This window comes from Gossypium raimondii, chromosome 8 (assembly GCF_025698545.1).
Source record: "Gossypium raimondii isolate GPD5lz chromosome 8, ASM2569854v1, whole genome shotgun sequence".
Classification (NCBI taxonomy): Eukaryota; Viridiplantae; Streptophyta; class Magnoliopsida; order Malvales; family Malvaceae; genus Gossypium; species Gossypium raimondii.
This window is the reverse complement of record NC_068572.1, coordinates 55,527,913-55,672,091: the sequence shown is the minus strand read 5'-3', so window position 1 is coordinate 55,672,091 and position 144,179 is coordinate 55,527,913. Positions and strand designations below refer to the sequence as shown.

The 144,179-nt window shown below is 31.8% G+C and overlaps 11 protein-coding genes across 22 annotated transcripts; 4 read left to right on the top strand and 7 right to left on the bottom strand.

Annotated features, from left to right (window-relative positions):
- Nucleotides 1–16,024: 16,024 nt before the first annotated feature.
- Nucleotides 16,025–28,076, bottom strand: LOC105792293 (probable WRKY transcription factor 21). Of its 4 annotated transcripts, XM_052634541.1 has the most exons (4): nucleotides 18,378–18,630; nucleotides 17,375–18,289; nucleotides 17,168–17,293; nucleotides 16,025–16,450 (listed from the first exon to the last, which is right to left on the bottom strand). In XM_052634541.1, the coding sequence occupies exons 2-4, from the start codon at nucleotides 18,073–18,075 to the stop codon at nucleotides 16,306–16,308; spliced, it is 972 nt and encodes a 323-aa protein (XP_052490501.1). In that variant the 5' UTR covers nucleotides 18,076–18,289; nucleotides 18,378–18,630; the 3' UTR covers nucleotides 16,025–16,305. The 4 variants fall into 4 exon arrangements, with proteins under 4 accessions (XP_052490501.1, XP_052490502.1, XP_052490500.1 ...); XM_052634542.1 differs by lacking the exons at nucleotides 17,375–18,289; nucleotides 18,378–18,630 and adding an exon at nucleotides 26,883–28,076; XM_052634540.1 differs by having other exon boundaries at nucleotides 17,375–18,630.
- A 10,354-nt stretch (nucleotides 28,077–38,430) lies between these two features.
- LOC105792291 (signal recognition particle 9 kDa protein) lies at nucleotides 38,431–41,404 on the bottom strand. Its single transcript, XM_012620799.2, has 4 exons — nucleotides 41,214–41,404; nucleotides 41,018–41,086; nucleotides 38,932–39,025; nucleotides 38,431–38,680 (listed from the first exon to the last, which is right to left on the bottom strand). The coding sequence occupies exons 1-4, from the start codon at nucleotides 41,283–41,285 to the stop codon at nucleotides 38,604–38,606; spliced, it is 312 nt and encodes a 103-aa protein (XP_012476253.1). The 5' UTR covers nucleotides 41,286–41,404; the 3' UTR covers nucleotides 38,431–38,603.
- Nucleotides 41,405–70,580: 29,176 nt separating this feature from the next.
- On the top strand, nucleotides 70,581–74,909 carry LOC105792288 (probable galacturonosyltransferase 6). Its single transcript, XM_012620797.2, has 9 exons — nucleotides 70,581–71,260; nucleotides 71,567–71,601; nucleotides 71,685–71,726; nucleotides 71,834–71,945; nucleotides 72,044–72,099; nucleotides 72,581–72,810; nucleotides 72,959–73,316; nucleotides 73,604–74,125; nucleotides 74,290–74,909. Exons 1-9 carry the CDS (start codon nucleotides 71,149–71,151, stop codon nucleotides 74,563–74,565), a joined length of 1,743 nt encoding a protein of 580 aa, XP_012476251.1. The 5' UTR covers nucleotides 70,581–71,148; the 3' UTR covers nucleotides 74,566–74,909.
- Nucleotides 74,910–76,414: 1,505 nt separating this feature from the next.
- On the top strand, nucleotides 76,415–77,435 carry LOC105792286 (photosystem II reaction center W protein, chloroplastic). The gene is made up of 2 exons (XM_012620792.2): nucleotides 76,415–76,601; nucleotides 76,952–77,435. Exons 1-2 carry the CDS (start codon nucleotides 76,508–76,510, stop codon nucleotides 77,248–77,250), a joined length of 393 nt encoding a protein of 130 aa, XP_012476246.1. The 5' UTR covers nucleotides 76,415–76,507; the 3' UTR covers nucleotides 77,251–77,435.
- A 652-nt stretch (nucleotides 77,436–78,087) lies between these two features.
- Nucleotides 78,088–82,008, bottom strand: LOC105792284 (transcription factor UNE12). Of its 3 annotated transcripts, XM_012620788.2 has the most exons (7): nucleotides 81,344–82,005; nucleotides 80,467–80,586; nucleotides 80,008–80,073; nucleotides 79,598–79,663; nucleotides 79,393–79,470; nucleotides 78,989–79,296; nucleotides 78,088–78,528 (listed from the first exon to the last, which is right to left on the bottom strand). In XM_012620788.2, exons 1-6 carry the CDS (start codon nucleotides 81,698–81,700, stop codon nucleotides 79,066–79,068), a joined length of 918 nt encoding a protein of 305 aa, XP_012476242.1. In that variant the 5' UTR covers nucleotides 81,701–82,005; the 3' UTR covers nucleotides 78,088–78,528; nucleotides 78,989–79,065. The 3 variants fall into 3 exon arrangements, with proteins under 3 accessions (XP_012476242.1, XP_052490545.1, XP_052490546.1); XM_052634585.1 differs by having other exon boundaries at nucleotides 78,989–79,470; nucleotides 81,344–82,008; XM_052634586.1 differs by having other exon boundaries at nucleotides 78,088–79,470; nucleotides 81,344–82,008.
- An 8,227-nt stretch (nucleotides 82,009–90,235) lies between these two features.
- LOC105792283 (tryptophan synthase alpha chain) lies at nucleotides 90,236–94,652 on the top strand. The gene is made up of 9 exons (XM_012620787.2): nucleotides 90,236–90,533; nucleotides 91,760–91,906; nucleotides 91,985–92,050; nucleotides 92,183–92,291; nucleotides 93,463–93,539; nucleotides 93,731–93,808; nucleotides 93,887–93,964; nucleotides 94,229–94,288; nucleotides 94,378–94,652. The coding sequence occupies exons 1-9, from the start codon at nucleotides 90,342–90,344 to the stop codon at nucleotides 94,510–94,512; spliced, it is 942 nt and encodes a 313-aa protein (XP_012476241.1). The 5' UTR covers nucleotides 90,236–90,341; the 3' UTR covers nucleotides 94,513–94,652.
- On the bottom strand, nucleotides 94,037–96,897 carry LOC105792285 (splicing factor U2af small subunit B). Its single transcript, XM_012620791.2, has 3 exons — nucleotides 95,836–96,897; nucleotides 95,456–95,502; nucleotides 94,037–94,450 (listed from the first exon to the last, which is right to left on the bottom strand). Exon 1 carries the CDS (start codon nucleotides 96,694–96,696, stop codon nucleotides 95,857–95,859), a length of 840 nt encoding a protein of 279 aa, XP_012476245.1. The 5' UTR covers nucleotides 96,697–96,897; the 3' UTR covers nucleotides 94,037–94,450; nucleotides 95,456–95,502; nucleotides 95,836–95,856.
- Nucleotides 96,898–98,367: 1,470 nt separating this feature from the next.
- LOC105792287 (V-type proton ATPase subunit F) lies at nucleotides 98,368–101,968 on the bottom strand. Of its 2 annotated transcripts, none has more exons than XM_012620793.2 (5): nucleotides 101,803–101,968; nucleotides 101,641–101,720; nucleotides 100,510–100,591; nucleotides 99,560–99,642; nucleotides 98,368–98,834 (listed from the first exon to the last, which is right to left on the bottom strand). In XM_012620793.2, the coding sequence occupies exons 2-5, from the start codon at nucleotides 101,701–101,703 to the stop codon at nucleotides 98,670–98,672; spliced, it is 393 nt and encodes a 130-aa protein (XP_012476247.1). In that variant the 5' UTR covers nucleotides 101,704–101,720; nucleotides 101,803–101,968; the 3' UTR covers nucleotides 98,368–98,669. The 2 variants fall into 2 exon arrangements, with proteins under 2 accessions (XP_012476247.1, XP_052476301.1); XM_052620341.1 differs by lacking the exon at nucleotides 101,803–101,968 and adding an exon at nucleotides 101,059–101,191.
- An 8,177-nt stretch (nucleotides 101,969–110,145) lies between these two features.
- Nucleotides 110,146–113,060, bottom strand: LOC105792282 (hypothetical protein). Of its 5 annotated transcripts, XR_008198871.1 has the most exons (6): nucleotides 112,761–113,060; nucleotides 112,389–112,552; nucleotides 111,715–111,829; nucleotides 110,938–111,444; nucleotides 110,758–110,829; nucleotides 110,146–110,644 (listed from the first exon to the last, which is right to left on the bottom strand). XR_008198871.1 is itself a non-coding variant. In XM_012620786.2 (5 exons), the coding sequence occupies exons 2-5, from the start codon at nucleotides 112,494–112,496 to the stop codon at nucleotides 110,447–110,449; spliced, it is 513 nt and encodes a 170-aa protein (XP_012476240.1). In that variant the 5' UTR covers nucleotides 112,497–112,552; nucleotides 112,831–112,986; the 3' UTR covers nucleotides 110,146–110,446. The 5 variants fall into 5 exon arrangements, 2 of the variants coding, with proteins under 2 accessions (XP_012476240.1, XP_012476239.1); XR_008198869.1 differs by having other exon boundaries at nucleotides 110,758–111,444; nucleotides 112,761–113,056; XR_008198870.1 differs by having other exon boundaries at nucleotides 110,146–110,829; nucleotides 112,761–113,036.
- A 7,574-nt stretch (nucleotides 113,061–120,634) lies between these two features.
- LOC105792280 (basic leucine zipper 10) lies at nucleotides 120,635–124,507 on the top strand. Its single transcript, XM_012620782.2, has 6 exons — nucleotides 120,635–121,108; nucleotides 121,205–121,280; nucleotides 122,459–122,654; nucleotides 123,003–123,078; nucleotides 123,168–123,293; nucleotides 123,978–124,507. Exons 1-6 carry the CDS (start codon nucleotides 120,650–120,652, stop codon nucleotides 124,395–124,397), a joined length of 1,353 nt encoding a protein of 450 aa, XP_012476236.1. The 5' UTR covers nucleotides 120,635–120,649; the 3' UTR covers nucleotides 124,398–124,507.
- A 13,112-nt stretch (nucleotides 124,508–137,619) lies between these two features.
- Nucleotides 137,620–140,399, bottom strand: LOC105792281 (hypothetical protein). Of its 2 annotated transcripts, none has more exons than XM_012620783.2 (4): nucleotides 139,386–140,399; nucleotides 139,090–139,285; nucleotides 138,036–138,933; nucleotides 137,620–137,946 (listed from the first exon to the last, which is right to left on the bottom strand). In XM_012620783.2, exons 1-3 carry the CDS (start codon nucleotides 139,818–139,820, stop codon nucleotides 138,350–138,352), a joined length of 1,215 nt encoding a protein of 404 aa, XP_012476237.1. In that variant the 5' UTR covers nucleotides 139,821–140,399; the 3' UTR covers nucleotides 137,620–137,946; nucleotides 138,036–138,349. The 2 variants fall into 2 exon arrangements, with proteins under 2 accessions (XP_012476237.1, XP_012476238.1); XM_012620784.2 differs by having other exon boundaries at nucleotides 139,090–139,282; nucleotides 139,386–140,398.
- Nucleotides 140,400–144,179: the final 3,780 nt, after the last annotated feature.

Here is a 144,179-nt window from a genome sequence, read left to right as displayed (position 1 = left end):
AAGTACAATTTTACTTTTACTAATTTAAAATTTTAAAAATTTTAAAACTAGGGTGCCAACCAACCCTTAGATTCGCCCTGCTCAAAACATAAGCTCTAATTATCTCTAACTCACTTCAACTTTGGAAGAAACCTAATACCTCCATTCCAACTCATAGGCCCAAGGGTGTAGCCCAACTCATCACTAGAAAAGTACAAACAATATACACACTAATATTATTATGATTTAATATTCGAGTTTGATAATTTTTTATATAGTATTTATAATATTTTTTTGTTTAATTTGGCATCTATATTTAATAAAATTTATATATTTTGATATTTAAAAGTGACAATGTTAACATTTTAGTATTTAGTTTGAGTTTTAGGATTAATTTGATGAAAACTCATAATTACCCAGTAATATTAACAATTAACTTTAATTAAATCAACACTAAAACCTAAAAAAAAACAATCATTATGAAATACCAATTATTTGCCCGGCCCTACCAATAATAAAATACAATAGCAGGCCCAATAAAATTAAAACCCAATACCCAATTGACCCCAACCCAAGACCTAAACATTAACCCAAAACTCAGCCAAAAAAAAAAACATTAGCAGCAAGGAGCGCCGCAGCAAGCCACCAGCAACAGCCCCGACGCCTCCAGCAAGTCTCCGAGCGCCGCACGTCTCGGAGTTGACCCCTCTCCACGCGCGCCGTACACACCACGATACCTGCGAACATGGACTCAAAGAGTTCGAAAGAGAAAAACAAGCAGAAAAAAATTGATTTGATTTCTTTTTCTTTTCGGCCTATAAAAGGCCACTTTTAATATGTAAAAAAAAAAAAGAAGGGATACGAAAAAAGCACAGAGAAAATACAGATATAGAACTTGTTTTTTTCAAAGGTGATTTTTATTTATTTTGCAGTGTCCATTTTTATTTACAAACGTTTTTTTCTTTTTTTTTTCATTATTATTTCGCCAAATAACAAAGAAAAAGAAAGGGAACTTACTTGAGGTCGCCGCGCCACCGCCATCTCCGTCACGATCGGAGCTTTGGTGAGGAGGCCGACGAAAGGCGGCACGAGGACGCTAGGGACTAAACCCTAGCAGAGCAAAAGAGGGCATTTGTTTTTTTTTTCTTCCTTCTGTTGTAAATGATTTTGAAAGGAAAAATCTGTTTTAAATAACAGAGCAAAACGGCGTCGTTTTACCGAGGCTTGACCCGAGCGGTGACTCGACCCGGAGGGGAGGATCCGCGCGTTCTGGCCAAATGGTTAATTTGCACATTTAGTCCCTTTATTTTTAGGAGCATGTTTAAATCAACTTTTTATTTCTTTTAATTTTGGCCGCATTTTTTTATTTTTATTTCAAATAAGTCCCCATTGCTTCGCAGCGTTTTAGGGAGGCGGATTATTTCCATTTTGACCCCCCTCGTATAATGCACATCGCAATTTAGTCCTTCATTTCGTTTTAATCACATTTATTGTTTTTTTCTTTTTTTTTACAATTCGTTTTTTATTTTGTTTTTATTTATTATTTCCATTACTATTATTATTACATTATTTACTATCATTATTATTATCATATTTTCTATACATATACATTCGCATATTTTCTATATCATATCTATGCATATTTAATATATATATATATATATATATATATATATATATATATATATATATTTAGGCTCTTATATATGCGTGCTTCTGTTCTACTATATTTTATTTTATTTCCATACTTTTTACATTCATATATATATGCCTATGTACATACGTTTTTATATGTGTTCTCTTTTATTTTATTTTTTTCATTTTATATACTTTATATTATATATATATATATTTGTAAATACATATACACATGTAATTCATTATTAAAGTATCTGTTTTGATATTGTACATCCACTTTTAACATGCCCTTTAGAAAATATATTTTGGTTTTGACAATACATCAAAGTTATTTTCTTGATTCGAAGGTTTTTTTTTTTAAATAAAAAGTAATATTCAAAGTTTGGGATTTTCAAGGGAAATTGAGCCCTAACGTATTGGGTTCTGATTTTCTTTGATGATCTTAAATAACCGAGGATATTCCTTATTCAAAATGCATGAGTATAAAAATCATTTTTGGGAGCTTAACTTGTTGTGCCCTAACGTATTGGCTGTGGCATGTTATTCTCTCAAAATGAAGATTTTCACATAAAATAAAGTGATATTCAAAGTTCGGGGATTATGAAGAATTGTACCCTAACGTATTGGGACTCGATTTCTTTACATGACTTGAGCAATTGATTATCCTTTTTCAAATTCCGTCGTTTGAGTTGATTTAAATTTTTTTTTTAAAACCTTCGACATCAAAACATTAAATGATCAGTTTGGTACCGATTTTGGGCGTTACGAGGGTGCTAACCCTTCCTCGTGCGTAACTGACTCCCAGACTCTTTTCTCAAAATTCGTAGACCAAAATAATTTTTAAGGTGAGCCGATCACACCTTAATAAAGAATCGGTGGCGACTCCATTTTTTTTTAAGGTGAGCCGATCACACCTTAATAAAATACATATTATTTATGCTCACATTATCGTATCCATAGTTGTCATTTATCAATGCAACATTTATTCGTACATCAAATGTAACATTACATCAATTTTTACTCAAATTCGTAAAAAAGGAAATTTTAAAAAATAAAGGTACTACTCGGTATTTGGTATCTTCGAAAGGATTGAGCCCTAACGTATTGGGTTCCAATTTTCTTCGTTGAATCTAAATAATCGAGAATACTCTTTAACCAAAAAAACATAAATAAAAAGCTCATTATCGGGAATTCAATACGTTGTGTCCTAATGCATTGGATATGACACGTTGTTTTCTCGAGATGAGGCTTTTTCTAAAAAATAATAAAGGCAATATTTTACATTTGGAAATTCGAGAAAGCGTGCCCTAATGAGCTGGGTTTCGATTTCTTGTTTGGCCAAATAACCAAATACCCTCTTAAAGTTTCAAAGTATGGGTTTTGGAAACCATAAGGTGATCTTGGTTCCGAGAGTTTAAAATATCGTACCCTAATGTGTTGGATGTGATAGCCTTTCGGAACAAGAGAATCTTAAATTCCACTCATATTGTTCGAAAGTTTTTAGGATCGTATTTTTAAAATTCTTCAAAGTTTTTAATTTTCGACTTTAAGACATTAACTAATCAACTAGGTACCAATTTTTGGGCGTTACGAGGGTGCTAACCCTTCCTCGTACGTAACCGACTCCCGAACCCGTTTTTCTGAATTTCGTGGACCAAAACCGTTGTTTTAATAAAATCAAATCGTTCATTAAAAACAACCGCTTTTCAAGGTGATCCAATCACACCTTATTAAAAAGGATTGGTGGCGACTCCCATTTTTCGTTTTAATTTTTTTTAAAATCCAAGTCGACCCCGTTTCCACAAAAAAAATGGTGTCAACAATAGTGTATCATCTCTAATTTATTTATTTGTATATAAAATTCTGTATCAATTAAATTGGAAGTCAAATTAGATCCAGCTTTTAAAGAAAGATAAAATGTATTAAAACTATTTTTTTTCATTCACAAGATACATAATGGCACACATCCTTTCCACTTTACACACATTGTAACAAAAAAAGGGGTGCTGGTTTCGGAATTTGACAGGTACGGATGCTTTATAGAAATCACATATGCTATTCCAAAAGTTTAGTTTGACTTTTAAGGCTAATTTTCTATAGGATATGAATCCATTTCTATGTTTAGTATGCATGTATAAATGTCATCAATGATTGATTCCCTTAGCTTTTTTTTGAGTGTTTTTTTAACTGATTTTGCGATATGCATTAATGTATTGGGTTTTTTTGTAAGCTAACCACAAATTAAAGGGCCCCTAAAATTTAAAGGATTCCACTGGGAATCATCAAGTTTTTTTCCTCTTCAAAATATTGAGATTTCTGGGCCAAGCTTGTATTTGGCTGTATTATCAGCTTTTCTTCTCAACTTTTTCTTGATTTAATGTTGCATATCCACACACTGGTTTTCCCCTTAGCTGGATCTCATACTTGTTTTCTTGTCTCAAAAATCCCATCTTTAATGGTCGTTCATAGATCCTTTCCGCTGCAAATTTTTAATAGATTAAATCACTTTTTAAGGCTTGAATTCGGTCATTTTTTTGAGGTTTAAACTTTTTTGGTTCAAATTAAACTCTGAACTTAGTAATTGTTATCATATTGGGGTCCAAATTTTTTTTTCTTCAAGTTAACAATTGTTCCCATGTTGAGTTTTGGATTTCTTTTTGTCCAAGTTAATTACTGATATTTTCTTGAAAACCTTAAAGTTTAAGCCCTAATATGAGAACAATTACAAAGTTCAAGGGCTAACTCAGACAAAAAAATTCAATCCCCAATATGAGAATAGTTGCCTAGTTCAGGCCCTGATGTGAGAACAATTACCAAGTTTAGCCCTTAATATGAGCACAATTGTCAAGTTTAGGGACTAACTTGGACAAAAAACAGTTCAAGCCTCAATGTGAGAACAACTGTCTAGTTTAGGCCCCCAGTGTGGGAATAATATCAAGCTCAAGGACTAATTTGAACAAAAGAAAATTTAAGTCCCAGTGTCGAAACCTTTTTGGCGATTTGACTTTTTATTTTAAAAATGAAAATGGAGTCGCCACCAATCCTTTTTATTAGATGTGATCGGATCACCTCGTAATTTTATCATTTTAATAAAAGGTTAAATTTACTAAAACGATGATTTTCGGCCTACAAAATCCAGCAAATGAGTTTGGGAGTCGGTTACACATGAAGAAGGATTAGCGTCCTCATAACGCCCAAAATTGGTACCTATTTGATTACTTAATGCCTTAGTGTCGAGAATTGAGAATTCAAAGAAAGTTTAAAGTACGATCCCCTTTTTTGCATGATGTTATTTGATTACAATATCACTAACAAAATTAAATTTTATGAAAGGACCTTCTTTTTTCGAATTAATCGAGAAAAAAATCATGTCCCGTAAGTCAGGGTACGATATCTCGAATCCTCGAAAACAAGAACACTCGTCATTTGATTATTACCTAAATCCTACGTGTCTTGAATTTTAAATAGGATGTTTGGTTATTTCGGATCTAAGAAGAGGTCATACTCCGTCAGTTAGGAAAATGACTCCTCAAACCCCGAAAATAATGAATATTGCCTCGGTTTTAATTATTTTTCATGCGCTTGTGCCAAAAAACGGATGAGTGTATGTAGCAATATTTACAATGTACGGAGATGGCAAAATTATCTTATTAACAAAATAACAACATAAGCAATGAAATAAAATGACATTACTATAATGAATACAACAATAAGAAATAATAATAACAATAATGAAAATTATTCAATTAATAATACTATATGATAATAATGATAATAAAATGTATGATAATATAATTATATCCAAAATATAATATACAAATAGTATTAATAGTATTAATAGTATCAACATTTAAAGGTAAAGGACCAAAATAAAATAGAGAGGAAATTTCATGGAAAATAGTAAAGGACTATAGCATAATAATAATAATAATAATAATAATAATAATAATATCTAATGACAAAATAAAATAAAATAAAATAAATAACTACATGTAAATAAAATTGCATAATTTAGAAAAGAGGAAAATATAAATAATCATAAAATAAAAGTGCCAGAAATGATAAAATAAAATAATGAAATAACAAAAAAAAAAGTGAGCAAAGGACTAAATTGAAATCCAAAAGAAATTCTAAGTATAAATTAAAAAACAAAACAAAGCAAAACAAAGGATTAAATCAAAATAAAATAAACAGGGACCCAAAGGGTTATTTTCCCAAACCCATGTCATTTCCTCAAGTCGACAGTGGGTCAAAGGACCGAATCGCAAGGAAATCAAAATAATGGGGTAAAAATGAAATAAAATAAAAATATGCAAGACTAATTTAAAAACGGGCTAAAAAGCGGAATGACCAAAATAACAAATAGCCATTCCCTTAAAAAACACAGGGATCCTTAAAAGGGGTCGGATCGAGTCATCGGGTCAAGCATCAAAATGACGTTGTGTTGGGTGTATGAAGGTCAAGCCCAAAACAGCTCGTATAAGGCCTTATATAAATAAAAAAAAATCAAAACAAAAAAAATTCAGACTTTGTTTAAAAAAAATTCTTTTCTCTTGTTTTTTCTCTCAAAGCTACCCCTATGTCCAACCATGGGACAGTGGGTCTCCGTCGTGGCCACCGGTCATTGACGACAGAGACCGTCACCTTCGGTGGCCTGAGTTCCCCAAAATAGGCTCTTTTGATCCCCTTTTTGAGTAGATTGTGGATCTAGGGTTAGATCCTCTGAAGTCTAGTCGAAACTCGAATGGAAATCAAGAAACCTTTCGGCTCCTCTTCTCCGATGAAGCCGTCGACAGTGGTGGAAGATGAACAGGCAAAAAAATTAAACTTTTTGTTTTATTTTTCTTATATTTTTCGAAACAAGAAGAAAAAAAGAAAAAGAAAGGACTACCTTCGTATTTTCTTTTCAACTTAGTTGTTCTTTTTTTTTTCTTTTGTATTCGATTTCTTGTGATTTTTTATGTTACAAACTATTTTTTCGGCCTTTATAGCTGAAATATAATACATATATTTATTTGTTTTGTCTTTTTCTTTCTTCTGTTTCTGCTTCTGTCATTTGCTTTTGTTTTTCTGTTGTTTTGCAGGTGATAGTGGCAAAGAGTGAAGTCAACGGTGGTGGTGGCAGAAGGGATGTCAAATGACACGCCTACTGACGTGGAGAGGCTGCGGCGCGAGAGGGATTAGGGTTAGCTAGGGTTTCCAAAAAAGTTTAGATTTTGGGCTTTCGGGCTCTTTTTTTATTTGGGCCAATCTGTTTTTGTAATTTTATTTATTTTTTGTTTTATTTTGGGCCAGATGAATTTGAGCCACTACAGCTGCCCTTCTTTGCTCATTATCGTGTAACGGGAAGAGAGCAAAAACCTTGAAAGAGGACCAATTCTATCTGGTCCCACTGAATCTCAACTTCTATAGTGCTTCTCTTTTTCAAGTAACCCACTTTTTCAATTCCTTGGTTGCTCTACTCCACTATATCCTCTTCGCTACAACTTTAGGAGGGCAGGATTTAGTGTCACAGCTTGCTCTTGCTCCATTGGAACTTCAAGGATCTAAGATTTGCTGTTGTAGTTTCAATCTATTCCACTACAACTTTAGGGATATAGGATTTGTAGCTTCATCTTGCTCCATTGCAACTTTAGGGAGATAAAATTTGCAGCTTCATCTCGCTCCACTGCGACTTTATGGAGATAAGATTCGCTACTGTAGTTTTATTCCAACCCACTACAATTTTAGGAGTATAGAAATTGTAGTTTCAATCCGATCCACTGCAACTTCAGGAATATAAGATTTGTAGCTTCATCTTGCTCCACTGCAACTTCAGGGAGATAAGATTCGCTATGGCAGATTAAATCAGACCCAATGCAATTTCAGGGGTATAGAAATTATAACTTCAATCCGGTCCACTGCAACCTCAGGGATATAGGATTTGTAGCTTCATCTTGCTCCACTGCAACTCCAAGGAGATAAGATTTGTTATGGCAGATTCAATCCAACCCACTGCAACTTAAGGGATTAGGGATTAAGGTTAGTTAGGGTTTCCAAAAAAATTTAGGTTTTAGGCTTTCAAGCTCTTTTTTTTTATTTTGGCCTACACTGGGAATTTTTGTCAAATTTAAGCCCTAAATAATTATTTAACCCTTTTAAAGTCAAAGTGTGACTTATGATCATATAGGTTACCCACCAAATAAGAGTACTAGCAAGATTCGAACCGCATTGCTAGCAAAGGCGCTAATGAACACGAGCCAACTGAACCAACCCAAGTTGGTTTCACCAACATCAGTTCATATAGGCTACTGTCTTATTGGGATCATCAACTTTTTTATTGGGATTACAGAACATAAAAAGGAAGCTTTTGGTAAAAGAAAAAGTTTGCCTCATCATCAAACACTAACATTAATGGAAGTTACAGTATGATGACATCAAACAAAACTGTTCTTCTTCTTCTTCTTCTTCTTCTTCTTCTTCTTCTTCTTCTTCTTGTTTGTGCCCCTTTAATTTATCTCCCAACTTGAAGTGTTTAATGCAAACTTTTTTTGCCCTGCAAGATTCTATGTTGTCTAAAAGAAAACATCTGAGAATTTTGATATCAGCCAAAGCATGTTTTGTAATTTCCATGTAAGATTCACTGTGTCTTTAGATGTATCACCATGATTGCACTAGTTTTTGGAGCCATTTGACTTTGTAATTTTCTTTTTTTCTTTTTTAAAAAGAGTGAATGATATTTTTTTTTTTGCTTAGCTACATCAACTTCTTTCACCTTAGTCCATTCATGCAATCATAAGCTAAAGCAATACAAAAACAGTCACAGAAGTAGTATAGGCCTAACTAGTACAGGCTAAAAGTTGAAGATCATCATCATAGTATAGGCCATGTCTGCATAATTTTAGTCCTTTAACAGTTACAAGAGTATAGGGCATGTTTTCTTGTATAAGAAGTTATTGTTGTTCGTATATAGTATGTAACTGGACAATACCACGGATGATGAGACTTGAATATAGGTGTTTATATCAATTGGTTTTAGGGTGTTGGTTATATATTATTTTAAGAGTTAAAATGTAATTTAATCATTGTATTAACTTATATTTTTATGATTTTCAAAATAACTAAATCAAAATTCTAGTATTTTTTTAGAGGCTAAATTATAATTTTACCATTAACTTAAGATTTTATAAATTTTTGGGGATTTAAAGTTACAATTTTTTATTTTAGGAGCCTGCCCCCTCCCTTCACCCCTAATAGTATAGTTTTACCATTAACTTAAGATTTAACAAATTTTAGGGTCTAAAGTTACAATTTTTTATTTTAGGGGACCCTCCCTTCACCCCTCCTATTAGTGTTTTTGGAATTCAAATCCCAACATGTGCAACTCCTTCCCTTATTCCCATACTCCAACCCCTTTTGTACTAAAAAAAGAAAACAAATATCTTTGGAGTATGCAGATGTAATTGAAAGAAAAAATTACTAAAATCCCTCATTCTTTGAATCATTTAGGTAATAATAGGCATTTTTGTGGTATAAAATACTACGAAGGCTTTTGTACTAAGAGTCGGATTTTATTTTGTCTCTCTACTAAAAAAATGGGTAAATTAATCTCTATATTTTAGATCAAAGAGTAAATTGATCCTTTTGTTAAAAATTTCATCCATTACTATTGTAAAAAACTTGGCTCTTGTACGTCAGCATGAGAGGCACGTCACATGTCACAGTTTAATTATTTTGTCAGCTATGTCAATTTTTATTCATAAAAATAAATGAAATTTTTAACAAAAATGACTATCTTACTCTTTAATCTAATGTAGAGCGACTAATTTGTCTATTTTTTTAAATAAAGTGAGCAAAATGCAATATGACACCTAATACAGGGACCTCCATGATATTTTTACTGCATTTTGCTGATGCAAATCAACAGTTCTTCATATTTCCAATTTACTCCCTGTTTTTTCTTTCTTTATGAAAAGCACCTTTACTAGTTAATTCAGACACTATGCTCAAGATTTTATCAAACATACCAATTGGGGTTGATGAGAAAGACAAGGAAAATGGAAAAATATGTCATTAATTAAGCTTTGATAAACTTTGCAATTCCACTCTACTTTATTGTACAATATTTTCCCTTTTAATTTTGTTGGTCCCATTATTACTTTAATAACCAAACTGTTTTTAAGCCTGGGACTTAAGCTTGGCATCAAAAAACAAGTATATATATATACATAAATGCCATCAATCATTGCTTATGAAGGTTCGCTACCACCTACCTTTCTTTTTACCTTAGTGACAAGCAAATGACATATGATAAACTCAAAAGTTCAATGCCGATAATAAAATTTTAGAGACTAAAAGTGGTGGGTGTTTGAGTTGACCTCGAAATCATTAATGAAAATATTGTAATGTCGTAAGAATCAATTGATATAAGTCTTGAGTTTATAATTTTTAACTACCTCATCCCTATGTGTGAAGAAAAGAGAGGGAAAAGGGTGGTTTAGAAAGTGGACTCCATGTCATGTGACCCATCAAAGAATGCCTCTTTTTCACTACCTATATAAACACACCTATGCAAGATATATATATCTTCATATCTCTCAATCTTAGAAAAAAGTTTGCTCCTTTCTCCTTTGATTCTCAATCTCTTGTCATGACTGCTTCTTTTTTCTTACCATCGCGAATTCATTACACGAAATCGTTGCGGGGAATGTTGTCTGGTTCGATGTCATTCATGTGAATGTTTTAAACGACCTTTGTGAATGATTTCGGACCAGGCTTCATTCCCCCCAACTTTTGGTCTAATACCCTAAACATGTCCTTTCTAAGCTTCACTGTCCTAAGGACCATATATGCTTCACCATCTTTCATTTCATGCAAACACAAAGCAGATATGGAATCAAAGACAAACCAACAATTAAAGGTGACCTTCATGGTGTTTTTGGTTCTTTCTTTTAATATATATATTCTTTTGGGGAGGGTGGATTTGGAGGGTTGATTGTGGCATCAATATTAATTTTGTTTTTTACTTTTTATGTATCTGTTTTGATGAAGAAGGTGATTAAAAGTGAAACTTTTTAAATTTTACCTCATTTTTTACTCAAAGGGGTGTTCATCATCATGACTAGTTATTTATTCTATTGCATGAAGTTATATCTACCAAATGGGGCAGATATATTAACTCATGGTGGGTCAAATCCATAAACCATAAATTTTACATGTGAAGCTCATAATTCTAATGGTGGGTCATAATGTGTCACTTGTCAATGTGTTCAGCAAACTGTGGCTCCATCCATGGCTGCAATTGCTGGCTCATCTCCCTTTGAGCTTTGATTGAGAAGAACATGCAAAATGCAGTACCAGAAGTTTGTCTAAGAAATTATATGAAGGACAATATCAAATAGTTTTGTTAGTAATAGTACAATGTTTCATCAGTACTTCATTTTGTAGGGATACTATTGGACCTTGTCTGTTTATGTGTAATTCCCCATATAGAGATGACTTGTTTTTGCCAGCAACAATGGAAGGCTACTTCGCCTTAACATGTCTAAGGGATATAAACTCATGCAATAAACATTAACAGTGAAAATTTCTAGTAAAAATATTGTAGAGATACTTGTGTTAGGAGTTGGATTGTTTTTTTATCTCTTTTACTCAAAAAATGAGTAAATTAGTTCATGTATGTGAGATAAAAGAACAAACTGATCATTCTGTTAAAAATTAGTCTATGTACATCAGCATGAGGTACATGTAACACGCTGCATGTAATTGTCTGGCTATTTTGTCAATCACACAAGTTTTTAATAGTTGAAATGGATTAAACTTTTAACAGAAATGACCAGATTGTTCTTTAATCTAGCATACAAAATAAATTTACCCATTTTTTGACAATTTAACTCTTAATACAAGACTCCATAATACTTTTACCGAAATTCTCTCCTTTTTAAATAAATATCAATACATTTAGGAGAAAAACACTAATCTTCTCCTTTTGTTCTTATCACCCTAATAATCTTATGTGTGTCTATGTGTATAAATGTCTATATATATAGATTTAGGATCTCAAGTCAACATTATATTTTTAATTGATATTTTAAAAAATTATAAAATATAAGATGATATTTTAATTTCTGGTCTGTGGAAATTCTACAATTAATATATCAAATAATATTATTTACTTCTTTTATAATTAAGGTTTGGTTGTATATATAAATAATTGTTTGCTTTTTTTACAATTAAAATTTTGACCTATTAAAAATACCACAATTAAATATATAATCAATATAAATATATATTCATAAATCTATTTCACATACATAATATAAAAATATTTTTTATAAAAATGCAGTCTAAAATCTGAGAAAATTGTAAAAATGCTTTAAGTTGTACATTTGTAATTTAGTTTCTCTATTTTTGTCTCTAAGAATTTAGTCCCTATATTTTCAGATTACAAATTTCAAGTCTAATCGTTTACATCGATAGAATTCTTCATTAAATTCTCTAGTATGATATTTTGAAATAAGAAAAAAACAAACTCACTTAGTTGTCGTGTAAAGAAATTACCTAGGTTGTAATGAACCTTAATTTAATCAAAGAATTTTAACAATGTTAATAATTAGACTTACATTTTAATATTTGAAAAGTAGAGAAACTAAAATTTCAAATATACAAACATGTTTTTTTTAACCAAATATTTACTCAAATTACATCCTAAAGCAATAAAAAAAAGTTCTCATATGATTAATTCACTACTTTTTTACTTGCCCAACAGTGATATGACACAACATGGTCCTTCATGATTGATTTTTTTTTTCTGTGTATAATAATCTGATCATATGAAAACTGCAATGTGACCCTGGGACTAGTGATGAAGAAACAAAAAAAGATTAGAAAGGGAGAAAGAGAAGGGTTTATGATGAAATTAAGAATCTTCTCAATAAGTTGGTGGTGTGAAGATGGAGAGACATCATAATTCATATAGGTCCATCATGGTGGATCTCAAAAAAGGACAGTTTGTCATATTTGTTGGGTATTCAAGTTTGGTTAAAAAAATAAATGCTAAACAGATGAAATCTCCTTAGAGAAAAATCCCACCATCTATCTTGCCAACATAATCATTCTCTTTACTTGTATCGTATATATATATATATATATATATATATATATATATATAAATATGTATATGTATATTTGATGTGTTGATTATATATGGATAGGGTTTGGAGGTGATTGGTTGAGAATGGTGGATGAAACCGCATTGGAGTTTGATACTTAATAAAAACTGAAGATAAAATAGGAAGGCAAGTCATTTTGAGGTGGTAAGAATGCAGAGAGTACATAGGTAGATGGGAGGAGAGTCATACATACCAAGCACCAGTTTGCTCAGAAGATTGCCTGATGAATGGTTATTGTCTGCCCATATTGGTGTGTTGGCCTACCTATTTACTCAGTGACCGGTTTATAAGCTCTGCAACCTCAATTGCTTAAGGTCCATACTACTAAGATTGTTGGGTTTTGTCGGATACATTTTATGCCGAATGACTTAGCTCCCTTAGCCGATAATTGGATGGTTGCTTAAGATCTCGTTAACTTAAATGTTTTTTTTATTGAGTTGGTATTACGGGTTAATCATATATTCATTTAGTTGAAAAAAAATAAAAATGTCTTCACTTTTTAAAGTAAATTGTTTATTTCGAGGATATTTTTGTCATCTTATATCTTTTATATAAATATATATATACACATAATAAAATTTGAATCTATCTCATTAAACTAAAGTCTTATTTATTATTTATATCAACATTTTACAAATATATTAGTTACATAATTTTATATATAATATAAACTTTTAGCCTATACATATATATACATTGATCTAAGACTTTAGAGTTCAATTATCACATTAGTCTTAGCTTTATTTGGAGTCAAGTCAGATCGAATTTATAAATAAGAGACAAAACTCTTTTAACATTTTTTTTTATTTTAAAAATTCAAATTTAAAATTTTATATCGAATAATGAATGTTACGGAGGAAAAACATCATTGGATAGGGACTATAAATGTAGGGTAAGAGTAGGTAAAAGATTTTTGTCGTCCAAGTCCCTTTTTGTAGCCTAAACCTCATCCAAATCTGTGAGAACAGTTGTCTCCCTTTTTACCATTTGAGAAGAAGAATGTACCAACAACCAAGACAAAACCACAATCATTCCAGTTTCACGACATTTTGGTATATTGAAAGTGTTTTTATTACAAGATTCCAAATTCGCTGCAACATTAATTATTCTTTCATTTTTTTTCGACAAAAGTTGTGCTGCCTGCCTGCCTGCATGTGCTTGTTTTTTCCCCTAGCTACCATCATCAAGGACTTGGGTTTTTTTTTTCTCCGTTTTAAGAACTGTTAAATTGATGTATAGCAACAGTTGTATAAGCCTAAACTGAACTACTTCAAATGATCATATCAACCCATTGTTGTTATGATTAATTGATTGTAATCCGATTCGATTAAAGAACGACTCGTTTTTACGGATAAAATATTTATATTTGATACACCGAGAATGTTGATAAGCATGATATTGTATAGGCATGGAACTAGAGCTATTAATTTGGAGGATTGAGTTGATTTTGAAGTCTTTTGGAGGCCTGATTAGCATGGAACTAGAGCTATCAATTACGAACCAAAGATACACTTTGTCTAAAGTCTCATAAAGACGAGGCCTGCTTGCTCAGCTGCCCCCTCTTCAAATTTAAAAAAAAAATGTAGTTCTAACTCATTTATAGATGATCAAATTATAATTAATATAGAGGAAAATTAAGTTTTGACCCTCAAAAAATGAAAAATATCCGATTTAGTCCCCTAAAAATGATAAAATAATAAATTAATACATGATAAAATCTATATTTGACATCACAAAATTTATAATTCAATTTTTCGTCCCCTGCATATTTAATATTTGTATCCAACACCCACTTAAATATAAATATAACTATCATCTTTAAAAATTTAAACATAATTATTTATATCCGACATTCAAGAGAAAAGTACGGGTTTTGGTATTCTTTAAAATTTTAATATTTTACCCTCTCAAAATAATAATAATTTACTTTAAGCTCTTTATACCTCTTGATTAAATTTTTTTAATATTTGATCCTTAATAATTTAATTTAAGACATTTTAACCCAAAACAAAAGATTAATGGTAAGTTTTATGTTTTATTTATTTTGAGAAGTGAATAAAAAATCAAGTTCTATTTATTATCAATGTATATGTAATGGAGTGAACTAGTTTTGGACATTCCATTTCCAGGTTCTTAGTGGATCAAATCTTAAGGCCCATTCCTCAACAAACTGGGCTTGGATTTACCACCACTTTCAAATATCTATACTTATTTATCTTCTCTTTTTTTTTTTTTTTTGAAATTTTAAGATGATTGTAAATTTTCAATTTTAATCCCTTTATTTTTCTGAGATTGTATAATAATGGTAAAATTTCAGTTTTGGTCAGTATACTACACTTAAATAATTTATTCTAATTCAAGTGCTTATGTGAATTTTAATTAAAATTCAATGTTAAATTCAAGTCCAATACCAATGAACGCTTGTCATTTTTATGACTCCCAATTTAGTTTTTTAATTTTCAAAACCTCGTACTAACGAATTTAACAAAAGAATTTTAACGATGTTAATAATCAAACCCAATTTTTAAATTGAAAAGTAGAGAAACTAGATTTCTAAAATAAAAATATGAGAACTAAGTTTCAAATATACAAAAACTTAGAGCACATTATATCCTTAAAATTTTACTCTATATAATTTTAGACCTTCCAATCCATTTTTCTACAACCATACGAAGATTCGGTCCTTAAATTTATTTGTGACCCACAATGAGCCGTATAAGATGAAAATCTCATGTATAGTTTTAAACTAGCAATGGAAACAGTGATGTTATCATGGACTATAATTATCTAACAAACGAAGGAAGCAGTAGTAACAGAGTATCAAACCAAACCAAATATTCAGGTACCAAATTTGGTTTATTTTACGTTAATTCCTAACTCCAGGCGAAGCGTGAAAATCATTCTAGTTAATTCCTATATTTTGTTTTTGAGATAAAAGAGGGGGAGGAAGTTGTTCTGGTTTGAATCCAAAGATTTGATGTTGTCAAATCTTAGATTCAACATAAATCACATGCATTGTTCCAAACTCACCAGGATGTTGACTTCAATAATTCTTCACGTGAGAGACCAAAAACAGATAACAACATACAATGGATTGGTTCAACCAAAAAAATCTCGGAAACTCAAACCTGTTTTCAACACCATCTGTTCTGTCATGCCATTCCAGAGTTTCCAGCTGTATGTATGTACCAAAATGCAAATCATTCTGAACCATTTCAAAAAAAAAAAAGCCTACCATGGTCAAAAGTCAAAACTACTAACCAGAACCTTGAACAGCATTGATGGCATTTTCATTCAATTCAAAAAAGTTCTAACCCTTCTTGAAGCATTAATTGTAATGGAAGATGAAAATAGTTCTTACAATTTAAACCCCCAATTCTACTTTTTTTTCTTTTTGGTCCTCCTGTACTAAAAAGAACTGCTCCATTATACCCCATGCTTGAAACCATGCAAAAATATGTACAGGAGCAAATCAAGCCAACCATTGACACTAAGGTAACTGATTGAAGGCTTGATAGTGATCTTAAGCCCGGAGAGACTATGTTGTCGTTGATTGCGATGGTAACCTTGGGTGGTTATGTTCACCTTCATAGGTAACAATAAGCATGGATGGTTCTTCCAAGCACCTCTCTACATGCTTCCTTGCAGGGCAACCTCTCATACTGCTACATTTATAATATCCCCTGCGTCCAATAAAAGAAATGCCTCATAAGTTGATAAATTTAGACGAATTTCACTAAATGCAAATCAAATTATAACAAGCTTCCTATAAACATTGTAAGCATGCAACTAGGTCAAGAATTGTCACTAGTCACCAACTCGAACAAAGGAGATATAAATGCATCGCTACTCGGCTATGCAATATGTTGGAAGAAAGGGAAAGGTTTAACTATTCTCGAACCTCCCTGCATCATCTAAGTTTTCACTTCATCAAGGGTCGAAATCCTCCAACACTCAAAACGTTTCCTTTAAATATCTTTGAGACTAAGGTAACCACTTGATGCAATAAAAGCATAAATCTTAACTAATATTATCTAATGGAAAGTGGCTGAGATTTGGTAGTACAAATCATTTTCAACAAAAGTTGAGCTAAACCGAAAAAAATGGATGCTTTTCCTAATATTGAAACATTAATGACATTGTCACATTCAATAAAATCATCATAAATGCAACGATGAACCCTAAAATGCTCTTCGTTAATCCACTTCGAGTCTACATATAACAATTTCTTCTAATGGAAGTGATAATCATAGATAAAGCAGACACTAAGATCATTTTGTTTCAATACTAATCTGTTTCAATCTAAAAGTTCCAATACAAACTTATATTCGTAATGCTACAAGCAAAACCAAAATTCACACAATAATATATCAAACCTCAAGTCTGATGATGATCATTACCTAGGGTGAGGAGAACCCTTGATTGGCTTCTGCCCATACTTCCTCCATGAATAATCATCAGGAGGAATATCAGCTAGCTTGTTACTAATTGCAGGCACCTTAATAGATCTCTTTACTCTATGTTTCCTGCCAACAAAGATTAACCAATTAAGGAAAGCAATTATTAGAAGTAATATCAAGAGCATGATCCTAGAGAGATAATCTAACCTCTTTTTGGAGCAATGGCATTTACCACTACTTCCACATTTAACACTCCCATCTTCACCCCTACCAGAGCACTTCTTCTTGTGCTGGGAACCCTGATCCGAGGAACGAGACCCTCCATTGACGTGGAAGGAACCCCCACCATTGGCTACACTACCATCCATGCTCAAAGAAGAAATGAAAGACCTAGTTGATGACATGGTAGGTGTACAGCTAGAGTTATCAAAGTTCAAGCTAATCCCACTATTACTCTTCCTAAACATCATCTCAGCTTGATGTTTCATTTGCTGTTGTTGGAGCTGTAATCTATGTCTAAGCTGCTGCTGTTGTTGATGTTGTTGGAGGATACGGTAGTGCCCTGATGATGCTGGTTGGGCTGTTTGGTTTTGGTTCCCTAAATAAAGACAATTTTTGGCATGTGAACTCAGTTCTTTAACTGAACTTTCATGGATAACCTTATGGTGTGGATTATCCAAAAGGATGCTTTGAGGAAAAGGGGTATCTAATCTCCTTAGCTTCCTCACTCTTGCATGTCCTAAACCAGTGTCTAAAAGAGAAACTACCCTTTTGAACCTAAAAACAGCCTCCCCAGTTTCAGCCATTAAATTTCTATATTGAATCTGATCTTTAGGCTGAGATAAAATACTCAAAACCCTATGGCAGCTCTCCACTGCTGCCTTGTTAGCTTCCTCAACCTCCTCCATGTATAACCTTAACCCCCCAAAACCAAAACCCCAAACCCAAAATTAACCACACAAAAACAGCAACGAAGTTTCACTAAAAAACTAGATCTTTAAAGGAAAACAAAAAAAGACCCATCACTCAAAATTCAAATTTGAGATAATCCAAAGACCAAACAAGGACCTTTTTCAAACAGAATTCAAACCAAATTTAGCTTTAAGGGACAAATCCTTTTCCCTAGAAGACGAAGAAGATCAGAAACAGGCAAAGGATCAATGAGTAAACAAAAGGGAAAATACCCCCAAAAGAAAAGAAAAAAACAGACCTTGTTAGACTTGGTGTTGTCAAACCCTAGATTCTGCTTCCCATGTTCTTTTTTAGATTGAAACTTGAAAAGTGTGAAAGGGAAGACTTTGTTTTTGGCTTTGGGAGAATTCAAGAACAGCCATAACAACAAAACAAAGGACCCAACTTTCTTTTCCCTACTAAAACAATATTAAAAAAAATGAAATTCTAGATAGAGAAACACCCCAACTAGAGAAATTCAATAGAGAGAGAAAGAATAATAATAAATAAATAAAGGGGGAGTGTTTGAGACTTTTGAGCAGTATATTAGGATACTCAGCTGAAGAAACGAAACTCTGCCATCTCTGTCACAGATTTGAAGGTGGGTCCTACACAAAGACTTTGGTTTTATTCCTTTTTTTTTTCTTCTTCTGCAACTTGCTAGCTTTAATTAGTGCTATCTTCTTCTTCTTCTTTTTCGAATTAAATACTATTTTTTGTTTCATAAAACTACCATTTTCAAGCTCCAGCTTTTAGTACTTCTTCCATAACCAGATGTGCTTTGATGTTTCCTAGTTAGTGCGAAAATAAAATGGGGGAGGGTTTATTGAGAAACTGGTCAACAGTTGGCTTTCTAGGTTTAATTAGAAATATCATCTCTTTATTTTATGAAAATAAAATAAAATTTATTTTTTATTTTAATTTGATTTTTATATTTAATGAAAATTAAAATATGATCTAATTGTTGGTAAGAGTATCCTGAACACCTTGTATTAGGAGTCCGACTCTATTCTACCTCTCTAAACAAAAATTGACAAATTAGTTTATGTACGTCAGATCTAGTTATTCTAATAAAAATTTCACCTATTTATATTATTATTGTTTGGTTGTTTGAGTTAGTCCCTCACATCAAAAATTTCATTTGACTTTTCTATTAAAAATTTCATCATTTTACTTGAATTAGTCTTTCCATGTCAAAATGGTACACATGGCACGTCAAGTGTCGTTATCTGATTACTCCATTAATTACGTCAGCTCTTATCAATAAAAACAGATAGAATTTTTAACAGAGAGATCAATTTATTTTTTGGTTCAGCTAGACCTATCAAAAGACAAGGTAGCCCCCAGTCGAGCCAGGCTTGGACAAGGATTTTCGCAATTGGGTCGACTTGGCTCAGCCCGAATTCAATTCAAACAGTAATTAATTAAATTTAATTATAAAAATATTTATTTTTTAAATATTTTATTATTTTGAACTGTGAATTGGGCTTTTTGGGTGAGTCGAGCTAATCCAAAAATTGGTCGAAGCTTAAATTCTTTTTTGAAATCGAGCATCGATCCGACCCGGATCATAAACAATCTAACATAATTTACCAATTCTTTTTAACAGATGAGACAATATACAAGCTAACTTCTACCAGAGTACTTTTATCTTCAATTATCATAAACATGTGAAATTCAAAGAATTTTATTAAATTATTAATATTTTGTTAAACAATCTTTTAGAAAGTTTTGTTGCAGTTGACCACCCATACATTATTACTTTATTAATTATTTCTCTATTTTACTATTTTTACTTTTTATATCTAAATCAAAATGAGTACAAATAGGATTAAAACGCTAATAGCCTCCAAGAGCTATTTGGTACTTTGATGATTATCATTTTCATGGTTAACCGTGTAAAACAATTTTACAATTTTATTTAAGATAATACCATATATAAATAAAAATATTATTTCGCAGCATTTTAATTTCCCACATATTTTTTATTCTATTGATTATCTTTTACTTTTTTTTCACTAATTGAATTCTCTAGCATTAAGAGAATATGGATTAAGATGTGTTATACATCAGAAACCATCGACCCGAGCCCTATTAGGGATCTGGGTCTTCAACTCGTGATTCAAATAGGTCTCACCAAAAGATTGAGGGCAAAACAGGCCACAAAGAGGACAGCAATGCGAGTTCACGGACCCAGCTCATAACGCAAGGCCATCGTCTCAGCTCGCATACACCCAAGGAGCTCACAGAAAGGATCATTGCTTTGCAGGCCACCTAGACACGTGTCCGGCGGGTACAGAGTCTGCCCAGAATGTCAGTTCCAGGAGCAGAAAGGACCGCATGCTCCGTAGACACGTGCCCAACAAACCTAGAGTTCGCAGAGAATGTCAGTACTAGAGGCAACGGGGTCAAGACAAAATAGTGGGGTCTTATCATGAGCTGTAATAGCATCTGTAACATGTATAAATACCTGAACATTCCTATCAATAGCATACGAGAAAAATATTACTCAACAAGATGATTTAAGGATTAATGGAGGTGATTGAATGGATAATTATTTATCATATTTTTCGATCAGCATCATATATATTATAAAAATATGAGATTAAAAATAACTAAATAATCATATTCACATTATAGTTTTTTTGAAACATGGTATTATCTATTTGAAACACTTATTTACAATTTGGGTAAATTATTCTTTTACTCTTTTCCTTTATTTTTTTAAGGTAAATTACACCTTTAATCACTAAACTATGGGTGAGTTTTCGTTTTGGTCACTTCATTAAAAAAGTTACAATTTGGTCAATGTACTATTTAAGTCACTGAGCTATTAAAATCGATACTATATAGCTTTCTCTGTTCACACTATTTGCACTAACCGAAAAGCTCTATTTCCTCTTCTCTTATACAATTCAGTTTTTTTTTCATGAAATAGCTTTGGACATTATGAATCTATGAACCAAAATCGAAACAACTTTTTTCTTCAATCTTTGACACTGACCATTAAATTGACTTGAATCTAAGGTATGTTCTTCTACTTGTCAATGACTACTGATCCACCTACCGATCATCAAATTGTCGCTTGGAGCTCATTGACAAAACTTAAAAAAAAAACTTAACAACCCAATAACTTAAATAAAAACTTTTAAATAGTTCGGTGACTAAAATGATACCTTTCGAATAGTTCAGTGACTAAATTGTAACTTTTTTAGTTAAATGATCACAACGAGAACTTACCCATAATTTAGTGACTAATGGTGTAGTTTACCCGTTTTTTTTAAGTTATTCTATGGCTTTTGTTTAATTTTTTTTCTTTATAATCCGTGCTTTTTAATTTTTAAAGTTATTTCATGCTTTTGTTTAAAATAATAAATTAATCTCGTATATTAGATCAAATAGCAAACTAGTCTTTCTATTATCTATTTCTATTGTTAAAATTGGCCCCTGCACATCAGAATGAGGTACACATGGCATATACTCATTTCGTTATTTATCATCATACAAGTTTTTAACAATAGAAATGAATGAAATTTTAACGAAAATATCGGTTTATTCTTTGATCTAACGATATGGACTAATTTACTTTTTTTTAATAAAGAGAATAAAATACAATCTAATTCCTAATATATAGGATTGATACTTTTACTAAGATATTAACTTTTTTTTTTATTTCCTTCCGAAAAGGGCCTTACTCGTAACCTTTTTACATTCACGTAGATTTTCATAGCAATTATAAACCCAATTTGAATTTTCACCCTTTTTCTATAAAACAAGCCTTTTAAAATTAGGTGAATGAATGAAATTAAACAGCCATGTTTGTGGTTTAAAGTATGCCTGTCTGACACGTTTCTCTCTAAGTTTTGTCTGCCCATAGTGGCATGTTTTTCACCGTTTTCTTTTGTTAAGTCTTTGTTTTTAGGGTTTATTTGTTTCTTATCAGTTTCTTTATCCATGCGGAGAATGGGATAGCATAATAGAGTACTAATGTAAGTATTTACCACCCTTAGTTAGGAGTACTCTATCGGTCTCATTTTAACTAAGGATTACCACTTAAGATATCCTTTTAGTCTCACCTAGACATACGGATACCCTCTCGATCTCACCACTTGGCACAAGTCTACTCAACAGGATACCCTTTCGGTCTACTCTTCTAAGATATTCTATTAGGGTCATCAATCCTATTATACTAAGTCTCTTGAACAAATACTTAATTTTAGGTTATTATTTACTTAGTCAAATAACCAGTTTAAACAGTTGATTCATGCGAGAAATTTGTGAAGTACCAATTTATTCTAATATTCATACAAACGTTCACTTAACTAGGTTAATGAAAGAGATATCAATAAAAGAATAAGAAAAGAGATAGAGAATGCTCATTGACGAATAGCAATTGAAGCGTGTGTCCGGAACATACCCCTCTCGCTATTGTTTCAACTTCAGAATAGAAAGATTCCAACTAACAAAACATAAAAAAGAAGAAAAAAACCCCTAATTTATTGAATAGAACTGAAAACTGTACGAGAAAATCTGTTGAACTCCCCAATAAGGTTTTAAGAGCTTAATATTTATAGTGCTAGGGTTAGATGACCAGATTAGGTCAAGTTACAAGCTATTCAATGTGTTAATCATCTTTGTGTAGACGAAAACACCTTTGACTATAAGTTGGGCCTCGTCGAGCCGGTGTTGCAACACCACAGGATCAGTGTCGTGACATCATTGGCAGAATACTCCCTTGGCAGGTTCGAAGTTGGATGTCACGACATGGAAGATCTAATGTCACGACATCAATGGTAGAATGCTCTTGGCTAGCTTCAAAGTTGGGTGTTGCGACATCCCGGGCAGTCCACAGACTCATTGACCTAAAACGATGTTTTGCATACATAACTAACACATTAGTCTTCCCTTAGGCCCATTTAGCCTAATAGATCATAAAACCACACTAAAAGCTTGTTTTATTCAATTTATACTGAGAACTAAATAATTTTAAAACAAATATAAAAGATATAAAACTACTTGAATATAAGCTCTCGTGAAAAGAGCTTAATTTGTCACTGTAAATTGTGGCAGATCACTAATGCTCTCGTTTAACAGCCTTCCAATGTTCCTCCATTGATGGGCGCATGAAATATAATTGTTTATTAACGGTAAAAGATATATTTGGTCTGATAATGGATAAATATTGTAATTTACCCTATTGCATGGCATCAACAAGAGGTGAACCATCATTGATACGTAGTTAATGAGTGGTGCTCATGGATGTCTAGCCTCAATTGCAGTCAATCAAGATATCAATAATATGTTTGGTTCGAGATACCATCAGAACATTAAATGTCTTACGAACATCTATTCCAAGAAAGTAGTGAAGATTACCCAAATCTTTTAAAAAAAACGAGAGGCCAAAGAAGATATAACTTGACAAACAAGAAACCCATGACTGTGTGTTATTGAAATATAATCAATGTAGACGAGGATGTACATCGTTGATGCCATGTTATTCAAAATGAACAATGAGCCGTCGAATTCAGATTTAACAAACACCATTTGTTGAAGATGACTTTTAAACCATAAATTGCCTTTTTTATACAATCGACATGAGATGGGTATTTCGGATGAACAAAGCATGGTGGTTGGGGCATAAAATCTTGCTTTTGCAAATTCCCTCGTAGGAATGCATTGTTGACATCAATTTTGATGAATTTTCCTCCTTTTTTTAGAATAGTTATATTGAGCACAAAACGTACAATAACCCATTTTATCACTAGACTAAAAGTATGATGAAAATCCAACCCAGATCGTTGCATGAACCCTTATGCAACAGGGTAGGCCTTATAACAATCAATGGAATCTTCAACTTGCCTTTTAATTTTGTAGAGCCATTTGCAATTCACAACATTACTTTTAGAATCATTGGGTACTAATTCCCAAGTTTTGTTATTGAGTAATGCTTCCAATTCTAATCTCATAGTTACCCTCCATTTTATGGTTTATTGGCTTGGTTGAAGGTTGTCGAGGTAAAAACATTTATAAAATATTGTCACATCAGCATGAGGTACACGTGGCATGTCATGTGTTATTACTTGGTTCTCCGTCAACCATGTCAGTACTTAATAATAAATATGAATGAAATTTTTAACAAAACGACCGATTTGCTCTTTGATCTAACGCATAGGGACTAATTGCCTACTCTTTTTTTTTAGTAAAGGGGGGCAAAGTGCTATCTGACTCTTATTAGAAGAAATACAAATAAACAACAATCTTACTTATTCATTTAAGGTGCATTTGGTTTGCTGAATATTAAATTAGGTTTCATAATATGATTACGGGAATGTAAGATTACAAGCTTGTTAGGTTCGTTTGATTGGAATGTAAGATTCAGACATTTGGTTGATGGAATATAAGATTATCTATTAGCACATTAGTTTTGGTTGTTATAGAATTTGTTTCTTTAAACAAGTTTAGTTCTTCTAATATTTTTAATCTCAATTTCTATAAAATTACGATAAATTATTACAATTCTTACTTTTTATACAATTTATATATTAGTAAGTAAATATATGATGTTAAAATAAATTCTGAATCCTAATTATAAATATTTATGAAAAGTGATTGCAACACTAACTATTCCTATAATTATAACCATAATTAATATATTAATAAATAAATCATCAAATAAAATATAATAATTATAATTGTAATGTATTACCCTAGTTCATTATTAAGTTTTTTTTATTAATTTTAAATTTTATTTAAGAAAAAAACCTAAGTTGATTAAAATAATAAAAGCAAAGGATAAATTAGTCCAAAACTTTAAACTATACCCATAATCTAAAATAACCTAAGAAATGGGTCGTGAAGTTGCACACTATATTACAGCATATTGACACGATTCTACAATGTTGCTAACAATTCAAACACTACAACCTTACGAACCAAACCCCTAAAATAATAACCGTTTAATCACATAATATGAAGCTCCTGGGACACAAGGTAACACTTTTTTGATTTTTTTTTTATTTTAGACATAAATACAGTTATTTTCCCTCATTAAAAAAAAACCCTTCAAATCCCATACTTCAGATTTCACTTTAATGCTATAAATGGGAAATTCCAGCCTTTCTTGTTTTGGAGCTTAGCAGATATGCCATTTGCCATTGCAAATGGTTGTGGAACCTTGTTGCTATTGTTCATTAGTCTAAACATAAATCACATGCATTGTTCCAAATACTTACCAAGATTTTGACTTCAATAATTCTTCACGTGAGGCACCAAAAACAGACAAGAACATTCAATGGATTGGTTCAACAAAAATTCAGAATTTCAATCCAATCTTTGAAACTCAAACCAGTTTTAAACACCATCATCTGTTCTGTCATGTCATTCCAGAGTTTCCAGCAGTATGTATGTGCCAAAAGACAAATTTTGAACAATTTTGGTTTGGTTCCAAACATATTTCACGAGTGGATTTAACTGATGGCATGTTTCATTCAATTCAAAAAGTTCTAACCCTTTTTGAAGCATTAATTGCAATGAAAGATGAAAATAGTTCTTACAATTTAAACCCCCCAATTCTACAATTGTCTTCTTTTTGGTCCTCTTGCACTTGGTTTTAATGTTGGTTGCCAAGGAAAAAAAAAAAACTGCTCCAATATACCCCATGCTTAACCATGTAAAATATGTACTCAAGCTTAACCATTAACACTAGGAAGCGATCTTAGCTAGGTCCCCTGAGAGACTATGTTGTCGTTGTTTGCGATGGTAACCTTCGGTGGTTATGTTCACCTTCATAGGTAACAATAAGCATGGATGGCTCTTCCAAGCACCTCTCCACGTGCTTCCTCGCAGGGCAACCTCTCATACTGCTACATTTATAATATCCCCTGCTCGGATAAAAGAAAGGCCTTGTAAGTCGATAAAACTAGACGAATTTCACTAAATACAAGTCAAATTATATAACAAGCTTCCTATGAACACTGTAAGACTGTAACTGGAACGAGGACTGTCGCTAGTCACCAACTCAAACATAGAATATATAAACGCATCGCTACTTGGCTACGTGGTATGTTGGAAGAAAGGGAAAAGTTTAACTCTTCTCGAACCTCCCTGCATCATCTAAGTTTTCACCTCATAATGGGTTGAAATCCTTCAATGCTCTAAAGTTTCCTTTTAATATCTTCGAGACCAAGGTAAATCCCTCAATGCCATAAAAGCATAAATCTTAACCAATACCATCTAATTCAATGTAGCTGAAATACGATAGTACTAATCAATTTTCGACAGAAGTAACAGCTAAATCAAGAAAAGGATGCATTTCCTAAATATTGAAACATTAGTGACATTGTTTTGCAACGATGAACCTTAAAAGGCTCCCCGTACATCCAACTTCAAGTCTATATAACACTTCCTCCAAATCGAACTGGTAATCAGAGATAAAACAGACACTAAAAGTTCCAATCCAATATGAACTTAATATTGGTAATGCCACGAGCAAAACCGAACAGAGCAACACGGAATTTCACATAATAATATATCAAACCTCAGTCTGATGATGATCATTACCTAGGGTGAGGAGAACCCTTGATTGGCTTCTGTCCATACTTCCTCCATGAATAATCATCAGGAGGAATATCAGCTAGCTTGTTACTAATTGCAGGCACCTTGATTGATCTCTTCACTCTATGTTTCCTGCCAACAAAGAGTAACCACTTAAGGAAAGCAATTACAAGAACTAATATCAAGAGCATGATCCTATATTGATTCTCACCTCTTTTTGGAGCAATGGCATTTACCACTACTTCCACATTTGACACTCCCATCTTCACCCCTACCAGAGCACTTCTTCTTGTGTCGGGGACCTTGATCCAAAGAACGAGACCCTCCAGTGAAATGGAAGGAACCCCCACCACCATCTAACTTAGCTACACTACCATCTATGCTCAAAGAAGAAATAAAAGACCTAGTTGATGACATGGTAGGTGTGCAGCCAGAGTTATCAAAGTTCAAGCTAATCCCACTGTTACTCTTCCTAAACATCATCTCAGCTTGATGTTTCATTTGCTGTTGGTGGAGCTGTAATCTTTGTCTAAACTGTTGCTGTTGTTGAAGCATATGGTAGGGTCCTGATGATGCCGGTTGGGCTGTTTGGTGATTGTTCCCTAAATAAAAAGGACCAAGCTGCAAATTCTTGGATGGATTATCAGTTGTAGCCTTACGGTGTGGATTATCTAAAAGGATGCTTTGAGGAAAAGGGGTCTGTAATTTCCTCATCTTCCTCACTCTTGCATGTCCTAAACTAGTGTTTAAAAGAGAAACTACCCTTTTGAACCTAAAAACAGCCTCCCCAGTTTCAGCCATTAAATTTCTATATTGAATCTGATCTTTAGGCTGAGATAAACTACTCAAAACCCTATGGCAGCTCTCCACTGCTGCCTTGTTAGCTTCTTCAACCTCCTCCATGTCCAAAAACCAATAAACAAACCCCTGATAACCCCCAAATCCAAAATTAACCAAACAAAAACATACCACAAAATCAACAAAGTTTCACTAAAATACTAGATCTTTAAAGGGAAACAAAAAATTAAAAAAGACCCGTCATTCAAAATTGAAAATAACCCAAAGACCAAACAAGGACCTTTTTCAACAAAATTTAAACCAAATTTTCCTCTTTTTTTCCCAAAACATAGAAGACCAAGAAGAGAAGGAACAAGGAGAAAATACCAACAACAAAAAAAAACCACACCTTGTTAAACCCTAGATTCTGCTTCCCATGTTCTTTTTTTTTTTTAATTTCTTTTTAGATTGAAACTTGAAAAGTGTGAGAGGGAAGACTTTGTTTTTGGCTTTGGAGAATTCATAAAACGGCCATAAGAACAAAACAAAAGCTCTCAACTTCCTTTTTCCTCCTTCTACTATATACTAATAAAACTTTAAAAAACAATATAAAAAATATTAAAAAATTCTAGATAGAGAAACCCCCCAAAAAAAAGAAATTCAACCTAGAGAGAAAATCATAATGATAATTAATTAAATAATTAAATAGGAACCTCAGCTGAAGAAAATGAAAACTCTGCCATCTCTGTCACATATTTGAAGTGGGTCCCACCCAAAGACTTTGGTTTTATTCTTTTTCTTCTGCCATTGCTAGCTTTAACTAGTGCTATCTCTTTTTTCTTTTTTTTTTTGGAATTAAATGCCATGTTTTTTCTTTCATAAAACTACCATTTTCAAGCTTCAGTTTTTACTTCTTCATAACCAGATGTGTTTCTATGTTTCCCAGTTAATGCTTTCTTATTTCAACTTGAAATTTTATAATTTGATTTTTTATTTTATGAAAATTAAGAATTTAATTATAAATTAAAATTTTATCACAGTATATGTGTGAAAGTCACAAATTTAAAATATAAATATATATTTAAAAATAGCATATAACACACATGGAAGATGCCAGGAGATTTTTTAATAAGGGATGAATAAAATTTTAATTTTAATAGTTTATATTTTATAATTTTAAAGAATTAAATTAAATTTTTGTAATTTTAGGAGGGTTAAAGTGTAATTTTATATTTACTAATTTAAATTTTTAAAAAACTTAAATAATAATTTTCCATTTTAGGAAGGTCATGCTCATGCCAGTCCCTAGATTTGTCTTTAATAATATACATAAAATTCATATGTTATTACATGAAAAACTTAAACTAAATTATTTATTATGATATTGTCATCAATATTAAGTCATTGTCGAGTTAACTTGTAACACAAATTTAATCAAATGCATTATTAATTACTTATTTTAATTACAAAATGCATTCTCGTAATTTTCTAACCGAGTTGGTAACACAGTTGAGAGTGAAAATATTATGTACATTGTGAGTGAAATTTTAAACTCCAAAAGTAGTATTAGGAGTTAACGAGTGTCTTATTGGAGTATAATAAAATATTTTAAAAATAATTTTCTAAAAATACTTATAAAATAAAAAAATACACTATCAATATACCGATACTCATCCAAAAATTTATTCATATATAATCCTATACTTTTGATTTTAAAATTTATGATTTAACTACAAAATTTAACTTTGTTAACTGTTAGAATTAATTTCTCAATTTTCTTAAGTTAAAATCTCAAATTTAAATTATATTAATACTATATAGTTTTATATTTATAAATATTTATTAAAATTTGAAGTAAATATTAAGATAAATTGTAAATTTTTCTTATTCCACTCATACGATCAGAATAATCTTAAGTGTAATTGAGAAATATATAATTAATACCCCTTGGGATTGGATGTTTTGACAAAAAAATTGTTAATCTCTATTATCAAAAACATAATCTCTATTTTAATTTATATAAATAATGTTGCTAATTTTTCAAAGTTCATCAACCTCGTATTCACATTTTGTACCTCTATTAAAGAGGTAGATGTTGGCCATGAATTTTAAAATTACTCTATATTCAATACAAAAATCATCTGCACTGAAAAAATGAATAAAAAGAAATTTTCCTCCTATCAAGAACCTTTTTTCGTAAAATCTCATCTACTAATACAATACAATAAGTTTCTATTCCAACACGGAGCCAAAACGACAACATACAGAATGGGTAGAAGAAGTTGCGATGCTTGGCTCGATCCATGAGCCGAAACCGTGGTATATAGGATAGAAAAGAATACACCAATCCTAAGAATCCATACATAGGATTAATTATGGACCCCGGAGAAAATTTGAGTTGTGTTTAGTCTTTTATTTTTGTATTTAAGATCTTGTATATCTAGATAAAAGTATATCTATCAAAAAATATAGACAATAGAATCAACTCGATACCATTAATTAAAATAAAAATAACTATTACTATCTCACTTAACTCTCGTAATTAATTATAACTTTTTCTATATTATTAAAACGGCCCTTTTTGGAGCCTGGTCGATATTTCATAGCTTTATCATTACATATAGAATCCAATAAAAAGCACTTCTCATACTACTCATTACATGCACCGAAGAAATGCATATAATTATGCTTTTGCTTTCTACTATAAACCCAATTTGAATTTCCATCATTTTCAATAAAATAGGCCTTTTTCAAATTTTGGTCAATGAGTTGTTGAATATTTAGAAATATATGTATATAATTAATTCAAATTTAGGTCTAATGAGTTGTTGAATATTATACTGAATTTATTAAAATTTTATGTAATCTTTTCACCTTAGTTTAATTCGATATTTAAATATAAAGGTAAAAGTGGTATAAAAATTTCAGTATTAAGAGTTAGATCATATTTTATTTTATTTACTCAAAAATAAGTAATTGGTCCCTCTGCATTAAACTTAAAATAAATTGATCATTTATTCTAAAATTAATGTTAAAATTGATATAACTAATAGAATAATCAAACAGCCTCGTATATCTTATATTAATATATAGAGACTAAATTTTTAAAGTTTTTTTATTCAACTTAATTTACAAAAATAGTGGGCCCAGCTTATGTATTGGAAAGAAGAATCCTATATAGCCGTTGTTGGAGTCACCCAATAAAGTGGTTCCACGTGTTTCTGCTATCACCATGAAATCTGACACGTACCCCAAGGGTACTGGTGTCTTTGACCGCTAACTTGCACCGGGAGGTCACCTTGAAGGTCGGTGACTGACAGGCACGTGGGACCAATGTGGGTCCCACCGCCGTTGACTTAACTGTCTCTTCCGTCTCTCTCTAGTGGACTTCTTTTATTACGCTTGCCATGGAAATAATTCCGCACATGATTTTATTGTATTTTTCAAGCCACTTTTATAATTTACTTTAATAAATTTAGTATATTCATAATTGATTGATTGTGAATTTGATAGATAATTGCATGTTAAATTAATTGTATTTATAAGTATCGTGCGGTTATTAGGATATTCATCATTTCAAATGTGATCTAGATTTAAATTATTTTGTTACGTTATTGTTAAGATTTTGCTCTCCTTTTATAATTCACCAAAAAATATTTATATTTGTATATCAAAATATGTTTTGGTCAATCATATATGGATTTGATGGTAAATTTATTTGAATTTTATTATGAATAAACTAAGTTTGGGTTTTATTTTAATTTAAATTCATATCTTTTCTTAATTTATTTTATTTTTAATTAATAAGAATTTAAACTATAAAATAATAAATTTTATAAATGGTCATGTTCATATTTTTGTTTTGGTCACTCAAGTTTAAAAATTTTCAATTTAGGTACTGACGTTCGGATTTGTTCTTATTTTGGTCATCTGCCGCTAAATTGATAGAGAAAATTGTTTTTCTAATTAGTATAACAATACATTTAGTCCTCAATACTCACATATTCTATAAATTTGATCCCACTGATAAATAATTCATTAAATTTAACCCTTTGCATTTGTAAATTATATCAATTTGATCCTCAAACTTTCTAGCCAAAACTTTTAACTTTTAAAACAGAGGCATTCCGAGAAAAAAACTTTTCTCAACTAACAAATCGTTTTCTGAGCCAATTCCTAATACCAATGAGTTTATCTTGAAACTTTATTTCCTTTACTTTTTTCATTATTTTGCTTCTAAAGATAATGTTTTATAACTCTTTGATTGGTGAAATTTTGGCTAAAGAAAATGGAAAAACCTTGTACAAAACACTTTAAATATACTTTTGTTGTTAACTATATGATATTTCCTTTAAAATGTACGTAAAAATAGTCATTGAAGTTGGAAATTAAATCCGAATTAAAATACTACTTTAAAAATCATATTATTCAATCAATAATTATACAATAAAATTTTGTGAACATTTAAATTTTTGAAAGAAAAAATGGGAAAGAATTAATTGAATTTCCTTCTATTACATTGAAAATATTTTTTTAATTTTATAAATTGATTAGGAAATTGTTATGTTATATTTATTTTAATTATTTTTAAATTTTTAAATCCATGATAAGCAATATGTACTACTAATAATCTAATTTAGTGTCAAATCATTTACCAAATTAACTAAAAATTAAAATTATGCTAGTTAGAGTGAAAATTATATTTTACAGATATTAAATTATTTATATAATTTTATTATATATTATATTTTAAAATTTGTATCTTCTATTATTTTGACATTAGCTTCTAAAAATATAAACAAAAAGGGTTATGTACGAATTGGATAATTTCAACCATAGATAAAACAATTAATAGATGTGAAATGTCACTATTTTAAAAGTGAAAGTTTGATTATGAAGTATAAGGGTCAATTTGATAGACTTTGTTAACGTGAAGGGTTAAATTTATTAAATTATTTAGAATTATGATCAAATTGATAGGATATGTAAGTATCGATGATTAAATATGTTATTATAGCGAGTTAGAAAAAGGCTTTCCATTATCAATTTAATGGCGAGTTGCCAAAACAAAATGAATTCAAACGATGATGCGTAAATTAAATTTTTTAAAGTTGGGTGACAATTTGTATAATTTACCATTAATTTGAGTCCATCATTTGTAGATCTTTTCTTAATTTATTTTGATATAAATGCACATATATTTCAAAGATAATTTTAATTAATACATATTTAAATTATAAAAGAAATTGCAAATTCATTTAATCAATAAATTGAGAAAATATTGTATAAAACCGTGATTTCACGCCATCCCATTAGATAAGTTGTACTCAATACAAGTAAGATTTTTATAATTATGTGTTGCTTTTATAATTTCTATATTATTTTCTATAATTTTTACAAGATTTGTAAATTTTATTTTTAAAAATATTTTAATAATTTCTAATGAGTTTAAATAATTTTTATAACTTTTTATGATATTTTAATAATTATTTAAAAATCATGTCCAAAATGAATATCTCGATTTAAATGAGTCCAGATGTATGTTTGTCTATGTTCATTATGGACTTGCATTTTAATAACTTTTATGGTTTTTTATTTTTAAATATTTACAGACGTGGTAAACTTACACGTCAAAAATTAGCTATACGTGGCACACTGCGTGTCATCATCTCATCATATTTTTGCCACATCAACAAAATGTAATGAGTTATGTAATCAACCTTAAAAACTTAACGATCTACCGAGTGGTTTAATTATTTTTTTATCATAAAAATTAAATTAAATGAAATTTTCGATAAAAATTTAATTGATTAAAAAAAATAGTGAAGACTTTTTCCATCCATGACCTCTTAATACTTTATTTGGCTATGAAAAAAAGAAAAAGCATGCAAATAACTACAAAAAGCAATGGAAATTGTGTTCATGAACCATATCTTGACCAAAAATCTACAAAGAACATAAGAATTTGTCCATTATCCAATCTACTCGACAAATTGAATTGTCAATAGAATGAGCCAAACTATATATATATCTAACTGCCATTTGTTGGTCTTTAAGTGGAAAAAACAAAGAACAAAAAGGGCATAATAAAGGAAAATATATACTATAAATTTATATGCAACAACTATAGTCTAATTGATAAAGATGGGCCAATGTGTTTGTGGAATTTTTCTACTTAAATAGACTAACTCACCAATTCTTCCATCACATTTGTGGTGCTATTGTTGACTACTTTAGTTTATGCTTGAAAAAGATATGTACAATATCTTCTTTAACATTATTGTTGGGGTTTTAAATTTTAATTTATTAACTTAAATAATGTTGTTGAATGGATCTTATGCATGTGAACAATATGTTAAAAAATAACAAAGGATAACTAGAATGTTAAACCTTTTTAAAATGATACGTGACATCCATGAAATAATTGGTTGAATTAGATTTATTGTTGTCACACATGTACCATTTGATCCTGTTAGAGAGATTTCTTTGTCACACATTGTCAAGAAGATCACCTCATTAGGGAAGTTATTTCACCCTGAAAAGTTGAACGTCGATAATGATGATATAGAACAATCGCAAATCAAAAAAAAAAAAAAAAGAACACGCAGATTTTACGTGAAAACTCTTTTGGGAAAAAATCACGAGCAGAGGAGAAGAGGATCTACTAATGTCGAATTCGAATGATACAAGAAGAGTTTAGACTGCATCTATTTATAGGTTGAAAATAGAATCAGCGTAATAAGGTTGAAACACCTTATTCTAATCAATATCAAATAGAAAGAACTACACTTCTATGTGAGTCACGCAACCCTAACACACTCACTACATGCTTTTTTTTAAGTTCCAAGCGACATTATTTGACCTCTTCAACAAGACTACTAATAATTTATCATTAGGTCATGTAGTTGATCTAACAAGGGACCCATTGAATGATAAGTTCGCCAATCAAATGTAGACACGTGGCTTATAAAGATGAGTTTTATCTACCTCTTTAGACTCTCCAGCCTCCTCATATTGACCTACTCCTTCATCTTTGTTACTCTCTTATTGTTCTTCTATCTTAATCTTCTCCACCCAAAACTCTTCACCCATCCAATAAATCGTTAAAACAACTTCTATCCACATTTACCTATGAGAAAACATATTAGTGTTGATACATATATAGAAATGTTGTCTTCATACACAAAAGATTAGCGGTGAGCAAAATCCGATTTGATTTGAAAAACTCGATAAAATTTTAAAATTTAAATTAAATAGTTCGAGTTATTTGAGTTAATCAAGTTATTTGGATCAACTCGAATAAAAAATTAAGTTTTTTGGTTTAACTCAAATATGAATTACACAATTCGAGTTATCCGAGAATCCAAATAAGAAAAGGCAAAACTACGTTGTTTTGATAAATGTTTACTCATTAAGTTAAAAGGCAAAACTATTATATTGTTTATGTAGTTAAATAATTTTATACTTCGTTTACTAGTTAAATAAACGGTTCATGTAAACGCAAATTGGGTATAAATAATAGGGTTCGTTAACTCAACTCGACTTGACTCAAAATTTTTTGACTTGATTCGCTCCAATTCGAAAAAATTCAAATTGAATTCGGATGCTAAAATAGGATTCATCAACTCAACTAACTCGAAATCTTTTAACTCGACTCGATCGAATTTCTTTTCCTTTTTAAGGACAAAAGCATCGATTTGAAATCATAATTTCCAATCCATAGAAAAGGGAAAGGGGAAAGAGAACAGCAAAAAGGGAGGGGGGAAAAGATGGTAAAAGCATTAAAGCCAAGGGTATTTCACACACGCCTCGTTTACATAAAAGAATTAATGCACTTGTATTATAGAGATTTGATCAAATTAATTTCTCTATTATTAAATAGCTCAATTTAGTATATCTACTATTAAAAAATAATAAGGTTATAATATATTATTTATTGTTTGGTTCACTTTGGCTAGAATTTTTCCTAATAGTATAAATAGGTATAGTGGTGGTGGGAGTAAAAAGCTTAGTTTTGGGGATTTCAGAAGCTTTTTTCTTCAATGGCACATGGATTAAAAACACCTTTATCTTTTTAGTATGGTGTGTTTTTTTGGTTATATATATTTAAAGCAAATGAAAGCAAAAAAGACAAAAGAAATGCATTGGGATCTGAGGTTTCTTTATGGTACACAGAATAATTTGAGTTTGCCAAATGATTTTTCTTTACCTTGCTTTGGCTTTAGTTTTGAGCTGTTTGTATTCAACACTTTGCTAATTCAATTCCGATGAAGTAGTTAGTTATTCATACAGCTTCTATTAATCAAATGCTTTTACATGTCATGACTTTGTGGATAATGTTTTTCTCTCATCATTTTTTATATTCACTGTTAAAATCTAATATCTATTAATTTATTGTATTAATTGTTAAATCGTCACCTAAAACTTACTAATCAAACTTTAAAAAAATATATCTTAATAATTTAGTAACTTAAAATAAAATTTTTAAACAATTTAAGATATAAATTTAGCCATGAAAGAAAGGGCTGTCTTTGTCTGTGCGTCTCCCACAAATAATTGTTATAAGATTTTGATGGGACATTGAAATATTTTGTTTAGGTCTTAATTTCAACCAAACGCTAGGGACTGACTATCTCATTATTTCAGTCAATCATATATCCTCTTGTTCCACCCATTTGCTTTCAACTTGTTTTTTTCTCACTTGATGGGTATTCTTCAACCCCTAAAAATATTATTTCTTTTCTTTTACACCAGTATCGCATATAATTTCATCATCACAATTCTTTAATCCTATTATAACTAATCTAACTATTCATAACCTAATATACTTGTTAATGACTATTAAATAATCTCTATTTTAGTCGATTGATTCTTGGTTCAATTAGTAATAATATTTTGTCAATACAGGAGGACACGGATTCAAAAATTTTAAAGCATATTATCTTCCCATTTATAAGTTAAGAAGGAATTATGACTGATTTTAAGTATTATGTAAAAAAAACAGATAGATTATTAAAAAGAAACCTATTTTAAACATATGACTCCAAAATATCATGCAGAGGCAGAATCCATTATTGGACCACCTTCATCTTGCCATAATAGTTTTACTAGTACCATATACAAAAAATTTGACCAATTCATATTTCTTTTACGGTTTCGTACAGATAAAAGTATTCAACAGTTAGAACAAACTCTTTTATTTTAAGTCAAGTTATGTTTATTAGACTCTGTATTTTATATAAATTATGAATTTTGTATTTATATTTTTAATTTAATTAATTTTAATCTTGGTACCTTTTGATTTTGAAAATGTAATCCTGACCCAATGGTAAAGTTAAATATATTTGGTTAAATCATGTTATTAGTCCTGTATTATGCAAAAAGTTATAAATTTGGTCCACGTTCACTAATTGGATAATTCTTAATAGCTATACTTTTTTAATTTCAAAATTTTAGTCTTAATGCAAGCGATAGTCGTTAAAACTATTAACTAAATTTTTACAAGTAATATGTAAAAATAACAACCGACTATTACACGTGATAATATATTTGACACATTAAATCTTTAAAATAATGAACTTAACTTAATAAATTTAATCGTTATCATTTGATTAGGACTAAAATTTTAAATTCTAAAAATATAGAAACTAGAAATGATCAAATTAAAATAGAGATACTAAATGAACAATTTACACAAAATATAGTCTAATAATAGAATTTGACTTTTATTATATGAGATCAACTTATTTGATATTACTTTAAAACATGATATGGCATATCCAATGGAACCATTTTAGCTTAACTCTATATTGCATTTAATCCCACTTGATTTTATACATTATTTAGCAGAAAAGTTCAAGTTAAACTACAATGATCTTATTGAATATACTACCTCACTTGAAAATATCACATCATATTTTAAACTAATATTTCCATCTAATAAAATTAGGGTAAACTAATGGTGATCAACAAACAATTATCAATTTTATTTTGAACATCCAATTATGAAAATTTTTAAATTATGACCCAACTAAAAAAATATAATTTTATTTAAATCAAAACCAAATTACAATAATTTGAAAAAAATGAGGATTAATTTCTTTATAACATGACCAAATTAAAAAATATGTAATAGTTAGAAGTTAAATAAATTATTATACCATTTTAAAACTATCACTAGTTAAGTGCTGTAATTTACACATAAAAATTAATAGTTTCTTTTATTAGTTGCAAAATTATCAGTTTATTTCATTTTCTAAGCTAAAAAAGAAAAGCGCTCCACGGGACATGTACTACATACTTTAGGAATTAATATCTAGTGTAACTTTTTAAGTCACCGGAATTATTAGTAAAAGGTTAATTAAAAATACTACTTTCTTATGTAATTTCTCTGTCAATTATCTTTTTCAGTATTTAAAAGAAAAATATTCCTCGTATCCAATCATGTAGAAACCAAATTAGTGTTTTCACAGTTAAAAACCAACTACAAACCTCATGAGTTTAGTGGAGGCTGTCACACTTGTGCCTCGATCTCTACACCATCAATCAATCAAAAGAGACCTATAATTATTAAGACATGACGTTTTAAAATAGTTTCTTTCTTTTATCAGCCTAAACTCAAAGAGTTTGGCTTAGGAATAAAAAACCCCAAAGCTGCCAACAAATTGACTACACATTCACACTCGAGTACACTCAAATACAGTTATTGGCCCAAATACTGAAAAGAGAGAGAGAGTTTACCTCTTTTGCAGATTTATTGGGTGAAGAGGGTTGAACTTGGTTGCATTGCATGATATCAAAAGATTCAGGTGGAGAATCCTGTAACATTTTCAATAATCATGGCGATTTCAGCATCCTGGAGAAGTAAAAACACAGATGGTCCACAACCCTTTTAAAAGATTTTTTTTCTTTGGTTAGTGGTGAGTTTAGACCTTCAATATCCACCCAAAAGGGAGAGAGAATGGTAAAATTGTATCATGATCTACAGAAAGTGAATCTCTTCATTCAATGGAATCCAGAAAACATGATAAATTTTCCAGGAAAATTTTGACAATCTCAGCATTTTCAATTCATAAAAAGTCACGGTTTCTCTCTAAAATCCAGAGGGTCCTATAGTACTTGTTTAAGAACCCCATGTGTTAAGCAGAAAATCCAGCTACTGTTTTCTTCCCCTTCCCTTCTTTGCTGGTTGGGCTTCGATCTGTTCTTTCCCTGTAATTTCTGACATGTCCACTGCATCACAAGGAAAAATGATAACTAGTTAGAAATTCCACATACAAAACCAAACATAAATAAACGAAAACGTTGGAAAATATTGTTCATAAATGAACTCCATTGGACCACGGGCAAGCTTTGGAATCTTTTCCAATTAAGTTCTTGAAGGTTTTTCGTTCTCTGTCAACATGTATTTAGTTGTTTTTTTTTTTTGCCTACAAATTCGAGAAAGATCAGTCATTTTTAAACGAAGTAATGAAGAACAATACCATCAGGTCCCCGAGCCATCAAGGTAAAGAATATATTGTTCAGTTTCTCCATCTTCTTGGCCTCCTGTGCTTGATCTGTCTTGAACTTAAGGCACTAATAGCAAATAAAATAGTTTATAATGAGAAACCCCATAGCATATACCGTGAAAGAAGTAGGGTAACATCAAATCCAGAAGTCGTAAATCCAATACGTTACAATTGATCAAGCTCTTTCCCTCAAACAAACAATAAAAAATTACTAAAACTGAATGCCAAAAACACAATAGAATGTGAAATAATGAAAAACCACAAAAAAGTACATGTACACTAGGAACGAGTCTCATATTTTCACAACAAAACAGATTATACTGATTTTTAGAAGAGATCCCTCAACTGTTCTGGGTCATTCGTCCAGTACAGATGCTATTATAGGTCTATAACTTATAGATTCAAACTTGAGATGTTCAAGCAACACAGAAGATAAAGTTTGTAAGTTAAAGAAATCAGCATAGAAGTTGCCAATTGCCAGACTTAGCTAACAGTTGAGCAACTCAGTTAACACAGAAAGCAAGCATAACCGTTAAGGATTTTTGAAGATCTCAAAACAAGGCCAGAGTCGTAAAGGAAAATTTTGTCCATACAATAGAATATTTTCTCTAAACTTAGATGTCAATCATCACCTTTCAATTCACTATTTCAGTTAGGGATTATACAGTTTGTGAGTTTAAGGAATCAGTTTAATACTTGAAATGAACTTGCCTAATTGTAATGCGCGTGCTCAATTGCAAGTTATAGGGCTTGAATCCCACGTAGGAAAGTATGGGATTTCCTGGTGAGGCTTATATGGACCTAGACTCTCCAATATCAATAGCTAGCTTTTGGAGTTTAGTTCTCCAAAGTTTCATATCAATTGGTATCAGAGTCAATCATCACATCTCTCAGTTGCAATTGTGTAGTGCAGGTGGTGATGTCGGTATTGCAATGTTCGTCTGGGGCTAAATTAAGCTAGTGCAAAGCCAGCCCGCATGGGCATCAAGACTGCAGAGCGTGGTGAATTGTTATGTGCCCAATTGCACGAGACTTAGATCCCATGTAGGAAAGTATGGGATTTCCTAGTGGGGTTCATATGGACCTAGGCTCTCCAACCCCAAGAGCTAGCTTTTAGGATGTGATTTTCCAAAAATTCACATCATAAACACAAGTGAGCAATTCAGTTAAGACGGAAAGCAAGCATAACCATTAGGGATTTTGAAGATCCAAAACAAGGCAAGAGTTACGAGGAGCATTTTGTCCATATAAATAGAAAATTTCTCAAAAACACCAAATTGTATCACTTCCCTCCTTAATGAAAACTCATTGGAAGGGCTTCCTTGATGCTCTTTTAATGCAATTTTCCTTGCCTTTCTTCCCCTTCTAAAATTCTCGCAAAAAATAACTAATGTAGATTTAAGTCATTACAAGATTCACTCCTGCTTTTTTACTACTAGCGAAATAGTCAAATGCGTTAGCATTTTCTCTAACTTGGAGCTGGCAATGACAAAGGAAACGAGCTTATTTTCTATTTCTTCCGTATAGTCTATATAAACATGGCCGCAAAAAAAAAAGATAGCAAACTAACAAGACAACATGATTGTGCCAACTTTACCAAATAGTTACGCAGATCTGGTTCATAAGGCTACTTGAAGAAACCTAGGTCTTCCGCTATCTATGATAAGAGTTTTGCAATTTTAATTTCCCTCAACTAAAAGCTATCAAATTCTTCAGTCTCTGATTGAAAGGCAAAATGCAAACTGTTAAAAGAAAAAGAATGTTCACTTGACAACTCTGGAAACTAAGAAGCAACAAAACAAGTGAAGAATAGAAAAAGAAGGAAATCATTGCTGCCACTCCGTCAAGAGAGCTACAAATAGACATAATCTCAAGCACGTTGTCCAGTCCATACAACGCACATCTGCAAATCCATGCTCAAATTCTCATGAATTTTCCTTAATTAATCCAAATCTGCCTAATTCTTCGGCAACTAAACATAAATCAACACTAAACCACGAGAATTGAATCAAACAAAGCCAACAACATAAACAATTAGGCAAATTCAATTCATACATACCTCTTTGTTATCAGTAACCTTCAAAACCAATTTTCCATCGCAATGCCGGTACTTCATGCAATACCGCGTCTAGCTCACGCCCAATCCAAATCCAGAAAAACAGATCGGGAAAAATCACCATTTATTCCGTGACAACAACAACAATATTAATAATAGAGAAAAAGAAAAGAAAAGAGGAAGCGTAAAGTTAACATACAGATTCAGGACTGGCACGGAACAACTGCACGGTTCGCTCGACGAATTCGTCCCACGATGTTACGTAAACCATTGCACCGTCAATCGAAGAAGAATCGAAATACGGGATGAGAGAATCTGCAAAACGGAGCGTCCTCGTCCTCGTCGTCACTCACACTCAACGCGATACAGAGAGAATTTTATCGATTGTTTAGGATGGTGGCGGATATAATAAGTATTGCGGTCAAGTGTCATTAAAAGCCAATAGAAACTCGCCACGGCAGCAAAAAGAAAAGCAATTTGTGGGACCGATTGTAATTTAATTTTGCCGCCCTAAATGGAGAAAATTCAGCAAAACTCTGCGTTTTACACCAACACATCGGATGCACTGAATTGAATGGCAAATGAAACATGGGCACAGTTAGCAAAAGCTGAAGCCGCTGACCTTAGCACAATGTAATTGTATAAATCTTATATTGGCAAATTAAAATAATGGTCTAATCATAGTGTTAGTCCTTTGCTAAAATTTAGTATTTACTCTCTATTTTAGTTTTGTTATATCCTACCTGACAGCCGCATGTCTTATCTCATTTGAATGATTATTCAATAACCAATCACTCGTATCACGTTACCCGCAAGAAGAGCATCCATCTTTAGGCTATCAACTATTAACGAGTGCACCATCCTCAAAAGGGAAACCATCTAGTAACCACTCGAAGTCACACATGACAAACCAGTGTATAATGACTTTGACACCTAGTCGACCATATGTTTAGTCATATACTAAAATTGTTAGTGACATGACATAACTAGACAAAAAACCCTCTTGCCTACAAATACCCCAATGTGTGATAAATAAAGGGTTTTCTCTCTTTTTGAGCAACCCTAATAGCACACATAATGTTCAGCTTCTCCTCTGTCTCCCTTTTCGTCTATACTCTAGTTTTCTACCTGTCATAAGTGAATCAACTTTTTTATTATCACGACTCTCTCTGCCTAGTATTAACAAGTTCGATATAATATTATCAATAGGTTCAATTTGATAACATTGTTGATTTCTACTCTTGTAGCGATAAATTTTTTATTATTATTGATAACTCTCTTACAATGAAAATAGATGACACCACATTAAGATAATTGTCTCTGTATTTAATGTAAGTAACATTCTCTCAGGTTCAGCATTTGAGCTTTTCTTTTGTTTTATTTTGCTTAAGAAGTCCCAAAGACCAATTATATCCGGTTTTGGGTTGCTTCAAGGTTGTTCATTGACCCGTTTGTTGGCAATGTTGGTGAATTAATTTGCTTGGCAATCAGTTCGATGTTCTTGTAACTTTGGTTACTCAAAGGTCTTTTTAAACAGGGTTGCTATTCTTAGGTAATTACTTAGTCATTTTACTATTAAATTGATTAATTTAATTTTATATTATTAAAAGAAAATTAAATAAAAACAAAAATTTAACCAAATTAACAGTTATCAAATAAAAATTTATAAGAATTTTTCTTCAACTTTTAAATTAATTTTGAATCCTAAAATTATTATTACGAGAGCTTTACCTAAAATACCACTCTTGAACCACACAAAATTAAACTCAAATTATAAAAAATACATAGATTTTTATTATTTACATTTCAACTCTACTAATAAGAGTTTTGACTTATACAAAATAACTCTACTCATAAAAGTTTTGACCAAACTTTAATGTTATAAGTCACGAGCTTCACTAAAAGAACTTAGGAAGAGCTTTTACTCAAATATTTAACGATTTATCAATATTACCTTATTAGAAATATTGATAAGTCAGCAGATATTTTGATAAAAAAATCTTTCCTAAGTTTTTTTTTAGTGAAGCTAATGATAGAAGTGCTGATTTTCTTCTCTAATTTCCATACATCTCGCCTCCGCCCGAGTAGACTTGTTCATGGGCCGGGCGGCTCGGCCCGGCCCGACGACCCGCCCGAAATATGGGAGGGTTCGGGTAAAAATATAGGCCCGAAATATGGGCTTGGGCAAAAAAACGAGGCCCGAATATAATAAATATTTTTTTATTTTTTATTTTTTAATTTTTAATTTTAAAATACTTTTAAAATAAATTTTTTTATTTTTAAAATACTTTTTAATGTTTATTTTAAAAATAGGCTGGGCCGGGCCGAACTCGGGCTTATGATATTTTTCCCAGGCCAGGCCCGGCCCATGGACAGGTCTACTCCCGAGGCAATTGAAAATATATATTATGTATGCGAAATCCAAAAATATACATTGTAAGAATTTAAACAATTGTTTAAAAACATAAAATATTAATGAAAAACAAGTAACGCTCATAGTTGAAAATTATTTTAGTTTGGATTTTGATATTAATTTGATTGTATTTTATAATGTTTGATTTTAATTATACTCAAAATCAAATATATAAACTTAAATAAAGTTATCCGTCCCATACTAAATTTGGATTAATATATTCGTGTTTTATATAAATATGTATTATGTTAATATTAATATTGTAACTGGCCAATTTTATCCGGCCCAAACAAATAAAACAAAATCCAAAACAAAAATAAATAAAAAGTCTGTTAACAGTCTAATTTACAAGCCCAATAGTCAAGTTCATTTACAAAACTCTAAATACTCAATACACTTAAGCCCAAGCCCATAACCTAAAAATTTTCAGAAAACCCTAAATCTTAAGTCCCCTCTAGCGCCGCACCCCACCATGTCAGCATGCTCACTGCCCGATGCTTGACACATCCTCTATGACCATTGCACCAAAATGGCAAGGCGCGACTCCCCAGCGTCGTTGACCTTGCCACAAACACCTGCAAAGAAAGAAGAAACGAGAAAGAGGACAGAAATAGCAGAAACAACGAAAAAGAAAAGAAAAAAACATATATGTAATCGGCTATGAAAGCAATAACATTGAGATGTATTTTTTATTAGATTTCGAAATAACAAGAACAAAGAAAACAAAACGGTAGTTTATTTTTCTTATTTTTTATTAAAAAACATAATAAATAAAAATATATAATACCCTTTTTACCTGTCGTTTCGCCTTTTGCCACCGTCGGAGACCATCTCCGACCCCCGAATACCTCAGAGCCCACTAGGGTTCTGCTGAAGGTTCGATGAGCACGTAAGGCCGATAGTTTTTTTCCCCATTCTTTCTGATTTTAGAAGGCATTAGCCTTTAGAGCTCCTAGTGTCACGGGCCAAAGTGCAAAGCCTATGACTATGGCACAAGATGCACCCCATGGAGGTCTGTTAATAAGATGGGGATCATTTAGCCCACGAAAACTGGCACGATTCAAAGAACTATTGGAGAAGCTTGTCAAATTGAAGGTTGGTTGGCTCGATAATGAAGATATGACAACTTAGGCTATTTTGGTAACTAATCTTAGAAGATTGATAAGAATCATATCTTGTAAAGATTAGATTAGATTTGATATGACATATCTTGTAAATCCCTAAAATCAATGGATATGGTTAATCTCGTCCGTTGATGTAACTTAATCTTATCCATTGGTTTTAGAGGAACTCAACTATAAATAAAGAGCCTCCCTTTTACTTTTAAATCATTCCATTGTACTTGAATTCTTAAAAGTAATAGAATTCTGAGAGCATTTACTCAAACACCTTGTGTGCGCTCTTTTCTGTGGCTTTCTATTGTTCTTTATGGCTTCTTTTGGCATAAGTTTGCTTCCGCTATACAAATTAGTGCCTTGGAGGACTTTTAAAGGAATCTTCACTTGAATAAGGGTTGACTTAGGTGAGTTTGGACGAATAGATCGCCTAAGGCTGCATGGATCGCGAGACAAAATATCTAGCCCCGCGATGTCGAAAGAAGCTGTTGGTCTGAGTGAGCCCATGGAGAACAATGGAAGGGCTAGAAAAATGAGTAGGTCGAGGGATTTGTTGTCAGATTTAGAAAATTGAGTCGTCACTCTCGAGGAGTTTATAGGGGACGTTAAGGAGAGGATCGACAATGTCGATGACAGAATCATTGATGGGTTGCAAACGATGAAGGGAATTTGTGTGGGATACTATCGGTTCCTTGAAAAACAAGCTGGCTGAGAAGAGGGATGCTCTCAAGGTTATGGTGACAGCTTTGAATGAGGAGATCAATGAGCTTAAGAGGAAGCTCAAGATTTTCAAGGTTGTCATAAGTAATGGAATATTGGCTTTGAAGCCGAAGCAGTAAGCAATGGATGTGCCTAAACCGAAAGTGTTTAAGAGGGCAAGGTCCGCAAGCGAAGTGGAAAAATTTTTTTGGGCCATGGAGCAAATTTTCTGTTCGATGAGCATTGAGGATGATTCCACAAAGGTAAATATTGTTGTTATGTATTTTACTAACGTTGCTTTGTTATGGTGGCGACGTAGGTCCAATGATGTGAGACATAGTGGGACCGAGATTGGGACTTGAGAGGAGTTCTAAAAAGAGTTCAAAGCACAGTTTTACCCCGAGTATGCCGAGGATAAAGCTTGAGCAAAGTTACGATGGCTTACATAACGAGGCACGGTTAGAGAGTATGTGCGGGAGTTTAGTGAACCCATGCTTCAAATTTCTGATTTAAGCGAGAATGAAGTATTTTTCTCCTTCACGGATGGGTTGAAACCATGGGCGAAGCAAGAGTTGCAACGTCAAGGAGTTCAGGAACTTACCAACGCCATAATGGTAGCGGAGTCCTTAGTGGAACTTGTTTCGAGAAGAGACTGGTTTGAATCTTCCAAGTCCAACGAGAGGGGCAATGGTGGGTACCATGAGGAAGATGAAGAGGTACATAGCGATGATGACAATGGTAGTAGTAGCGATGGTGGTAATAGGAAACCAAGAAACGGGAAGTAGAAATTACCTTTATAAGGGACCGCATATGAAGAGGAACTGCCCAAAGGTATCTTCGGTTTTGGCTATCAAGAGGAATGATGAGCCGGAAGAGGTGGAGCCTATTAAGAGAAAAACATCGAGGGTCAATTCGATGGTGCTCATTTCTAAGAAGAGTGATGGGAATGAAGGGTTGGTGTTTGTAGACATCAACATTGCAGGTCAGAAGAGGAACACTCTTGTTGATACGGGAGCATCGAACTTGTTCATATCGGAAAAGGCTGCGAAGAAACTTGGTCTATTGATTAAGAAATCGAATAGAAAGATCAAGACGGTAAATTTCGATGAGGGCCTAACTGTGAGAGTAGTTCGTAATGTGGAGCTACAAATCGGTGAATGGAAGGGCAAGGAATAATTTGAGGTAATCAAACTAGATGATTACGATTATGTGCTTGGCTTAAACTTCATTGACAAGATTCAGGTAGCTCTGTATCCATGGGCCGATCAAATTCATATTATCATCGGCCCGTTATAAAAAATTGTTATACCAGTGCTTCAATATATAAAGGTTGGGACAAAGGTGTTGTCGTCAATCCAACTAGTCGAGGATGTTTCGTATGGGAGGAACATTGACTCGATAAAATGGAGTACTACGAAAGCCATTCGGAAGTGTTAGTGGCACAAGAGATCGATATGAATCATGTAGATTTGATTATGGAGCCAACACCTTTGGGAAAAGTGGGTTGTTCATCGAGCTTCGAGGAAAAATGAGCAATGCAGAAACAATCGAGATGAGTAAATTGTAACAGCCCGATTTTGACCCTAATTGAAACAGTGGTTTCGAAACCATAGATTTGAGTCTGAAAAATATGTTAATATTATTTTCTGTGTTTATTATGTATGAATTTACTTGTGTGATAATTTCATGCTTTAATTTCATCGTTTGAGTGTCCGATTAAATAAAAGGATTAAATCGGGAAAAATGAAAATTTAATGGTTAAATATGAAAGTGCCTAATTGTTGTTGTCTTTAAAATTTGGAAGTTTTATAATGCAATTAGTCCATTATGCAAGTTAGTGGGTGGCAAATGACAAATGTAACCTTATTATATGTTTTATATAAATATATTAGTAAAAGTTAATTTAGTAAAATGATAATAATGTTAATATCTTAATAAAGTAAAACATAAAATAAAATTATCATGCAAATGTTTATCATCTATAACCGAAACTACCAAAGAAATAAAAAGAAGAAAAAGCTTTGAGTATTCGACACTTACATGTCTTAATTAAGGTATGTTTCGGTTTCGGTTTTTGTAAATTTTTACGTTTTTGAGATCGTTGCTTTGTGTTCTTTAAAGCCCATGCTTCAATTTTGTGAATTTGTGATGATTTTGAAATATGCCATTGATGAATTTATGAGTTTTGTGATGTTTGAAGGTGAAATATGAAATATATGTGTTAGATTAACATAGTTTGTTTTTGAATTTTTGATGAAATTGAGTAATTAGGGTTAGATTGTAAAAATAAATTTTCAAGGGACTAAAATACAAAATAAATGAAAAGATTGGACTTGTATAAAGCTATTGAATATTAGGCCCTAGCATAGTGCAAGGAAATTTTGTGTATTTTGTGTTTTATATAATAGGGACTAAATTGCAAAAGTGTAAAATGTCAGGGGCAAAAATGGTAATTTAGCCATTTATGTGTTTTTGGATTAAATTGAATGATTTGATGAATGAAAGGGTTAAATTTGAATATGTTTAGATCAAGAACCAAAGAAAACCGCATTAGATCGGGGGAAGTTAAAAGTAGTCGAGTAGTCAATTGTGTCCGTCGATATCCAAGGTAAGTCTATAGGCATATAAATGTTGTTAAATTTGATAAAATTTTTATGTTACATGATGAATGAAAATTTATGAATCTTAATATGTATTGTCGAATGCAAATTTGATTTGGGAGCTTGATTATAATGTTCGATTCGATCGAGATTCAATGTCCGAAAGCCTATACGAACCCTAGGAATAATTAGGATACATATGTCATGACATAGGATTTTCAATATGTGTTATCATGTAAGACCGCGTCTGGGACGTTGGCATCGACTTGTGTTTACGTGTAAGACCCTGTCTGGGACAGTGGCATCGATATGTGATTACATGTAAAACCACGTCTGGGACGTTGGCATTATACGAGCTTTCGACTGTCCGCATATCCTTTTTAATTCCGAACGGTTCAACGGGCAATGTTAAATGAATATTAAATGTGAAATCGAATTAACAGGGCTCACGTATGTACTTATACCAAGTTGTGAAAATAAGGTAAGTCAGTTGTTGTATTGATTGTATAAATGTTAAAATATAAATGTGAACTATGTGTATACATATGTGATTGTGCATATTCGGCTAAATGTGATATGTGTGATTTTAATAGTGAGATTTGGATAAGTCCATGTGTATTTGTACAATTAGCATAAGGTATGTGTATGAGAGATTTAAATGATAACCTTGTATTGAGAACATGTATATTCGGCCTTGTTAACTTGTAATATACAATAGATGATATATATATATTTGCTTATGACTTTCTAAGCTTTAAATAGCTTACTCTGTGTGTTTGCACTCGTTTATCTCTGTTTTATAGATTTTGAAGTTGTTACGAGCTCGGGGATCGTTAGCAAAGCCTATCACACTATCGACAATTTCTTTCGGTACTTTACTAAGTTGATTTTGAGTTTATAGCATGTATAGCATAATTAAAATGTTGATTTTGGAACAAGTATGTATATATAATTAATAGCCATGCGAAAATGGCTTATTTCCTTTGTTTGAGTTTGGTATCGATGCATAGGGTTTTAATGGTCAAGAATGGAGTTTATGATTATGTTATATATATGTGTGATATGTTTGGTTTTGGTATTATATGGATTTAGTTATGGCATATAGGTAAAAGGTTAAGTTTGGTCTTTATGCTTTTGATGAATTAGATTAAAATGATGTTTGTGATTATGCATTTTGGTTATGATATGAGTTCATGTTAGGTATTATATTTTATAGTTTAAGTGTGTAAATTGCTTGAAAATTGCTTGATATATATATGTCGGATAAGCTTAGTATGTTTTGCTATGGGATTGATAATGATTTGAGCTTGTTTTTGAGTGAAATATTCAAGTTTCATGTATGTAATAAGTTTGGTGTATGCTAGGTATATTAAAATCTTAAGATATGGATTGATTTTAAAGGTAATATTTAGCTATGAGTTTTGACAATAAGGTTAATATTAGATATTAGTTGAATTAAGTTAATGTTATATGATCAATGGATATAAGTTTTGATGTGCGGATTTGAAAGTATAAGTGAGATGCTAAGTCATTAATTCATTATATGATATGTAATAATTTGTATACGTTCGGTCTTATAAGTTGCTGCAAAATTTTTTAGTATACTTATGTATTCGGATATAAGAGGAATTAAAATAGTTAAATATATGGATTTGTTGTGTTGTATTTTTGGATATATTGTCGATTAATTAAGGTCGGTTTGTAAAAGCGTGAATGTATTTGTTTTGATTGTTATAAAATGAAAATGTAATAGATAAGTTGGTATAAGATTTAAATTGTATACGTGTTTAGTTTGGTAATTGGTTTATAATGGCATATAGATGAAATGAAGTTGGTGTGGTTTATTAATGTTTGAGGTTTGGTTTCTTTGATAATCTAAGTATATATATTATGTATTGAATATTGTATAGAATGACCGAATAAGAAGCAATTCAGCTTGATTTGGTATATAAAAATTATTTGTGCTTAAATAACTTAAGATATCAAGGTTATATGCGCATGGTTTTGGTGATTAGGAAGGAAGTAAGTTTGGTTTCAAATCATGTAGTTAAATGAAATCCATGCCGTATAAATGAGTGATACCCAAATTGTGTTATGGGTTATGTTGTTTTGAAATGATTTTGTATCATGTTTATTAATAACCATTAAAATATTAGGCCATATTGTAAGTTAACCAAAATTTAATTTTTGTGTGGTTGTTAATTGATTTTAATATGTGAACATGCTTAGATTATAAAATGAGATGTTTAATAATTAGCTTATGACAAATAGTTATTATATTTTTGGTATATGATGTGTAATGATATGTATATAGATATAAATACATTTATATCCGAATTATTATTTTTTAAATATGTCAATGGAAATAATATAGTAAATTTAAGTTCAAAAGTGAATAGGATTTGTGTTTTGATGAGTTATAAATTATTACACTGGGATTGTAATAAATGTCTGTTCTGAATTGTGTTATGTTTGGTAATGCCTCGTAACCCTAATTTGGCGACGGATATGGGTTAGGGGTGTTACATAAATGCTGCGAGTAAGGTAAATTGCGAACACTTTGATATTGTTTTCAATTCTGACTTGTTGGCTTGGAAAGGTCGTAGGGGACCTTTCAAAGTTCATAAGCAAGGAGGCCGAGGGACTGTGGGCAATACGAAGCCAAGGTGTGAGAATCAAGGCGATTCAAAAGGGAACAAGTCAAAATTGGGGCAAGTTAGAGCGAAGACTTATTGCCAACGAGATGTACCAACGAGTTGTACCAACGAGTGTAACGATTCAAGTTAAGAAGCGACGGAAGTCGAGGCAAAAGTCTCGAAAGAAGGGATAACCCGATTGCAAGGCAAGTCGGGAAGAAGCCAAGGCAACAAGAGCATTCTGAGGTGAATCAAGTCAGTATCATTTGGAAGTCGCAATGAGGGTGTTGTGAGAATGGGTGGGGGAGAATGTCACGGGCCAAAATGTAAAGCTCGTGACCATGGCACAAGATGCGCCCTATGGAGGTCTGTTGATAAAATGGGGATCATTTAGCCCACGAAAATTGGCTCGATTCAAAGAACTGTTGGAGAAGCCTGTCAGATTGAAGCCTGGTTGGCCTAATAATGAAGATATGGCAACTTAGGCTATTTTGGTAACTAATCTTAGAAAATTGATAGGAATCATATCTTATAAAGATTAGATTGGATTTGATATGACATATCTTGTAAATCCCTAAAATCAAGGGATATGGTTAATCTCGTCCGTCGATGTAACTTAATATTATCTGTTGGTTTTGGAGGAACTCAACTATAAATAGAGAGCCTCCCTCTCACTTGTAAATTATTCCATTGTACTTGAATTATTAAAAGTAATAGAATTTTGAGAGCATTTACTCAAACACCTTGTGTGCGCTCTTTTCTGTGGCTTTCTATTGTTCTTTGTGGCTTCTTTTGGCATAAGTTTGCTTCCGCTATACAAATTTGTTCCTTGGAGGACTTTTAAAGGAATCCTCACTTGAGTGAGGGCTGACTTAAGCGAGTTTGGACGAACGGATCGCCTAAGGCTGCACGAGTCGCGAGATGAAAGATCTAGCCCAGTGACACTAGGGGTTAAAAAGGGCTAAAAAGTGATTTTTTTTAAACTCTGGCCACTAGAGGCAACAGTCGCTATCGCAGATGACCGATGGCCACGGTGGGGCGACAACGGCCCTATGGCCGGACTCAGAGACGCCTTTAAAGAAAAAAAGAAATAAGATAATTTTTTTAAAAAAACGCAGGAGAAAAGTGAAAATTTTCAAAAAAAAATTGACTTATATAGGGCCTCAGTGCGACGTCGTTTTGGCCTGGCTTTAGAAGCCCCAAAACAGCGTCGTTTTGAAGTACAACCCGAATGCCCCCTAGGATCTGCGTGGTTTCACATGGAGGGGATAATTTCCATTTTGGTCCATCTGCTTTTTTACTTCTTTTTAATTTTGTCCTATTTCAGTTTTATTTATTTTATTTTTATCCTTTTTATTTTATTCTTGTGCAATTTAGTCCCTTGACCCATTGTTGACCCTCTGAGGGAAGGGCACATGTAAATAGGATTGGGATAATTGCCCTCTGAGTCCCTATACTTTTATATTTCGTTTTAATCTAATCCTTTATATTCCATTTCCTAGTAATCTAGGCGCTAAATTTTGTTATATTTTCAATTTAGTCATTTACTTCCCTTTTCCTTATTTACTTAGCAATTTATGATTTAAGTTCTATTTAAATTTCAATTTAATCCCTCATTTATTTAATTCTGCCTTTTATTTACTGCTTTTATTTTATCCCTTAAAATTTTATTATGGTTTCGATTTAATCTTTTATTTATTTATTTATTTTAGGATTTTTAATTTCTTATTTATATTTTATCCTTTAATTTACATAACTTGCATTTTTCTTAATCATCTCATTTTAGTTCATTTTGTTTTATTTATTTTTGTTGATGTTTTTGTTAAATGATTATTTTTGCTAATTAATATTTGATTTTGTCATTACTAATATTACACAACCATGATTATAGCATTATCATACTTTTTATTATTTTACCATTTTTGTCATTACTAATGTTCCACTTATTATTTTACTATTATTGTCATTATCAAATAGTATTATTAATCGGCTAAAATTATTCCAACTAACACTTGCCTTATTTTGTTATCATTTTTTTACCACGTAAGCTATTCTATACTATTTTTGTCATTTCCATATTATGCAACATGTTTAAATATTCGTTTATTTTTGTGCCAATACTTGAATAATTTAATCGCATTTTGCATTAAACGTTATATTCATTTTTACCCGATGCTTAAAAAAGGAATTTTTTAAAACCGAGGCAATATCCTTTGTTTAGGAATTTGAGAAATAGTTCCCTAACTTACGGGGTATGACTTTATCTTTGAACCAAGAGAAACGAGTATCCTTTTAAAATTCAAAATACATAAGACTTTGGTAATAATCAAATAATGAGAATCCTTATTTTCGAGGATTTGAGATATCGTGCCCTAACTTACGGGACATGATCCTTTTCTCGATTGACTCAAAATAAGAAGGCTCTTTCCATAAAATTTAATTTAGTTTGCAATCATGCAAGAAGGGGATCATATCTTAAATTTTCTTTGTATTTTCAATTCTCAACACTAAGACATCAAGTGATCAATTAGGTACCAATTTTGGGCATTATGAGGGTGCTAATCATTCCTCATACGTAACCGACTCCCAAACCTATTTTATGAATTTTTTAGACCGAAAATAATTTTAATAAATCTAACATTTTATTAAAATGAAAAATTCTTGAGGTGATCCGATCACACCTAATTAAAAAAGATTAGTGGCGATTCCCATTTTCGTTTTAAAATAAAAGTCGATTTCAAAAAAGGTTTCGACAAATATCATAATAGTTGATAATGTATTATCGTTTCAATGTTATATCGATATCAAACCATTTAAGATTCATTTTGGTCAAATTTTCTATGCATTTCAATTGCTTCGATATGTTTCAATTAGTTTCGACTTGTGCTACTCGCATCGATTGATTGGGGTGTTCAAATGGTTAATCGATTGGTTAACCAAACTGAATTAGTATTAACCGAATTAATTGAAAATTTTAATCTTTTAATCGTTAACCGAACCGAATTTTTTTCAAAAAAATTAATCGAACCGAAATATTTTGGTTAATTCAGACGGTTAACTGAATTAACCGAACTTTATATTTTTTTTGTTAAAACAAATATAAAACATATCAAAAATAAATAAATTTATAATGTTCTTTTGACCGGATTAACCGAATTAACCGAACTAGTAATAGCCTAATGCATATAATATATAATATTATTTAATAAGTTCGGTTAATTAACCAATTTTGAACAGAATTAACCGTTAACCAAAATTTTAAAAAACTTTTAACTGACTGGTTAAACGAATTAGATCTATTCGGTCGATTAATTCGTTTTTAACCGAAGTTTGAACACCCTTATCGATTGATACGAGTTTGATAATTCAAAATTCAAAACAATATTTATTATATTTTTGTATTAATCGTTTTCATCATTATATAATCACATTAAAAATAAATTATAATCATTAAATTAATTTATTTTACCTAATTAATAATTTTAAAATTTATTATATTAATTTATAAAGATATATATATATTCTTAAGTATATAATTGCGGTTTATTTGCACATGTATTAGTATATTTAATTAAGAAATGAAAAATTAAACTATAAATATATATGTGAAAATATATTTAAAAATAATAATATAACTAAAGTAGTATATTGAAATGCACTTAATTTGGTATGCATCAACACCAAAAGAAAAATAGTACTACAAATTAGGGGTGTGCGAATTTCGGGTAAAATCGATTTAATCCATCGAATCAAGTTAATTCAGTTAATCAGTCGATTAGGTGAATTAATTTGGTCAAGGGTCGGTTAATAATTTTTTGAAAGTTCGGTTAACGGTTAATATATATTTTATATACATTTTACATATATTAAATTCGATTAATTCAGTTAATTTTTTTATATGTTTTATAATTATTTTAACCAATAAATAAAAAAATATAAATTTCGATTAATTTGGTTAGCTGACCGAATTAACCGAAAAAATTTGGTTCGGTTAATTTTTTTAAAAAATTCCGGTTCGATTAATGGTTAAAGGTTTAACAAATTCGATTAATTCAATATGCTAGTTCGGGTCAGTTAACCAATTGAACACCTCATACAACAAATTCTATCATATCGGATAAATAGTTCGATCCTTGAACATATCCGAGAACTAAGAAACATTATAGCATTGGTTGGTAGGGGTGTGCAAAATTCGGGTAAAACCGAAAAAATTCGGTTAACCGACCGAATTCGATTAAGAGGTCGGTCAACCGAATTTTTTCGGTCAGGGGTCGGTTAAGGATTTTTTGATTTTTCAGTTAACAGTTAAATCGGTTCGAAACCGGTCGGTTAACTGAAAAAATTCGGTTTAACCGAATTTTGTAGGGTAATTGGGTAATTGGGAAACCATGGGCCTTAAATTAAACCCAGCCGACCAGCCCAATTTATTCTCTCCTGCAGGCTCCAAGCCCAAGAACCAAACCTTTTGTCCTTTTCTCAATTCTCATTTCTCAGCAGGTAAAGTGGTAAACTAACAGCAAGTGTAGTAGCCGATTTTCATAGTTTTGCTTCTATCTATTTCTCAATTTATTTTTTGATTTTCTGTCCATTTCGTGAGTTCAGCACACCAATACAACAATACCCAGACCAAGCCACCCATGTTTGCTTTCTTCTAATTTTCCTTTCGTTTTTTTCCTTCCAATTTCTTCAATGGATTGTATTTTTGGCAGGTATATTTTAGGGTTTTGTTTTGTTTATATTACTTTTTTGTAGATTACTTTTTTGTGTTCAGCTATGGATGGTACTTCACATTGTACAAGGGTTCGTCTACCTTTTTTTGATTTACCTTCAAGGTTTCAGTCTTGTAACAGCCTGAAATTGGGCCTAGTCGGAACAGTGGTTTTGTGACCACAAATGTAATATTTTGAAAATTTCTACAGTAAGATATTATCCTTGGTATAGTAAAATAAGGAAATAAAGTGATAAAAAGGGTAATATTGAGTTATGTCAACATTGGGAAGTATATTATGACATATTAATTCAAGAAAGGTTTAAATCGCAAAAGTGAGAAAAGTTTTGTGGGTCAAGAGTAAATATTCAAAATTTGAAGGGTTAAAGTGTAAATACAAAAAAGTTGAAGGACCAAAGGTGTAAATATTTTAATGGTGGAATGATCTAGAAACTAAGAAAAATGGATGGATTAGGACCAAATTGAAAAAGGTGAAGAATTTTGAGGGACTAAATCGTAATTTTACCAAATTAAGTGATGACTCAAGGATGGAATTTAAAAAGATCATAAAAGGCAAAATGGTCATTTAGAAGAGAGAAATCTAGAAGATAATGATGATGTTGGAGATATTTTAGATTAAATAAATAAATAAATATTAGTTTATTAATATTTTAATTTGATTTTTAAATAATATTTTATTATTTTATTGTTTAGTATATATATGTGGAAAGAAAGATGAAAAAAAAAACCAACCAACCCATCATCTTCTATGCATCCAACGTGAGGAGAAGAGAGAAAGAAAGAAAGTTTTGTTTTCTTTACAATTTGGTCCCTCCTTCAAAAAAATTACCATTTTCACCTAAAAATCAAAAGAATTTCCATATCCATCAAGAGAGAAAGATAACAAGGAGACTATGGGGAGCTAGAATATCAAGTTAGATTCAATAAATAGAGGCTGGAGGAGAGAGAAAATCAAGTTAAAGATTGAAATCAATTGAGCAATGTAAGAGCATCAAGATTTCAATATGTTTTTGAGTTTGATATTATTGAAAAGTATGAAATTGATGTTAATGTAGGGTTTTATTATATAAGGTTTTATGTTCTTGATATGTTAGTGAAGAGAAAATAAGAGAAAGTGATGAGAAATAGTGTAGAGAAGGAAAATAAGAGTGTTATAAACTTAGTAATCAATATTTTGCACTAAAACAGTTTTGGACAGTAGCAGTAGGTTAAATTTGAAAAATCACCATAAATTGTGGAAATCTAATTAGAGGATGAATAAAATATGAAATTAAATCTTATTGAGTTTAGTTTCTTATAGAAGAAACGTGTAAGAAATAGAATTTTAAATCATGAGATATAATAAATTTTGTGAGACAAGGTCAGAATGATTTTGGGTTCCCCTGTACTGACTTTGGAAAATCATCAAAAATTGGATAAAAATAATTAGAGGTTTAAATTTATGTGTTTAAATCCTTAATTAGTCTATTTTCAATAGAAACAAACGGAAACATCATTAGAATTCTTTACGAGGAGATAATTAATTTTTAGTGAAGAAGGGTCGGAGCTGTTAGACAGCAGAATAGGGATGACTTTAAAGAATAAACTGTACTTATTGGCTAAGCCAAAAATTCTGAAAATTTTATGGTAAGAACATATGTGAGTCTAGTTTCAGATAAAATTTATGGATCTTAATTTGAAGTTCTGTATCTCAAGATATAAATAATTTAGTGACTACAGCTCAAGTGGACAGTTTTGGATGAATTTATATAAGTAAATGGTGAAATTATAGATAATGTTACCTATAAGCATGTTATATACATTAAGGATGTGGAATGGAGAGGAGGAGGAGGAAAATATATGATTATTTAACTAGCATGAGTTTTCATTAAAAATGACCAATTTACATGTTTTATGTCTAGGGACTAAATTGAAAAAATGTGAAACTTTAAGGCTAAATTTGTAAAAATGTCAAAAAGTGACCAAATTGCATGAAATGGATTGATTATTTATCTAAATTACAAAATTGAATGAAATTTAGAACAATATTGGGTGGAAATATGAGAAAAATAGAAAATTTCCAAAATGTCCCTGAATTTTGGTATTTCTGCAATTTAGTCCGATGAGCTCGTATGAGCTATATTCTATATAATTTTAATTGAAGTGAATGCTATTTGGTAATTATTATTATATATATGTGTGTGTGTGTGTGTGTGTGTGTGTGTTTTATTATTGGAATCGAATTATTATTGGTAATATGTATAATTATTTGATGCATTTAAATGATTATCGGAAGCTCGATTGGGTTGGAAGCTTGTTGAAGATATATCACATTATCCATTGGTTCTATTGGTAATTTTAGATGATTTGATCCTGGTTATAATGACTTGTATAAGTTAAATTGGTTAATGTTAGCTCATAAATGTTTTTATTTTAATTGGTTATAAATATGAATGCTTGATGAAATGAAATGTCTGAAAATTAATTTGTAAACTCCGGTAATGCTCTATAACCCTATTCTGGAGAAGGATACGGGTTAGGGGTGTTACAAGTCTAAAGAAAATGGTAAACCCATGGAAGACTTATACAAAACTCTCTGCTGTTCTCATAGCCATAGGTTCTCACGGCCTCACAAAAGGATCTTTAGCTTTCCTCAATTACCCAACACAGCTCATGTTCAAATCCACCAAAGTAAACCCCCAAAGTTGAAAATTTTCACTCTTCACAACATTGTTCTTGTTTTTGCGTTTATTTTTTTGAAAGCTTCATTAATGGATATCTTTAGGTTCTTATAAGTTTGTTGTCTTATTTTTTTACTTGTTTGATTCATTTCTTTCGGTTGAACGATGAATGTTGGTGGTGAAATAGAGTAGAATTGCGTAAATGGAAATTTGACTTTTTTTTTAAATTTATGCTTTTGTAATTTGGTTTTTTGATTGGAAGACAGTTGTCGGTTTTATGCAGAGTAAAATGTTTCCTTTGAGATTTTTTTTTGAATATCTTTTTTGTCGGTGAAGTTTCTGTTTTCGGATTTCTTCCATTTCAATTTCAAGCCTTTTATATTCTGTTCCAGTGTTCTTCTTCTATTTTTATTTGCTAATTTAAGTTCATTTCTTAGTTCAGTTCCAAACTTCTCTTCTCTTTTATTTATTTGATAATTATCTTTTAGGTAGTATCATTTGACAAGTATGCAATACTGTTTTTTACTGTAGAAATCACACTATCTCGTATTTAATTTCTAAGATATGTAATTTTCGAAATTATTTTATTTTTATGTTATTTTGATAAAATCCTTTAAAATTTGTCCATAAATAAAAAAATTACAAATGATTAGGAAATAATTTTCTAAAAATAAAATAGTATTTATGTATTTATACAATATAAATTGAATTGATATGTTGAAGGAAGATAAATTATTATTTGATATATTAATTATCGTGGCTTTTTATTTTATAAGCAAAATTAAATAATCACTATGTTGTTCATTTATTTATTTTTAAAGTATTAATTAACAATATTTTAACTATCATTTATGAAATTATTTCATTTGAATAAATTCATAGAAAGAGTTTATGGTTTAAAGTTATTTATATATAATATGATACATATTATATATATAAAAGAAAAACAATAATGTTTAGCCCCAGAACTCGGTGATTAAAATATAATACAAAGTTTATTTTGGAATTGAAATGATGTACTAATGTTGGAACAATGTGCTAATGCACTTATTTCAATAGTGGTGATTCCAATACAATATTATGTTTGTGGTGATTTTAATACGATACTAAGTCTGTTTTAAATGTTAGACTAGAATTGTACCGACTCAATTTGCGTTGTTGACTCTTCTAATGCTTGTGTTTTTGCTAGTCAATTTCAACCTTTGTCCCTCCGAATTGATGACTCGATATTATTCTAATTTATTACATACTTTTTTCTTGCAAAATGTCAACCAAACCAACATCTATTAAGGGTAATGTTACACCTCCTACTTTGATAGATTTTGAAAATTCGGGAAAAGAAAAGAAAAGTTGCTCCTCAAAGGTCAGAAGTTTGGTCTCACTTCACTAAGATTATTAATAGTGAGGGTGCAAGTAAGGCTAAATGTAATTATTGTCAAAAATAATTTTGTTGTGATATGAAAAAAAAATTGTAACACCCCTTACCCGTATTCGACACCGAAATAAGGTACGAGGCATTACCAGAATACATACACTTGTAAACGTATTGAACCGAGTTATAAAATTTCATCTAAATTAAAACTTTCAAATTATTAACATGATTTTATAATTCTTCACAATATATCCTCAAAATATTATATTCATAATAAATAGGGTCTACGAGACCCGATACATACTCATGCAATTCAATGCTTCATTGCTTTTTATTCAATTCACAATTTCTCATGCTCACAATTCAAATCCTATCACTAGCAATTTCCATTTATGTAACACCCTTTACCTAATACCGTTGCCGGAGTTGAGCATGAGGCGTTACTTGACTTAACTTAGAAGTTCGGGGCATAAAAATTTACTTTCAAATTTAATTTCACCATTCATAATAAAGTTGTCCACCTGCGCAGTAGTCACTAAAATAATTATAATTCAAGATAGGAAAATCTAAATTTAGATCTGTAAATTTTTCCTAAAACTAGGCTCATATATCTATTCACCATAAATTTTTCAGAATTTTTGGTTTAGCCAATTAGTACAGTTTATTAGTTGAAGTCTCCCCTGTTTCATTGATTGACTATCCTGACCACTCATCACTAAAATTTAATTATCTCTTATTACAGACTTCATATGGTGCTTACACTTATTTCTACTGAAAATAGACTTGTTAAGGAATCTATACATTTAAATTATAACTCATAATTCCTTCTATACAATTTTAATGAATTTTTAAAGTCAGAACAGGGGACTTCAAAAACATTCTTGCCCTGTTTCACTAAAATTCAAATATCTAAAAGTATATAATTCTTTTGCTTACTCTACTCCTTTCATGTGAAAGTAGACTCATTCGGCTTTAATTTCATATCTCACTCAACTTCTAATTCTATTTCCATTATTTTTAGTGATTTTTCAAAGTTACATCAATGCTGCTGTCCAAAAACTATTCCATTGAAATTTAAAAAAAATATATATCAATATAACCCCTTTATAATTACCTAACCTTCCCTGCAAATTTCAAATCACAACCAATTTCAGTATTTCAACTACTTCACTTGAATACTAATGAAGTTCAACCAATCAACCATATCAGACTAAAAACATGTATTTTTCAATGTCTAACACAACCATCACATTCAAATTTACTTTGCATACTTAGTCATTCATTCTATTGCTTTTTACTTCAATTCCCTATACATGCCATATAAATCCAAAATGTTATTTAACAAAATCTATCGGAGTATATCTGGATAGTGTGATTCTCGATGTAGATCCGATCCTCCGAATGTATAAATACGTTAATCTACAAAAACAATAAACACACACATGTAAGCTTATAGAAAAGCTTAGTAAGTTCATAGGCATAAAACATAAATCTTACCAAACATTTGTAAACTTATACAATATACACCATTACTAAGTTTACCTGTCAACCACAATTTTTGGTGAGTTCCTTGGTATAAACTCACTACTACTTATTCTTTTACCATAATTCCTTTGGGCCCATTTGTCACTTACCATCCGTGATCAAAATTAAGGAACGGTTACGGAAAATTGAGTACTTCACTTTCACTTTGCCATAGTATAACTATGGTCTTACGTATGATCACTTATCATTTGTCCCTGATCAGATAACTGTAGCTAAGCTACCACTTATCACTTTGTCACTTGATCAGATAAGTATAGCACTTATCACTTTTTCACTTGATCAGATAAGTATAACACTTATCACTTTTTCACTTGATCAGATAAGTATAGCACTTATCACTTTTTCACTTGATCAGATAAGTGTAGCTAAAGCTACCACTTATCACTTTGTCTCTTGATCAGATAAGTGTAGCACTTATCACTTTTTCACTTGATCAGATAAGTGTAGCTAAAGCTACCACTTATCACTTTATCTCTTGATCGAAGTACTCAAATCCGTTAAAGCTTAATTTGATCATTTATTCGATTTTCGCATTTTATTTTACTCTCATTTCAACACTAAATACATTTCATCATACATTATATAATTCATGAAATTAACATTTAATCATTAAATTTCAGCCATATGAACTTACCTGGGTCGATTTGCAGAATTTGTAAAAGTTCAGGGACTAATCAATTACTTTTTCTTTTCCTCGGTTTGCTTCGGGTTCTCAATCTAAAATACAAATTTATTCATTCATCAGCATATAATTCAATTCTAATTCATTTCACAGTTTTTGCCCTTAAATTCTCGAAATTACACTTTTACCCCAAACTTTATAGATTTTACAATTTGGTCCCTACTCAATTAACCCCTCAATTGATCTAATTTTTCTCAATTAACACCTTTTCCAACTATTTTAAACTAATACATAGCCTTTCATATTCAAAACTGAAACACCAAACCCTAATTCCCAACTTTTTCACAATTAGATCCCTAAAATCAATTTCTATCAAAATTACTTTAATAGAATCATCATATAACAAAATCAAAGCTTTAATTCCATGTTTATTCATCATAAAAATTCAGTACTCATCAATGGTAACTTTCAAAATCAGCCATAAGATCAATAACTAATGAAATAATTAGTTGGACCTAATTGTAAAAGTATCAAAACCACAAAAATTAGAAGAAATAATCAAGAATTAAACTTACATGATTCAAATATATGAAAAACCAGCTTGGAGGGACTCTTCAATGGCGTTTTTTGGCTGATAATTATGAAGACTTGCCTAGAAACTCTTTTAATTGAGATTCTTATTTGTTAACTTTTACAAAATTTCCAATTTTACCCTTATTACATCACTTTTCCAGATTTTTCTTGCCCAACCGTCCAGCCCATATATTTTGGGTCTAATTGCCATTTAAATCCCTCCTTTTTAATCACTTAAGCTATTTAATCACAATTTAACAAATTTTACACTATTTTCAATTTAGTCCTTTTTAGTTAATTGACTATCCAAACGTTAAACTTTTCTAACGAAACTTTAATACCAACTCAATGACACTCTAAAAATATTTCTAAAAATACTTATGGCTCGGTTTAAAATCTTCGAGGTCTCGATACCTCTTTTTCGATTTTAATTATTTTAATATTTATTCCTAGTACACTATTCACTATTTCAAAAATTTTCCCAACTTCACATTTATTTATTCTCACTAAATTAATAATATTTTCTACTCATTTGTCAGATTTAATGATCTCGAATCACCATTCCGACACCACTGAAAATTTAGGCCATTACAATTTAATTCACGTACAATTCAATATTAGTAAGTTCAATACTAATACGTATTTACCATTTAACTCAACGTTTATCGATTATACCTTTCATTAACATATTTATGAAATTCTCAAATTTGCAATGAAAATATCACTTTAGCTTAAATAACAACATCAATTAAACTCATCATCCCATTTTTCGTCATTTTTCACTTCAAATATGAGCTTACTATTTCATTATCTTTCCACACCCGTTTCCTATGCATATCACACAAGACATAAGCATATCATTCAACCATAGTCGCAAGCTAATGCATTTAAACATAATTCTTTTTTTGGAATTAACCACGTGATAAACCATTTCACTAGAGATTACATAATTTAAACCTTACTACCCCTGTCATGATCACAAGCATATTTCCATTTAGGCACTTACCATCTCAATGCATAACTTATAAGTTTAACATGGCATAATCCAACCACAACTTGACCAAAGCCTAAGCATGTACACCAAATATGTTAACCAAATAAACATATAGCATAAGCATTATAAGCATCGATGAGCACAACATTTGTTCATGTATCAAACTTACCAACATGTGTTAATTCATAAACCATTCATGACATTATCTCAAGCCATATCATATTCCAAATATACCATACACACATACTATGAAACTTTATTTTCCCACATGAGCTTAAACCATGACCAATCATGTGCAAATATAAGCATCATTTCTATTTCATCGTTTATCAATCATAATCGAGCATATGACCAATTATACACAAATCATTCATATATTTTCCAATTTTCCTCCTCCTCCTCTCCATTCCACATCCTTAATGTGTATAACACACTTAAACAACATTATCCATACTTTCACTATTTTCTTGTATGTAAATTCAAACTGTCTGTCAAAGTCAAAGTCACTAATTTATTTATACCTCAAGCTACTTAGCTCTAAATTAAGATCTGTTAATTTTCCCTGAAACTAGACTCACATATCTTACAATAAAATTTTTAGAATTTTTTTATTATCCAATTAGTACATTTTATTCTTTAAAGTTTCCCCTATTTCACAGCTCGACAGTTCTGACCTTTCTTCACTAAAAATTAATTATTTCATAGTATAGAATTCAGATAATGTTTTTGTTTGTTTCTTTTGAAAATAGACTCATTCAGGATTCTAAAAATATAAAGTTTATCTCATAATTATTTTTTACAATTTTTAATTTTTTTCCAAATTCAAAATAGGGGATTTCAAAATCATTCTAGCCCTGTCTCACTAAAATTTAAATATCTCATAATATAAAACTCTTTTGCTTGCTCTGTCTCTTTTATGTGAAAATAGACTCATTCAGATTTAATTTCATATATTATTCAGCCTCTAATTCAATTTCCATCATTTTTGGTGATTTTTCAAAGTCACACAACTGTTGCTGTCTAAACTGTTTTGTTGCTAAATGTACTCTTTCATAATTTCACTTTTTCTCATTTTTTTTATTGATCAAAGTCAATTTCTCGTCTTTCTTGATTTATAATAATGTATTTAACTTGTTTAAAACTGACATTATTCAATTTAGTCCAAAAATTACACTTTGGAAAAAGTACATTTTTGCCTCTAAAGTTTCACAAAATTACGATTTTGCCCCTAGGCTCGTAAAATAAATTTTATTCAATTTTCTTGCATTTTAGGCTTAGCCGAACCATTTTCATAGCTATAGCAGTCCACAATTCTCACTTATTCACACACTTGTGGCATATTTTATAACTTTTACAAATTAATCCTTTTAGGCATTTTCATCGAAAATCACTTAGTAAAAGACGTTCATCACACTCCAAACATTCATATTCTTCCATAAAACATCAAAATACATGCATATCATTTATGGGTAAATTTTTAAACACAAACCCTAGTTCAAAATAATGGTAAAATAGGTAAATCTTGTTACAAGGATTTTAAAAACGTAAAAATCATTAAAAACGGGGCTAGAACGGGCTTACAATCGAGCTTGAAAGCTTGAAAAACCCTAGCTATGGTTTCTCCATGAAATTTTCTGCCTAGGGGTTGGAGATGAACAAAAATTGGCTTTTAATTTTGTTTTTAATTCATTTTAATAACTAAATGACCAAAATGCCCTTAATGAAAAACTTTGGAAACATGCCTAACCATGTCCATTTTTGTCCACAACTTAAAAAATGGTCTAATTACCATATAAGGACCTCCAATTTAAAATTTCATAACAATTGGACACCTCTAACATGTAGATCTCAACTTTTGCACCTTTTACAATTTAGTCCTTTTAACTAAATTGAGTTGCCAAACGTCGAAATTTTTGAACGAAATTTTCATGAAATCATTTTGTGAAATCGTAGACCATAAAAATATAATAAAAATAAATTTTATCCTCGTCGAATTTGTGGTCCCAAAATCATTGTTCCGACTAGGCCCAAAATCGGGCTGTTATAAAAATGGTATAGGGTCATTGAAATATCATATTGGTTCATGTAAGAAAAATCCTAGTAATGTTGTTGAAAATACTCAAGGACAACTAGTTTTACCTAGAAAGGGAGTTGAAGGAGGAGAAGGGAATCTTTCAACTTAGAGATTTGATCAAGAAGCATGTAGGAAAGGATTAGCACAAATGATTGTGCTTGATGAATTAACTTTCAAGTTTGTTGAAAGTGAAGGTTTTAAGAAATTTATGTTTGTGGCATGTCCTAGGTTTCATATTCTTTCACGAGCTACTATGACTAGGGATGTTTATCAATTGTATTTAGATGAAAGGATCAAGATAAAATAACTTTTGAGAAGTTCTTGTTCTAGAGTTTGCTTAACTACTGACACATGGACTTCTTTGCAAAGAGTTAATTATTTGTGTATCACTGCTCACTTTATTGATAACAATTGGAAATTGAATAAAAAGATTTTAAACTTTTGTCCAATTTCTAGTCATAAGAGTGAGTCAATTGGGATGGTGATTGAGAAATGCTTGTTGAATTGGGAGATTGATAAGTTGTTTACTGTTACTGTTGATAATGCAAGTTTAAATGATGTTGCTATTATTATTTGAGAAAGAAATTTATCCCTCGAGGGGGTTTAGTTCAAAATGGTAAATATCTTCATATGAGATGCATGGCACACATTGTGAATTTAATTGTTGTTGAAGGCTTAAAGGAAATGAATAAATCTGTTGAACGTGTTAATGGGGCTGTTAGATATGTGAGACAATCTCTAGCTAGATTACAAAAGTTTAAGGAGTTTGATGTGGTGGAAAAGATAGAGTGCAAGAAGATGTTGTGTCTTGATGTTTTTGCTAGGTGAAACTCGACCTACTTAATGTTAGACACTGCTCAGAACTTTGAGAGAGCTTTTGAGAGATTTGAGGAGCAAGATACAAACTTTAGGGCTGAACTTGAAAGGGGAGAGGGTTGGCCTAGTGTGGATGATTGGGATAATGTTAGAAACTTGAGGGATTTCTTGGAACACTTTTATGAAGTCACTTTGCGTATATCTGGCACTTCATATGTCATGTCCAATAATTTTTTTAATGAACTTTCTGAAATTGATATTCTTTTACGAGATGCTCAGTTAAAAAGTAATGTTGATTTCAGTGTTATGGCCATCAAGATGAAAGAGAAGTATGATAAGTATTGGGATGATATTGATAAGATGAATTTGCTTATGTTTGTTGCTTGTATTTTAGATCCTAGACAAAAACTAAAGTATCTTGAATTTGCACTTAGTGAAATGTCTAGTTCTGAAAAAGCTTGTGAAATGATGCAAAAATTGAAGGAATCTTTGTATGAATTGTTTGATGTGTATAAGCCTCCACTTCATAGTACTTGTAGCCAATTGAGTGTGCCAACACATGTTTCTCTCGGTGAACCACAACAAAAAAATGAAAAGACGAATGCAAGCTTTGTATAAAAAGCGTGAGTTGAAAATTTGTGGTCAGGATAAAACATCTGAGTTGGATAAATATCTAGCTGAGGCTAATGAGGAATTTGTTAAAGATTTTGATATTTTATTGTGGTGGAAAGTGAACAGCCCTAGGTTTCCCACTCTTTCAAAAATGGCCAGAGTTGTGTTAGCTATACCGGTTTCTACGGTAGCTTCAGACTCTGCATTTAGCACTGGGGGACGTGTGCTTGATCAATATAGGAGTTCTTTAACTCCTAAAATTGTACAAGCTCTTGTGTGTACTCAAGATTGGATTCGAAAATCATCATCACAAGAAGACATTAAAAAGATTGAAGAACAAATCCAAGATCTTGACAAGATCGAAAATGATATATTTATTGTTTTATTTTAATAGTTTCAATTTTTTTACCATATCACTCCTACTTATTTAATTGATTCAATGTTTAGACTTTTCTTGGAATGCATCAAAGCCTACCCTAAATTCATGAGCTTTCGTGAGTTGAAGGGTATGCTTACTATCTTATTCTTGTTAACTTATAATCTATTCGTTTGTTTATATTATTTAATTTTTAAATACGTATATTTCTATTATATACTAAATTTTTGCACATGTTTTTTTTAGGTTTAATGCAAATGGAGATTTTTGGAGAGAAGAAATGAATATAAATGGAGAATATTAAAGACTTACATTTCAATTATGTGTTAATTTCAAGACTTATGTAATGTTTTTAATTATGTAGTGATTCAAAGACTTATGTAATGTTTTTAATTATGTAGTGATTCAAATACTTATGTAGTGTTTTTAATTATGTAGTGATTCAATTCGGTTAATTTTTAACCAAAAATAAAAATCATATAATTTTTGGTTAATTCGGTTAACCGACTGGTTTAACCGAAAAAATTTTGGTTCGGTTAACGGTTAAAAATTTTGAAAAGTCGGTTAATTCGGTTATAATAAGTTCGGGTTGGTTAAACGGTCAGTTAATCGAATACACACCCCTACGGTTGGCATAAGCATTAAACAATGGGGGGCTTTTCCTAGAAATTTCCCAAGATTCATGTGCGGTGTGCCCCTATAGTGCATGTTGCCAACTACCATCAATCACCAACTGCTTTATTCTATATACATTTCTATGAGTTAATTAAAAAAATAGAATTTATTTTCCTAAAAAGAAAATAAAGAAGAAGAAAATAATAGTTTATTTCACGTGAAATAGGTGTCCAACTATACTCATAGGCGGTTACAACTAAAAGTCACCGTTTATAATTTCATTGGTTTCCTTCCGAACATCAAATTTATATATAAATTTTGATTTAATTTATAATTTAATATATAAATTTTGATTTTCTATAATTGTATACATGAAACTTAAAACGTAGATATACATTTAAATAAATGAATATATAAATTTATTTTTTATATAATGTTAGTAATTTATGAAAGTTGAATCAAATAAAAAATTGTGTATACAATTCTACAAAATTAAAATTCACAAATACCATTGCACGTTGAATTAAAGATCATGTATAGTTTTGATATTTATTCCTTATATTTATTAATTATTTATAAATATATTAAAATATGTCAAATTCTACTACTAGTCCTTGTATTATGCTTAAGTTGTGAATTTGGTCCATATACTCTAACTTGATCGATTTTAGTCTTTGAACCTTTTGAATTTTGAAATTTCAATGCAAACTTAAACAAGATCGTTAAATTTATTAAGTCAAATTCTACTATTAGTCTCGTACTATACATAAGTTGTGGATTTAGTTTATCTTCTCAAATTTGATCATTTTAGTCCCTATATATATATATATATATATATATATTTGTGAATTTTAAAACTATAACCATTAAATCTAATAACTAAAATAAGATGATTTTTTTGTGAATATTATATGAAAATAGTAAACTGAAATGACAACACGAGTGAAAATATATATCTTGCATAAGATTTTGGAAATACCATAATCTAACTTAATGGATTTAACAATTACTATTTCGACCGTAATTAAAATTTCAAGTTTTTTAAAATTTAATAATTAAAACAACCAATTTAAAACATATAGATTAAATTTGTAACTTTATGCGTAGTAGAAGAGTTAATAATATAATTTGACTGATAAAATAACAAGTCATATCCATAAACTAAACAGCTCAATAAATATTTCAATATTGGACAAAGTTTAACAACCCATATATTATAAAAGTAACAAACATGGGTACTGTAGCAAACCACCGGAGATGTGCTTAGCTCAGCTGCCAACACCAGTCTTTTTGTGTGTGTGCTGGATGGCTGGGAAGGAGAGAAAAGAAAAAGAGAAAGGGAAGAGAAGGGAAAAAAGGAGAAAACAACAAAACAAAAAATTGTGTGTGTGTTTTTATTTATTTATCTTGATTTAAAAAAATTATAGAAAACATTTAAACGATCTTTCTACAAAATCCATATTAGAAAAAATTTTAATTAATTGTTTTATTTTTAAATAATATATTTAATTTGATTGTCTTAAATGTTGATTCACAAATTAATTTAAAATTTAGAGTTTATTTCATTAGAATTAAATTTTAAAATTATTTTTATAGAATTAATATATTTTTATCTATTTTAAGGTCAATAGATATTAATCCTATCAAATTTTGTGATTATCTCTTTTAATAATGTTGTTTCTAAATTTTTTATTAATTTATCTAAAGTGATTAATTTCATGATAATACATATTAATTTATTATTTGTATATGATTCTAAATAGTTATCATAAATTTAATTTTTTATAATTAATATAAAATACAATATATTAATATTAATACAATTTAAAAATAAATTTTATATAATTAATTATTACCAAATAAAATTTAATTTAAAATTAAGTTATATCAATAAATAAAATAATTTAAAAATCCCGGCGTAGCGGGGCTTAATAATCCTATTTGAAATATTAAATTAAAAACCTATGCTTTTACAATATAATCTATTAATTAATTTATTATTATTATTTACAACCAAAATAATAAGTTAGTACACATATATTTTTTTTTAATATATTATTTTTCCCAATAAAATAATCTTTATGACTGCTCGTTAAGTTAATATTAAAAAATACAATCGACTATAATTTATTTATTTTTACACATATAATACAACGAAGATGAAAATTTTAATATCCTAGTAAAATACTTGTTAGCTGATTAAGAAAAAACATACACCATCTTTTGGATTGATAATGAATGGTATAATTTAATATTTGCATAATTAGTTTGTTAAGCAAATTATATTTAATTTCGAAAGTTATAAAATAGTCATTGAATTATTCAAATATTTTTATTTTAGCTACTAGATTTTTAAGTCTTTTTTTTTTTAAGTTTGGCTGGCGAGCTTTGAACAATGATTCAACAATCGAATGTAGTAGAACAATACTCATTGACTAGTAGAATAAGATATCTTAGATCTAAGTTGATATAATAATCGGTGTCAGATATCGAAAAAGAAAGCTGTTTGGAAATTGGTTCGCAAATTCATGACATTCAAAGTTATTTCATGAAGAAAACTAAATTGTAGAAGAGGAAGAGAGGTTTAACCTTTTGATTGGTTCCAGAGGCGAGAATGGAGAAGGTCATACAATGACGATTTTAACATCCCAGTGACTTAAATGAAAATTTTTTAATAGTTTAGTGACCATTTAGCGACTTTTTGAAGTTGAGTGATTAAAATGTAAAATTACTAATAGTTCAATAACTTTGAATTTAGTTTACCCTAAACTTACGAGATATAACCGCTATTAGAAGTTGAGTGACGAAATTGCAAGGATTTCATTTTTGGTGACCAAAATGAAAATACCCTAAAAGTGAGTAACTAACTAGGTAGTTTACCCTAAAAGTTGGCGTGTAAAGTTTTTTTTCCTTTCTTTTTTTTGCCAACAGATACAGTTACAGCTGTTGAAAATTAAATTTTATAATAGTTCAAAAATAATTTCCCAAATTAATTTGGACAGCTAAGCTACAATTTATTTTCTAAAAGAATTTCAATCTCATCAACGGCCAATATTAATCATCCACGTCATTAACCAATGAGTAAGCCACCACCATGTCCATCTCTCTCCCTCGTCTTCTCGCGATTCAAATCTCCTTCGTATATAATATGAAATCTGCGAAGTCAAAGCTGTGAGAGTTCAAAACACCTTGCCCCCAGATCATGCCAGAGTATATGTATATATATATGTTAATTTGTTAATTAATAATTAGTATGATTCCAGAATTCCAGATCAGAAAAACAATTTAATTCTCTAAATCATAAAAATGGAAAAAATTTTAAAAAGTTGAAAAAAAAGCTAGAAAATCGGAAAAAAGAAAAGAATAAAAACGATGAGGAAAAGTCTCCTTCCTCATGTTGTTGAACCGTAAACCGAAAACGTGAACGAAGTTCCAAAGGTACGGTTTTCCCCTCTGGAAAAAGCGCCAAAAGCAAAAAATGAAGCCCTAATTTTTTTTATTTAAATTTTTTGAACTTCGGTTCCTTGTAACTTAAGCATCGAATCATTGCCGATTTGAATTTGTGAAATGTGCTTCTCGGAGAACGATTAAGAGAAGGAAAGAGGAAACTCACCAGGCGAAGTGTGTGTGTGTATGTTTTTTTTAAAAAATTGCCTTTTTTTTTTTGTAAATTTTATCGATTGATGAAGAAGTATCGCCGATGGCTGAGGATTGTGATCCTCTCTTTGCTTTCTTTATCAGTACTGGCTCCAATCGTGGTGGTTTCTTTCAGACTCAAAACCCTCACTTCCATCGGTAATCATCTTTGAATCTTTCTTTTTTTTCCTTGAAAATTCGAATGCATTTTTATCGTTAATGAAGTAGTTGATGAGACAAGAAAGCCAAAGAGGATTACTTAGCGGTAATTTTTGTGTCTTAGCTTACAGAAAAATATATGTACAACTTCAATCTAACATCCATTGTCTAATCGAATCTGCTTTCATTTATAATATAATATTTTTGGCCTTTCATTTATTTGATTTCCTTTTTAATTTAATTTAATTTAACTTTTGAGATGTTGACTGATCTTGTTTTCTTCGCATTTTTTTTCTGTGACGACAGGCAAGAAAGATTTCATTGAGGATTTGGCTAGTATTGTATGGATCTCTCTTACTTGAATCTGTTCTATTTTTTCTTTAACTTTTTGGTATATTTGTAATTTTTTTTTGGTTTGATACAGAAGCATAGGGCAGATAATTTAAGATTCAATGCAATTGAACAGGTAGCTTTAAGATTTATGGCTTTAGCTCACATTTTTGCTATGGGCATTTTATCTTGAAATGATTTTAACAGTTTATGCTTATCAATCTTTGTCGCTTTCTTATTTAGGAAGGTGCTGAAGAATTAAAAGGTCCAGAACTTATTGTTTTCAAAGAGAAGAATTTTAGTTCAGTAGTTAGTCACATTTCTGATAAGAATCATGATCTGTTAGAAACAAATGGTGAGTATTACTTGGGTTGCATGTACTGTTCTTGAATCTCTTAAAACAAATGTGACTCTGAGTTGCTCCATTTCTAAATTCTGAAACTACTCATGAAGGAAAAGAGAAGCATCAAATTCAACAGAGTACGGAAGGGGTGAACTCCACGGAAAAGGTGTGTTTATGTTTCTTAAGTATTACAAGCTGCTATTCATTTGAATGTAAGTTTTTAGAGTATGTTGCAGTGACATATAGTTTTAGTCTTGTGAGGATAGCAGGTGATGGTATTGTTGCTATATTATTATTGTGAATCTATATGATGAAGACAGGTTCTGTTTTTCTGGCACCAAATAGTTTTGGTAAAATTATCAGCCTTCAAAATTGCACCAGACCTCCTCCTTGTATCATTTTGTGTCACAAATTCAGTTTGTGCTTTGCTTGTAATGTAAAAATCATTGAAGCACTCATCTTTAAATCCGAGCAAATACCAGAACAAATTCCATTTGTCATTCTTGTGACCAAAAATTTCTTCTGTAATCTTGCCATTAGAACCTGAAGCTTACAAACAGGGGTTTTTTCCCCTGTTGGGGTGGGGTTAACATATAGTTATTGAATTCATCTATAACATATAGTTAACACTTACTTATTGGATGTAGGAGCAACCTAACCAAGAAACAGGCGGACCTGATCAGCATTTGCAGTCTCAACCTTGCAGGGCGGATGAGAAGGTAAGGAAGATGAGAGATCAGCTCGTTAGAGCAAAAGCATATTTAAGTTTTCAACCACCAAATACCAACTCCCACTTGATGAAAGAGTTGAGAAATCGAATCAAAGAGATTGAACAAGTAATTGGTGAAGCCAGCAAGGATTCTGATTTACCACGGAGGTAAAAAAAAAAAAGTAGATAAAACTTACCAATGCATTATATTCAATAATAAACTTGAATTCTTGATTACCATTCACTAACTAAGCTTAGATTTAGGCTTAAATTGCTTCCACTAAATTTTATATCTGAAGAATAGTTGATTTTTCAGGGCTTATCAGAAAATGAGATTGATGGAGTCTGCATTGGGCAAAGCGAATCGTGCATACCCTGACTGCTCTCAGATGGCTAACAAACTTCGTGCCATGGCTAATAATGCGCAAGAACAGATTCGGTCACAGAGGAATCAAGAGTCATATCTTGTTCAACTTGCTGGAAGGACTACCCCTAAAGGACTTCACTGCCTCTCCATGCAGCTGACGGCTGAATATTTTTTCCTTCAACCAGAGGACAGGCAGTTTCCTAACCAAGAAAAGTTGATTGATCCAGACCTTTATCACTATTCAGTATTCTCTGACAATATTCTGGCTTGTGCTGTTGTTGTTAACTCCACAATTTCCTCTGCAAAGGTAAAACTGTCTTCGCCATTTCCGCCCGTTTTTTTTTTGGTTTCATCAGTTTTCATCAAGTTTTGATGTCACCTTAGTGTTAGATCATGCAAGAAGGCTTTGGTGTTTTACACTACTAGTAAATGATTTATTTATTATTTATAATGGATTATAATGATTCGAGTTTCGGTGGCATAAGCTTTCCAAAGTTGCTATGGAGTTCTTTCACCTTTGCCTCTCTAAAATGAGCCTATGGTTTACATATTGGTTGTTGTAATATACCCTGATGATCAATATTGGCTATGCAGGAACCAGAGAAAATTGTTTTTCATGTGGTGACTGATTTTCTCAACCTCCCTTCAATTTCAATGTGGTTTTTATTAAACCCTCCCGGCAAAGCTACTATCCGTGTTCAGTGCATAGCAGATTTTGATTGGTTATCTACCAAGTACATTTCAATATTGGCAGAACAAAAGTCCAGTGATCCTAGATATACTTCCGTCCTCAACCATCTTCGGTTTTATCTGCCAGACATCTTTCCAGCACTGAATAAGATCATGCACCTTGATCATGATATCGTAGTGCAAAAAGATTTAACTGAAATTTGGAGTGTTGACATGAAGGGAAAAGTAAATGCAGCAGTGGAGACTTGTACAGAAAGCGAACCTTCTTATCGTGCAATGCATATGTTTGTGAACTTTTCAGACCCGTTTTTGGAACAGAGATTTAATGCCAGTGTTTGCACTTGGGCATTCGGCATGAATTTGTTTGATCTCCAAGAATGGAGAAGAAGAAATTTAACCGGGTTATACTGTGATTACTTGCAACTGGTATGAGCTTATTCTTTGATTCTACTGTTGGTTAACAATCATTTTAGTGCCGTGTTTTTCTATTCTGATGAATCTATAAGAATGTTAATTCGAAGCTTTTTGTCAAGATTTATCGCACGCCATATCTTTATCATATGCTTGTTTGCCTCTTCATTGTGTTACAGGGACTTGAAAGGCCATTATGGAAGGCAGGAAGTTTGCCCATAGGGTGGATTACCTTCTACAACCAGACTGTACCTTTAGAAAAGAGATGGCACATGCTCGGGCTAGGTTCCAACACCGATCTCAGTTCGGATGATATTGAGAACGCTAGAGTCTTACACTACGATGGGGTCATGAAACCCTGGTTGGAAATCGGAATCACTAAATACAAAGGCTATTGGACCCAACATTTGCAGTACGACAATCCTTACTTTCAACAGTGCAATATCAATGACTAAATTTGACGATCACAACATACAAAGTGAAGATTTCTTTGATTCATACCACATTACTAGTTGCATCTCAATTGATCTGATTCTTTAACCATCATTTCATGTAAATGTAAACTTATTTTTTCTCCCATCTTTATTACGGCTGTAATCTTTTAGGGGTTGAGTCAAATTTTATGGTCATAAATTTCATAGAGGTATTGCTGTATTGGAGGTATATACATTTTGTACATAATTCATATCATCACAATAATTCCACTATTCTTTCTTTTGAAAATGTTAATTCCACTGAATTTAGACCTAGACGTTCTTGATATGAATGGGGAAACATATATATGATAGTTTATTTGTGAGATTTATTCTTCTTAAATTGTTTTTGTGAATCATATCAATAAATTAATGGTTAAAATATGTTATAAATTAAGTATTTTCATAAATTTAGAATTTAGTTGTATTTCTATTTTCAGTAATTTAGTCTCTTTATTTTTCGGATTTTAAAATTTAGGTTCAATTGTTAACACTATAATTTTTTGTTAAATTAGTTGGCTTGACATTTTGAAAAAAAAACTCATTTAGTAGCCATGTAATTAAAAATTAATGATGTATTGAATTCGAATTTAACAAAATATTTTTAACAGTGTTAACGGTTGAACCTGAATTTTAAAATCCAAAAAGTAGAGATTAAATTACTAGAAATAAAAGTGAAGGACTAAGTTTCAATTTTACGAAGAGTACAAGGATTTATGGTATATTTTAACCTAAATTAATATGTTTAAGTAGTGGTTTGTTATCAGCCCACACAAATAGGCTGAGGGCCCAATAACTAGTATGGTGGCCCAAATAAGGGATAATTAGCAATATGCCGGCCCAAGGTATATTGCTTTTAGCCATTACTAATTTTGAAATTAATTATTATATCTTCGTTTTTATTAAATAGTGAATGACATGTATGTTCTTATTAATTTTTAAAATTAATTATTATATTTTTATTAATAGAAAATTTAATTATTTCTTTTATTTTTAACAGGTTAATATTGAACTTTTAAAAGTAAAATTTTACCGATGGCAAAAAAAAAAGTAACGTTTTATTAAAATTTGGCTTAATAATGAATTTGGCCATTAACTTTTGTATGTTTTGTCAAAATGGTCCTAATTGTATTTTTGGGTCTTTTTACCATCAACCTTTGAGTTTTTTTTCAAACTGCATTTTCTAATGATTTAATGAATAAATTTAATGTTTCAATCTTTCATACGTTTGTTTATTGGGAAATTTTTCTCTGAGTTAATTTTTTAGATAATTATGTTAATTTTCTTTAAATTAAGAGTTATTTTTTAATTTAATGTATTATTTATTTGATTATTTCTACATGTAATTATCTCATTAAAATATTTCATATATGAAATTTCACATCATGCTGTTAACTTTTTTAACGGTACTTCCATTAAATCTGTTAAAAAGGTTTATGGTAAAAAAAAATTTAAAAATACAATTAGAATCATTTTGACAAAACATGCAAACATTAGTGAGCAAATTTATGATTAAGCTTTAAAATTTTGGGTGCCAGCCAACACCATGTTCCTCTTCTCTCCCCCAATTCTAAAACTGAATGACAGATATGTCCTTACTAATTTTTAAGTTTAATTATTATTTTTATTTCTTTGTTAAATAAAATTTAATTATTTCTTTTTGGGGGCCCAGGCCAAATTATGTTTACCCTTTTCTGTGTTTGTGGTGATGAGGCCCCCACTCCTTTATCAGTATCTATTTTATAGGTGGATGTTGTGCCACGTGGATGAAACTTATTGGGTGTATATCGATAAGAGATATCATCAAAATCTATTGGCAACCTTATCATTGTTGATACACACATTTGCCATTGCAGCCAAAATCAGCAACCTCAAGCTTTAGCAGTTGGTTTCTCTTTCTCCTCAATTCAAGAACTAATAAAGTATGGCAACCATTTCAGCTACCTCATCAATCACCATTGCAGCTTCTCTTTCATACAAGCCATCATCACTCAAGCTCACCTCCCCAATTGCCATTGGTAAGTTTTTGGGATAAATTCTGCTAAAACTCAGGTACTTTACGAAAAAATTGTCAGATTGTTATTTTTACATATTTTTCATTAAAAAAATTATTAATAGATTATTGGTCGTTATTTGTATCAAGAATTCAAAATTAGAAAAATATAAAGATTTATAGAAGGATCCAGTTGGAGAATATTGAGCAAGTAATTAAATTTAACTACTAGTGTTTGAGTTAAGTCTAAAATTCCAAAAAATACACAAGCGAAATTGATCAAATTAAAGCACAATGATTAAATCCATAACTTTTTATAAAGTACAAGGACTAATAACATAATTATTAATAGTCATTTTTCTGTTCTTCTTTCAGGGTTGCCAACAATGGCGAAGAAAGGGAAAGTGATGTGTTCTATGAAGGAGGAGGAAAAGAATAGCTCTAGCGTTGGCATGAGTGCTGCATCGCTGTTAGCTGCAGCAGTCATGTCAAGCTCACCGGCTATGGCTCTGGTGGATGAGAGAATGTCCACCGAAGGAACTGGACTTCCCTTTGGGTTGAGCAACAACCTTCTTGGGTGGATCTTGTTTGGTGTATTCGGCTTGATATGGGCTCTTTACTTCGTATACACTTCATCCCTCGAAGAAGATGAGGAGTCCGGATTGTCCCTCTAAACCCATAGAAGTGTAACTTAAAATTTTAATTTTTGGTGTTTTTTCATTGTAATAAAAGCTACTGCATGTCCAATGTGTGTATAATTGGTTATTGTTGTACGTATCATATTGTTTCTTCATTTGGGATGGGAAGGGGATAATAGGATTTCAGAATTTTTACCATTAATTTAAGTGAATTTTAATCATTATTGTTTGATTTGGTTGATATGAAAAATTAAACCCGATCAATTCAAGTACTGTAATTTTGGAATAAGATAAGATATCATTGATCTAGGATTAGATTTATCCTAGTTGTTTGAATCAGACTGATCAATCAAACCAGTTAAAGTAAAAATCAATTAAGATATTAATTCGAAAAAAGGTATTAAATTGATTAATTTGCGAATTGACATAGAGAGGTTGAATTGAACTAAAAAATTGACTGAATCGATCTCTTTTTTTTTTGAATTTTTAATGATTCATTTAATTAAACATGTCGAACTGATAGTTTGACCAATTCGGCCATCGATTCAATTCTAAAAAACTTGATTTATTTCATTACCTTGGCCAAAGGTCACTAAACTATTACATTCACATTTTGATTACTAAACTTCAAAAAATTACAAAATGATCATCGAACTATTCAAAAGTTTTTTTCTTTTCAAAATCTAACTAGATTCGATTACCAATATAGTTGATCAGTACCCATCATCAATGTTAAAAGACAAAATTCATAACTGTTTTCCGAGAAAAAAATTGAATTGTAGAATAAAAAAAAGGTTTTTGATTAATATAAACAGTAAAAATAAAGAAAGCCAAAATACGATTTAAATAAAAAAATTTCGTCAATAAAGCATAAAATTACCAACTCAACCCACCATTCATGTCTCCACCCCAGTGGGTGGCTCAGACCAATGATTGAACATCCATTATAATAACAATCAATTAACAAGTTGAAAGAAGAAAAAAGGTGAAGTCAAATTACTTTATAGGAACAAAGTCCATTATCACAAAGTATCAGTTGGACTTTAAAGCAACAACCATTTTTTTAATGGACAGACATCACCCCCATTCTTCTACCTTTTACTGCAATTCCTCTCCCAAAATACCTTCTTACAATATTATTACATATATATATATATATATATATATTTGCAGGTCTGACAATCCCACTAACAAAAAAAAATTAAAGCCCCCACTATGAGAGTGCCCCTCTTCTTCCATCATTATCCCCTACCCCCACCATTGAATACAAAAGAGATCACCATTGACAAATCCGGACATGAAGGCCCCCCCTTCCTGTATTTTTTTTAGGCAGACATTAAACTATGTTTGAAAAGTTTAAAAAGCAAGTGCCATGGCATCTGCGGACATTTTTTTCTTTAAATAATAATTCATTAATTCTTTTTAATTTAGTCAACTTTAAAAATGAGCAACTAAATCAATCAATTCGTCAGTTTTACATAAATTTAATGGGTATATAACAACTCTAGCTCTCATAATTCATTTAATTTATCAATTTTATCTTAATTTAATAAATTTTGCCTATAATATTTATTTATTTGAATATTAAATTAACAAAATTTATAAACATCAAGAAGTAAATCTGTTATTATACCAATTAAAATGATGTACTCTAACTAATCGTCCTTAATTGCTCATCTTCAAAATTGACATGAATTAAATTGTTTTAATTTTTTTTAGAGGGATCAATTTACTCAAATTTGAAATTAAGAGGGACTAAAGAGATCTTTTTTACCTTTTTTTTCCCTCATAGTGTTGGACATATAGGATGGACCGTGTGGGATGCATACCCTTATTTTTTGTTTGTTAGAGTTATGGTGGGGGATCTGTTTCGGGCTTGACGATAGAAGAGGTATCCAGTGGTTGCGAGTGGTAGATGGCGGTGGCTAGTGAGATTGGCATAATGCAAAGAGCTTTTGATTGAAGGAATTGCATGGCAGCTCCTACGTTTTCTTCCATGAGCTTGGCTACTTGTCGCTCGGTGCCGTCGTTTGACCATTTCTCCCATGCCGGTTGGTTCCTTCCACCGTCGCCGCTTTCATCCTGGTGTGTGTATGTAATAGAGGGAAGCTCGATAAAAGTATGTTGTGAAAGGAAATGTGGGATATGTATATATATGAATGGCTGCATGCTTATTACCTCGACCGATGATAATGGGATGTCTGTAACAAGCGGTGCCACTGCCCCCGCCCCGCCTAACCTACTCATACTCAAAACCTGTTAAATAATCAACCAACAATCACCACCGAGTGTATTGACAGAGGAAAACTTCTAAAACAACAAGACACGTTCATATGACATCATAAACAAATCCCAAAGGGAAAAAAACCCAAGCTAACGATACCTTAACTTGGAGCCTCAGGAACTTGACATAATCTACAATTTCATCGAGCATGACCGCTCTATCAGTCTGCATAAAGAGACATGTCACAAAGATATATTATACATGGTTAAACTTTCTCATCGTTTAACACCCCAGATGCACAAATCTATCGTAGTCACCCATGTCTCAAAGAGATCCCTATAGGCTATAGCAATAACATAATTTGACTAACAAACAATAAAGTTAGCTCGGAAATGAGCCCAAGGAAGCGGAGAATCCCTCGATCAACAATAAAGTTATGACAGTTTTAAAGCTTCCACATCACAAGGTTGGTCATAAAGCCATATTGCAAGGTTATACAAAACTCGCACAATCACTTCATGAGTACATCTTCGGAATGATTACAAAAGGAAAAAAAGAAAAGAACTGACCTTGTTAACACTAGGAACAAGTTCCTGTAATGCTCGGATTCTTTCGGCAATTCTTTCCCTCCGCAACTGTACCAAGCGAGAAAATAGAAAAGGTTCAGCTACAATTAGTGAAATTGCAACCACATGTCGAGCAGGTTGGCTTTGCAATTTCACAACGTAAAGCGGCAATCTATATTTCTATATGTCCGAGCTACATCTTATGATTAATCTGTTTCTTGGTGGAACGAACTTTCTCAGTGCACATCAACCGATTAACAAAATTATCGATATAAAAAACACCTTATATCATCGAATTTATCACTACTTAAAAGAAAAGCATCAACTCAACCTATCCGGTTTCTAGCTTGTTAAAAATTTTCCAGCTATAAAACTAACTTAATCATGCCTTTCCCTTTGATATGTTTTATCAGTCTCGTGTTTGCTGCGATCGTTTTATTAATAATCATTTAAGCTTTTTACCCGTTCAGCAATGCTATGCGGATCCGTGGCCTGTCCTCGTCTAGCCCGCACCCTTGGACGCATTGTTGGTGGATGCGGTGATGGAGCAACGGTAGCCGGCATTGGTGAACCATGGAAAACCTGAAAGTAATGTATAAGTCTAGATTGAATTGACATTACAAGTAACCAAATTACAAAAACGAATAAACTCTATATGATAGCAAAAAATCAGTAAAAGTACTATGGAGACCCTTGTACTAAGAGTCAAATTACATTTTACCCCTTCTACTAAAAAATAACAAATTAGTACATGTATTTTAGATCAAAAAGCAGACCGGTCCTCCTACAAAAATTTTTATCCATTTCTACTATCAAAAACTGATTCAGTGTACGTTGTCACGAGATACACGTGACACGCCATATGTAACTATTTAGTTATTTTGTCAACTACGCCAGTTTTTATATGTAGAAATGGATAAAAAAAAGTAATTGAACGGACTAATTTAGTCTTTGATTTATTATACATGGACTAATTTGCTTATTTTTTTTAAGTAAAAGGGTAAAATACAATCTAACGAATTAGATTCAGGGCCTCCATGTTACTTCAAACATAATGAGACACTGTTGTGAAATTTGACAGCTTCAACAAATAAGTGACTCTTGTATGATGTTAATGAAAACCTATTAAAAACCAGTTTCTTTAGGTAAAACGAACCGTCAACAAAAGACCCAACTGCTAAAGCATAAGTTTAGTACAATTATAAACAAAAAGAATCAAACTGTCAGTCATTTTAATGGCCCTTAAAAGTGAAATAAACAAAACAATTTACCCTTTTTATGGAATCAAAGAAACACAAAGGCAAAAATGTTGACAAATTACTGGGGTTTTTTTTCTTACGTTTTTAACTGAGGAAGCCCTGCCATCAACGACTTCATCGCGAAACCGCCTGCTGCTACCACCAGAACCTTCCTCCGGCTTCAAGAACCCGCCGCTTTTCCCTTGGTCTAAGCTCAACCCCAACGGAAAAACCTGTCCGGGAAACGCGCCGCCTCCACCGCCGCCGATTCCGCCGAGATGACTGGCTCCATCACCAGAGCTGAGCTGTAGAAACATTGGCGTTCCGGCACCAGCAGTTGTTCCTGTCAGTCCACCGTCGGGTCCCGCCAAACCCGTCTCAGAAGGCGCGAAGTTAGGGAATCCGAGGATTTGCTCGAGGAAATCATCAGCGGAAGCCTCGTTGGGGTTATTAGCCATGTGAAACCCGAAGAAGTAGTAGCGGAAGTGAGTCCAAGTACCGAGTTAAAGCCACCAAAGATCATCAACTTGCAAAAGAAATGGCGAAAAAAGAATTGAAAACCCAACAAAATATTTATAGACAAAAAACACGATATTATTTCATATCTTTGCCGTTCTAGCTTAAATCCTTCTATCAACGTGAGAAAGAGAAAATTTTGAGGTTTGGGGTTTCTTTTCTGTTCTTTACTTTCAGCTCTGTGAAAGTAACAGAAAGGAAAAGAGGGAATTTTTTTTTCAAAGGGATTTTTTTGTTATCCTTGTAAAAAAAATGTAGCCTTTTATGTAATAAAAAGGGGTTGGAGCTCGATCAAAATTGTGTGGAAAACCTTTTCGGTCTAATTATGGTTTTAGTCCTTTTTCTATGTTGAAATTAAGGTTAAAGGAAGGCGTAAGGCCTTCCACAATGGACACCTGTCCATTTTTTTCCTTTCTTTTTTTTTTTTAACATAAGAATATTATGTGTAAATTTTAATTTTAATTTCTCTATTTTTCTAATTGTAAGAATATTTTGTTCAAATTTAAGATTTAATCTATATACTTTAATTTTGACATAATTTAATATATCAATTTTATAATGTCATTAATTAGTTTGAATATTCTATTCTAAATAAAATGATTATGTGAAATTTTAAGAATTATTAGCACCGTTCAAATTTTTATTAGATTCATATTTGTTATAAATGTTATTTTTTATTACGAGGATATCAAATTTATTTTATTTTATTTAAATGTCACACCCAACAAAAAAAAATTAACGGTGTTATCAAATGGGTCTAAATTTTAAATGCGAAAAATAGAGAGACTAAATTACTGAAAATCAAAGTATGGAGATTAAATTCTAAATATACGAATAGTACCAAAACATTGAGCAAATTGTAACCTTAAAGTTTTTATACCATAATTTGGTCAAAATAAATAATTAACCCAACGTGAAGCATGAGTGGAAACTATACTAATTTGAGATTATTCGTGTTTTTAACTTTTATAATAGGCCTAAATTGGTTTTATTGTTGTTAAACTGGTGGCGTATGTACTTTTTTCATATAAGTTTCATGTATATAATTACACGAATCAACATTCATATATCAAATTGCACATGAAATCAAAATTGATCTATAATTTTGAAATTTATCTATTTACTACTAACGATTAGATTTTCTTAAAATATTGTATTTAATAGAAATGATAAATATAAAATTTAAGTTAGACCTGTTTGATTAGCGAAAAATTAAACTAGATGAAAATTATTTAATATTTTAATAATTTTAGATTAAAAATTAATTAAAAAGTGTTGAAATTTTATCCTTCAAATATTTTACACTTATTTATTATCTACTCTTCATTTTATTGTTCATTAGTTTTTTTCTTTCTCAACATCAGCATTCAAATTAAAAGTTAAATATCAATTATTAAAATATTTCATATTTAAATTTAAATTTATTTAAAATTAGGAGTGAGCAAAATTCGATTTTATTCGAAAAACTCGATAAAAATTTTAAATTTTGAATTAAATAGTTCAAGTTATTCGAGTTATTCGGACCAACTCGAAAAAAAATAAATTTTTCGGTTTAACTCGAATACAAATTACACAATTCGAGTTATTAGAAAAAGAAAAGGCAAAACTACGTTGTTTTAATAAGTGTTTAGCTTTTCTAATGTTAAAAAGTCATAACCATTAAGTTAAAATGCAAAACTAAACTGTTTTAATAAATATTTACTTATTAAGTTAAAAACAAAATCATTATATTGTTTATATAGTTAAATAATCAATCCATGTAAACGCAGCATTAACTATAAATAATAGGATTCGTTAACTCGACTCGACTCAAATTTTTTTGACTCGATTCGACTCAACTAGATCAAATGCTCACCCCTAAAATAACATAAAATATTTAAAAATAAATGAAAGAATACGATTTGTTAAGTTTTGAATTTAAGATTCATTCAATATTATAATTATATTCCATACATAATTTTAAATAATAATATATCAACTAAATTTTATAATTTGAATTTAGTTAGTAAAAAAACCTCATAATTTTAAGAAAATTTTTTATATAATAACTTTTCTTCAACTTTGGCGCACTCGAACCCACATCCTTTTACATTGACAAAAATGACTATACCTACATAATTTTAAAATGTAATGGTGAATAGTAAATGTTATTATCATATAACTTGCGTAAAAATCACGTCTAATACATATAATAAATTAGTTACAATATGAAAATGATTGATGAATAAATTTATTCAAAAATATTGTCTTCCTTATTACCATGCTCAAATCGGGCAACTTGCACCCTCTTTTGTAATTTCCAAACAAAAATAAGAACTATATTTATAAAATAATATATAAATATATATATCTTTTGTCAAATGTGGTAAATAATTTATCCTTTTTTATCTTAAATTAGTTTGAAAAATAAGACCAACCTATAGAAACATGAAACATGAGAAGTTTTTGCTGTCCACGATTTTAGAATAATTTTTTTAACTTTAAGGATTAATTTGAGAATTAGGTTATATTTTAGGGACCAGTTTTCAAATAAAGGCAGCAAAAACTATGAGTGATAGATGAATGAATAATTGGGGTAAATCTCAAAATTACTCATAAATTTTAATCTAATGTGTAATTTGATACATGAACTCTAATTTGATACATTTACGTCCATGGAATTTTGATTGTGATTCAAATATGCACATGGAACTTTTTTTCATTTGTGTACATTTAAATAAATAAATATGTTGATTTATTAGCATAATGACATTTTTGTTCTCTAACTTTATAAAAAAGTCATTTTAGAATTCCATTTAATTTTTCGTCTTTTTACCATTGAACTTACATTTTTGCCAAGATTTAATTAATTTTAAAAATATTAAAATATTTTTTCTAATTTTGTACTTTTTAATGATTTTTTAAAAATATTTTTTTGTATTCTTTTTTTTAATTAATTAAATGCTTAGTCGTCCATGTGGCAATCCACATGTATGCCACATCAACAAAGTTAAAAAAAATTATTTTTTTCATCTATTTTGAGGTGATTTGACAAAAAATGTAAATTTAAGGGCTAAAAATGCGAAAAATCAAATAGAGGGCTAAAATGAATTTTTCTGTAAAGTTGGAGCGCCAAATAAATCATTATGCCAAATTTATTTTACATTTGATAAATATAATTATTTGTGTATGTAACATGTAAACTCTAAATAAATAATGTTATATAGAAAATTGTATTAATAGTTTATAAAAATTAAATCAAATTTAAAATTTTTTGTATAAAATTATATAAAACCAATGTCCATATATAACATTATGTATTGTACCAAAATCAACATGTATTTTGTATATTGCAATTTGCCTATCACATTATGTATTTGTGTTTTTTGTTTACCTAATAAATAAGAAAGCCAATGCATTAAAAGTGTGTAAAATGTGTTTGGGCTAAAGGGCGTAATCAGGCGAGCTCGAATATTGTTAAGCTTGAATTCAATTCAAAATTTGGAGCTCGAGTTTGAGCTTGATTAAGCATGTTTATTAATTTTTGTATTTAAACTTGGTTCGATAATTAATTTTAGGGTTAATAATATATGTTAAGGTAATAATGCAATTTAATAATATAAAAACATGAAAAGTTTGATAAGGTTCGTAAACTATTTGAGTCAAGTATTACTAAGCTCATGTATTTTTAAAATCAAAGATAATATAAGATAAAAAATTCCATAGTTTAAAATTTATATTTATCAATCAAACTAATTATATAGTTTTTTTAAGTAGTGTATCAAACATATTTTATAATTTAAATTTGATAATTAATTTTTTTATTTTTAACATTTAATTTTTTTAATTTATCAAACGAGAAATTAATTGTAATACCCCTAACCATTTTCCGTCGTCGGAACAGGGTTACGGAGTATTATCAGAATTTACAGATCAATTATAGACATTTCATATCGTTCAACATTCACATCAGAAATCAATCATATTTAATCACATTGTCCCTTATATGAGCCATTGAGGCCCAAAATACGTATTAGAATCAAGTCGGGACTAAACCAGGTATTCAGAGAATTTTTCGCAAAATGTCAAAATTTTTCCAAGGTATATGGGACACATGCCTGTGTGGTCAGGCCGTGTGGACATTCGAAATAGGGCACACGGGCGTGTTCTAGCCCGTGTCCTTACCTGTGTAACTCTCTGACTTAGGTCACGCGGCCAATCCACACGCCCGTGTGCTAGGCCGTGTGAACAATTTTGAGCATTTTGTTTTGAAATTTTTTAAGATGCAGGGGACACACGACCAAAACACAATCCCATGTGCTAGGCCCTGTGTCGCACATGACTGAGACACACGTCTGTGTCTCTGCCCGTGTGGACAAAATAATGTCATTTTCAAGCCATATTTCTCACCCAAACTTGTCTTTCACCTAAATACAATAATTTGCACAATCACAAATCACAATAAAACCTTAAATTCAAGCTAAACTCAAGTTCAATACATGTTAACACATCCCATATGTTCAAGTATTCAATCTTACTTAATTGACCATATAACATATATGCATATATAATCCTCTTTTCACTTTCATTCATTCACCCATACTCACACATTGATTTGATGAAACCACATATATATATATATATATATATATATATACATTAAAATGTACCAAACATTAGCCATACCAATGACTATTTTCAACCAAACATTTATATGCCATCATTGGCCAAACTTTGCTTATACATGCCATTATAACCAAAATAAAGTTACTATATATACCGAATTGAGTCGATGGATAGTGTGATGCGTTTTCGACCAGCTTCCAACCTTAACGAGCTTCCAAGATTACTATAAAATAGGGAAATAAAACAGAGTAAGCATATAATGCTTAGTAAGTTCGTATAACGGAAAATTAACTACCATTTAATTACAATTAAAGTAAACATACAAGGCATACTTAAGCAAGTTGACCAAAAGCCTTATCACATATCCTCATCAAGTGTGTTAGTCATGAAATTCATGTAACAATTCATATTCATAAATGTACATAGTCATCAAGCAAATTTCATACACATATATCTTTCATCCCACATTTCAATTTGTCAAATATCGTCACTTTCATGTATTTCAGGTATATACGGGTAATAATTCATTTTGAACTCATATTTTCTCATGTCAGAATTTTGCCTGTTGAATTATTAAAAATATCGATGGATGCACGGGTAGTACACACAAGGTGTACAAAACTGTAATCCGTCAATTCATATACATGAATGCTCATGCAAACATGTAAACGGGAAGCTCTTTCGAGCCATATTACGGGAAGCTAATGTGAGTCATGCAACGGGAAATTCAAACGAGCATTGTTGTCAAACATTGTTCGATATGTGATTAATTTTCATACATGGCAATTTACACAATTCACATACACAACATTCAATTCAAAAATATAAACATACAATTTAGTTACATGAACTTACCTCGACAAATGTTCGTGGATTTGTAATCTACTAATTCGATACTTTTTCTTTTCCTCGTTCTAACTTTGTATTTGGTCTATCTGGATCTATACGAATAAATTTAACATCAATTTAATACAATTCATATTCAACTTAATCTAATTCCCATTTTAGGCAAAAATACCATTTTGCCCGTATACTTTTAATTAATTCCAATTTCGTTCCTAGGCTCGGAAAATGAAATTCATGCAATTTAATCCTTATTCCTTGCCTAGCCGATTTTTATATGTAACAATAGCAGCCCATGTACTTCACAAAATTCAGAATTTTTTCATGAATTTTACATCTTTTCAATTTAGTCCCTAAATCATAATTTCATAAAAATTCTCTTTACAAAAGTTGTTTATCTATCAACAAATTTTCATTTTCTACTATAAAACTTCATAATTCATGCATACTCATCCATGACAAAGCCCTAGTACTTTGATAACTTTACAAATTAATCCCCGAGATAGCTAAATTAAGCTATTACGATTTCGAAAACATAAAAATCATTAAAAACGAGACTTGAATACTCACCTAATTGAGCCAAAATAAGCCTGTCTATCTTCAAGCTTCAAACTAGGGTTTCCATGTATTTTTATTTTGGAAAGATTATAATATATGATATTTTGTCTTATTTTAATACTTATCATCTTTAATTATTTTTACTTTCCAATTTCATCCTTTTCTTTTCTTAAATTTCCATTGATGACTAATCATCCTTATCTACTAACTCTTCTAAATGGTCTATTTGCCATATAAGGACCTCAAATTTTGAATTCCATAGCTATTTGATAAATATAGCTACTAGAACTCAACTTTTGCATTTTATGCAATTTGGTCCTTTTATCAATTAAACATGTAATCGGTAAAAATTTTTTAATGAAATTTTTATACGATATTCCTATCATACGGTAGACGATAAAATAATTTTAAAATAAATCTTCTTCCGGACTCAGATTTGTGATCCCGAAACTACTGTTCCAGTTTCACTGAAAACGGGCTGTTACATTAATACTGTTAAATAACATTGTTAAAATTTTCTAATAAAATTGTTAACTTGAAAATAGATAGTTAAAAATTTTATATTAAAAATAGTTTGAATAATTTATAGGCAATAAATTAATAAAAAGTAACCCATTAATAAAAATAAAATGAATTGAAATAATGGAATTACATTAGAATCATTATAAAAAAATTTCTCTTTCTTTTTACAATAACATAAAAAAATTCACTCGAGTATTTGATATAATAACAATATAATTTCGAGTTCAAGAAAGTTTTAATCAATTTTATGAAATGAATGAATGAAATGCTGAATTTTTACTAATAAATTTGTATTATAAAAGTTGTTATTATATTTAAAAAAAAAGTTAAACTATGATCTAGGTTTATGTATTTTTGTGCATTTAAAATTCAATCTTCTGTTTTTCTTTCAAGAAATTTAATTTTCAAGGCTGAGACTAGATCTGTGTTGAAAGGATTATGTGTAGCATGAAAAAAAGGCTTTCGACAAATAGAACTAAAGTGTGATAATGCACTTCTGTTTGAGTCCTTGTTGGTCAGTGGTGCGGGTAACAGCAAGTTGGCGGAGTTATGATTAATACATCAATGGTTAGGGCGTAGCTAGAAAGTATGAGTTCGTCATGTTTCGAAAACCCAAAATGTTGCAGCTGATTGCATGGCTAAGTATGCGAACGCGAGACCTGCAAATTTACAATAGTTTGATGCATCTCATGACTTTGTACAAGGGGTGTTATTAGATGATATTATTAAGTCTGCATTGATGTAATGTTTTGAATAATAATGTCATCGCTTAAGAGCTGTCAATTTCTACCGAATTTTTTTTCTCTACTTTTCGATTTAAGAATGTAGGTTTAATTATTATTACCTTTACAATTTCTCTATTAAATTTAGATTTATCACAACATCAATTTTTTATTATATAAACATTAGCGAATATTCTTTTAATTACTTTAATATGTTGCACTAACAAATTCAATAAAATTATTTTAATGGGATTAATAATTGGACCGAGAATTTTAAATTTAAAATAGAGGAATTAATTATTGAAAATAAAAGTAAAAAAAATTCCAATATACACAAAGTATAATGAGTTCATGTGTGGGTTTTAGTATGGGTTAGTCGGTTTTGTTTGGAATTTTCCGGTTCTTAATCTATTTGTGATGTAATAATTTGATTCTACTTGTTTGAACATCTTTGTACCCAATTGTGCTATAATAATTCAATTCTACTAGTTCAAGATTTATATTTGTATTTTGATTGTATCATTAATGAAAACTTATTTTTTTTAATTCATAACTTTTCTTTCATCATGTGTAGGTTTGTCTAGATTTATTTTAGGAAAGTATTTGGCTTTTTGCTATTGATGTTTTTAGATTTCACGGGGTTAGCAGATGATAAGTAGTCAATAGGTATATTAAAATATTATATATATATACATATAAGAAATAAGACACGTGACAAAATTTTAACTCAACTTGTGAAGTTAAAGATTATACTTCAAATTTACCAAATACTAATTCTTACTTTAATGTGTAAATATTTTATACTGGCCAGTGGACTTTTTTAAACTCCACAAGCGAATTGAGAGCGCGACAAGTATCACCTTTATTTATATAATTAAAATTTTAAATTATTTTACTACAAATTATAATACATTTATCAAACTCTAAACCAATTTGTGAAATCATTCAAGACACACCTTGTGAATTTTTAGAACCTTGAAAATTTGACAAAATGTCCTCTTTATTTATATACTTTTAAAATTTGACAAAAGTTCATAAACAATTTTCTCAGTAAAATTTTGGAAAAAAAACATTTACCTAGTTATACAAATTGTAATATTTTTCTAATAAATCTTTTAAAATTGCACCAACCCAAATTCATAATTAGGCAACTATAGATTTTCCTTTATTTGGTTGGAGAAAATTTTTTAGAAATTTTTTTAATTATAATGGGACAAATACAATGACCTAAATCTGAATAAAATTTTCATAAAAATTAGAGCCTATTTTTAATACAGAGAGCAAAAGGAAAGAAAGAAACCCTTTTAATCTCTTATCGAAAAAGAACACAGAAATGGGTATTTCTTTGAAATCTACAGCAGCGGGATTGTTCCTGTTAAAGAACCACAATACCCATTCTCCATCTCGCTTTCCTTCATTCAAACCCTTAGTTTCAACTAAGAGATTCACTCCAATGGCTGCTGTTGCTACTTCTCAAACTCTTGGCATTTCTGAAACCTTCTCTAAACTGAAAAATCAAGGCAAAGTAAGCATTTTCCCCTTTTTAATTGATGAGCAATTTATTTCTTTTCTTTTTTCTGTTAAAATGGTTTGTTTTTGTTTGTGATATTTCTGGGTTTTGAGTTTAATTTGAGTTGCAGCAAGTCAAAGTAAGCATTTCTTTGGTCCTATAAGTTGAGTAGCAGAAATTGATTTATGGTCTTATTATATATATATATATATATATATATATATATATATTCAAACTTCATGTTCTGTTGGTCTGTTTTTGTTTGGGATCTTTCTGTGTTTTGAGTTTAATTTAAGCTGCATTAGAGGAACCTTTTGTCTTGTTAAGATCACAGGCATTGTTGAATTGATTCTTTTCATGGGTTTTATCAGTATGGTAGCCAGAGTTTAGTTGGCTTTCATTGCCTTATTATATAGTGTTGACGCCAGGAGAAGGTTGTGGTGGTTTGTGACAGTTCTTTCGGTGAGTGGAGAGCCGTAAGAAGGTTGAGATGATCGGAATGTGGATGTTAGGAAAGGATTGGAGAGGAGAGAGTTGAGAGTGCTAGAAGAAAGAATGCCTTGGCCCTTTTTCCTGGTGCCAATAAGCCTTTAAGGGGTTGTATTTGATAGTTTTCAAGGTGCCATGTCCATTTATTGGTTCTGGACTCACTGGAATTTGGCCCACCTACTGATGCCTTGCCGTTGGTATGGGCTGTCATGTCCAGGGAATGGATATTTGTAATGTGTGAATGGCAAATATCCTATCCATGCCTGGCATATAGTCTCATTGGATTGTGCTCGCTGGCATCCTAGCTCACAAGGTGTCCTTAGTCAAAGGTATTGACTTACGGGGCTGTAGGCTTGCGAGTTGTAGGTATAACAGATAGGTTTTTGAGATTCTAGATAGAAGATGTGGCTGTTTGATGAATATAAATTTTGTGCTTAATGAAAGAAAATCTTAGTTATTTTGAATATTCTAGAAAAAGAAAACCTATCAAGAGAGGATGAAAGTTTTTAAAGCTGAACCAAATTCTACGCATTGTTTTGTTTCTATAAGTTTGAATAATGTCTATGTTTGGTGACATGAATTCTATACTTGCAACTTCGAAGTATAAAATGCCTTGGCTATTGATTGCCGGTTTATAAACTACTCAAAAAAGGACGGAACTTGTTGAAGAAAATTCTTAATAATATTCTATGGTTTGTTATAGAACTTTCTAAAAACATAAAATATGACTTATAAGCATTCTATGTCCGAAGGTTGCATTCATCCCCTACATCACAGCTGGTGATCCCGACCTTTCAACAACAGCAGAGGCTCTTAAGGTGCTTGATTCATGTGGCTCGGACATAATTGAACTCGGTGTACCATATTCTGATCCGCTGGCTGACGGTCCCGTAATCCAGGTTTGTTAACCGTTTAGTTGTTTGTCTATGCGTTTTATTTAATTTTTCAAATCTCTTAGTCATGTTTCTTCTGTTTAGGCTGCGGCTACGCGTTCTTTGGCAAGAGGAACCAACTTGAATGCAATTCTTTCGATGTTGAAGGAGGTATGAATAGTACTCAGTGCCATTGTATCAACTAATGGAAATAGTGGAAGCGTATAGAAATATTGTTATATATATGTATATATAATTTAAGTTGAGGGTTATATTCTAATTATTTATTTTTAAGTTGTGCAGGTGGCTCCACAGTTATCTTGCCCGATTGCTTTATTTGCATATTACAACCCAATTCTAAAGCGTGGGGTTGAGAAATTTATGTCCACTATAAGGGACGTAGGCATACAAGGTAATGAACACATTATGTTTTTCTTAAATTTTTTGGTTAAATTCTGCTATTAGTCCCTGTACTTTGTGAAATCTCTGGATTTAGTCGTTGTACTTTAATTTGATCAATTTTAGTCTTTTTACTTTTCAGATCAGTCAATTTTAATCACTGTATTTTTCGAATTTTAAAATTTTAGTCCTGACCCAAATAGTAACAGTTAAATCCATTTGGTTAAATTCAATTACTAGTCCTATACCATTCGTATAGTTGCAGATTTGGCCATATTTTCCAATTGGATCATTCTAAGTCCTTATACTTTTCAAATATTTAAATTTCAGTCTTGACGCAAATGATAGTCATTAATCCATTAACTAAATTTTTATTGAGTAATATGTAGAAATAACAGCTAACATAGTATTTCACATATGATAACATGCTTGCCGTATTAGATTTTGGAAATAGCAGAACCTAATGAATGAGTTTAGTAGTTATTGTTTGGTGAAGACTGAAATTTTAAAATTTGAATAGTACAAGGATTAAAAATGACCAAATTAAAGTAGGGTTAAGATTCACTACATTACTTTTTCATCCATTAATATCCAATGCAATGATCATCACCATTTGAATGTGTAGGACCCATCTATTAAATGGGAAAATAAACTTGTGAATGTTGATTAAACATGCATTGGATACTAAAGGATGAAAAAGCAAGAGTGGAGCCAAACCCTGTAGAATCCGTCTGTTAAATGTGAAAATAAACTTGTGAATGTATAGGGACCAAATCCACAACTTTTATAAAGTACAGGGACTAATAGCCGCATTTAACCTATTTTTTTAAGGAATTTCTTCACTGTTCAACTATTCTTGGTTTCCACGTCGTTTCTTTGTAGATAGCATCCTATAGGGGTAGTTAAACTTCTATTCTTTCCTACGGGTCACAATGAATTATTCAATCCCATAGAGGTAGTTGACTACGTTTTCGTTTTAAATTTTTAGGCTTTTATTAAGAAAACCCGGAATTTTGAATATGTTGTTGCTCATGCTGGCTTTGTATCTATCTAATGATTCGTTTATATAATCCGAAACATAGGCCTAATACGATTTTTCGTAGCGGAGATTAGGTTGTTTTTTATTCTTGTTCCCTTCAAGAATCCCGACGTGCTTACCTCGATAATTCCATAAATATTTGCAGGACTGGTGGTTCCAGATGTCCCTCTAGAAGAGACCGAACTTTTGAGAAGAGAAGCTCTCAAAAATAAGATTGAACTGGTATGTTCCGGTATAAGAATATCTTATCTACCTTTACTACTACTAATAAATGCCTGTTCGTAATATTTGAAGGCAGCATTACGATCCAATTAGATATAGTCTAAATCATAGCAATGCTTTTTCCTGTTTTTCGTTTCTGTAATAAATGCTTATAGTCAATCTAGTACGACTTATCTGCTCGTGTGGTTAAGGTAATGCTTACAACACCAACTACGCCGACAGACCGAATGAAAGCGATTGTTGAAGCAGCGGAAGGATTTGTGTACCTCGTAAGATCCTCTTCCAAAGTTGACCCCTGTTTTTCTTTCCCGTATTGTTTTCCTTGATTACTTTTGTCTTTAATGCAGGTGAGCTCAGTCGGAGTTACCGGTGCCCGTGCATCTGTTAGCGATCGGGTTCAGACTCTTTTAACTGAAATTAAAGAGGTTTGCATTGACAAATAAGAATCACTATATCATTAGTTAGCATTATATGTTTTAAACATTCTTGGATAGTCCTTGATCGGTAACTAAGGCGAGCTTATGCTTGGTGCATTTATCAAAGTCATTACAAAAATCTTTCAGGTTTAGGCGACAAATCAACAAACCTTTAATAGATTCTATTTCTTTCCTTATTTTACAATTATAGATTTTGATAATTCAAGTACCCTTTTTACTTGCATTGTGATGGTTTTAACTTCGGTACGGCAGGTAACAACCAAGCCTATTGTGGTTGGCTTTGGCATATCGAAACCCGAGCATGTGAAGCAGGTCTGTCTTCCTTTGTATTTACCAATTTTTGTTTTTGGGCTCAATGTAGTTTGCTCATTGAATGAATGAGTATATATTGCGACGGACAGGTTGCCAGATGGGGAGCTGACGGTGTGATCGTCGGGAGTGCGATTGTGAAGGTGCTGGGTGAAGCTAAGTCTCCTGAGGAAGGATTGAAGGCGTTAGAAACTTTTACCAAATCCTTGAAATCTGTACTTCCTTGAAAGTTTTAATGGGTACTAAATCAGACTGGATACTTTTTTCCATCGAAATTGGAATTTCTTTGAAATAATGTTAAAATCTTTGGTTTGAAAGTACAATTTTGTGATCGAATTTGGTTTTTAGATATTTTTTTAAAGTTAAATTCATTGGGTGCTCTGTCTTGTGGGGGATACAATAAATTTCTGAATTATTTTCTCTCGTTTGAACTCGGAAAATCGATCTTTAATGTCATCAAAAACTTATTCAACCAAACTTCTAAACTCAACGTAAATTGTGCACATAATTTTTCTACTTTTTTTTTTAAATTTAAAGTTTTAATCATTACTAAATAACAGACATTAAATGCATTTTAATTATTTTAATAAATATATTATTTCATATCAACTAATTGTTCTCTCAAAAAATAGTTATTTTCATTTAATTCTATAAATATACTATCTCATATGTAGCACTAACATATCAACTAATTATTTTCTCTAAAATAATAGTTATTTTCATTTAATTCTAAAAAAGTTAGATTATTTTAGTTAAGGAATGTAATAATCATTTTTGAATCACAACTAAATTGTTAAAATTTGAAAAAAAGAGAGTATATTATTCAAATTGGAGAAAAAATTAAATCCAATTTACATATAAAATATGATAAAATTTCAAAATTCAAAATTAATAGAATTCTGCTTAGTAGGCTTCAAAAATTAGTTAAATTCTACTTTTAATTAGATATTTTAATCCCTATACTTTTTGAATTTCAAAATTTTAGTCTCACCAAACAATAACTTCAAAATTCATTAAGTTTTGATATGTGATGATTTTATTATCTGATCTATCATTTGCTTTAGAAGGACCAAATTGGAAAAGTATGGACTAGATACTATTTGGATAAAATAATAGAGACAAATGTATAACATTTACAAAGTACAAGGATGATTAATAGTAGAATTTAACCTGAGAGAAGAACTTTAAGGAGCATGAACTCTCAATATGACCTGAACCTAAAATCCATCCAGAGGTTGAAGAGATAAAGTAGAGCATAAGAATCTGACTGAAACAGAGTATTTGAGTAAGCAAATTAAAAGCAAGAACTGATATTAAAGTAGCTTGAATCTCTTTAACAATGGACAAAAATAAAAGGAAACTATTCAACAGAGATACAGATACTCCCTTTAAAAAGACATTGTAACAGCTAAATTGTTGTCACGCATAGCTCGAAATGAATATTTAAGTTTTACCCAAAGTTGCAGAAACATAACAAAAACATTTCTGAAATTAGAAAAAGAAATAATTATAACCAAAAAGGGAAGAGAAATGAAAATTATAGATCAAACCGTGGTCTAAAGAGCTTGCTCTTATGGCTTCTCTTCCCTTTCTCGATTCCATTGTTCAATCCTGGCTCTACGTTCTTCACTCCCTTCCCTAGCAGGTGGAGGGCTTCGGCTTCGACTATGGCTTCGTTTAGGACTTCCATGTTTTCTCCGACCACCGACGTCACGGTCAGTCCTATCAGGTCTTCGACCATTCCGATCGCGATTATCATCACGGTCACGGTGACGGTCGCGATCCCTATCACGGCGGGGGCGAGGGCTTCCGCTTCTGCTCCTACTCCGATGCCCTCTGTATTTCCGGTAACTTCCGAACAGTTTCCTTCTAAGGTCTCTCCCAATTACTTTGACGTGCATGAAATTGCAATAACCACCACGGTTACAGTTATTCTCCTCGTATTGCCGACACGTGGCTTCACGGAAATCGGTAACCGGGGAAAAATCGGCAATGATGGGTCGACCGGAGTAAAACCTTCCTTGAAGTGCCTGGAGAGCGGCTGCCGCTTGATCTTCCTCCCTGAACTGAGCATATACGTTTCCAATCATGTGATCGGCGAGGTTATCACAAACGTTGAGACTCTCGATCTCACCGAACTTGCTTAGTTCCTCGTAGATATCCTCGTAGAAATCCTCGAAATGTTCCTGGATCTTGCGAGGATCTATGGGCTGTCCTTGGGGATCTACTCCGGGAGTGATCATATCTGGCCGCTGATACATGTTGGAAAGAAGGATGGTTGGGGAGATCGTTGGCCGATTATGGAGACGTGAGCACCGGTCACCGTGCCGGCAAGCTCCAATCTTGAAATAAAAGGGACAATTAACACGGTCCTTCTCGGTACCGAAGATGGAGGCTAAGTGTTCCGCCATTGTTGAAGGAAATCAAACACAGTAAGGAGATTATCAAATTTAATTTCTATTAAAAACCAAAGGGATGACGAAGAAATAGGATTGGGAAGCTATGGTAAAGTTAGGGTTTCGAAACCCTAATTTTTGGAGTTCTTTTGGAAAAAGAAAGGGAAAGAGAGAGATGAGCATACGCCGGGGAAAGACTTCGTAAACAAAAATCAAAAACCGGTTGTTTGGTTAATGATGGGCTTAATGATCCCCTAAACAAAATGGGCCTATGATGGGCTTTGAAGATAAAAAGGGTGAACTACACCAGAGGTCATAAATTATTAGTATGTTTACATTTTAGCCACTCAACTTCAAAAAGTTACAAAATAGTCACTATACTATTCAAATGTTTTCATTTAAGTTACTAGGCTGTTAAGATATTTTTTAAAGTCCAAATGGTGACCTTCAAGTGACAATTCGATGACCGTAACAATGGAACAATACCTATCGACAAGTAGAACATATGTCAGATCTAAGACGATCTGATGGTCGGTGTCAGAGAAGAAAACAATTCGGATTTTACTTTGTAAATTCGTGATGTTCAAAGTTGTTTCATGAAAAAACTAGACTGTAAAAGAGGAGGGGAAGTTTACCCTTTCGATTGGTGTCAAATGTGAGAACAGAGAAGACTATAAAACTACGATTTAAATAGCTTGATGACTTAAATGAAAAATTGCAAATAATTTAATGATTATTTTGTAAATTTTTAAAATTGAATGAGTAAAACATAAACTATCAATAGTTCAATGATTTTGGATGTAGTATACCCAAAGAAAAATGGTGAAAGTATTTAGTAAATTACTCTATTATAAGGACAAGATTAAATTAATCCTTCTATTATGAAATGAATCAAAGATTAAGTTTGAACAAGATTTAATATTTACTGTTTAAAATTTGAACTGCAAATGAAAAAAGTTATGCCATTTTTTAAATAATGATTATTAACTTTGTCACAATTTGATTTAACATATAACTTTTTCTTTTGTTGCTACAATACTTAAAACTATCCATAATTCTTCTCTAATTACATTTCAGCGCACTTGAATCCCTTGCTAAATGAGCTAAGACTCAATCAACATGAAACAACTAATGTGAACTGATCATAGATTGACTTAGCAGCTAGTTTCACCAAAGAAAAAATTGTTAAGAATATAAATTAATGAAAAAACAACCAGGAATCTTAATTGTATCCCGTTGGAGAACTTTGGCATTTTATAAATTTGTGCAAACCAAAATTTTTCAGCCAGACTTGTTGATTATCCATAGTCCAACATAATCCAAACTCAAAATTCTGGATTTTATAGAATCCATTTTGACTCAATAACCTTAAAATATCTTGAAATGATTCAAATTTAAAATGACCTGAAAAACTTTCCATGGCAATGGCAAAGTAGAATGACACGAACTGAAATCTATACCCAAAATGACTCAAAACCCAAAAAATTTATCTTATAAATTACCCGGACTCAAATTGATATGATCTAAAACCAACCAAGCCTGACCGATTAATAGTTCTAGGTACAAGATTATAAGGCTATTTAACACTATTGGAACTTATTTTTCTAGTACCATAAAACGAGCTACAACAATTTAATAGGCACCCTACACCATAGATTCCGGCTTATCTTTCTCTAATCAGCACGATTTCAAGCAAACCCGGCCGGAAAAAAGAGTTCCATTCAATAGAACCATCGTTACCTTAATGTTAACAAGGAGGCATCCGTTGGATGATGACTGATGAATCCTCCGAACTCTAGTCAAACATCTTATTCAATTAAAAAAAAAGCCATTAAAGCATATCTCCAACTAAAAGTTGCATACTGTAGTTCATGGAATTTGAGACGAGAACCACTACCAATTGTCTGGAAAAGAATAATTTTAGTCAGCCATAAAAAACGAATCATGAAGGAAATAGAAACACAATGAGACTAAGTGTCTATTGGCATTTAACGCCTCCCAGATGCCACTGATTCTGCAGAAAAGAGGTATTTAACCCGTGAAAGAACTGAATCATGTGCCGGATCATATGGATGATCCTTAGATGGAATCTCCAAGATCGCTGGAACAGGCTTGTTGTAGCTATCCACCAGAAACCTTATCATATTTGCAACCTGCGATTAAAAAGGTAGAGGGCCACAGCTTAATTTAGCAAATACGAACTTGGTTTCCAATGCAATTCAAATAGAAATTCTGTACTTGTGTCTGGACCGGTTATCATTATAGATAAAACTATGAATGTAAAAGATTCAGAAGGCAGTGTCATTTGGTTAATCTAACTAGGTAGTAGGCTAGGATAGCCAATATCAGAATAAGATGAAATTATCAGTAAGACAGTACGAGCAAGCAAGACAAGAAGTAGAACACTAGCTGGTCATGAAGAAGTTTAGGTACTAACCAAATTTTACAGAGGCATTTTATCAAATTGCAGATCTTTTATTTGATCAGATCTCATCATCAGTATTACTAATGTAGCAGTCCCTATTATTGTTATTGATAGCATGATTCATGTAACAAGAAGTTAGCACAGATAGTCACTTAAACACTGCACTTCATTACTGAATCCAGTATATGTGTCTCTGAGCTTTAAGGCAATATAGGTTAACATGTCACAGATAATTGACCAACAGTCAATTCTATGGAGCGGTGTAAGTGTGACTTAATAATGAGATGGAAGCAAGAGAATTTACATGATCTGTGCTTGTTAGCATTTCATAGATCTCCAGCTACACATTACAAATTCTGTGCACGATACAGCTTAACAAACATATAGATATTCGCATAAAAAGTGCAGAATAGAATTGATGATTTATGGCAATATCTGCAGGAAAAAACTTACATATTGGCTAATCAGAACGACAGCAATATCCTCCCTTGTAGTGAACTCCTTAAATGTATCTTCAATTTGTTTAACAGTGGTTTCTAACAGGCAGAAACAAAAGCATTGAGTGAGTAAATGATAAAAAATCTGGAAATATTTAATTTGATTATGAAAATAACCATACGCGATGATTTGTTTATAGAAAAACCTAAAAAAGAAAGAGCTAAAAGATGTAGAAATCTGATATTTATTCTGATCCCAATAAGTCAGACAACTATGCATTGTCCTTCCTTTTCTATTTCCCTCCCCTCTCTTGCTACCAAATGAAAGGACATTTCCTGATAAATGGCTTAATTACTTAATTTTCCTAGTCAACAGACATACAATGCAAATAATGTAATATTTAAAACTTGAAAGGCATGTTCGTACTTCTCTATGAATTGTTTATTTTTTACTAGTCTTATTAATACTTGTTTCAACACAAAAAGGCACAAACACGTGGTTCCCACCCAAACAAAAATTTAATAACCAAGGCACCTAAAAGTCCAAAAGAAAAAATGACTTGAAATCATAGTTCCGAGAACATAATTCAACTACGATTGCATGTGTTAACAAATATGCAACAAACCATGCAGTTACTTTGATTTGAAAAAGAAAACTGTATCAAAGGCATACATTTAGTTTAACAATCCTAAACAGCATGTTTCCTTATTCAATATCTAGATTGTGATATTCCACTCTTTATCTAGACAGCAGATAAACCACGGTCAAGCTGAACATAATTTGGCCAATTCATATACCCTAAGGTGATTAAGAGAAAGTAAATAACTGCTCAACCTTTGAATTCAATAAGTGAATAAACTATCAATGGCAAGTTTGCAACTATAAAATGTTGACGAGAGTTTGATGAAGACCATACTTAAAATTTCAATTAATAGTAATAAAACATAGAAAGTTAAAGAGCTTACTTGAATCTACAATAAGATAATTTGTCTTTCTTCGCAAGTCAACATTACCCACACCAGCCATTAGAAAACCAACCACCGTGTCCTAGCCCAACAAATTATAAGTCAGACAGGTCAAATCAAATGCATTGTGAATTACATATAATGACATTTATCATTATGTTAACAACATTAGTAGAACATATATTCATCAAAACATACCATACACATACTCTTATTCTTACTACGTTCTATTAACAAAATGAGGAAACATGGCGAATGACTGGATATAGATGTTTTGGGGGAATTCTTAAAACAGTATGGCAATGAGTGATCTTTTCTATAACATATTAGAATCATTCAGAAAATGAAAAACTCACCAATAAATTTATGATGTTATGAACTTATGATAATTTTTCATAAAGCTAAATCTGAATGATATTTACTTTCACTGGCACCCGAAACAAGCAGATTAAACTGAGCTTAAGGATCAGCTAGCACAGTTAAATCTGTATGTCAATGAGTGAACTTTTCAATAACATACCAGAATCATTCAGAAAATGCAAAGCTCACCATGAAGTTTATGCTGCTATGAACTAATGGCAATTCATCATTGAGCTAAATCTGAATGGTATCTACTTTTCACCCTCATCAAAAACGACAAGCAGACAAAGCTGAGTTTAAGGATCAGCTAGCGAAGCTAAATCTGTATAGCAATTAGTGAACTTTATAACATAGCAGAATCATTCAGAAAATACAAAGCTCACCACTAACTGTATAGTGTTATGAACGTATGATAAATTCATCATAGAGATAAATCTGAATAGTATTTACTTTTCACCCTCGTCAAAAACAACAAACAGACTAAGCTGAGTTTACAGATCGCTATCACGTTACTACTAAGTCCAAGCAACATGCGTCAAACTTAAAAAAGTATTTTGTACCAAATCACACGATAGCTGCTTCAGTTGATGTAACTTGCTCTTTCTTAAAAAAAAAAAAAAAATCTCTTGAAATAAAAATTCAGGCAGTACAGAGTTAATCCAGAAGAATTGCCGGCAAATTTATAGGAGAAAATGCAATGATCTACATAAAAAACGGCAAAAAGAGCGAGATCTGTGCACTGATTTAAGCAGCTTCAAAAGTAATACTCACCTCGTCGGCAATCATTGCAATAAGAGCTGAGTTGCTAGTGGGGATTTGAACTCTGTTCGCCATTAATTAAGTTTTTTGAACTACAAAATCAAAAAGATCACTTAAAAGCTACGCAATTGACTTGGATTTTAGACCGAATTTGACGAGAAAAAAGAAATTTACCTTTCTCTAATGGATCGCCTGCTCTTACTTTCGACGTTCGATTTGAAGGATCTACAAAAATTCACAGAGGCTGATTGTATTACTGGTGGAAAATTTTCTGATAATACTGAGACACGGAAATCGGAATATAAACGCTCTGATTTTGAGTAGAAAAACAATACCAATTAAAACGACAACGTTTTTTCCTCTACTCGAGATTCTTCTTTTCTTTAAATAAATCTATGCGTGGCTAAAATGTATTCCACCTATAGAACGGAAAAAATATTATGGAGGTAATTATAATAGGTATCTTATCGCATTTTGCTTCTTTTATTAAAAAATATGTAAAATAATTTTTGTACGTTAGATTAAAAATAAATTAATTATTTTATTAAAAATTATCTACATTGTTAAAAATTAGCGTCATTGATGAAATATTCATATAATAACATATGACATGCTATATGTATCTCATATTGACATATAAGAATAAACTTTTATCAATAAAAATAGATGAAATTAAAAAAAAATTAATATATTAACCCTATTTTTTGAAAGGAAAAAAACCAACATTATTTTACAATTAATTTATTTGTTATTCTTAAATGGTATAATAATTAAATTATTCACTTGAATTGTTAAATAGTATATTTACAGGACAAAACACCATTAAAAGTCTTCTTTTTTTTAAATTTACCGAAATGGGTTCGGTATTTTATTATTTTCCGGAATGACCCTTTTCTCGAAAGCGCTCACGCCAGCGATGTCGGGGCGTGGCGTAAAATCGCGTTCCTGAGGGCGCGCTTTGCTTACGTGGACGGAAATTGCTCCTTCAAGGGCGCGTTTTGTTGCCACGTAAGCGCTCCCTTTGGGACGCGTTTTGCCCGTTTCTCCCTACGTTAGGTTTTGGGTTTTTAGGGTTAGGGTTTTTAGTATTTTTAGGATTTCTAGAGTTTTGGAGAAAAATTAAACAAATAAGGGATTAGGGTTTCTTAATTAAATTAATTATATTTTTTTTCAAAATTGGATTAGGTCTCGTGTTTATGGGTTTTTAAGAAAAAAATCAATTAAATTAGGGTTTAGGGTTACGTGAGTAATTAAATTAAAAATTTATTAAGGAAATCGCTCCTACGTGGACGCGCTTTTGCTACAGTAGGTCCTGAAAAAATAATTTTGAGTTGACGTTTCTGAGCAAATAGTATAAAAACGCTTCAAGCAAGATGCTTTATCAGAAGAATTTCTGAAATCACTCCCACATGGACGCGCTTTTGCTACAGTAGGTCTTGAAAAGTAATTTCAAGTTGACGTTTCTGAGCAAATAGTATAGAAACGCTTCAAGCAGGATGCTTTATCAGAAGAATTTCTGAAATCGCTCCTATGTGGACGCGTTTTTGTTACAGTAGAATGTTGGGCTGAGGCTATAAATGAGGCAAAAAATGTTCTCAGATTGCATAAGTTACAGCAAAAACAATTTAGAGAAGCTAAGAGGGTTAGAAATTAAAGATGAGTGAACGTATTAGTGCTGTTATTTACTATGATAGTGAGGTTTGCCACACCGAGAACGGTGTTGTTTTTTTCAATCGGAGAATACAGTGCGACTGGTTTTTAACCAGAACATAGATTTGACAGAACTTCGTAAAAGAATTAGGCGTAAAATTTTTGGAACGACGCCAATGAAAGTTCTGTCTATTACGTATTGATTTTGTTCTTCTGTTGATCCGGTGACATATGACTCGTTCGACATAAAAGGTGCTCGTAGCTTGGAGTCAATGGTGCAGACTCATCTTGCTAGTGGAGCACCTTATATTGAGTTATATGTACAATTTACATCGTCAAATGATGTACTTGCGACTAGTGTTCGAGAGGTATACACGACCCCTGGCCAACACTCAGTTAGCGGGTTACAAAACACAGAACAGCCCATGTTTGGTAGCGGTGTATAATGCACATCCCATGCAAGACACTCTGTTGGTGGATCGGACATGTACATCGGTGGCTCGATGTTTGATGCTGGAAATACATACTGGGGAACGGCATCAAGTTCTAGTGGTTAACAATCTACATCCAATTGGGGACATTATGAAATGCCCAGAAGAAGGGATGATGTACTCCTTATGACGTCCATTGCTGAGGGGACCTCGTACGTTGCAGATAATTGTGGGTTAGAAGATGACTCCGATATGGATCCACCTCGAGAGCCCGGGCCCGATGGTGCAGAAATTGGCTTATTTTTTGAACTGAAGCCTATTCCAACAGAACCTGAAGATGCTGAAAGGAGTTCAGATGATGAAGAAATCCACGATTCAGAGCATACTCACCTCCAGCCCACATGCATAATGTCGATCTATCTGCAGATGATGCGTTGAAGTTTCTAGATTTACCACACCGGTTGCGTGATCGTACAAGTTCGGGGCTGGAGTCGGGTGAATTTGAAGTTGGTAATCAGTTTTCCAACAATGATAGTTTTATTGGTGCTTTGAAATAACATAGCATCAATAACAGCATTAACTACCACGTGGTTAAATCCAAATCTGATAAGTTTGAGGCGAAGTGTGCCGTGTAAGACGACACATGTTCATGGAAAATCTACGTCTCGTTGAGGAAAATGACAGGGTTTTGGGAGATAAAAAAGTACAAAGGTCCACACACATGTGCTACAGGTACAGTATTGACGGTTTCTGAATAATACTGTTATTATGTAATGTTGCATTATTTAATGAACTCCATTTATAGGTGTTTCCCAAGATCATCCCAAGATAGATTCAGCTATGTTAGCTAGCTTGATACTACCCACGGTGAATGCAGATCCCAAGACTTCAGTGCCGGTCTTAATTGCCAATATTCATAGCCAAATGGGGTACACGCCCTCTTACCGCAAGGTTTGGATAGCTAAACAGAAGGCATCGGAGAAGATGCATAGTGGCTGGGACGCTTCATATAATAAAATATGGCAGTGGTGTCAAGTACTAGAGAGATACGTCTCAGGTTGCATCACAGACCTTGAAACGGAACATGCGTACTACAGCGGCCGATTGCTACGTGGATGCCAAGTGTTCAAACGCCTGTTTTGGACCTTTAAGCAATGCCGATACGCATTTCCATACTTTAAGCCATTGGTACAAATTGACGGTACCTTTATGTTTGGTAGGTATACTTACCGGCTATTGCTTGTAGTGGCACAGGATGACGGTGGGAGAATTCTTCTAATTGCGTTTGCAATAACACCGGGGGAGTCATTTGATGACCGAGATTTCTTTCTATCTAGGTTAAGGAGGCATGTGTGCCCTCAACCTGATATCTGTGTTATTTCAGATCGGGGCACTGATATACTAGCTGTATTTGATCGACAGGGAAGCTTATGGCAGCGCACACACCATCGATATTGCCTAAGACACGTTGCTTCTAACTACTATAAGCAATATCCATCTAAGAGCGAACGACGACAAGTGACCAACAGGAATATTTAGTCTCTATCTGTGTTATTTCGTTTATCATTTTGAATTTATTATAAATGAAAAAGTGGTATGTAATATTCGCTATGAACTTATATTGGCAGGGTATAAAATAAATAAAGATTGTTTTCACGAGATTTTGACAGTTTTGTGTTCAATTAACGGCAAAGGCGCGGACTACCTTTGTAACATACATTTCAAACAGTGGACACAAGCATACGACGGCGGCCTACGATATGGTCATATGACCTCAACCCGGCTGAATGCATAAATTCTATTTTAAAAGGAACGCGTCATCTACCGATAACATCGGTTGTGCGAGAGACATATTTTCGTTTGGCGGCGCTATTTACAAAGCGAGTAGCGAGTTATGCAGGCCAGATGCAGGGATGCCATGTATGGTGCAATAAGGTAGTGCAAGAAATTAACAAGGCCAAGGCGCAGGCGAACACTATGCACACAGTGTGTCACGGTCGAGACAGAGTGTGACAGACCGCACCAAGGTGTTATTGGCGGGTAATATCGTGTACACTTTCGAAATAGGACTTGCAACTGTGGGATGTTTGATGCATTTTGTTATCCATGCGCTCATGTTATTACAGCTTGTCAGAATCTCCGTTCGGACCCGATGAGCTATGTCGACGAAGTGTACAAATTAGAAAACATGTACAATGTCTAGAGACACGTTTTCAAACCGATCTCAGATGAATGTAAGTAGCCCCCCGTATCGCTTACTCCTTTTAAGCTGTTACCGGATAGAAAATTGCGTCGCAAACCAAAGGGTTGACCTTGCTCGACTAGAATACGTAACAATATGGATATCCGAGAAACAGCCAGTCAACAGAAGTTGTGCGGATGGTGTAAGAATCCAGGCCATACAAGCCGATCATGCCCAAATCGCAATAGTTGAACGTCATTGTAAACAACTTTGTACTATTTATATTTTTTTGAAATCAAAAATTGGTACAAATATTCAAAATATTTACTTATTTTATTTTAAATCTATTTCATTAAAAATATTAAAGTAAATTACAATCACTTTATTCAAAACTATTTTATATTTTATTAAATGAAATAATATGCCAAGTGTTCAACATATTGCCTTATTTAAAAGAATTTATATTATTAAGAATATTAACTATTTTGTATTTTATTAAATGAAATAATATCAAAATATTCAAAATAAACTATTTTGTATTTTATTACATCAAATAATATCAAATTATTCAAAATAAACTATTTTTATTTTATTACATCAAATAATATCAAATTATTCAAAATAAACTATTTTGTATTTTATTACATTAAAATAAACTATTTTGTAAAAATATATTAAAATAAAAATCAATCTTTGTGCCCGTCAAATTCAGTGCCACATGGCGGTCGTCGATGGTTACGCGCTGGATTCCTTCTTTGTCCAGCTTCTGGCGGGGGTTGTGGTTGCTCCGGCGGGGACTCTGGTTCATCCGGTAGGGGATCTGGTTGTCGGTGTTGGGACGATAAGCCATCTTAATAGAATAGTGAATGTGGAGGTGTTTGCATCACCAACGGCGAAGGTGTTTGAAACTCATACGATGACGGGGTTTGGTAAAAAGAAGAGCTCCCCGACGGCCCTCTTGCGATCCCTCCTGCGACGATGGTCTATACATCAACGGTCCACTCGGCGTAATCGGAAATGGAGATGAACCGGGCCATTGACTCTAACCTGCCATGGGACTAGAAAAATGAAACATATAAGGGTTAGGATAGATAAAAGGGCTAGGATACACACCTGGCATCATCTGAAAAGGCTTTGCCGTGGGTATCATCGGTTGAACTGCTGAGTCAGGTGACTGTGTCGGTGCTGTTGCTGGCCTGATGAAGTTATGGGCGCTGATGATGGGCCGGGTGAATTTTTGGGCCTCGTTGATAAGCCTGCATCGTCGTCCCTTCTTCTTGGATTTAAAGGGCCACGTCGTTCCCTTTGGACATGCAATTGCCTCTGCCTCTCCTCTGGTAAGAGTAAATACGGCTTCCCATAGATCCTAAACCATGGCATATATTTCGGCACGCACGCTAACTCTGGAATGATGATCGGTTCCCGAGTAGGTATATAGTCATACCGATCTTCCCACATTTGGATGTAGTGTGACCAGAATCTTGGCCAATCCGTATGCAATTGACGTAGGTCGATTTTGTGATGATCATCCAACACCTCAGGTGCCACGAGAATCGGTTGTCGGAATCTAAATTGTCGCAATACTTTGTCCGACTGGTGCATCTCCACAGTCGCAAAGTTGACCAATGGGACTTTCACATGCCAACCGTTTCGATTTTAAAAGTACTTATCCGGAATTAATGCCCGAATTGCCGGATCCTCGTATGGTGTCCATTCAAACTATATGACCATGATGGAAATATTAATTATGTACTAAATACTAAATACCAATCGACTATCTCATTATGGAAATATCTATTTTATTTAATACTTACTTGTGCTTCCGACCGTTGGTCCAATAGAAGCCGTATATCTTCAAGAGATGTAGGTAATCGAGCACAACTTACCGGATGGTTCTACCTAATTAAATAAATTTTTAGCATTCGATTATATTTTAAATCTACGTAATAATTGTAAAATCTAATATAAAATTTACCTCGTTATAAGTGGGAATGTATACGGCTAGTCCACTTAAGGACGTAAAAATGGAAAGCGAAACCGTGCCCATGACTGCAGTAGTGACAAGCAACCTCCGATTTTCGCTTTATTCAGTCACGTCACCTCGCACATCTCCCGGTACAATGTTGCCAACACGGCAGACCCCCAGCTAAATTCACCAGCTGCTTGAAAATCAACGAGTTTCAGCAGCCATCTTAGATGCACGAGGTTCCGTGACAAGTCCGACATCAGATAACCTCTAATTATCTGAAGAATGTATGCCCGAGCATATCGGATTCTTTCTATTTCGGTTGAATCATCATCCGGATCCGGGAATGTGTCTCGTAACCAGCCCATCTCGATTCGACCTTCGTTAATATTCTTCGGAATAACACCCAACAGCTCGTAGCATACCGCTCCTATATCACGAGATTGAATAGACCCGGTGACTGCGTACCCGTCCACTGGCAACCCCAATTGCAAATTGACATCTTCCAAAGTGATAGTGCACTCTCCACATGGAAGATGGAATGTGTGCGTCTCGGGTCTCCACTTTTCAATCAACGCACTGATGAGTTTCGGGTCCAACTTGCATCCCCGGCCTACCGTCGCCACGTGCCAAAAACCCACCTCCCGCAGGTAATTCTCTACCAACGGTGATGGAGGACCATGCATATTGAGGATATAACATTGTAATATCCGATCTACAGACTTTTATAACAAATAATAAAATAATAATTATTTAAAATTGCATAAATAAAAAATCTTATATAATATTTAAAAATTAAATTTAAAACTTACCATTTTCATTTATTCCACGGATATATGCTTGTCATAAAGACGAATCAATTCCCCAGCCATTGCTAATTTGGTACAAATTTTTACGATATAAAAAAATTCAAAAAAATAAATTTTAAAAATAATTAAAAATTTGAAGCTCTTTTAAATAGAAATTTGAGAGGAATTTGAGAGAATATTAGAGAGAAATTGAGAGAAATGATTTAGTTGTGAAAAAAATGAAGGTGGGGGTTTTTATAGTTTTTTTTTACCGTTGGGGGGGTCACCAACGGTCAAAAAAGTAGTCGTTGCTACTATTCAAGCGCAGGCAAAACGCGTCCCCAAGGTAGCGCTTACGTGGTAACAAAACGCGCCCTTGAGGGAGCCATTTCCGTCCACGTAAGCAAAGCAAGCCCTCAGGAATGCGATTTTCTGCCACGTCCCCTGACATCGCATTGACATGGACGCGCTTTTGGGGAAAAATGGTCATTCCGATAAATAATAAAATACCAGGCCCATTTCGGTAAATTTAAAAAAAAAGGGCTTTTTATGATATTTTGTCCATATTTACCTTTATGGTATTTTTATTTTTCTACGATCATTACTTTTCATATCATGCCTAAATTGTTCATAATTCCCTCATTCATCAACTTATTTATACTTATTTATAAATAAGAATATAATAATAAAACATATTACATGTTAAAAAATGAAAAAGTAGCCGTAAATATGAATATAAAATAGATATAAAGAATTAAAAAAAAAAACTCACCCATAAACTAAGGCACATTTGGTTCGCTGTAATGGAATAAAGTTATAATGGAATAGAGGCGTAATAGTAATTCAATTGTTTGGTTGAATGGAATGGAATAGAACTGTAATAGTATTATTGTGTTTGGTTGAATGAAATGATGTTGTAATAGTATAAGGAAAAAAACTAAAATGACTAGAATACCCTTACCAGAATTTTTTTTAGGTAAATGATTATTGTTATTGTTATTAAATTTTAATAAAATTATTAATATAAATAATAAATAATTTAATCATATTTTAACATAATTATTATTAAATATAATTTAATAAAATATATAATTTAATAAAATTCTTAATATTAAATATTCTTATATGAATTTACTAAAATCATAATATATAATACTATAAAATATAATTTAAAATAATTATTATTAAATATAATTTAATAATAATATATAATTTAATAAAATTCTTAATATTAAATATTCTTATATGAATTTACTAAAATCATAATATATAATACTATAAAATATAATTTAAAATAATTATTATTAAACATAATTTAATAAAAATATATAATTTAATAAAATTCTTAATATAATTATTCTTATATGAATTTACTAAAATCATAATATATAATACTATAAAAATAATATTTTATTTCACACCGCTAAAACCATATCAAATTCAACTTCTTTTTAATCATCTCATTTACATTCTTACCTTAAATGATCATACAAAATTAAATGACCTAACAATGGACACACTTTAAATTATTTTTGAGTTCAAAAACATTAACAAGAGAATTGTTCATAATGTTTGATCAAAATGTTAACATAATCATATTTGAAAACCCAATCTAATAACCACGGTACATACTTTCTCCTAAAACTAAAATCTTTGAAACTGCTGCCGAATAAACTACATGATGTTCACTATAAGAAACTTCAACTACAAGCATACTACAATAAGTTAATACAAAAGAGTTCTTTCAAAGTTGTTACCACTGCGTTATAAATCTCTTCACCCCATTCCAGCTTTAGATTTGTTAGTTTCTCCTGAAAACTGGATGCCAATCTGGATTCTTCAGATTCTCCTGCCATGATGAGTATAGAGTAGTGGCCTGAATTTCTGCTTCATCAGGAGGAAATCGCGACTTACAAGTGTCATGAAAAGTCTTTGGATCAAGCTCTCCCATTCTCTTTAATCCAATATTAGTGTGAATACCCAAAAATTCTGGCAAACCCTGCATAAAAGAAAAAGAACATTGATTTTATGACCAGTTGCTTGAGTCTACATAGTAATCCAAGGCTTAGGCAAACGTAATTCAGTATTAAGCCAAGATAAAGTAGGCAATACCTGAATTAGCCAAGATAAAGTAGGCAATAACTGAATAGTGATGAACACAAAGTCAATTGGCATTGGTCCAAACTATGATAAAGAGGAGCTACTCTTAGCAACTAGGAAAACTATGACATAAAAAGACATCAACTTAATATTTTCCCCATGAAGTAAAAAAAGAAAATCTTAACACCATACATCAATGGCAAGCAAGAGCAAGTAATTTTGCCTCTATATTAATGGATTTTCCAGCAGCAATCTGAAACACAACTCCATAAGTTAAGCTATCATAAAGATACAATTATGGCTATAATAGTGCTACAGAGCTTTATAAACTTTAAAATACAGCAGCCAAGTACATTGAATAATAAACTTGAGCAAAAGGCTACAGAAGAAAAAAGCAAACTTTAAAATACAGCAACCAAGTACATTGAATAATCAATGCCCATATTGATAAATAGAAGGCCAACAACCACAATAATGAAGAGACATTTAAGCCATCTAAGAACAAACATAAGCATCCATGTTAATCAGATTCACCAAGACCATGCAACAACTTATAGAAAGATATAGAAAAAACGCTTATGAAAACAACTAAACATGAAAAAATTACATGCATATATCGCACAACAATACTAGTATAATCAACAACTCTCCTTTGGGTCAGCTTTCTCATTCTTTTCGCAGCAAAATTGTCACCATGAGCTGAAAGAAAAATAAAAGAATTTTGTCAGAACTAAAATTTAGATAGCCTAACTTCTCTGAATTGTAACTCATCTAAACAGGCAGTTGAGAGTAGCCATAGACCTAGAGGGGTTACCAAAACATAAAGCTCATGGTAGAAAATGAACATCTAAGTGCACCAAACAATTGTCCTCAGGCTCAGGGGGTAAAAACATGAAAGAAGTACATGAAATGATCTAAGAAATATTGAGCGTTAGCTGTTAAGAACAATGAAAGATCAACAAGACTCACTCAAGTTCCTGCCTAAGTGCATCAAACAATTCTCTTTTGGTCTGTTTCTCCGCACCAGACATGTTAGGACCTTACTCTGCTTTGCCATTTTGATCGTTGTGTTCTTCAGCTCCTCCTATAGCAAAGAGAAATTGCAGATATCATATACATTGGAGAAGTGTTATAAGTCATTACTCTTCAAATTCAATGAAAGTAGGTTTTGTAGACAATATTAATTAATTATGTAATGTCAGCAAAGCACACAATCAATATCAGCAACTTCAATGGAGAACCAAGAACTTAAGTTAACCATCATTTTTAACCAAGTTAGAACAATAAATATAATAAACAAATCATTGAAGCTTGATGGAGTCAAACATTTATAGAGGTTATACGATAAGCATATAACATTATAACCAGTACCCATAAAAAGAACAAAATCTTCTCTTTATAACATCATAGAGAAAGAGAGACTAAAAGGACTTAATTGCATTCAAGCAAGGAACAAAGATTCATATTCAAGCTATTATCAAACGAGCTCAAATAAATAACATTAGTAAAATTGCAAAATTTCATGATAATACACAAAATTAAGGGGCACTGTCCCAAAAAATCGTTCAAGGAACTATTTTTACATAAAAAAAACACACAGATAAAACCAAGTTGAATATAAAAGAGATTATTGAGAGACTAACATTGGCTTTTAGCTGATTTATAATCTTCAACTTGAGAGCATCAATGGTTCCATCATTCATCAATGACTCCAACACATCTTCTAGGGTTATTAATGATGATGACCCCATATTTTAATTTTCACCAAAAACTACAATTGACAGATTGAATCCCTTGAATTCAATGCCTGAAAAAAAAAGCAAAAACAAAAACACTCTTAGGGCTTCGTTAAGCAAAATTAAAAGTTGGGTACTTGAAAAAAGAAACAGAAGTTGAATAGCAGACGATGGAGATTAGAAAGTTAGAAATGAAGATTAGAAAGTTGAATAGCAGACGATGGAGATTAAAAAGTAAAATGAACATCAATGATGCAAGGCCATTGACGAAAATCTTACCTCGTAGAAAACGAAGAGCAGCAGAGAGAGAGGAAGAAAGACTGAAAGAAACAAACCAGACAGGACTCACCGTAAAGATTAATTCAACAACAGCAATGCGATTTAATCTGCCATTTAGAAATTCTAAGAGAAGATTTGGAAAAGAAGGAAACGTAGGAGAAGAAGGAAATGTAGGAGAAGATGCTGAGGGCAGAAAATGGAAAATAGGAAAGAAACACAGATGGAATCCCTATTCAACGCTTAAGGGAAGGAATGGTTGTGGGCCTGAATGGAATCAGGCTGTAATGCTATTACAGCCCAACCAAACATACGTTTGGTGGTGGGCCAATTGAATTGGGGGGAATTCATTCCTATTCCCCCCAACCAAACATGCTGTAAATGTTTCCGCTTCACCCTCACAAACTTATTGCAACTAGAAGTCAAGTCTTGTACATTCTGGACCAAAGATAAGTTCATCAATAGGATCTTTGAAGGAAAGTAACACGCATTATCTTTGCAGGTGCACGGAGAACCATGAAATATGGAAGTGGACAAAAATGGAAGCATCAGAGGTTTTTACTATAACAATGATCCTAACTATAGTTTATATATTTAGCTAGTTTGTTGTTCTTCTCTTTTTTTAACTAGCATCCAAGGGTAAACTTAGATTTTTTTGGAATGAGATTAAATATATATATTTTCATGAGAGTTACATATTAATTTATATTTTTATGATTTTTAAAAGAAATAAATTGAAATCTAGCTTTATGGGGAAAATTATAATACTATATATTAACTTAATATTTTATGAATTTCTCTAAAACAACAATATTTCATTTTAACCGGAAAATACTTAAATTATTGATCTTGTTGTTAGATTACTTTTTTTTTCTGACAATTTATAGTGTTTTATTTATAATTTGTATATGCGTCATATATATGTATTTATTATGGTTCTTATTAGAATATTCTTCCAGACCTTCAACTACCAGAGAAACCCAAAACGATCAAAATTCATCCCACATTTGATGATCAGAGTAACCAAACATTGGGAGAGGGTTGAGATTTGCTTTTAAAATCAGAGTATCCTCAACCCAGAGACAGAAATGAAAAGGAGAGTAACTACGGTGCTTGATGGAAACAACGATCTAAACTCGCTATCTCCATAGCTTTTGGCTGTGCATCTTCAACCCAGAAATAGTCTTCTAACCTTCTCATCCCTTCGATTTCCATTGCATGTGCAGTTGAGTTACCTTCTCTTGCAACAAATTCGAAACGACATGTTGAAAAATTCTTCGCTAGGGCCCTTGCATTAAAGGTGATCATGGGTCGAGTTGAGTTCAGGCCCAAGCAAAAAAAGGCCTGGGCTCGGCTTGACCCGAAAAGTGGGCCTAAAAATTTACCTAAACTCGACCTAGCCCGCCCATATTAATTTTTATATTATATTATTTTTACATAATTTTTAAATATATATATATAATACATCAAAAATAGTAAAAACATTAAAATAAATATTTCTGAACAAATTGAAAATAAATTTTAAAAAATATGTATACTTAAATAATACTAACATAGATGCAACTTAACAAGAACAAGAAAATATCTCTAAAATAATAACAAAATTAACAATAAAATAAGTGTTGTACAATATCCAAACAATAACAACAAAATAGTAGTAATATAATAGTGAAATGGTAGCAAAATAGGGAGAAAACAACAAGAAAATATCATTAAAATAACAAAAAAGCAGAATTTTTGTCATTTAGTGAATTCGGGTCGGGCCAGGTTCGGGCAAAAAATGTCTTACCCGAGGCCAACCCATTTTTAAAATGGGCCTTTTTTTTGTCCAAGCCCATTTTTTGAGACTATTTTTTTGCCCAAATCCTTCCACTTTTCGGGTAGGCCTTTGGATCGGGCCGAGTGGTCCGACCTATGAGGAGGTTTACCTCATACCCTAGATAATCGATCTAATCTCCAAGTAGTCTTCCTCTATCGATTGGAGATTTTTTATAACGGTCTTAGAGTCGCTTTTTAGGACAAATTGCATGAAGCCTATCTCTAAAGCGAACTGGATTCCACGAAGAATTGCAATTGCTTAATCCAATACAACCGATTTTACCAGGTGACCTTCATCATTTCTAATAATGAACCCTGATACTGCTTTCTGTTTTGTTGCAGAGAACCCTGCATCTACATTAACCTTTACCCAATTCGGAGGTGGGGGATACCAGTTTATTATTACTCTAGGCTTGGGATGCTTTAACGTTGATGACAACTCCCGATACTCCCTCCCATAACCTCTGACGAAGGTAATCACTTCTTCTACACTTAACACTTTTCTTTTATGTAAAAATTTGTTGCGAAAAAACCATATTGCCCATATTGTAATAGCGATTTCTTCTTTTCTGTTACCATTCGTTAAAACTTGCATCTGCAACTAGACTTGACCATTGGAAATTTAATTTTGAACAAACTTGCTTAGTAAACGTGCAATCTCAGAAGACATGAGTATTTGATTCACTATAATCACGATAGCGCATACATCTATTATCTGTCATAGTTCTTTTAAAATGCAAATTTTGGAATGTAGGAATAAAGTTTCAAGCAAATTTCCAAACCAAAATATAGATTTTTGATGACACTTTATTGAATTTGCTTAGAATTATACTGCTCCATTGCATCCAAATTAGAAGGCTCAATAAGGGCTTTATAACCACTCTTTACTGAATAAATGCCAGAGTTTTCACTAAACCGGACTAACTTATCAGGTTGGTTAGTTAGAGGTATAGGAATACTCATAATTGAATTGGCCTCCTCTTCCAAAAAAGTTGAGAAGATTAATTTGTGGTTCTAACTATTAGAATCTAGTAGAATAAGGTCACTGGCTCGTTCCAAATTTGCTACCCGGTTTGTAGAAATTTTTGCTTTAATTTTACCTGGTAGCCAAGAGTCTTACCAAATCGAGACTAAGTGCCCCGAACCAATCCTCCACCGAAGTCCTGAGTTTAACACAGCTTTGGAACACTATATACTTCTCCAAATCAGTGATGGGTTTGATCCCAGTGGTGCCTCCAAAAAATTCGAACCATGATAGTATTTAGCACGGATCAATCTTGCTGTTAGGGAACCAGGATTCTCCATCAATCTTCATTATTGTTTTGCTAGCAGAGCAATATTAAATTTTGATAAATCACGAAACCCTATGCCACCATCCTCTTTTAGAATACACAAAGATATCTAAGAACACCAATGTAAACCATTCATTCCAGCTTTTTTCTGCTACCAAAATTGAGAGATAACAACTTCAAGTTCCTTGTAAAAGGAGTTGGGCAAAAGGAATCAAGACATAGCATACATAGGGATTGCCTGTAACACCGCTTTAATAAGTACTTCTTTACCCCCAAAAGACAACATTTTCAAACTCCAGCTAAACGCTCTTTTGACCAATTTTTCATTTTTCCTTAAAAGCCTCTTTTTTTTTACCCCACAATTGAAGAGAGTCCAATGTACCTTTCTGGAATAATGCTTGAATTTACCCCCAAAATTTGGCAAACCTTCTCTCTATTTTCCTCACTGACATTTGAACTGAAGAACGTACTTGATTTATCAAAATTTATTAATTGCCCCGAACTATGAGCATAAATCTCCAATCTGTCATTAAAAGCTCTAACCCCTTCTATTGCAGCCTCTCCAAAGATTAAGCTATCACTCGCAAAGAGCAAGTGGGTGATAAGTGGGGCATGCCTATTAATGTGGGCACCCTTAAGATCCTCACTTGTAGAAGCCATTCTTAGGAGGGCTGAGAAACCCTCACTATATATGAGGAATTAATAAAGGTAGATTGGATTCCCCTACCTAAGACCGCGAGAAGGAAAGGACATCTCCCAATTCATGACCACAGAATAAGAAACAGTTCCAACACACCTTATAATTTTTTGAACCCACATGTCTGAAAACCTCATCCTTCTAAGCATGGTTTTTATAAAAGGCCACTCCACCCTGTCATACGTTTTACTCATGTCAAGTTTCAAAGCGAATGACCCATCTTTCCCCAACATTTTCTTTTTTATAGAATGTAAAACTTCATAAGCAACTAGAATATTATCTGAGATGAGCCTTTCTGAAACAACTGTACTTTGTGCCCGATCGATGCAATAGTGAAGAACTTTTTAGAATTTGTTCACAAGCATTTTGGCAATGATTTTGTACAGTATATTACAAAGAATAATTGGCATGAACTAAGCCATAAGTCAAGGGTTAGTAACCTTTGGGATCAGGACAATATGTGTCTGGTTGAAATCTAAGATATTATGAAACCCATTTAGATTCTCAATACAATAATTTGTTATCTCCTTACCCAAAATATTCCCAAACCTTTGGTAAAAAACCTCTCAAACCATCATTATCAGAAGCCTTTAATGAACTCATGGATTTTAGAGCCAGACAAACCTCCTCATAGGAAAATTCCCACTCAAGATCTTTATTTATCGATTGAGTAATACACGAAAACCCCCTCTAAAATGATATTGGCATTCTCGATTCCATTTGACAACAACTCTCTATTACTTTCATAGCTGTTCCCATTAGAATCCGACAGTTTTTCCACCATATTCCTTCTTATTCTTTCCGTTGCAACTTTATAAAAAAAATTCATGTTGTGATCACCTTTCTTCATCCAGTTAGCTCTGGCTCTTTCTTTGTTTCTAATAAAGCTCCTCATTGTCATCCTCCATAGTTAGGGTTAATTTAGTCACAATAATATCTCTCGATACCTCATCATTAGGGTACGCGTCATTCAATTTAATGAGTTGTTGGTCGAGTTCTTTTTTTGTCAAGGATATTTCTTTTTGTATCTTTTTGAACCAAACATCTAAACCCACTCCAACTACCTTTAATCTATTTGGAACATTTCCCGAACTAGTAGCCCATAACTTTACAACCTCAGATTCGCAAGTTTCTTCCAAAAGCCAAGCAATCTCAAATATGAAATGCCACATTTGAGCATGATTCTTGTCCATGTTCGAATTAAGAAAAAGGGGACAATGATTTGAGAAAGAATGCGTCAAGTGAAACATTCTATAATTTTGAAATAAATTCCACCAATCAGTATTTACAATACCACGGTCTAAACGTTCCTAGATGTTGTTTGTTTGGGTTCGACCATTCTTCTAAGTGAACAATTTCCCACAATAACCCAAATCAATAAGTGAATAATCAGACAAAACATCTCGAAATTTACTCATTTGACTCTCACATCGGGCTAACCCTATTTTCTTTTCTAATTAATACACGATCTTGTTGAAGTCCCCTATGACTAGCTAGGGGATTTGTGGACAATCGTCTAAATAACGCAACAAATTCCACGATGTCTCCTTTAAATTTTCCTCAAGTGCTCCATAAAACCTCGTACACCTTCACGTTTAACCATCCAAATCCTCATCGATCATGATATCAATGTGACTTCTCGAAAATAACTTGAGAGACACCTTACAATCACTATTCTAGCCCATTGATAAACCTCCACTTCTACCATCTGAATCAACCTTGATCCCATTTTAAAATCCACACTTACTTATTATTTCTGCCATATGAGAACCCTGCAATTTTGTCTCAATTAAGAAAACCATAGAGGGATTTATATCTTTCAGCATATGTTAGAGACGACGAACTGTTTGAAGCCTCTTAAAACCCCGAACATTATAGCTTAAGAGTTTTATTGCGTCCAACTGGCCTGTTTGACAAGGCTTGCCAATCTACTTGAATTTGGTACCTGCATCAGAGTGCCCGAGGCTTAATTCGAATCATCCTTAGAAGAAACTCCTGAAGCATTTGACTGAAAACGAGGTCATTTTAGCCGATAACTTTGTTTTATTGAGCTATTTTCATCATAAAAAACTATCATTTCCTCATCAAAATTATTCCCACAATCATTATTGATTTGGCCCAATTCACCCACCTTTATTGGGCCAAGATTTGACAGTACATTAGACTTTCTTTTTGTTGAAAGATAAATGTTGGAGAGTAATCCCAAATTTACTCATTGGTCAACGGGAAAAGATTGTGACACCCCAATATTGCTCTGTTTCTGATTTATTTGTGGAGTTTCCATAATTTGGAATTTCACCACCACCGTCCTCTACTAGCCACCTACTCCTCCATGTCACATTTCTTCTTGATTGTGCCCGTAAAGAAATATCCCATTGAAACCCATAATATTGTCTCAGATGAAAAGCTCTAATCGGGTAAAACTTTCACCGTGATCTAATTTGTCGCATAGAAAGCAAAATAGAGTGAGTTTTTCATATTTAAAACGAATATAAATAGGTGGACCATTCGAGAAAGCGAGCTTCTTTTTCCTTTTCAGTGGTTTCCTAACATCGATTCGCACCCTTATCCCCATTATTCTTTTGTATCTCAATTCAATATTCGATGCATCATATTCCAAGAAAACCCCAATAAAACATCCTAACTGCTTTGCAACAACCTCAAACATAAAACCATGTGGAAGATCATATATAAGCATCCAGAAATCAACCCAGTTTAGTTGGACAGCCAGAGGATTTTCCCCTTCCTTTATCGATGCAGCACTAGTAGATGGGAATTAAAATTCCATGGACCATTTTTTCTATTCGGTCAATATCAACTTCAAAATAAAAACGAAATAAGAATCTTCAATTTCCCAGATCTAAGATTGAGACTCCCCCAATTGGATGTCAAACATTTGCCAACGTTGATCTCATGCTTGGAAGTTGACTACGCTTGAGGTAAGAAACATTCCCATAAAACTACTGGCACACGAAATTTCACGATCACATGATTCTACCCCAAATTGGATGGTTTCTTCCTCCTCCTCGTCAATTGATAAACCTGCTATAGACTTCTTCATGTTCTAATCACTGAGAGATAAACTAAGACAAAAATTTTTGTTCAAACAATTTGGAAAAAGAAAAGAAACGTGCTAACAAGAGCAGAAAAACGTGTCAAAAGACAGAGAAAAGCGTGTCAAAAGACAGAAAAAAATTCGTTACAATAAGAATTTAAATTCATAATGAAAATTAAATAAATTATATAAACTTCATATAAATTTTTAGATAACGATATGGTGCAATCTTAGAGTGCCACATTCAGTTTTTTAATAATTGGACCGATGATTGAACAAGTCAGATCATCGGTTCTTGATTCAATCAGTTCGATTGATTCGACTTTCAAACCAATAATAAATAAAGAATTAAACTTTATAAAAATCTAAAAAAATATTAAACCAATTCAACAATCGATTTTTGCTTTGATTTTTTATTTTTACCAATTTCAAGAAATTTTTTATTTAATCAATTCAAACCCTTTGTTCGACCATTATATGAATCAATTCTCAGATCTTAAATACGATTCGCTCTAATAACATTAATCACATCATCAAATCTTGACAAAATCTAAACTTAAAACTAAAATAAATCTAATTGTCAAGTTTAAAAACTAAAACGAAAAGAAAAGTACAAATATAAAACTAGATCTAATTACGAACAAAAAATTATAATATCTTTTTTTTTTTACAATTATTTACCCAATTTAATCACTACAACATAAAATGTAAAGTAAACGATGTCACATTTTGGTCCAAACAAATTTGCCGACTATGGACCCCACATTCAATCTTGTATCTAATAAGTACGATTTTCATGGGCTCCTCTCCTCTTTCTCCTTTACTTTCTTTCGGTCTTAGCCCACAGATTGGGCCACATTAAACTTGACAAAATCAAGTGTTCCAGATTCCAGACATAGCCATCCTCATCACTCACTAATAAACTAACACGTTTACGAAAGGCCAAGTTGTTATCAACGTGTCGTACTATTATTGGATATATATTTGTAGACAAAAAAGCAGTAGATATTTGCTGTTTGTTCCCGCATAAATGGTAGAACGAGAAGAAAAACAAGACCAAACGCAAATTGCAAATCGCCGAGGAAAGAAGATTTCACTGAAAACGATGAATAGCGTGTTCTCAGTTGACGATTTCTCCGACCCTTTTTGGGTGGCTTCTGCTACAGGCGCTGCGGCGGGGATGAGCCGAAGCCAATCGGAGTGGGCGTTAGAGAAGTTTCTAGAAGAATTTTCTGGTGCTGGTGCGGCGATCCAGGGGTCACGTGCGGGTGAGAATGTGATTGGTACGTCTTTGGCGGCACCTCAAGCGCCGGTTTCAAAATCTGAAAATGGTGACGGGGATGGTGGCGCGGTGGAGGTAAAAAAGCCTAATAATCTTAATCCTCCGCCGTCCGATTCGACACCGACGGTACCGATTGACGCGGATGAGTACCGCGCGATCCTTAAGAACAAGCTCCATCAAGCCTGCGCTGCTGTTGCTCTCTCTCGTGTATTATTCTATCTCTAATCTTAATTTTCCAATTGGATTTTCTTTCTCCAAAAAATAAAAATTGAAATCTAATATTGCACCAAAAAAAATATCCAGGCGTCGGCTGTGAAGGCAGAAGGTTCGTCTGCGCAAGCTGAAAATCAAGCGCTTCAGTCGGGATCCGATGTTCAAGGTAGCCTTTTACTATAAAATGTCCCTGTTTTGGCTTCTCTTTTAAATGAATCCGACTCTTTAGATTGTTTTTTTTATCATCCAATGCAATAGATGGAACTTTTTTAGACTGAGGAGGAAAGGAACGCTTACGGTTGTTTTATTCTTATTTGTTGACATCTTTTTTACCACATTTGATTGCAATTCCTTAGAGAATTTTTTTTTTCTTTATAAAGAAAAAATCAGCATACGATTTCTGCAATTAGATTCTTATATTTTTCATCTGTTTTTTATTTTCATTTGCTCAACTAGGAAAATTTTATGCATGCTAATTCGACTCACTTCAGAGGTGCTTTTTTTAATCCTTAGCAATAGTTAGATTGAGTTTTAGTCAGTGTAGAACATTTTTTTTTCTTACTGATACTTGTATTTTGAGAGTTAACGAAGGTTTCTCACTTTCTGAAATTAAATATTAGAGTTCTGGTGGTAAGCCACTAATAGTCAAATATCAGATGATTAACAGCGTCTTGTTTATAAGCTTGTGTTGTTGCAATATTAGGTTGCAACCTTTAAACAATAACTTTAGATAGAAAGAACTTTGTATATGGCAGTCAACTCCTTGATGTACTAGAACAAGTCTATGTGGGATTGAGTTGAATGTATTTCATCTAATCTGATTTGTTGGGGAAGGCTAGTGGCAGAATGCATGACGTGAATGTTTATGCAGTTTGCTTCCTTCTAAGTTAACTCCAGCAATGTTTGTTTTGTTCTTTGTTGTTGCAGGAGCTGTCTTGCATGTATCATGCATGATTATACTTAAGAATAGTAGTAGTCCATGTTTTCATTAAGTATAATGCAATTCATTCTCCAATTTATGTTTTGCGGAAGAGTGAAAGGAAAATGAGAAATTGATGGAGGGATATATAAAATGGAATTAACTTGGTTTACCATATTTTATAAATTTTATTAGTTTCCAATAAACTTTATGTAGGCATTCAAACAAGGCAAGCAACATTCCCTGTTTATATTTCATTTTTCTTCACTTCATTTAACTTCCTACTTTTTCTTCACATTTTCTGAGATCTGAACAGTAAACGATATACTAAAGAAGCTTATAGCTCTTTGTTTAATATCTCCTCTTTCTTTAACTACTTACCATTAAATCTTGCTGATCTTTTAATACAAATTCTATCATTGTAGGTTCCTCAAAGACACAGGAACAGGGTGAACCTGATGCTGGTATTTCGGCTGTTTCAACTACACAAAAAAAATCAGGGACACAAATGAGGCAAGCCACAAGTGGGTCATCAAGAGAAGATTCAGATGATGGTGAACTTGAAGGAGATACTGAAACCACCGAAAACATGGATCCGGCTGATGCAAAGCGTGCTCGGAGGTACTCATGTTTTGTATTGTTTTGTTGTATTGGTGATTGGTTTGAGGTGTTTGAAATGCTATCTGTTCTGTTTATTATTCTCTTTTGCTTACTGTGTTTTCTTTCCTTTTGTTTATCTCTTTTCCTCAGTCTTAATCTTAGTGATGTATTTTCTTTACTAGTTTTTAAGTAATAGCTATAAGAACCAATTAGTTATCTTGGACAGGATCAAATATTCATTTAGCAAATAGAACTTGTGCATGTCACTTCCTAACTACCAGATGCATGAATGAATTAATTCTTAGTAAACTCAAATTTTATGCAATCACAATGTTGCCTTTAACTAATTGTATTTTGGTGATGCCCCAGAATGCGGTCAAATCGAGAATCAGCCAGACGCTCTAGAAGAAGAAAGCAAGCACAAATGAATGAACTTGAAACACAGGTTTTGCCACATCATTCCCCGTTTCTCCTATGGTCTCATGCACTCTGTTTTGCCGTCTTGTTTTATACTGCAAGTGTTTTTTTCCTTAGGTTGGTCAATTAAGAGCTGAGCATTCCTCATTACTTAAGCGTCTAACTGACATGAATCACAAGTATGATGAAGCTGCCGTTGACAATAGAATTCTGAAGGCTGATATTGAGACATTAAGAGCAAAGGTAAGCAAGCCATCATCCTTGTCCAAGTTGCATTTTCTTATCCTGGTAGAGTTACTCTGCAGTTAGTTAATATACGGTCCTCCTGAAAGTTGAAAACTTACTTCCAAATAAATGACAGGAGATTATGTTATTGTGACACCAGAAGTTTGTGAAGATTAGTCTGTGGCAAAATTTGAAAAGCCATGGGCAATTCAAATTCCTTCATCATCTAAAATTGAAGGATTTAGCTGTAAATGTGCTTGCAGAATATATTAGCAGCAAATCTCTCGGCGAAGAGGGATTAATTTGGTTATTGGCGATTTATATGTGCTTCATTTCAGGAATCTGCTGGACATGTCCAGTACTGACACACTTTTACTTCTATGGTGTGTTCAACTGACCTTATACTTAAATTGTTCATGATTTGTCTGTCTATCTAAATTTATACAATAAATACTGACATGGTCTCGTGTGTTAGTTAATGCACCGAAGTTACCATCTTGGACATCAGATGCTAATGTCAGTGTTTGGACTGTTGCCAACTGTGAAACACAATCATGCATCTTTATGCCTGAAACTGCTGCAAGAGTATTATAGTTCTTTTTAACTATTTTACTTCTTGCTAAAAGTCACTATTGTTTATGATCCGTGTAATCTTTATTTCTGGGTTGTCAGGTTTTGATTGTTGTATTCTGAAATTTTCAGGTCAAAATGGCTGAAGAAACAGTTAAGCGAGTGACTGGCATTAACCCCGTTCTTCTATCTAGGCCCAGTGTACCTAGTGTGCCCGTGCCTTTTGTTAGCAGCCCATTGGAATCATCCACAGGTTCCGTGCCATTGCCGCCGAACACTAGTAAGCTATTTCACCAACCAGTTCCTAACATTGCTGCTCCCATCCATCACCCGAGACTAGACAACAGTTTCACAGGCAACAACCTGGTTACTCCTATCGTGAATCCACAAACCGAAATAGGAGTGGAAAATGTGAACAAAACATCTGCATTGCAGCATGCGCCGAGAGGCGTGCAAAAGCAGATTGGCCCTTGTGTGAGTCCATGCGTGCCCATGCCTGGCTGGGAACCCGGACTACCCCATGGGGCTGCCACGAACAACAAGCAAAGCTAAATATTAGCTTTAGCTGTTGGTACGAACTATTGGTTGAAATCTATTCATGTACATTGATCATTCTCACGTGCATTTTTGTATTTAAGATCTTCATTCAGCGTTGACCATCATTATCTGTCATCATATAACATTGACTGCATATCAGGTTCATTTAGTTAAAAAAAAACTTAGAAACGGTAAATAATTCTGCATGAAATTCGTATGAACTTCACATGTGGTGCTCAAGGAGCCAAATCTGGCTGTTAAAAAGGTGTACCATTGAGAATGGCTGCTCGATTTTTGACAGCAATTGTCCATGCTTAGAAACACCCATGGGTGCAATCTTTTAGGCTTTAACCATTACATGAAATCATGCAGTTAAATGTTCATCAACAATTAACTTTGATTACCGGCGTAATTAAGCCAAGCCAAGTCAGAATATTGTCAAGCTTGAACTTGACTAGAAATTTGGTGCTCAAATGTGATTTGATATTGATTGAGCATCAATTTTTCAAGTTTGAGCTTGCTTGAGATATAATCAATTTATTTAAGATTAAGTTTGTTTACCAATTTTTATACTCGAGCTTATGTTTGATTAGATAATTAAACTTGAAGTTAATAATATATATTAAGAGTAATAATGTAATTTAGTAATGTAAAAAATACTAAAAGTTGGATAAAGCTTGCAAGCTGATAGAATAAAATATTAATAAGTCTGAATTTAGCTTGACTAATAACTTGAGCTGAAGCTTGGCTTGCCAATTATCAAATTAAATTAATTTTTTATCAAATTCAGTAGTTTATGTGCATTTTATCTCACTTATACCGTAACTTTAAATTTTACAATTTAGCTCAAATAGGGTTAATTGAAGAGATGAGGTCTATCTTAATGTCATATGGATTAAGCAGGTCAATTGTATTTAGAGGATAATGAACATAGTAAACAGATGTTTATACGCTTTGCCTTTAAATAAAGACATAATAATAATTTTATTCTTTAATGTCAATTTGATTTTTATTTAAAAAATTTAAATTTAGTGTTCAACTTTATAAAATTTTGAATTTAACTATTAACTTTTTTAAAAATGAATTATTTTTAGTGAAAAATTAATTAAAATAGTAAACTTTTAAACATAACAGTTAATGTGACTATCAATGTGCATTTTATGTTTTTTAATTTTATAAAATTTTATATGCTTTTAAATTTTTACTTTTTTAATATTTTTATGATTTTTAAATTATTTATTGTCAATATGAAATATACGTGAATGGTTACATCGATTGTCACACTAATATTATTTTAAAATAATATTTTAATCAACATTTTCGTTGAAAAATGATTTAACTATTTTAAAACATTAAAATCAATTTTAATTAAAAATTAAATTGATAAAAAAGAAACCGAGTCATTATTTTTTTAATTTTTGGTGAAAAACCGAGTCATTATTTTAATTTGGTTGTTGAGTTTATGTAGTTCAAAAACGCCGAATAATATTAACATGTGATGAATAAGATAAGTAGTAACTTTTTATTTTTCTTGAAAATAAGAGATACGTTGTAACTTTGTTATGAATCACATGTATAGAAATGTTTGGAAAACGTAGTGACGTAACTGAAAAGTCTAATTGCTGGCTGCTTTCTAATCACTCAATTTTACGCAAATATAAATAAATAAATAAAATCTGGTCCTAACAATCGAAACTCAAAAGAAAAAAAACCGACACACATGATAAAAAATGAATATATATGTTTAAAATTAAAGTAATTTCACACCTTTCCATATTTTTATATTATTAATATTTTAATAATTTAATCATTAAATTTATCAATATAATTATATTTATTTTCTATATAAAATTTTGAATCAATTTGATATATCTATTATATTAATCTAAAATATTAAATTATTAATATTTATTGAACAGTTAAAAGTATTTTTACATAAAATAAATAATTAAAATTTTTAATTTACGTCAAATTTGACATGCATTATCTATATGAAAGAAATATAAAATGTAAATTTGAATTGCTAAAATATTAATCGTATAAAAAATACAAAAGAAAGTAAAACTAAAATATTTTTACAACTGTATAAGTGAATCTCTCTCATGTATATTAAACTATAAATTACTTATTTTTCATCATGTTAAAAAATTCACTTTGGTGCATCTAAATTTAAGGGCAAAATACCAATAAAAGTCTTTTTTTTTAAATTACTGAAATGGGCCAAGTAAAAAATTAATTACCGGAATGAGCCTATTTCCCCGAAAACGCATCCACGTCAGCGCGTTGTTAGGTGACAAAGCAGGAAAACAATTCCTCTAGGAAGCGTTTTCCCCGTGTCTCTGCGTTAGGGTTAGGGTTTTGAGTTTTTGGTTTTAAAGAAAAAAATTAAATAAATAAGGGATTAGGGTTTTTTAATTAAATTAATTATAAAAAATTCAAAATTAGATTAGGGTTTTGTGTTTATGGTTTTAAGGAAAAAATCAATTAAATTATAGTTGAGGGTTACTTGAGCAAATTAATTATAAATTTTTAAAAATTAGATTAGGGTTTAGTGTTAAGGGTTTTTAAGAAAAAAAATTAAATAAATTAGGGCTTAGGGTTACTTGAGTAAATTAATTATAAATTTTAAAAAAATTAGATTAGGGTTTAGGGTTTTTAAGGAAAAACTCAAATAAATTAGGGTTTGGGGGTTTAGGGTTACTTAATTAAATTATTTGTTAATTTAAAAAAGCTCCCACGTGGACACTTTTTTGCTACAGTAGTTACTGAAAAAATAATTTTGAGAAGACGTTTCTGAGCAAATTGTGGCAAAAACGCTTTAAGCAGGATGCATTGTCAGCAAAAGTTCTGAAAGAAGCTCCCATGTGGACGCTCTTTTGCTACAGTAGTTTCTGAAACAATAATTTCGAGAAGACGTTTCTGAGCAAATAGTGTCAAAAACGCTTTAAACAGGATGCTTTGTCAGCAAAAGTACTGAAATAAGCTCCCACGTGGACGCTCTTTTGCTACCGTAGTTCCTATTTGGCCTGAGGCTATAAATGAGTCAAATTTTTTTCTCAGATTGCATAAGTTACAGCAAAAAAAATTAGATAGGCTAAGAAGGATAGAAATTGAAGATGAATGAACAGATAGAGAATTGCGTCACAAACCAAAGGGTCGACCTTGCTCCACTAGAATACGTAACAATATGGATATCCGAGAAACAGCCAATCAACAGAAGTTGTGCGGATGGTGTAGGAACCCAGGCCATACAAGTAGATCATATCCAAATCACAATAGTTGAACGTTATTGTAAAAAACTATATTGTATTATTTATATTTTTTTAAATGAAATAATATAGAAATATTCAAAATATTGTCTTATTTAAAAGAATTTCTATTTTATTAAAAATATTAAAGTAAATTACAATTACGTTATTCAAAACAACGTTTTATTTTATAAAATGAAACAATATAGAAATATTCAAAATATTGTCTTATTTAAAAGAATTTCCATTTTATTAAAACTATAAAAGTAATTTTTTTGTTTTATTACATGAAATAATATAAAAGAATTTCTATTTTATTACATGTAATAGGCATCAATATTCAAAATGTTTGTACAAATATATTAAAATAAAAATCAATCTCTGTGTCCGCCAGATTCAGTGCCACATGGCGGACGTCGACGGTTACGCGCTGGATTCATTTTTTGTCCAGCTTCCAGCGGGGGTTGTGGCTGCTCCGAGGGGGATTCTGGTTCCTCCGGTAGGGGATCTGGTTGTCGGTGTTAGGAGGATGACCCACCTTGATAGAATAGTGACTGTGGAGGTGTTTGCATCATCGACAGCGAAGGTGTTTGAAACCCATAAGTTGATGGGGATTTGTAAAAAGAAGAGCTCCTCGACGGCCCCTCGTGCGACGGTGGCATATAGATCGGCGTTCCACTCGGCGTAATCGAAAATGGAGATGAACCAGGCCATGGACTCCAACCTGCCATAGGACTAGAAAAAGGAAACATATAAGGCTTAGGATACATAAAAGGGCTAGGATACGCACCTCGTATCATCTGAAAAGGCTGTGCTGTGGATGTCGTCGGTTGAAGTGTTGGGTCGGGTGACTGTGTATGTGCTGTTGCTGGGCCTGGTGATTGTGTGGGCGCTGTTGATGGGCCTGTGTCGTCGTCCATTCTTCTTGGATTTAATGAGCCACGTCGGTCCCTTTGGGCACGCAATTGCCGCTGCCTCTCCTCTTCTTACAGTGAATACGACTTGCCATGGATCCTAAACCATGGCATGTATTCCGGCACGCACGCTAACTCTGAAACTGTGATAGCCCGAAATAGGGCCTAATCGGAATAGTGGTTTCGTAACCACAAATCTGAAGTGAAATAGTTTTATTTTATAAATTTTTATTAGTTACTGATTGATTAAAATATTGTATGAAAATATGGATAGAAAATTTTAATGATTTAGTGCCTAATTGAATTTTTAGGACTAAATCGAGAAAAATGCAAAGTGTGTCTAATTAGTGATTAAATGACTTAATTGAATTATTGCATGAAATTGGAAGTGTTTATGTGGCAATTAGACCATAAATTAGTGTTATGGACACAAAAGGGTATTTCTAGAAAAATATCTAAGTAATGGGTCAAGGGCATTTTTGTCCAAATTGAATAAAAGACAAAATAAAGATGAAAACAAGTGTTCATCTTCTTAAAAAGTTGAAGCTTGCTGCCGAAATTTTCATGTTACCATAGCTAGGGTTCTTGATTTTTCTAAACTCAATTATCAAGAAAGAAGAAATAGTGCAAGTGATCGGGGAAAAGAGAAAGTTATCGACTAAATTACAAAAATAGTCGTTTTGCATCTGAGGTAAGTTATGTGTAAATAATAGTAATATATTTTATAAATTGTGAATTTTATTTGATATGTGAATCAATATTGAATGTGGAAGGAAAATTGTTCATGAATTATTCAAGTGATAATGTGTTAAGTGTAAATTCCCGGTTGAACCTAGGAATAGAAGTGGATACAAGTGACATGTCACTAGAGATCAGTGTTACGGTGTTACAGTGAGTCCCGGGTGCTGGGTGATCTAGCATGTGTTGCGAGACACGACGACTTGTGTGATCGAGCCCGTGGACATTTCAGTGTTATTGATCGGTGGTAGCCCGGCCACGTTTCGATGGTAGCCGGCCACATAACAGTGGTAGCCGGCTACATTTCGATGGTAGCCGGCTACATAACAATGGTAGCCGGCTACATATCGTTGTTGCACTTATGTGCTAAATCTCTACGTATCTGTGTATATTCCGAGTGCTCAACGGGATTAATAATGAGTTAAAGTAAATATGAAATGAAGTGTGTATGCAGGTACAATTGAAAGAATGAGCATATGTGATAAATGTTAAGTGTGAAAATGTATATGAAAGTGAATTAGTAAGATTGTGCATGTGTAAGTGATTGAAATTGCTAAGGAATGTTTTGATTAGTTATATGCTAAAAGTGTTATTTATTAAATGAGTACCTATTATTTACATGTAACTTACTAAGCTATTAGTAGCTTACACCTTTCTTCTTTTCCTTTGCTTTATAGTGATTTGAACTTGATCGAATTGGGGATCGTCGGAGCTCGTATCACACTATCATAATCATCTCGGTATTATGTGCTTTTCAAAATGTTTAAACTATGGCATGTATAGAGTGTTAATCATTTTGAGTATGTTCATATGATATGGCTAAGATTAGCTATTGAAATGGTTAGTAAAGATTATGTTTTGGTATTATGTATGTGTAAATGGTAGCTAATACAAAGAAGCAGTTTCTTTGACAGCTGCAGTGACGTGAATGTGAAAAATCACCATAAATAGTAGAAATGGAATTAGAGAGTTAATTATATATGGAATTAAAGCTTATCAAGTCTATTTTTATATGAAAGAAACGGTGTAGCAAAGAAATTCTGTATTTTGAGATATTTGAATTTTAGTGAGACAGGGTCAGAATGGTTTTTGAAGTCCCCTGTTATGACTTTGGAAAATAATTATAAATTGTAAAGAAAGAATTATAGGTCATAATTTATATGTCTAGATTCCTTAGTGAGTCTATTTTCAAAAGAAATAAACGGTAACCTTATATGAATTCTGTGCAATGAGGTAATTTATTTTTAGTGCCAAGAGGTCAGACCTGTCGAGCTGTGAAACAGGGGATACTTTAATGAATAAACTGTACTAATTGGCTAATTCAAAAATTCTGAAAATTTTATGGTAAGTAGGAATATGAGTCTAGTTTCAGAGAAAATTTACAGATTTAAATTTTGAGTCTCGTAACTCGAGTTATAATTAAATTAGTGACAGTCACGCAGGTGGACAGTTTTATTGTGAACAGTGAATTTAATTTTAAAAGCAAATTTTTATGCTCCGAATTGGTAAGTTAAATTGGATGACATCTCGTACTCGATTCTGGTGACGGTCTCGGCTAGGGGTGTTACAGAAACGATGATCGGTTCCCGAGTAGGTATATAATCATACTTATCTTCCCATATTTGGATATAGTGTGACCAGAATCTCGACCAATCTGTATGCAATTGCCGTAAGTCGATTCTATGATGATCATCCAACACCTCAGGTGTCACTTGAATCGGTTGTCGAAATCTAAATTGTCGTAATTCTCTGTCCGATTGGTGCATCTCCACTATCGCAAAGTTGACCGATAGGACTTTCACATGCCAAGCGTTCGGATTTTGAAAGTATTCATCCGAAATTACTGCCCAAATTGCCGGATCCTCGTACTGTGTCCATTGAAAATATATGAACATGATGGAAATATTAGTTATACACATAATACTAAATACGAATCGACTATCTCATTATGTATATCTATTTTATTTAATACTTACTTGTGCTTCCGACTTTTGGTCTAATAGAAGCCGTATATCTTCAAGAGAGGTAGGTAATCAAACATAACTTGCAGAATAGTTTCACCTAATTAAATAAAATTTTAGCATACAATTATATTTTAAATCTACGTAATAATTATAAAATCTAATATAAAATTTACCTCGTTATGAGTGGGAATGTATATGGGTGGTCCACTTGAGGACGTAAAAATAAAAAGCGAAACCGTGCTCATGACTGCAATAGTGATAGGCAACCTCCGATTTTCACTTTATTCAGTCGCGTCGCCCCGCACATCTCCCGGTACAATGTTGCCAACACGGCAGACCCCCGACTAAATTCACCAACTGCTCTAAAATCAACGAGTTTCAGCAGCCATCTTAGATGTACAAGGTTCCGTGACAAGTCCGGCATCAGATAACCTCCAATTATCTCAAGAATATATGCCCCAGTATATCGGATTCTTTCTAGTTCGGTAGAATAATCATCCGGCTCCAGGAATTTGTCTAGTAACCAGCCCATCTCGATCCGACCTATGATAATATTATCCGAAATAACGCCCAAAAGCTCGTAGCATACCGCTTCCTAATCAACAGATTGAACAGACCCGGTGACTGCTTACCCGTCCACCGGTAATCCCAATTGCAAATTTACGTCTTCCAACGTGATAGTACACTCTCCACATGTAAGATGGAATGTGTGCGTCTCGGGTCTCCACCTCTCTATCAATGCACTAATGAGTTTCGGGTCTAACTTGTATCCCCGGTCTACCGTCACCACATGCCAAAAACCTACTTCCCGCAGGTAATTCTCTATCAACGGTGATGGAGGACCATGAATATTACGAATATAACATTGCAATATCCGATCTACAGACTTTTATAAGAAATAATAAAATAAAAATTATTTAAAATTGCATAAATAAAAAAATCTTAAATAATATTTAAAAATTAAATTTAACCCATTGCTAACACGATCAAATTTTTATGATTTAAAAAAATTAAAAAATAAAATTAGAGTTTTTTAAAAAAAAATTTAAAGAGAGCTTTAAGAGGAATTTTAGAAGAATTTGAGAGAAATATGAGAGAATATTGGAGAGAAATATGAGAGAATTTGAGAGACATGATTTAAGTGTGAAAAAAATAAAAGGGGGGTTTATACTTTTTTTTTTTACCGTTGGGGGGTACCAACGGCTATTTTTTTGACCGTTGGTACTGTAGCGACACAGGGAAAACGCGCCCTCAAGGAAGCGCGCTTTGTGTCCACGTGGGCAAAGCGCTTCCTTGAGGAAGCATTTTCCTGCTTTGTCACCATACAACGCGCTGATGTGGTCGCGTTTTCGTGGAATTAGGCCATTCTGGTAATTAATTTTTTACCGGGCCTATTTCAGTAATTAAAAAAAGAAGACTTCTATTAGCATTTTTCCCTAAATTTAATGGTTTTAAATGAAAATCTAGTTTTTTTTTTGTTAAATATTTATATGGTAACACTCTGTTTAATTAATTTTAAGTTTAATTATGGTAGAAATTTAGTTTATCTATTTATATTAATAACATTGTTAATGAATTTATGATAAAGTTGAATATCTGGCATTTTTAAATTGGATTTAAAATTTAAAATCTAAATTATAAATCATATTTAAATTTAATAAAAATCAATTAAATGTGTTATTAACTAAATATTATTTCTTAAATAAATAAATAGAGAAACTAAAATTTTGAAATTAAAATAAAAAGCCTAATATTAAAATCCCAAAATTACAATAACTAGAGAATAATTAGACCTTAATTTTAAGTTATTTTGTAATTAATGCTACATAGAGGAAGAATTTTAGGAGTAATTTTCAATTGTTTTTTTTATATAAAGTAAATTTCAAAACTTTACCAAAGTAAAAGAAAATTGTTATGTTGTGAATGGGAATCAAAGAGGACAAAATTATTGACTTTTCTGTAAAAAAAGGCCAACACTGACTTTTACTATTGATTATATAAAAGAATAGCCTAAAGAGGCAACACACACACTAAGTCATAATTAAATTTATTAATATATTTTTATTTAGCAGGCACATAAAAGTTCGGGTTTTTTTTTTCAAAATCAAAGTATCTATCATCCGTAGTAGCGATTATTCTACTAACACGATCATTAAATTTGTTAAAATAATTTTACCTCAGCATGCACATAAATTCAAAAAAACTAAAATCATAAAATATGCTTCGCTCTCATGGTGGGGATGATTAAGGGATGATGTGAGCAACTACCATATCACATCTCGTGATTGAATTTTGAATTAATTTTATGACTATTAAATCAATAAAAACACAAATTATATTAATAATTATTCAATGATTGAAAGTATTTTATATAAATTAATTAGTTAGAAAATTTCAATTTATTTCAAAATTGACAAACCCGATCCATATGAGTAGAATATGAAGTATGATAGTTAATTTGTTAAAATATTAACCTCACAAAAATTATTAAAATTTATACAAACTAATTCAATTTTATACAAACGAGAATGGGTCGATTAAGGACAAAGGCAAAAAGAACAAGAAGTGGCATTGGCTCCACAAAAAAACGATAGATTTATCATTTAACCTCTTAATTTTTTATAAAATTATATATCAGTATAATGGTATAATTATATTTTGACCTCTTTACCTTAAAGTAATTTTTTGACTTCACCCCCTAATACTGTCTTTTATCTTGTCGTAATATTGTGCTCTTGAATTTAGTCAACTTGAATCCTTAAATAAGGAACAAATTTATTTTAATATTATATTTTTTTCTATTCACAAAATTGAACTCAAAACATTACTTAAAAAGGTATCGAATTTTTAAAACGTCTTATTTATCATGATTTTCTCTATTAAAACATAATTTTAGAAAGCTCATTAAAAATAACTAATTTTTAATTAATAATGAATTAAAAATTATATGAAAAAACCTATTTTGTTGACAAAATCTAAATTCATGATGAATAACATTTTATTACTAGAAAAGTTGTCTGAATTTACTAATAATTTAATAATTTCAGGTTTTAAATATTATTAAATCGAATTAAATTAAAATTAATAATCTAACCAATTAAACCGATTTTTTTGCAAACATTGTTTTTTAGTGCACTACAAAACCGGTGGCTTTTTATAAGCTACGCAAAGGATAAAAACGTGCCGGCTGACGGTGTGAATTTGAGGATAAGTCAAAAAGATTGATAAATTCTATAAAGTGATGGAATATTTCATTTTTTATTTCCTCTTTTTGGTTCATATTTATATTTGTAAAATTTTTAAGTGCATGCTTCATTATATAAATAATCAGATAATCAGAAATTAGATATAATTTAAATTAAATTTTACGTTCAAATTTTATACATAAGGATAGAAATAGTAGATTTAAAAGAATTTACCTTTTATTTAATAGTTTGATCTAACTCAATTATAAATTTAGTCGTGAATATAACTATTGGATATTGAAAATTTTTAAAGCACACGAAGAAAAATGATACTTAAAAGGAAAACTTTCACCTCGTTTTAAATTAATTTTTAATTTCAAAATATATTAATTATATTTTAAATTATTGAAATTATATCAATTAAAATCTTTTATTGCTAAAGTTGTTAAATCACATCTCAAATTTCATATAACATAATTTAAAAAGGAATTAAAGAGAAATAATAGGTTAAAATGTATATCCATAATTTAAGAAAATAAATATTATCCAACTAAAATTTTTAAACTCAAGGAATTTATTAAGTTAGAGTTTTTCAAAATTGGATTGATGGTCAAATTCGTTCACCAATTTAATCAGTTCGTCTAATTTGATTAAATAAATCATTAAAAATTAAAAAATATGTTTATGTTAAATTGCCCAATTCAACCAATTTTTTGTTTGATAAAATTAATTCGTACTAATTTATGGATCAACCTATTCAATAGCTTTCTATTCGATTCTCGATTTAAATAGGATTAGAAAATTAAATTAAAAATATGAGTATAGTGAAGTGGACGAGACAATGAGACCCCACCGAATTTTGAAGATATTGAAAATTGGCATTAAAATTTCACAAAAGCAATCATGGTGGTTGGAGCTTTAAAATACAAATATAAAAAATAATCAAACGGCTTTTGATGACTAATTATTAAAAGCAAGTCCTTTTAAATTTTATCTAATCCAATTCCCAATAATACGATGTGGACCCTCTTTTACGTCAGTACGTGGCACAGAAACGACAAGCTTCCGTGCTTGTTATTACATTATAATTCTTTTTTTATTTTAAAAATCAATCTTAATCAACGCTTAATTAAGTTAATTTTAGGGTAAATTGTATCAATGGTCACTCAACTATTACAAACTTTTTTATTAAGTCACTTAATTTTGAAAGTTTATAAAATAATCACCTGCCTGACCTTTTTATTTTTTATAACTCTAAAATCGTTAAATACTTAACAGTTGATTGATGTGGCTGTTAAATTAATAACTTGTTTTTTAACATTTATTTTAATACATGGACTTTGATTTTATGAAATTTTATACAAAGAATTTTGATTTGATCCAATTCTTATAAATTATTAACGTTATTATTGATATAACATCAATTTATATTTATATATTGCATACGTAAATAATTATATTTATCCAACATAAAAATAAAATGATGTATTTATTTATTTAAACGTGCATGATTAAATCAAAATTAAAATTTCAAGTATATATTTGAAGCACAAATAGAATTTCATGTGTATAATTGTATACATAAATTTTAATTTAGTGCAATTAATTAGAGATTTATCCCAAAAATTATTAACCATCTCCCTCTCATAATTAAATTCTTAATACCTTGAATAATTAATGTTATTTTAAGTTTTGATCAATTAATTAGATTATTTTTATTTTTATTTTAACCTTATCGTGAATTTGAATTTTACGGTGATGAAAGTGCAGGAAGGAAGGAAGAAAGGTTGAGCAATTCGCTGACATTCCCCAACCGACAGTTTGTTTATAATTTTGATTGTATTGCAAGTAAAAGACATTTTCCTAACAACAACAGAACAACTCCCTCTTTCCTTTTTTTATGTTCCAGAATTATCCCAAGCTTCAACTATTCTAAATGTTCCACAACTGCCAACCTTAGATTCTTCTGTTTTTTTTTTATCTTTTCCCTTCACGCTGGACCATTCTGAACAAATGGGGTTCAGTTCTGAAACACCATAAACCCACGTCTCAAACTCTTAAAAGACGAAAAGATAAGTCTCCGAGGAAAACATTAACATATTATTATATTCGTTTTGATTAATTTCATGCCAATCTGATTATTTTGTCAGCGTATTTAAATAATAGGCTTTTATACCTATTTTACTATTTTTTATTCACTTCACCCTTCGTTTTACTTTCATCCCGTTAAAAAGAAAACCCACATGTTCATGTGTTTGCACTTTTGGTCCCTATGTTATAATGAAGGATTATTTTTAGCTTGGAATAAAGGGTTTAAAAAAGTTAAAATTGAGTGTGATAATGCATTATAGATTAAATTACTTTTATCTAGTAGAGGAACTAGTAGTAATTTAGTAGGGTTACGACTACCACGTCAGGTACTGTGCCGAAAATAGGAGGTTCATATCCGACATGTCCTAAGAAATCTTAATAGTGCTGCGAATCACATGATCAACTATGCTGATTCAAGAAGTTCTTTGACACATTTATTTAGAGCACCACCAATTTCGATTATAAGCTTGTTAAAATATCGTTCCAGGTCTAATTCCTCTTAATTATGATTTATGATTTATCTATTATAATCGCTTAATGATGTCTTGTTTTAAAAAAAAAATTAAGCCTAAGCCTAAAATATATGAATCAAATTGTAATCTAACATGCACTTATAGTTTGATCCATGGAAATACGCTCAGCAGGATAGCATTTAACGTTGGTATCAATTTTTCACACGGTATTTATTTTGCAAAATCAATTAAAATGTTTCAAAGTTAAAATTTGAGTCATAATTTAGTACTTTTGTGAAATTATTATATTATACCTTTTTCAAAAAAAAATTCAAGAGAAGATTATTTTGTTGTTTTACATTTTCCTTATTTTGGGGGACAGATAAAAAAGAAAAAGGAAAACACTACCACTGGGCACTGACCATGTGTACATATCAGAATCAAAATATATAAATATGCCAACAACTAGATGGACAAAAACGTCATTCACAAGGAAATTTAAATTTACCTACAAATAACATAAGATTAGGGTGAGATAAATTAGGCTAAAATTGCAATTAGAATATCTTTTTTTGTTTATGCTTAGTTATCAAAATACTAAAGAATTGACATCTGGTGGTCCATCTCAATAACTAAACAAAAACATAATAAGGAAAATTGGAATATATTTTTTTAAGTCCATCAATCAAAACCAAAACTGTGGGTAACAAACAGAGCTTAAAGTAGTAAAAAATAAAATAAAACAGAGGTTTTCAGGCCACACACTGAACCTAGAGAACTATTCAATCCAAAAACAAAATAGATTCTTTAATGACATTAATAAAAATATGGATGAAGAAGAAGACACAGCAGAGCATCAGGTGAAAGTCTTTCAAGTAAAAAAATTAAAAAATTATTAAGTTTTAGACCTGACCTCACTGTGTTCGAGACTGCACGAGCCTGTTTCCATCAGCATAAAATTCAGTTCCATTCCTTTTAAGAAGAACATTAGCAAAGATTAAAGCTGACAATACTTGAGGAGTTTTTTAAGAAAAATGAAAGAAAGATAATGGGGAATTTACCATTTTCCTCTTCTATGCCATGCTTTGAATTGATTCCACAAGGTCACTGCAAAAATCAAATTAAAAAAAAAAAAAAAACCCCAAGAAGAATATATGAATTTCCAATGCTTCCTCGAAGATTTTACAGAAGATTTTTGAACTCTAATGTTTAAACTTTTAACTACTGTTTTTATAAAAATTTTATTTCATATTATCAGATCAACCCTTACATAAAAAAACAGAAGGGGATTCAAACAGGTAAGTCATGTACCATAGTATTTGATTCTCTAATAACCCAAAAGGGTGCAAAAAAAGAAGGGAAAATTAAAAAAAAGTCAAAATTTTATTGGTTCATCTTCTATTACTGAAGCCAAACCAGTCACTAGCTTAACCCCAATTAGTGAATTCTTGGGTTTTATCTCAGGTAGCTTCCATGCTTCTTTCTCCTCTTCCTTCCCTTCTTCAGAGCTATCAGAGAAAGCAAATATGGATTCCCCCAACTCAGAATCTTCAACTGAGTTTTTCATTTCGGGGTTCAATTCAGGTTGGGTTTTCTCTTTAGCTTTGGTTTCTAATTCAACTTCTTTGGGTGTTTCAATTGTGGGTGTGGGTGTAACAGTGGGCGAAGGAGAAGGCGTGGTTCGGTTATGAGGAGAGAGCCATTTGGCCTTGACATACTCAGCTTTTCGCCATGGAGGGACGTGCATTCCCTTCTTCTTTAGGCTTTGCTTTACAGCCTCGGAAACAATAGCAATTATCTTCTGAAGACGATCAGTTTTGCCTACAAAGATGAAGGGAAGCATTTGGAGGATTGATTTGTAAGCTTTTGTTGATCGGGCGATTTCGAATTCTGATCTGAAATCAATGTCGATCAGCAATCGTTCCCCTTCAATTATCACATCAATATATTCATATTCCCCTGTTCGTTACAAATAAAACTATAATTATACCCCTAATTATTAAAATTCAATTCATATATCATAACAGAGGAATAGAAACAAATCTTCCGTTCTTCAAGCAAAACAGAGCTATAAGAAAGATATATTTTTAGTAAAAATGGGAGAGAGAAAATCACCAGCGGGATAAGAGGGGGATTTTTCCCAATGAGATTTGCAGATAGAAGCATCATATCCAAGGGCTAATAATCCATCAGTAACAATTTTCCTGCAAAAATCATCTTTGCGTTTACAGATCTTGTTATTCTCCACAATCTTTGCTGTATCCGCCAACAAATTCCTTTCATTCACACTAGCACAAGAAACCAAACTCTGCTTCATAATAGAAAAAGGGAAAAATCAATTAAAAAAAAACTAAAATCGTGGAACAAAATGCAATTTGAAGAGAACTTAAGGAAAGTAAATTTTGTTGTACCTTTAGAATTTCAGGTGATTCCCCAGAAGAAGTGAGATTGGAGTCACCGAAGCTGAAACCATCCATTTCGTCTTCCGAGCCTTCGTTGCAGTTACGATTGAAGCAGTTGCAGCGGTTCCGGCTACACCTGACAGCACCGGATTGTTGCTTCTCGTTGGTCTCTTCGATGAAATTCTGGACCATCTTCGCCAAGCAAACGGAGCTCGGTTCGAACTCCCCGGTGCATTCCTTGTTAAAAGGCAGCTCATCGGCGGCGGCGACGGCAGCAGGAGCAGCGACCTTATCCGCCGCGGAATTCCTCAAAACGCTAGGGAACTGCCGCTCAAACAGCCGCTTGAACCGCGATTTCATCACCGGCTTCACTGTTTCCAACCGCGGAGGCGCCACCTCCTCCGTGTTGAAATCGATCGGTTGGATCTTCATTGGGAAAGGCATATTTCTCAGCTTTTCCAAAATAAAAAACCAAAAAAAAAAAAACAATCGCTTCCACCCTTAACCACAGTAGCTTCTTTTCAAACTAACGCTGATTCTTCGCTTTGATAACTGGAAAACATATCGCTCCGTAATGAGATCAACAAACGCAATCGACACAGAAATTCGCAATAATATATAATTTTTCTTTTGGAAGGGCCAAAAATCAATGCGGTTTACCAAGACTCGAGACTCTTAAGCTTGATTATTAAATACTATTAATTTGCCAGACAAAAGTATGGAATAACTTCAAAACTCTGCTAAGTAAAGTCCCTTTTGCTTAAGGGTTTTTCCTTTTATCAGATACGGTTAAAGTTCCCGAAATACGCGACGGGACGAGGACGTAACGTTATTGCCTTTGAAATTCACGCGAACATCATCACTGGTCACTAACTCCATCATTCCCTCCGGTAAACCGCTTCGTTTCTCCGGTGAACAACCGCCGGCGACGATAACAAGGAAAAGATAACCGAGAAAAATGAAAACGAAGAGTGTTCTTTTGCTTTTTTTTGGGGGGGGGGTGAATTCGAAGGATGATGAGCAGGGAGAAGTGGTCCGGGCATTATTAAAGGGATGATAGAGGGACTGCTGACGTGGAACTAATTGCCACGCCGGAATCCGACGTGGATGAAAATGTAATCGGTTGAGTTGAGGAGGGATTACACGATGCCACGTAAAGGAGCGTGACTCCCATTGTGAAATCTCATTTTTTTCCCCTTTCTTTATTACCCCTATCGTCTTGCGGAGGTTACTGAAACGGCTTCATGATCGTCGCGTGGGCAGGTTCGGTAGAACAATAATTTCCTAAGTAAATGACGAAAATACGCCTTTTCAACAAACGAAACTGACTACACGACAAAATGGTTATTTAGCCTTTTCACCTACCTTGAAACCCCCAAAGATCAGATGCTCTTTTACTGACTTGGGAAGTAAAAAATTTGACAGGTTAGAATAATCAATACTGTAGTTAGCTCTTTGACTAAAATACCCCTGTGTGGACCCCACTGACTGTCAGAACTAGGAAAAAGTGATGGGGATATGGGTAGCTTAATCATTTCAGTAGAAGTATGGTAAAATTATCGAAAAAGGTGAAGTGTAAGGGAGGATAAATATGTCATTTTAACCCTTATCTGATGGCTACATTTTTTTTTTACGGCAAGAATACGAAAAATGAAAAAAAAATATTAATTTAATATACATGAAGGATACGGGACGGAACGGGTAGTATATATCCGATATATACTCGAAATTATTCAATTAATACACATACCTTATAAATGTAAAAGGGTTAATTATTCGGACATCCCTTTCAAAAGAAAATGGCATAATAAAAATTAGTCCTTAACATTTAAATTTTTTCAATTTGGTTCCTTTTCTTATTTTGAGTTAAATTTGACCTTTAACTTTTTAAAAGAGTTGAATTTAATTATCAACTTTTCAAAAAAAATTAAATTTTTGTTTTTAATGAAAATATTGACTAAATTATTAAAATTTTAAATATGGCAGCCCACAATCGTTTTTTAAATTTTTATAAAGTTATATGTTTTTGAAATATTTTATTTATTTATAATTTTAAAATTATTTGTTGATGTATATAAAAGAGATAGTGTCATGACAATATAAAATATACTTAGACTATCACGCAGCTATCACACCAAAATCGTTAAAACATTAATGTTCAATCAGATATTTGTTTAAAAAATAATTTGACTCTTTTTAAAAGATTAGTGATCAATTTTAGTTAGAAATGCTATTAAAGGCCAATTTAATAAAAAATATAAACGTTGAGGATTAAATTTATCATTATGCCAATAAATTATATTGGTCGTCTTCAAATTATTATTTGCATGTTAAATTAGTCTTTTAAATTTTAAATTATTTTAATTGAGTTTTTAAATTATCAATATATAAATCATACTTTTTGTTTAGTGTTATAGACGTTAAATGTCAACTAAAATCTAACCAGCAGTAATAAAATGTCAAATTAAGTTTGAGACTTGATTAATTTTTAAAAAAGTTTAATTGAAATATTTAAAAAAAGACAAAACAAAAGTCTAAATAGAATTTTTAAAAATTTTAAAGAGCTTAGTAATACTTTTTTTTTAATTTTAAGGCAAAATCATATTGTTTACAACAAGTGTATACCTAATACATGTACAACATGAATCCAATATGAAAAATAACATGCTAGAGATTGTATGACCTGAATCTCGTTATTTGTTAAAGAAATAAATATAGTGACAAAATAAGGGGATTTGTGGGAGAGAAAGGTCGAGGACAATAAAACTAGACTAGAGTTGAGATCGAGGGTGCGGGGGCAGAGCCCCTGCATTACAAACCATGCATAAGAAGTTGAATCCATATAGAATTATTATTTTTCTATCTGACTTTGATTAGAATAGGTTTTTTAACTCTTAAATAGATATAGTCGAAACTACTATTGTATAATTCATTTTTTAATATTAGTAAATTTCTCCTTCTCTGTTCGTGATTTTTCCCCGAATGGGTTTTTATGCAAAATATGTGTGTTTTTATTATTTTTTTCTTATTGTTTTGCGACTATTATACTGCCATTATCGACTTCGTTATAACATGATAATACTTCTAAATTTTAATTATAATATTTGTTAGCACGATTAAAAATTGTTGGTACACGTGTTTGTAATTATATTTGTGTTGTGAATATACTTCATGTTATATCTAAAGTTAAAATATTTGTATGTTTTGAAAATTTGGAATTTAATCTTTATACTTTTATTTTAGAAATTTAATTTCTCAACTTTTATATTTCAATGTTAGTGTAACATTTTGAAAAAAAAATACCCACTTGCTAGCAATGTAACCAAAAAAAAAGATATTCTAATGAACTTGAATTTAATAAAAATTTTAATAATGTTAACGGTTAGACTTAAATTTTAAAATCTGAAAAGTAAAATAACAAAATTCTGAATTTTCTAAAAGTTCGTGGGCTTATAGCATGTTTTAACTTATATCTAAATTAACATTTAACGAATAAATTGATAATTTAGCTGAAAAAAATTACAACAATGATTAAAAAATTCAGTCTAGAATGAGTTTTGATGAATTAATAGAAAATATAAAATATGTTGTTTTGTGTGTTAGGTTATGACCTTTTCTTTTTCTTTCATTTTAGTCCTCTCTTTTTTTCTCAGCTCTATGGTCCCTATCTCTGCCCGTTGTTTGCTTTTATCTCTTCCCCCCCCTGTTTTGGGTCTCTCTGCTATTTAAAACGTAAGAAGAAAGCGAGGCAAAGTAGATGCAGATTTCAGTGAGAGAGCTTTTGAATTTGAGATTTCATTTGCTTTTAATTCTTTGACAATTGCAGTCTTTCAGGCCCTGCAACATCTGGTCCCATTTGCGAAACTTAAAGTCTCTCGTAATTTCTTTTAATAATTGATAATTACGTTAAAGAGTAATTTTGCAGGATATTTGAATTTTTTTTATTTTGTTAAAAGAGCATTAATCAGAGGGGTTAATGATGGAATTAAAGCATAAAATACCTCATTTATTGCTTTCACTTCAAAATTTTCTTTTTTCTGTATCGTTATTTATGAACAAGAATATATTCGAAATTAATGTCCTGTTATTGCAATTAAATGACTTTTGGAGGGTGGGGATTTTTTAGTGGACGGTGGTAAAGTGTAAAACGGGGAAGGGAGAGTCTATGGGAAGCTAAATAGGGAAAGCAGTGGAATTTAATTTTCTGCTTCTTTTTTTCCCCTTTTTTTGACATTCAGAACCACAAAAGCGGATGTCGTTTCGTAAGGCACGCGGCGCTATTCCGACAAGGACGTTATTATGTCTTATTGGGCGTGATGTGATCTAGAGTGCACACGTATCGGATCACTCGATCCTTCGTAACTGTTGGATTAATTCATCAGTACCTAAAAGGCCCCACTAAGGCTAAAGCTCCTTTCTTCAAGCTTCTACCCAGGTTTTCAAAATCTGATCCTTGCGCCAACGATCAAGTCACCAGTTTTTTAATTTAATTTGTTGGATTAAGTAAATCATAAAAAATTCATAAATATAAAAAAAAATTGATGCGATTGGATTTTATTTTTTTCAGTTGATATCAATTTTCAAGTCAACCAACACCTTAATCGATTCTTAATTTTAATCAATGTTATTTAAACCAAATTAGATTAACTAGTTAGAGTAGTTGAATTGTATATCGATTTATAAATCGATCTAGACGTAAAGATTGAATCGATCTTTAAATGAATCAAGACAACATCGAAAATCGAATCTATTGCACTGACTTTATAGGTTTTTAATTTTAAAATTTTATTAATTTTAATTATT

What these genes read in the sequence shown, in the direction of transcription:
- LOC105792286 (XM_012620792.2), top strand. Translation starts at nt 76,508, where the DNA reads ATGGCAACCATTTCAGCTACCTCATCAATCACCATTGCAGCTTCTCTT. An exon ending in CACCTCCCCAATTGCCATTG is followed by an intron (nt 76,602 to 76,951) that starts GTAAGTTTTTGG and finishes TTCTTCTTTCAG; the next exon opens with GGTTGCCAACAATGGCGAAG.
- LOC105792281 (XM_012620783.2), bottom strand. Translation starts at nt 139,820, where the DNA reads ATGCCTTTCCCAATGAAGATCCAACCGATCGATTTCAACACGGAGGAG. An exon ending in AATCACCTGAAATTCTAAAG is followed by an intron (nt 139,286 to 139,385) that starts GTACAACAAAAT and finishes TCTATTATGAAG; the next exon opens with CAGAGTTTGGTTTCTTGTGC. An exon ending in ATCCCCCTCTTATCCCGCTG is followed by an intron (nt 138,934 to 139,089) that starts GTGATTTTCTCT and finishes TGTAACGAACAG; the next exon opens with GGGAATATGAATATATTGAT.
- LOC105792288 (XM_012620797.2), top strand. Translation starts at nt 71,149, where the DNA reads ATGAAGAAGTATCGCCGATGGCTGAGGATTGTGATCCTCTCTTTGCTT. An exon ending in TTGAGGATTTGGCTAGTATT is followed by an intron (nt 71,602 to 71,684) that starts GTATGGATCTCT and finishes GGTTTGATACAG; the next exon opens with AAGCATAGGGCAGATAATTT. An exon ending in CCACAATTTCCTCTGCAAAG is followed by an intron (nt 73,317 to 73,603) that starts GTAAAACTGTCT and finishes TTGGCTATGCAG; the next exon opens with GAACCAGAGAAAATTGTTTT.
- LOC105792293 (XM_052634540.1), bottom strand. Translation starts at nt 18,075, where the DNA reads ATGGAGGAGGTTGAGGAAGCTAACAAGGCAGCAGTGGAGAGCTGCCAT. An exon ending in TGCCATTGCTCCAAAAAGAG is followed by an intron (nt 17,294 to 17,374) that starts GTTAGATTATCT and finishes CTTTGTTGGCAG; the next exon opens with GAAACATAGAGTAAAGAGAT. An exon ending in AAGGGTTCTCCTCACCCTAG is followed by an intron (nt 16,451 to 17,167) that starts GTAATGATCATC and finishes TATTGGACGCAG; the next exon opens with GGGATATTATAAATGTAGCA.
- LOC105792283 (XM_012620787.2), top strand. Translation starts at nt 90,342, where the DNA reads ATGGGTATTTCTTTGAAATCTACAGCAGCGGGATTGTTCCTGTTAAAG. An exon ending in AACTGAAAAATCAAGGCAAA is followed by an intron (nt 90,534 to 91,759) that starts GTAAGCATTTTC and finishes CTATGTCCGAAG; the next exon opens with GTTGCATTCATCCCCTACAT. An exon ending in TTCTTTCGATGTTGAAGGAG is followed by an intron (nt 92,051 to 92,182) that starts GTATGAATAGTA and finishes TAAGTTGTGCAG; the next exon opens with GTGGCTCCACAGTTATCTTG.
- LOC105792280 (XM_012620782.2), top strand. Translation starts at nt 120,650, where the DNA reads ATGGTAGAACGAGAAGAAAAACAAGACCAAACGCAAATTGCAAATCGC. An exon ending in GATGCAAAGCGTGCTCGGAG is followed by an intron (nt 122,655 to 123,002) that starts GTACTCATGTTT and finishes GTGATGCCCCAG; the next exon opens with AATGCGGTCAAATCGAGAAT. An exon ending in TGAATGAACTTGAAACACAG is followed by an intron (nt 123,079 to 123,167) that starts GTTTTGCCACAT and finishes TTTTTTCCTTAG; the next exon opens with GTTGGTCAATTAAGAGCTGA.
- LOC105792282 (XM_012620786.2), bottom strand. Translation starts at nt 112,496, where the DNA reads ATGGGGTCATCATCATTAATAACCCTAGAAGATGTGTTGGAGTCATTG. An exon ending in GCACTTAGGCAGGAACTTGA is followed by an intron (nt 111,445 to 111,714) that starts GTGAGTCTTGTT and finishes TTTTTCTTTCAG; the next exon opens with CTCATGGTGACAATTTTGCT. An exon ending in TTGTTGTGCGATATATGCAT is followed by an intron (nt 110,645 to 111,352) that starts GTAATTTTTTCA and finishes TCTTTTATGCAG; the next exon opens with GGTTTGCCAGAATTTTTGGG.
- LOC105792285 (XM_012620791.2), bottom strand. Translation starts at nt 96,696, where the DNA reads ATGGCGGAACACTTAGCCTCCATCTTCGGTACCGAGAAGGACCGTGTT.
- LOC105792284 (XM_052634586.1), bottom strand. Translation starts at nt 81,700, where the DNA reads ATGGCTAATAACCCCAACGAGGCTTCCGCTGATGATTTCCTCGAGCAA. An exon ending in GGGCTTCCTCAGTTAAAAAC is followed by an intron (nt 80,587 to 81,343) that starts GTAAGAAAAAAA and finishes CATTACTTTCAG; the next exon opens with GTTTTCCATGGTTCACCAAT. An exon ending in TTGTTCCTAGTGTTAACAAG is followed by an intron (nt 79,664 to 80,007) that starts GTCAGTTCTTTT and finishes CTCTTTATGCAG; the next exon opens with ACTGATAGAGCGGTCATGCT.
- LOC105792291 (XM_012620799.2), bottom strand. Translation starts at nt 41,285, where the DNA reads ATGGTTTACGTAACATCGTGGGACGAATTCGTCGAGCGAACCGTGCAG. An exon ending in TCCGTGCCAGTCCTGAATCT is followed by an intron (nt 41,087 to 41,213) that starts GTATGTTAACTT and finishes GGCGTGAGCTAG; the next exon opens with ACGCGGTATTGCATGAAGTA. An exon ending in GATGGCTCGGGGACCTGATG is followed by an intron (nt 38,681 to 38,931) that starts GTATTGTTCTTC and finishes CTTGTGATGCAG; the next exon opens with TGGACATGTCAGAAATTACA.
- LOC105792287 (XM_012620793.2), bottom strand. Translation starts at nt 101,703, where the DNA reads ATGGCGAACAGAGTTCAAATCCCCACTAGCAACTCAGCTCTTATTGCA. An exon ending in TTGCAATGATTGCCGACGAG is followed by an intron (nt 100,592 to 101,640) that starts GTGAGTATTACT and finishes TTGTTGGGCTAG; the next exon opens with GACACGGTGGTTGGTTTTCT. An exon ending in TTATCTTATTGTAGATTCAA is followed by an intron (nt 99,643 to 100,509) that starts GTAAGCTCTTTA and finishes TCTGCCTGTTAG; the next exon opens with AAACCACTGTTAAACAAATT.